The sequence below is a fragment of the Saccoglossus kowalevskii genome, chromosome 13 (assembly GCF_978046115.1).
Source record: "Saccoglossus kowalevskii chromosome 13, keSacKowa6.1, whole genome shotgun sequence".
In the NCBI taxonomy this organism is placed as follows: Eukaryota; Metazoa; Hemichordata; class Enteropneusta; family Harrimaniidae; genus Saccoglossus; species Saccoglossus kowalevskii.
The window spans coordinates 7,950,880-8,065,481 of NC_140653.1; the positions used below are offsets into that span (position 1 = coordinate 7,950,880).

At 36.5% G+C, this 114,602-nt stretch overlaps 3 protein-coding genes and 1 long non-coding RNA gene across 4 annotated transcripts; 3 read left to right on the forward strand and 1 right to left on the reverse strand.

Annotated features, from left to right (window-relative positions):
* Positions 1-14,218: 14,218 nt before the first annotated feature.
* Positions 14,219-17,478, forward strand: LOC102806440 (uncharacterized). Its single transcript, XM_085506837.1, has 2 exons — positions 14,219-15,444; positions 16,182-17,478. The coding sequence occupies exons 1-2, from the start codon at positions 14,219-14,221 to the stop codon at positions 17,476-17,478; spliced, it is 2,523 nt and encodes an 840-aa protein (XP_085362963.1).
* A 15,279-nt stretch (positions 17,479-32,757) lies between these two features.
* On the reverse strand, positions 32,758-51,054 carry LOC102810077 (uncharacterized). Its single transcript, XM_085506698.1, has 10 exons — positions 50,934-51,054; positions 43,923-43,974; positions 43,649-43,707; positions 43,416-43,498; positions 42,585-42,658; positions 42,049-42,119; positions 40,983-41,089; positions 40,504-40,568; positions 33,592-33,683; positions 32,758-33,002 (listed from the first exon to the last, which is right to left on the reverse strand). The coding sequence occupies exons 1-10, from the start codon at positions 51,001-51,003 to the stop codon at positions 32,818-32,820; spliced, it is 858 nt and encodes a 285-aa protein (XP_085362824.1). The 5' UTR covers positions 51,004-51,054; the 3' UTR covers positions 32,758-32,817.
* Positions 51,055-54,105: 3,051 nt separating this feature from the next.
* On the forward strand, positions 54,106-55,884 carry LOC146734946 (uncharacterized). Its single transcript, XR_014931297.1, has 2 exons — positions 54,106-54,248; positions 55,847-55,884. It is a non-coding gene; the product is annotated as an uncharacterized LOC146734946 (long non-coding RNA).
* A 1,139-nt stretch (positions 55,885-57,023) lies between these two features.
* Positions 57,024-70,930, forward strand: LOC102805947 (putative ribosome biogenesis protein RLP24). The gene is made up of 5 exons (XM_085506699.1): positions 57,024-57,174; positions 58,427-58,540; positions 65,957-66,093; positions 69,453-69,535; positions 70,402-70,930. Exons 1-5 carry the CDS (start codon positions 57,094-57,096, stop codon positions 70,467-70,469), a joined length of 483 nt encoding a protein of 160 aa, XP_085362825.1. The 5' UTR covers positions 57,024-57,093; the 3' UTR covers positions 70,470-70,930.
* Positions 70,931-114,602: the final 43,672 nt, after the last annotated feature.

Below are 114,602 nucleotides of genomic sequence, written 5' to 3' on the forward strand. Positions count from 1 at the left end.
CTTGCTCGTCAATATCACCTTTCACACAATCATGTGCTTTAATTAAATGATTTGTATGAACATATCTAGTTGTATGACCTGTTCTAACTATATAACTTTGTGGTCCAAAAATTTTAATTACAGTACCTGGAATCCACTTATCTATTTTAGAATTACCTCTAGTATTTCGAACACGTACTCTGTCATACTCTATCACGTACTCTATCACGTTTACATTTACTCTCTACAAATTGTGCAATATCCGGTTTTATTAAACTTACCCTGGTTCTTAAACGCCGCTTAACCATCAATTCTGATGGTGATACACCTGTCGTACTGTGAAGTGTAGTACGATACCTTAACAGAAAATTTGCTATTCTATGTTTCATAGACACACCCTTTGTACATTGAAGAACTTGTTTTAATAAAGCTTTTTTCACAACTCTAACTGACCTCTCAGCTGCCCCATTGGATTGTGGGTGATAAGGTGGAACCAAAGTATGCTTTATGCCATTTTTACGCATAAATTCAGAAAACTCTACAGAAGTAAACTGTGGTCGATTATCAGACACAGCCTCTTCAGGTAAGCCATGGTCAGCAAAAATTAAACGCAACTCATCAATGGTACGCTCAGCAGTAGTAGAGGTCATATGTTTCACCTCAATTCACTTTGAATGGCTATCAACTACTACAAGAAAATAATCACTACCTTTTTGACAAAAGTCAATATGAATACGCTGAAATTGTCTAGTTGGCCATTTCCAAGGAATCAATGGTGCACTTTTTTCTCACATTTTGACATACTGTGCAAACTCACACCACCTCTTCAATTTGCTCATCCATTTTTGGCCACCATACACAAATACGATCAATTACTTTCATACTACATATACCTGGATGTTCCCAGTGCAATTCGTTTAACATTTCCTCCTTTAAAACTGGAGGAATAATCACCCTGGAACCCCAAAGAACACAATTTTGCTCACAAGACAACTCAAGTCTTCTATTATGATATGGCCACCCTGACATAATAAAGTGAAATACTTTACTAAGTACTGGATCACCATTTGTAGCTTTACCAATGTCCTTTGCTGTAATTGGGAAATCATCATCAATGGCACTCACTTGATAAATTGCACTCTCACTACCTACTCTGGAGTCTCCATGTGGCAACCTGCATCACAATTAGCATGATCTTCAGATCTTCTATATTGAACTTCATAGTCATATGCTGAAAGTATTAACGCCCATCTCTGCATACGTGCTGCTGCAAGGATGGGAATTGCTGATTTTGAATCCAAAACTGCTAACAATGGTTTGTGATCCGTAATTGAAGTGAACTTTTTTCCATACAAGAACTGGTGAAATTGTATGGAAAGCCATGACTGTCTTAAGTTCACTTATATCATGTTATGAGGTCCATTCATTATGTTTTGGTGTACATTCTTCATGACATCGTGTGCATTCATCATGTTATGGTGTTCATTTATCATGTTATTGTGTGCAACCATCATGTTATGGTGTGCATTCGTCATGTTATGGTGTTCATTTATCATGTTATTGTGTGCAACCATCATGTTATGGTGTGCATTCATCATGTTATTGTGTGCAAACATCATGTTGTGGTGTGCATTCATCATGTTATGGTGTGCATTCATCATGTTATTGTGTGCAAACATCATGTTATGGTGTGCATTCATCATGTTATGGTGTTCATTTATCATGTTATTGTGTGCAACCATCATGTTATGGTGTGCATTCGTCATGTTATGGTGTGTATTCATCATGTTATGCTGTGCATTCATCGTATAAGTATTATGTTATCTTATGAATCAAATAAATGTATCCCAGTATGCACTTTGTCTGGGCATGCTCTGTGAGGTTACAGCTCAATTGCATCATGGCGTCTGAAATAAATAGGATCCTTGAAAGACTTAATCTTGGTAAAAGTGTTCACAATCAGAGGATAGAAAGATTATGGAGAGATGTATATGAAGGCGTTCTGAGTATGTATCATCAACTTTTTTACTTCATGGAGGAAAACGCAATCCTAGATCCACTGAATGCAGTACATATTGCTGCCCTTCATTACGTTTTTTATGAGGAAGATAAATGAAAAGTTAGAGTTCTGGAGAAAAGCCTGGTGCAGACACAGGATGCGCACAACGAGAGCATCACCTCTTCAGATGTGGATTTCAGGCGAATTACAGAATCCACTTGGGCTAGACGATGTGGATACTGAATACTATGGTGTTCAAGGTGTTGTCAATGATGACGACAGTGATAACCCAAGACCCATATTAGCCGGAGTTACTTATGAATTCAGTCAACAGTGTTTGGATGAACTTTCTACACATGTGTCATCGGACTGAACTTCAAATAACTATGGAATAGATGTTTATATAGACACACTAGCAATAGTAAACCACCATAACATGTAAAATGTATTGGTACAGCAGTTTAATATGTATACTTCTCTGCTCTCAAGTGAGAGTCCAATATTCACAGAGTTCCAGCTGTTCACAATTCGCTATTTATGATGTTTTGGCATACAGTGGTGTTTTAGCAGTATCAAACCAGCTTACATAATGTTTTAAACCACTAATTGCCAGTATTATATCCCCACTGATACCCACCAACCACATTCCGATATTGTCCACCAATCCCTACAGACATCGACCACCACCCACTTGAGATATCGTTCACAAACCTCTTCTGATATCGTCCACTAACAGGAGCGGATCCAGGTTTTGACACAGAGTGCTGCCACAGACTGATTTGTCATGCCATTCGAATTCTGAAGAATTCTTACGGTTTTTTGGTACTTTCTGGCAATCTTGATTACCACACACGCGTTAGTGGATGTATGCCTGGATCCGCCCCTGATATCGTCCACCAATCACTCATGATTATGTATTCATTGCCAGGTGCACTGTGTTTCTGTAATTACCAATTATGCAGTGTTTTAAATGCCAGGTGCACTGTCTTTTTAAATCAAAATGGGAATACTGTGTACTGTATTAAAGTTTAAAAATGTCAGCTTACTTATGATGGACAATCAGTAATATCTGTGTAATAAATTGTTGCTGATAAATAATCAAACCAAAGTTGTCTTGTCAATACAACATATGCATGTTGGTCTTTAATTCAACATATCTTCATTATAACAGTACATAATATTATAAAGTACAAAATGTTAACAATATGTGAAAAAATATGTGAAAAAATTATACCCCTCGGATACACACAAAAACAGAACCCCTCGGGAAAAAAAGAAGTGTGACTTGCAAGTGGCCTACTTGGGTCTTCTAATTATAAAAAAGAAATTGGTAAATTGGGATGGTATGTTGCGAAGAGCAGTGCAGTTGGAAGGAGTCAATGATTTTTTTTTGGGGGGGGGGGGGGTCTGCACAACTAGAGTGATGTCATAATATGATGACGTCACCTAGAGGGATGTTTGTGTCCCACATTGTTTTGTGCACCTGATTTGCAAATCAGTCCGAAAATTAGTTGAATGACTTTTGTCATTGGTGTTGATTTTTTTTTTATTGTGATATGTCTCTAGTAATTGCAATGTAGAAGTACGTTCAACTGAATGGCCAGGTAATTTGCGGACTGATTCACAAATCATATGTATGAAGCAATATGGCGCCGAGTGTAAATGCAAAAATATACATCTAGAGTGCATATATACATGTAGAGTGTTATATACCGGTAATAACATTTTTTTATTGCTCATAATTTGCTTTATACATAAAAGCAAGCAAGGTCTAATGACTATTGGTAAAACTTGAATACACGGGTTTACTGCTTTGGATTTAATGTCACAAAAACATTAATTTAAAGTTGTATATATTATGTTTTATATTTAGTTGAAAGCCCTTTGTAAATAGGTTAATTTGACCCCCTTAACTAAATCCAAAAACAAAATCCAGGACAACATCAATGGGTTTTGCCTGAAAAATGGCCAAGTTATTTAAGTTAGGAAAACAACTTAAATCCCATGATGCAACAGTGAGTAACTTACCAACATTGGCCTGTGGAGTCTGGCTGCACATTAAAAGCGTAAACTAATGAAAAGAAATGTTATAACACAGCGAAACTTAGCGAAAAAGTATTGTGATAACAGTAGAACCTGCCAGCAGTACAAAAGTTCATGCTAGTAGTTTATTTACAATGTTGAATCGAGACTCCCTAAGTTGTTGAAAACTCAAACCAACTGGTTTCAGGCCTTATAATGTACCGGTATGCTGTATAGTAAAACATATTTCTAAAAAGAGGAAATGATATATTTTCAACAAAAATTAAAACATAATACAACTTTAAAACCTAAATGTTCATATGATATGTCAAAAGTTTGATAATTATAATTGTGAACAGTCCTCAATACTTTTGCCCTGAAATATTGAATCATTTTGGTGTGACAAAAGACACAAGTTAACCAAATAATACATAATGTATGTATTTATGTATTGTCAACTTCAGCTAAGGGTAGGCATGGGTAGACACACTATGGACGCATGCGTAGATGACAACTCTCTTGCTTTAAATGTCAGTGCATGAACTCTGGAGGTCATTGCCCATCGTCGCATGTAATTCAAACATATGGTTATCAGTTGAAATGTACATGAATAATGTAAAGTGCGCTGCCCAGAGTTTATTATATTATAGTAAAATTTAAACATTGCGCATGATATGGTATGTTATTGTATGGTTTAAATTGCATATTCACTTCATTTCGAATAAAATAATTCACAATAGGAACATCGATGAAGTATTTAAAATATTTACCCGACATTCGGAAGACACCTGACTACTATCTTTTTCAATGATTTAAATGCACACATGTGTAAGTTTGCGAAATTATTACGAATGCAACATTATAGAGTCGGTAATATTGAGATACTCACAGACCCAATACCCCGGGTCAGTACCCTAACAATAGTAAAAATAACTTGAGTTTGCATAATTATTATGAAAGCAATTACAATGTTGAAATATTCAGAGCCGATACAATATTGTAAACAAAATTTCGTAATTAGAAAAGCCAGTACAGAGTTGTGTACAAGTTGCGGATATCATAACAATTTGACTAGAACGACACACAAGGCAAGAACAAAAGGGGTTGCTAAGGTAACGTGCCAAACTTCGGTCAACATACACTTGATGTCAGCATCGCAGCACAGCAAGTTTTGCAAAGAAGTACTTGAATTCAATTGCGCCCCAAAATGATGTCGTTGATCACTCAGTTGTCGCGGCGTATGTTGTACCAAATTTTGACCTCGGCTTTTTTTTCTAAGTGCATGCGACCTCTCACCAATGTATTAAAACACTTTGAATTTATACTTTGCGTGATTATATTTGGTCTACGCGGAACATTAAACTTTCTAATCATTATCTGAGACCATGCATGATGTATATTCACAAAATCATATTTTATATTATGTACGTCTTTCATTCCAAGGCTCAGGCAAATAAAACAAATGTTCTTCTGCCAACTATTATAAACTAGTTTCCAAGCTTTTGACTACGGCAAATTTATTTAATTTTCCATTGGAAATTTTTGTGATTCTTGTAATTTCCCAGTCATTCATGGTCTTGACAATAAATGTGAATTGCCGTGCGAGCCTAGAGTTAGAATAAAGGGAATGAACGCGAAGCTTTCTAATTATGCCAGCCAGTAAAATACAGAGATTTCAAATATTATAAATAAAATGTATACAAGTGTTGTAATGTCCGATGTAATAGCCACATGTCAAGTTGAGTTTATTTTAATTTATAATGTGAACTATTCCAGTTCATGGATGCCAATGAAATTTGAGAACTGAAATGTACAAGTAAGTCAGACTCTTTTAAATGAATGTATCAAGTATACACATGAATTATTTGCCCCAACACATTGGTTTATTCTTTATTCTAAGTTGCGACTGATATGTTTGTGTGGGCTTGATTGGCACAGTCGTAGAATAATAGATTTTCTTGGATTAAAACAGTTTGCGAGCAGGGGTACAGCCACGTATGACTGCATGCATTTTAAAAGGGCGTACACCCTCCCCCCAGGTCTCTTGGCTGACAGTTTTTTTTTTACAAACCTACCCCTTGGAAGCTTAAAAATTACGACCGCATGGATTCACATCATCTATGGGGAGTGTGCATGATATGAAAAAAAAAATATCAAAAATGTGACCCCCCTCGGAATTAAATCATCTGTAGGGGTGTGGATATATAAAAAAAAATAGTCAAAAAAATGACACCTCTCGGAATTGGACCATCCATACTTTTTGTAGAAATATGACCCCTCGGATTTAACCCATCCGTAGGGGGGGGGGGTGTGGACAAAAACTGGAATGACCCCATGTACAATCCAATACGCACAAATTTCGACAGTTCCCTGCGCAACTCATAATCTCAAAACCACCACACGTTTTCAATTGTGGATACTCATTTGATATTTTTCTCAAAATGTCATCCTCTTCATCGTCAACATTAAACATTATCTTCTTAGGTCCGAGTCCGGCCTTGAAGAGTATCCCTTTCTCAGCAATTGTTGGAATCTTTTGGGCATGTCGGTCAGCCAAACAAACGACATTTACTGTCCAGGTCCGAACTCGCCCAGCATTTCTACGTGTGCCAGATCGCCCTCCTCTCCCAGTCCTCTGTCGACTAACTCTGGTTGGATTGAAAAGTATGTTCCTTTCATGACGAACACTGGCTGCCAGAGATCCACTACCACGACCTGGTGATTCAACGTTATCAACATGATCGGTGTATTTCGCACATCGCTCCTTGAACCTTATTCGGCCCCCAATGGTAGAAATTCCGAGGCGAATTAATTCATTATCCGTCATTGATGACACAATGTGTGGTTCTATTCGCTCCTCATTGAATCGTTCAATGAGTGTTGCCAAATCCAGGTCTTTTAATATACTTTCCATGATACTAGTATGATGACAGATTGATGACTGCTACTAAAACGTTTTTCGCTCCCGCGCTCGCGAATATTTGATTCTGCGCATGAGCTATTTTACGATGTCGCAAAACAGTGCGCCCTGTGCTTTTGATTTTGCAACTAGTATACAACATGATGAATGCACACCATAACATGATGAAAGTATACCATAACATGATGAATGTATACCATAACATGATGAATGTATACCATAACATGACAAAAGCACATTATAACATGATGAAAACACACCATAACATGATAATTCCACACACTATCACGTTGAAAGCCCGTCGTAATATGACCATAAGGGTGGGACCATTAGAAGCTCGGGGGGTTAAGAAGGTAAATCTGACAAGAAGGCAAATCATAAGGGACAATTATACACAAAATCGTACACACATTTGACGTAAGTAAGCGGGAACAGTTACACCAACATCAACATAGTCTACAAATGTTAAACCTGTCAATCACAGGGATTGCACCAGGGAATCATGGGACACCATTGTTTATGTTGTTTACGTTAATCTGTCTTTTGTTTTCCATTGTATTTTGAATCACTAGTAAGTCAATTTGCTGTCAGGTTAGGCTTAACTGGAGGCGCCCAAAATTGGACACCATATAAAGGATGAGCCATACTAAGATGTGGGGAGGGGCACAGAGCAGAATAATAGCAATCTGTGTAGATTTAGCGCCATATTAATAAAATGTTGTTTTTTTCTTTTACAGCCATCTATGCAATACTTGTTGGCAACTCTCGTTATGAAAATTGCTAGTGCATAACATAGCATCCAGAATTTGCGTTTCTTTTCAAAATAGCGTAGACATTCTCTAACTACAATTTATTTATACACACGCACCAAACTATAAACACAATACGGAAAAACTTGAATAAGTCCCGACTCAAAAAGGCAACATGGTCGATTTCAGTTGTCCCATTTTTCATCAAACTTACCTTAAATGTATACGTACTGAAATAATAAACACCATAACATAATGAAAGCACACCATAACATGATGTTTGCACACATAACATGATGGTTGCACACAATAACATGATGAATGCACACCATAACATGATGGTTGTACACAACATAATGACGAATGCACACAATAACATGACGAATGCACACAATAACATGATGTTTGCACACAATAACATGATGAATGCACACGATATCATGAAGAATACACACCATAACATGACGGTTGCACCCCATAACATGTTTGCACACCATAACATGATGAATGCACACCATAACATGATGAATGCACACCATAACACGATGAATACACACCATAACATGATGAATGCACACCATAACATGAGGGTTGCACACAATAACATGATAAATGAACACAATAACATGATGAATGCACACCATAACATGATGGTTGCACACAATAACATGATAAATGAACACCATAATATGATGAATGCACACCATAACACGATGAATACACACCATAACATGATGTTTGCACACAATAACATGATGAATGCACACCATAACATGATGAATGCACACCATAACATGATGTTTGCACACAATAACATGATGAATGCACACCATAACATGATGGTTGCACACAATAACATGATGAATGCACACCATAACATGATGTTTGCACACGATATCATGATGGTTGCACACAATAACATGATAAATGAACACCATAACATGATGAATGGACACCATAACATGATGGTTGCACACATGTCATGAAGAATGTACACCAACACATGATATAAGTGAACTTAAGACAGTCATGGCTTTCCATACTACTGTCCTTTATTCACCATTATCCATCACATGACTAATTACTGCACCAAGACCATAACTTGAAGCATCACAAGCCAGTCGTAGTTCACGTTTCACGTCATAGTGTATGAGTAAGGCATCACTGGTAAAACTTTGTTTACAGGATTCATATACTTGTTGACATGCAGTAGTTCATTTCCATTGGATATTGGTTTGTAAAAGTTTATGTAACGGCGCTAATTTGGTTGCTAAACCTGGTAGAAATGAGTGATAATATTGGATCATACCCAAAAGTGATTTCAACTCACTAACATTGCTTGAAACAGATGCTTGTTTTATAACATCAATTGTCTCACTCACGGGATGCAAACCATCAGCATTTACTTTCAGTCCTAAGTAGGTATAAAGTAATATAAAGTAATATTGCGAGTAAATGAGTGCGTTGGACCCGATATACCTTACAGACACACAGGAAAGAGACAACTGGAAACCGACCGAACCGTGTGCAAATGTAAGCTCCACCCATCAACACCTCCTACTTATTATGTTAATTATATGTCACTCATTTAAGTTTACTCATTAATATTCATAGTGTTATTGTTATATAAGCATTGTACATTGTACTTGATTTTGAGTGCTTTGTTAGAATAAAGCGTTGTGATAACCAACTCCACTTCACGCCTTTGTTGACCATTCTTTTCTCTCCTCTAACAGACCCTATCTCAAGTGCGTAAGCACATTGTTGGTGCCGAGACCAGGATGTCTATTGAGAGAAACAATCGATGTAGAGGGGGCCACCGGAGTCAAATGACTAAACTTATTCAAAGGGCTGAAGATATCGTCGCATCCGACACTCCAGTACATCAAAGCACGATTGACAAGTTGAAAGCGACAATTGGGAGTATGACTTCAAAACTAGAAAATCTCAAACTATTGGACGAAGAAATACTAAACGAAACCGAAGACGATGATTTCGACAAGGAACTTGAGGAATCAGATGACTATGCTATTAAGATGAACGAATACGTGGTAAAATTCGAAGGATTTCTACAACGGATGACGACTCGTTCAACAAGTTCCAGAGATAATACCTCTACAACTGAGAACGGTCCTTTGCCAGACTCTACACAGCAAACAACAAGGAAAGTCAACCTCCCAAAGCTTACGTTAACCCCGTTCAGTGGTGACATTCTGACCTGGATGAGTTTTAAAGACGGATTTGACGCTGCCGTCCACAACGATTCAAGTCTGGATGATGTCCAGAAATTTCAGTATTTGAGGGCACATCTGTGTGGCGAAGCAGCGCGAACTATCGTCGGACTACCACTCACCAACACCAATTACATACATGCGCTCGACTTACTCACCAAGAGATATGGTCAGCCACAGAAAATAATTAGCGCGTATATGAAGGCTTTATGGAAACTTGAGCTACCCTCCGGAACATTGAATAATCTTGTAACTTTCCACGACAAAATAGAAAGTTACATTCGTGGATGCCCTCGGGAAATCAGATGACACCTTCGGTGACCTACTAGTCCCAATAATACTAGAGAAACTACCAGCTAACACCCGAAGCCAAATTTCTAGGGACAACAGAAACGTGGACTGGACATTGAAAAGCCTAAGGGAAGTGATTCAACACGAAATCAATGCTACCAGAGCGGGAGAAACTACTTGAACTTGACGGCGATCACTACACAGAACCGCCAGCCACTGCCGCATTCGTGACAACAACTCGAGAAAAATCTTCGAGGCCAGCTCACTGTGCATTTTGTAAAAGGAGCGGACACAAGGCAATAGACTGCAGGGTAGTTTCCAACAAGGCAAAACGTTCCGAAATCATCAAAAGAGACAAATTATGCTACAATTGCCTCGGCACACATCGAGTTTCAGATTGTAAATCGAAATTCAGATGCCAAACTTGCAAACGCAAACACCACACTGCGATATGCCAAGGGGAAATTCACAGACAACCAGCCACATCGGAAGATAATGTACATACCTGTGTTTCATCTGCTACTAGCCGAAATTCTCACGTGATGTTAAAGACGGCTATTGCAGACATTACTGCCAAAGGATACTCAACACCGTTACCTGCCACACTGCTATTTGACGACGGATCACAAAGAACTTTCATAACAGAACATACAGCCAGATCAATCGGAATAGACTTAATAATAATAATAATATTCAAGTTTTATTGCATCCTTAGAAATTACAATATTTCTTTTGGTAAAAAAGCAATAAATATATCCATACACAACACAATTACAATACAATATAAATAGATACGTTAAAGTTGTCTGTACTCCATGGCTTTAAGTAGATAGGTCCCCATACATTTAATTGCCTTGGAGTCCTTGTTGCTCATCAAAAATATAAAATTACTCAATTCATCTCCTGCATTAGTAATTTCTGTGAGCAATTCATGTCTAATATATTTGTACCGATCACATTCTAAAAGGAAGTGAACTTCATCTTCTATTTTATTTTGGGAACACAAATTACAAATTCTTTTTTCAATGGGAGTTTTTGGATGTGTGTGCCTTCCTTTTTCAATAGCCAAACAATGGTTACTTGTTCGGAAGCGTGACATGCAGACTTGATGTTTTTTCGGAAGACAATTTAAGTATGACTCAAAATTATAAGTGTTTTTGAATTTTGCATATGTTCTTAGTTTTGTGTTTTCTTGATTGACATTCTGTTTCCAAAATGTAATATAGTTTTCTTTTAAAGTCTTATCAATGTTCTTCATATTCAAATCTGTTTTACTAGTTTGGATTCTTGAGTCAATAACTAAATTCTGAACCGATGAACACCATGGTAAATTGAATTTCATTTGTTCATAATATGCTTGTTTTGTAAGACATTTATCTGGAAGCCCTTGTATGCGTAACCAATACTTGATAAGGTTTTTCTTGGTGTCTATTAGTAATGGGAAACAGCCCAACTCTGCCCTACAAGCTAAATTTGCACCACATTTATTTAGGTCTAGAATATTTCTACAGAATTTCAAATGTAGTTTTTCACTTGTAGTTTTGTCCCATTTGTTTTCATCCAAAACTTCAATTCCCCAAATTTCTGAACCATAAATGAGTACTGGAAGAATACATGTTCTGAACAGATAGATAAATGTTTTACAGTTGCATTCAGGTGGAATGTGTCTTAACATTGCATATAAGGCTCTGTTGGCTTTATCTGCCATGTTTTGTCTGGCTTCAGTAAATTTCCCATTGGACTGCATTGTAACACCTAAGTAATTATAGGAGTTAACACAGTTGATATGATTTCCAAGATATAGGAATTTATCATGTGTTTTTAAACCTCTTTTTCTGAAAATAACAATTTTTGTTTTTTGTTAAATTGACACTAAGTTTCCAATTAGAACAATAGTCTGATAAAATATCTAATGCTTTTTGAAGACCAGTGTTTGTTGTGGAAAGTAAAACTAGGTCATCTGCATAGAAGAGTGAGCTAATTTTAGTGTCATTTAGTGAAACATGGTCTATTGAGCTATCCTGTAATATATCATTCAAGTCATTAATATAGATGTTAAAAAGCATAGGGCTGATTACACAGCCTTGTTTTACTCCCTTAGTTGTCTCAAAAACAGAAGAAGTCTTGTTTCCAAATCGTATGCAGGCCTTTGTATTTAAGTACATATATTTAATAATATTATAAATTTTCCCGTCTATACCACTGTTCAGAAGTTTGTAAAAAAAAAACATTTCTCCAGACAGTATCGAAAGCTTTCTGGAAGTCTATGAAACAAGTGTATAGTCTTCCATTTTGCTTTAGATACTTATGTACAATTGTTTTTAGAGTGAAAATATGATCAGTGGTGCGGAAACCTTTTCGAAAGCCAGCTTGGTTGGAATGTAAAATATTGTTTTTGTCAATAAACTGTTGAATTCTATTATTCATAATAACACAAAATGTCTTACCCACACAACTGGAAACAGATATTCCCCTATAATTACCAGGCTCTGCTCTATCTCCCTTCTTAAAAATATGTGATATGATACTGATGTTCCAGATATCTGGGTAAATACCTGAATCCAGGATGAGGTTGTAAAGTTTTTGTAGTGGTGTCATGAATTTTGTTTTCGCGTATCTGTTAATCGACTTAATTAGCTGATTATTAGCGAATGGCTGTGTTATGTCTGTCATCGTTTAGGCCTATTTGAAGTTTTGGACGGAACTTGGCTCAGTGATTTGGAACTAATTACCAGATAACCAGCGCTATTCAGACTATTCATTCTGACAGTTTATATTCATAGTTATTAATGTAGTGAACGATTAATCAAAAGATATGACGTATTCAGTACTTAGTGTGATTGGCTTTATGATTGAAGGTTACGCCCTAGAGTCTTTTAACTGTATTGTAATTGGTTAGAGTTTTGAAAATGAATAAAGAGAGTTTGAGTTGGTCTTGGCGAATACAGCACGATAGACGCAGTCCAGTCCTGGAGAGCCTTGGGGCGAGTGTTGACGCAGTCTAAAAGAGTCTTGGGTCAGCCTTGCGATAGTCTTGGGGATTTTTCCCCAGGGCGCTGTGTCTGATAGAGTGCTCGATTGACCGACTAAGACGAGAGCTGAAACGTATTTCGTTGTGTGTGTCTTACTTGACTGTAAAGTATAAGTGACTTCCCCGATCCCGTACCTCAAAGGGACGAGATAGAGAGACGAGACGAGATTCCCCCCTGACAAGGGTGGAGAACCCAAGAGGAAAAGAATTTCCCCCTGATAGTGGTTTAATCAGGAAGTCTGAACTTTGTTTCAATAATTCTGGACAGTATCCATCATACCCTGCTGCCTTTTTTGACTTAAGTTTTCTAATAGCTAATTTAATTTCTTCATCTGTAATTGTGCTATTCAATTTAGACTTTGAAAAATGTTATTCGGAAATAATAAATGTTTCCACACTTGGAGCAAAGTCTACAGGGTTACGATCAATGAAAATTGCAGAAATTACGGTAATTACCTCTAGTGGTTCAACTGTTGATATTCGTGCATTGATTGTACCCCAAATTACTACACCTCTTAAAAATTATCTGAAATCTAGCGTCAGTCTTGCCAATTTACCCTATCTACAAGGCTTAAAATTGGCACACGCCATTTCTGGTGACCGGGAATTCGAAGTTTCAGTTCTGGTAGGTGCAGATTTTTATTATTCATTTGTTGGTGATCATGTTGTTCGTGGCCAGGGACCCACAGCAGTGTCTTCCAAATTGGGTTACTTATTATCTGGGTCATTACCACCGCAACATTCGAACCCCCTGCCCACCTCTACTGTAATGCATGTCGCTACGCACGTGTCCGGTGAAGATTCTCTACTTCAAAATTTCTGGAATGTTGAGAGCATAGGTGTTAGGGACGATCCCACCCCACAAGAAATTACTTACGATGGTTATACCAAGTCACATTTACGCTTAGAAAAGAATCGTTAGCTAAACTTCCCTGGAGCCAAGATCACGCTCCCCTACCTACAAATAAAAATATTTGTGAGAAAAGAACGCGTGCTATGGTCCAACGACTAACACCGGAACTAAGACACGTGTACGATAAGCTTATAAAGGACCAATTAAATCGTGGCTTTATTGAAATTATTCCTAATGATGACAAGAATTCAGGTCATTATCTCCTTCATCATCCCGTGAAAAAAAACTCCGAAACAACACCAATTAGAATAGTTTACGATTGTAGTTGTAAGATCTCAAACAATCCTAGTTTAAATGATTGTTTAGAAACGGGACCTCCGCTATTAAACGATCTTGCTTCAATTATTCTCCGTTTCCGTACACACAAATTTGGAACCACTGCAGATATCGAGAAAGCATTTTTACATGTAGGTCTTGATGAGAATGATCGAAAATTCACTAAATTCATGTGGATATCTGACCCGGACGATCCAAACAGTACATTTCAAATTTATCGATTTATAGTAGTTCTTTTTGGCGCAGCGTGCTCGCCATTTATTCTAAATGCAGCGATTAAGTCCCATTTAGAAAATGACGGATCGGAAATTGCCACAGACCTCAGTAAAAACATTTACGTGGATAACATTCTCAGTGGACGCGATACTGAACAAGATCTCATTGCTTACCATACTGAAGCTACGAATCTCATGAAATCAAGTGGTTTCAATCTGCGCGAATGGGCTACAAACTCTCGTGAACTTAGAAAAGTTGCCATAAAATCCAACAGTTCTTGTTTAGATTCCAAATTAAATGTTCTTGGTTTGCGTTGGGATACTAATACTGATTCACTTTGTTACCCAAAAAGAGAATTTGTACAGCCGTCTAAGACTGACCTACTTATCACGAAACGGGAAGTTGTCAGGGCAACCGCCAGTTTGTATGATCCACTCGGTTTTATTGCGCCTGTACATATCAGTGCAAAAATATTTATTCAAAAACTATGGAAAGCTAAACTTGAATGGGACGAACCCTTGACTAGCGAACTCCATGGCGAATGGGTTAAACTATGTCAAGAGTTACAAACCGTTACCCACACTCAGATTCCACGTCGCTATTTTAATTCCACAATGAGTGGCGGGACATTTGAGTTACACGTATTTACCGATGCCAGTGTGAAAGCCTACGGTGCTGTAGTTTATTTACGCAATACAATTTCGCGTGAATCTGCGCTAACAATTTCTAAGAGCAGAGTGGCTCCTGTCAAACCATTGACTACTAGTATCCCACGTACCGAGCTTATGGGTACATTGTTAGAAGCACGTCTCATAAAGTTCGTTTATTCAAGCCTAAATGAACAGATTAATATTGACAAGTGTGTTTTGTGGTGCGATAGTCAGATCGTCCTACATTGGCTACAAAATAACAAAAAATTACCTTGTTTTGTGCAGAATCGCATTACTGAAATCAAAACAAATGCGATAATCAATGAGTATAGATATTGTCTTACAAATGACAATCCAGCAGATATATTATCTCGCGGAATTACCCCATGCCAACTTTCAAATAATACACTTTGGTGGTATGGGCCTCAGTGGCTTAAATTCGGTGATTGGCCTGTTTGTGAAATCTTTGACAGTCGGATATTGCATGTCTCGGATGAAAGTACTCCGACAAACACCCATAAAGTTACGGATAAACATACTACTGAAATTATCGGTATTGCTATGTTATTAACGCGTCCAATTACAGTTCATTAAATAAACTGTCACGTGTAAGCGCATATGTTATGCGATTTATTCATAACATAAAGGCCAAAAAGCAAGACCGACACTTGAGCACTTTAACTGCTCGTGAAATTGACTCTGCCGAAAAAATGTGGATTCACGATGCTCAAATTCACGCATACCCTTCATAAATTAAAGTACTGAGTATCAAACAGAAATCTACAAGCCCGTTAGCCCACCAACTTCGTTTGTTTCTTGATAGAGAGGGCTTTATTCGTGTTGGCGGCAGGCTTCACAATGCGCCAGTGAATTGTGTTACAAAATTTCCAATTCTTCTCCCTAGAGGAAACCATTTCGCAAAACTTGTGGTGACCGCCGCCCATTCAAATATTAAACACTCGGGTTCCCAGGCAACAATCACACATATTCGCCAAAGATTTTGGATTCCACAAATTCGGCCGTCTGTGAGATCGATACTGAGAAATTGTGTTGTCTGTCGGTTAGTGTGTGGAAAACCCTACAGGAAACCGATTCCTGCACCCCTACAATCATGTAGATTACGTAATGCTCCACCCTTCACCGTCACAGGTGTGGACTTTACCGGAGCCGTGTTTGTCTCGGTAGAGAGGACAGAGCGGAAAGCCTATATCTGTTTATTCACATGCGCTGTGACTCGGGCTATTCATTTAGAATTGGTTATGGATCTCTCTACCGATACATTTTTACGTGCCTTCAGACGGTTTGCTGCGAGGCGTTCATTACCTAGTAAAATTGTTTCGGACAATGGATCAACGTATCTTTCCGCAGCTAAAGAAATACAGAAATTATTCGAGTCAGCGTCAATTCAAAACTACTTTGCAAACCACCGCATGGAGTGGTCCTTCATACCAAAACGTGCCCCTTGGTTTGGAGGACTTTGGGAGAGACTTATTGGTATGACAAAAACATCCCTCAAAAAAGTCCTCGGTCGCGCCTTTGTGTCTGTTGACGAACTGCAAACAGTTCTTACAGAAATCGAAGCCACATTAAATGACCGCCCACTAACTTATCTCTCCTCTGATTCCAATGATTTACTACCATTAACACCTTCACATTTTTTACATGGCCGCCTTATTACGACTATGCCGTATTACAGTGTAGATGAGGAGGAACTAAATGACCCAACATATGGCAATTTTGAAAACCTCCAAAAGAGATCTGAACATTTAGCCAAAATTCAAAATCATTTTTGGAAAAGATGGGCTCAAGAGTATCTCAATTCGTTACGCGAACAAGATAGATTATCAGGTAAAGGGGCCCTACAAAATCAAATTCGGGTGGGAGATATAGTTTTGGTGGAAGACACTTCTGTACCACGGATAAAGTGGAAACTGGCCATGATCGAACAACTGAACACCGGAAATGATGGTTTAGTGAGGTCTGCATATATCAGGAGAGCCACTGGCAAGACTAGCAGGCCCATTACAAAACTTTATCCATTGGAGGTCAATTATCAATTAGAAAATGGTAAAAATTACACTCCTACTGAAGGCAGTGTACAATCTAAGGTTAATGATACCAATATTGTGAGACCAACTCGCAAGGCGGCTACGAAAGCTCGCCAACGCTTTAAAGTCTGGTCATCGATTCTCTCTACATAACGATTACTGGACATAAACAGTATAAACAGTCATTTAATTTAATGTTGATATTCCCACATATTTTCACTTGATTCAGCTATGTTGGAATGTTGATATTCATACACATTGTTCACATGATTCAGCTACGTTGGAATGTTGATATTCCCACACATTGTTCACATGACTGTTGTACATGACTGTTGTACATGACTGTTTATTGTAGTCATGTATTACAATAGTGTCATGGTTATTTATTTATAAACTCTCTACATAACGTTGGTTTATGTGATGTATCAAACAGTGGTTAACTTTTCGTTTCATGTGTTATCGTAATTTAGGTTGATAACTTTATACCTTGTTTAAAAAAAAATCATTCAGTCTTATATTTATTCACGCCATCGTTTAGACGATCCTTTTAGACAGATGGTAAGCATTAATAAATACTTAATGAGTTACTGTAGATTGCCACACCTGGAAGAAATTATAACAAAAGGGAAAGGCATTAAAGGCCGGATTGTCAACATTCGATTATGTGTCAAACAGTATGTTAGAACCCAGCGTTTATTTATCAAGTATAATTACATTCCAGACGGTGTTTACTTTTAGTATTAGTAGTAGTATTTTATGGATTATTTCTTGTAAACGTCTGTTAATCCTGCTGTTAATACGATTTACAGGATGTGTTTATAAACAGTCATGTAATCTTTATTCGGTGTTTTTCATCTTTGCTAGGGGGAGGATGTCGGGAACCGTGTGCAAATGTAAGCTCCACCCATCAACACCTCCTACTTATTATGTTAATTATATGTCACTCATTTAAGTTTACTCATTAATATTCATAGTGTTATTGTTATATAAGCATTGTACATTGTACTTGATTTTGAGTGCTTTGTTAGACTTTGCTGTTTTTAGTGTCTTTGGTTAGAATAAAGCGTTGTGATAACCAACTCCACTTCACGCCTTTGTTGGCCATTCTTTTCTCTCCTCTAACGGACCCTATCTCAAGTGCGTAAGCACAGAGTGTGCGTATATTTCATGAGATTGCACTTGCTCAGATTGGTCGCCATCGTCAATAATAACTGATGGTTGTGCCAATAGTAAAATGGCCACAGTATTAATGACAATTGCTACAGCGTTGATGATATGAAACGATTCCTTGATAATCACAAGGGCAATGATAGGAGTGAATATTGGCATGGGTCCACGAAAAATTCCTGTGACGTTACCCATAGATCCTAATACTACTGCGTAGTTCAGTGCACAGATAGCTCCTAAATACAGTGTTCCTATGGCTGTTAAAACCACTCTTTCTTCAATACTGTCTCCAAGTACATTGATCGGTTTATAGATAACAAATGGAATGAAACTTATACTCGCGCCAATGTTTATGAAAAAAACCACATTGCACGCTCGTTATTTGAATACGGTAAAAATTAATCGGATCGTACAAAAATGAAGGCAATGCAGTAACTGCAAAGAGTAGTTTGAGCAGGCATGTGTGGGCGTACTAAATTTAAAAAAATATGATTATAACACAGAATACTGAAAATAGGTTTTTAGGTAGTATCTATTTTATCAAGCCATTATCCAATGTTGTGTTTAAACAAAAGTAATTTCCGACTGGAACCACAAATATGCTAATACGATGCAAATTATAATCAACTATGAACTCTAATATTGATTATCATTTCAATATAGTGATCTGCTGCATATTTGTTTGCATATACAACTAAAGGGGAACCGAGCCAAAGGTATGAAGAGGGCAAGGTCGTAGTCAATAATTAGTCCGTTAGAATGTTGATATTCTCACACATTGTTCACATGATTCAGCTATGTTAGAATGTTGAAATTTTCGAACATTGTTCACATGGATCAGCTATGTTAGAATGTTGATATTCCCACATATTTTCACATGAATCAGCTATGTTAGAATGTTGATATTTCCACACATTGTTCACGTGGATCAGCTATGCTGGAATGTTGATATTCCCACATATTTTCACTTGATTCAGCTATGTTGGAATGTTGATATTCATACACATTGTTCACATGATTCAGCTACGTTGGAATGTTGATATTCCCACACATTGTTCACATGATTTAGCTACGTTAGAATGTTGATATTCCCACACATTGTTCACATGATTCGGCTATGCTCGAATGTTGATATCCATACACATTGTTCACATGATTCAGCTATGTTAGAATGTTGATATTTCCACACATTGTTCACGTGGATCAGCTATGCTGGAATGTTGATATTCCCATACCTTATTCACGTGGATCAGCTATGCTGGAATGTTGATATTCATACACACTGTTCACATGATTCAGCTATGTTAGAATGTTGATATTCACACATATTTTCACATGAATCACCTATGCTGGAATGTTGATATTCATACACATTGTTCACATGATTCAGCTGTGTTAGAATGTTGATATTCCCACACATTGTTCACACGATTCAGCTATGCTGGAATGTTGATATCCCATACATTGTTCACGTGAGCCAGCTATGCTCGAATGTTGATATTCACACACACTGTTCACATGATTCAGCTATGTTAGAATGTTGATATTCCCACACATTGTTCACATGATTCAGCTATGTGAGAATGTTGATATTCCAACACATTGTTCACGTGGATCAGCTATACTGGAATGTTGGTATTCACACTCATTGTTCACATGGATCAGCTATATGAGAATGTTGTTATTCTCGAACATTGTTCACCAGAATCAGCTATACAAGAATGTTGATATTCCAATACATTGATCACATGGATCAGCTATGCTGGAATGTTGATATTCCCACACAGTGTTCACATGGATCAGCTACGTGAGAATGTTGATATCAACACACATTGTTCACGTGTATCAGCTATGCTGGAATGTTGATATTCACACACATTGTTCACATGGATCAGCTATGTGAGAATTGTTCACATGATTCAGCTATGTGAGAGTGTCGGTATTCCCACACATTGTTCACATAATTCAGCTATGTGAGAATGTTGATATTCCCACACATTGTTCACACGAATCAGCTATGTTATAATGTTGATGTTCTCGAACATTGGTCACGTGATTCAGCTATGTTATAATGTTGATATTCTCGAACATTGTTCGCATGAATCAGCTTTGCAAGAATGTTGATGCTCCAAACACTGTTCATGTGGATCAGCTATGCTGTTGATGTTCTCGAACATTGGTCACGTGAATCAGCTGTGCTGGAATGTTGATATTCCCATACATTGTTCACGTGGATCAGCTATGCTGGAATGTTGATATTCCCAAACAATGTTCACATGGATCAGTGACATATAAGAGTAAGCAGCATTGTGTTGAGTACAAAGTAGTCATATTATTCTAATAATCTATTTTCACCTGGAATTTTTGTAAGATCAGCGTAAATTTTATTTGTCAAATATTTTTCTGTATTATCTTACTTCCTATGATTTATGTTCTTGACCCCAACACCATTATCTTATTCACCACTGAGGACTGGATACGTGTGAAACTGATTAACAACTACGGTACGTGCGCACAAAATAGATGTTTGTTTGTAAATTATGGAAGCACAGATAAATTGTATTTGACATATGAACCACTATGGCCCTGACTAAACTCATACGGTTTAGTTCCGATTAATACTGAGATACTCTGCACTTCCACCAGAATCATATACACAGCTACAACCGAGCTGAGTTGTTTCTGCTCTCGTTATTTGTTGATATTTCTTCCACCATGCCGTTACAGCGCAATTCGTAGATCCCAGAAAGACAAGGCAACCCCCAAGTATGGAATATATATTCAGAACTTCACAAAGAATGTATGCTTGTAACAGCAGTGCTACAAATATTTGGAAATTTGCCAGCAAAACGTTAGTGACGACCATTACAATCGTTTTTAACGGAATTTCCATAGTCATTGCCCACTTTGCATTTTCGACAACTAGAGTAAATATGAAAGATAGCACGGAACCAATTCCGCTAATATAAATTAATATTATGAGTACATGAGTGTGTTCCCCAAGAAACCTCACAGACACACAGTAAAGAGACAACTGGAAACCGACACATAGTGACAAAGAGTATGCATATATTTCATGAGATTTCACTTGCCAAAAATAACTGCAATAGTAAAATGGCCACAGTATTAATGACAAGTGCTACAGCGTTGATGATATGAAACGAGTCCTTGATAATCACAAGGCAATGATAGGAGTGAATATTGGCATGGATCCACGAAAAATCCCTGTGACGTTACCCATAGGTCCTAATACTAATGCGTAGTTCAGTGCACAAATAGCTCCTAAATACAGTGTTCCTGTTGCTGTTAAAACCACTCTTTCTTCAATATTGTCTTCAAGTACATTGATCGATTTATAGATAATAAATGGGATGACACTTATACTCGCGCCAATATTCACGAAGAAAGTCGCCTGGAATGGTGTAACCCCGCCTTTCTTTTGGATTAATTCGTCCAAATAGTAAGATATGGCGAGTAATACAGCGGCGAGTAGACCCATAACAACTCCTTGCGTGGACTTGAGAACATCGCCACATCGTGAAAGGAACACAGAAGTCGGATTATGTTCAATGTCACCGGATTTAAAATTACTGTCTGTGAGTGGCATCCTTGACATCTGTGAGGCTGACCACATTACACGCTCGTTATTTGAAAAAGGTAAAAAATAATCGGATCATACAAAAATGAAGGCAGTACAGTAACTGCAAATAGTAGTTTAAGCAGGCATGTATGGGCGTACTAAATTTTAAAATAATAAAACACAGAGTACTAAAAATAGTTTTTTTTAGGTAGTATCTATCTTATTGAGCCATTATCCAATTTAGTGTTTAAACAAAAGTAATTTCAGATTGGAGCCACAAATATGCTAATATGATGCAAATTATATTCAACTGTGAACTATAATATTGATTATCATTCCAATATAGTGTTCTGCTGCATATTCCTTTGTATATACACCTAAAGGGCAACGAGCCAAAGGTATGAAGAGGACAAGATTGTAGTCAAAAATTAGTTCGTTAATCCGATTCTAGTAGCATCAGTTACGGTTTGAGGCCAAATTGTGAACCCAAACACGTTCGCGATACAACCATGACTATAGCTCTACCACTGGCAACCTTCATCTACAATCATCTATGTTGGAATGTTGATATTCACACACATTGTTCACATGGATCAGCTATGTGAGAATGTTGATATTCACACACATTGTTCACATGATTCAGCTATGTGAGAATGTTGATGTTCTCAAACAATGTTCACATGGATTCATTATGTGAGAATGCTGATATTCCACACACTGTTCACATGATTCAGTGACATATAAAAGAAAGCATTATTGTGTTGGATACAAAGTAGTCATATTATTCGAATAAGCTATTTTTACCTGGAATTTCTGTATAATCAGCGGAAATTGTATTTGTCAAATGTTTTTCTGTATTATCTTACTTCCTATGACTTATGTTCTTGACCCCAACACCATTATATTATTCACCACTGAGGGCTGGATACGTGAGAAACTGATTATCAGCTACTCTATGTGCGCAAAAAATTGATGTTTATTTGTATATTATGGTAGCACAGATAAATTGTATTTGACATATGAACCACTATGGCCCTGACTAAACTTATCATAAGGTCTAGTTCCGATTAATACTGAGATACTCTGCACTTCCACAAGAATCAGATACACGACTACTACCGAGCTGAGTTGTTTCTGCTCTCGTTATTTGTTGATATTTCTTCCACCATGCCGTTACAGCGCAGATCGTAGATCCCAGAAAGACAAGGCAACCCCTAAGTATGGAATATATATTCGAAACTTCACCAAGATTGGATGCTTGTAACAGCAGTGCTACAAATATCTGGAAATTTGCCAGCAAAACAACCGTAGTAGCTTCTATCAACTGCAGTGCTAGAAATCGACATTCATCACCCAATACGTTAGTGACGACCATTCCAATCGTTTTTAACGCAATTTACATAACCATTGCCCACTTTGCATTTTCGGCAACTAGAGTAAATATCAGAGATAACGCGGAACCAATTACGCTAATATAAAGTAATATTGCGAGTACATGAGTGCGTTGGACCCGAGATACCTCACAGACACACAGGAAAGAGACAACTGGTAACCGACACATAGTGACAAAGTGTATGAATATATTTTATGGGATTTCACTTGCTGAGATTGGTCGCCATCACCAAAAATAACTAATGGTTGTGCCAATAGTAAAATGGCCACAGTATTAATGACAATTGCTACAGCGTTGATGATACGTCACAAGGGCAATGATAAGAGTGAATATTGGCATGGATCCACGAAAAATCCCTGTGACGTTACCCATAGGTCCTAATACTACTGCGTAGTTTAGTGCACAGATAGCTCCTAAATACAGTGTTCCTATGGCTGTTAAAACCACTCTTTCTTCAATACTGTCTCCCAGTACATTGATCGATTTATAGATAACAAATGGAATTACACTTATACTCGCGCCAATGTTTATGAAAAACGTCGCCTGGAATGGTGTAATCCCACCTTCCTTTTGGATTAATTCATCCAAATAGTAAGATATGGCGAGAAATACAGCGGCGAGTAGACCCATAACAACTCCTTGCATGGACTTGAGAACATCGCCACATCGTGAAAGGAACACAGAAGTCAGAAGTCGGATTCTGTTCTATGTCACCCGATTCAAAATTACTGTCTGTGAGTGGCATGCGTGCTATCTGTGAGGCTGACCACATTGCACGCTCGTTATTTGAAAACGGTAAAAAATAATCGGATCGTACAAAAATGAAGGCAATGCAGTAACTACAAAGAGTAGTTTCAGCAGGCATGTGTGGGCGTACTAAATTTAAAAAAATATAATTATAACACAGAATACTGAAAATAGGTTTTTAAGTAGTATCTATCTTATTAAGCCATTATCCAATTTGGGTTTAAACAAAAGTAATTTCAGATTGGAGCCACAAATATGCTAATACGATGCAAATTATTTTTTAACTATGAACTCTAATATTGATTATCATTCCAATATAGTGATCTGCTGCATATTCCTTTGAATATACAACTAAAGGGGAACCGAGTCAAAGGCATGAAGAGGGCAAGGTCGTAGTCAATAATTAGTTCGGTAATCCGATCCTAGTAGCATCAGTTACGTTTTGAGGCCAAATTGTGAGCACAAACACATCTCGATATAACCATGACTATACCTCTACCACTGGCAGCCTTCAGCTATAATCAGCTATGTTGGAATGTTGATATTCACACACATTATTCACATGGATCAGCTATGTGAGAATGTTGATATTCACACACATTGTTCACATGAATCAGCTATGTTAGAATGTTGATACTCCCACACATTGTTCCCATGATTCAGCTATGTTAGAATGTTGATATTCTCGAACATTGTTCACATGGATCAGCTATGTTAGAATATTGATATTCCCACACATTGTTCACATGATTCAGCTATGTTAGAATGTTGAAATTCCCGAACATTGTTCACATGAATCAGCTATGCTGGAATGTTGATATTCACACACATTGTTCACATGATTCAGCTATGTTGGAGTGTTGATACTCCCACACATTGTTCCCATGATTCAGCTATGTTAGAATGTTGATATTCTCGAACATTGTTCACATGATTCAGCTATGCTGGAATGTTGATGTTCACACACACTTTTCACATGGATCAGCTATGTGAGAATTGTTCACATGATTCAGCTATGTGAGAATGTCGGTATTCCCACACATTGTTCACATGATCCAGCCATGTGAAATTGTCGGTATTCTCACACATTGTTCACATAATTCAGCTGTGTGAGAATGTTGATATTCCCACACATTGTTCACACGATTCAGCTATGTTATAATGTTGATATTCTCGAACATTGTTCGCATGAATCAGCTTTGCAAGAATGTCGATGTCCCAAACATTGTTTATGTGGATCAGCTATGCTGTTGATGTTCTCGAATATTGGTCACGTGAATCAGCTGTGCTGGAATGTTGATATTCACACACATTGTTCACACGATTCAGCCATGTTATAATGTTGATATTCTTGAACATTGCTCGCATGAATCACCTTTGCAAGAATGTCGATGTTCCAAACACTGTTCATGTGGATCAGCTATGCTGGAATGTTGATATTCCCATACATTGTTCACGTGGATCAGCTATGCTGGAATGTTGATATTCTCGAACATTGTTCTCGTGGATCAGCTATGCTGGAATGTTGATACTCCCATACATTGTTCCCGTGGATCAGCTATGCTGGAATGTTGATATCCCCATACATTGTTCCCGTGGACCAGTGACATATAAGAGTAAGCAGCATTGTGTTGGGTCAAAGTAGTCATATTATTCTAATAATCTATTTTCACCTGGAATTTGTGTATGATCAGCGTAAATTTTATTTGTCAAATATTTTTCTGTATTATCTTACTTCCTATGACTTATGTTCTTGACCCCAACATCATTATCTTATTCACCACTGAGGACTGGATACGTGTGAAACTGATTAATGACTACTCTGCCTACGCACAAAATAGATGTTTATTTGTATATTATGGAAGCACAGATAAATTGTATTTGACATATGAACCACTATGGCCCTGACTAAACTCATACGGTCTAGTTCCGATTAATACTGAGATACTCTGCACTTCCACCAGAATCATATACACAGCTACAACCGAGCTGAGTTGTTTCTGCTCTCGTTATTTGTTGATATTTCTTCCACCATGCCGTTACAGCGCAGATTGTAGATCCCAGAAAGACAAGGCAACCCCCAAGTATGGAATATATATTCGGAACTTCACAAAGAATGGATGCTTGTAACAGCAGTGCTACAAATATTTGGAAATTTGCCAGCAAAACAACCGTAGTAGCTTCTATCAACTGCAGTGCTCGAAATCGACATGCATCACCTAATGCCACTCACAGACAGTAATTTTGAATCGGGTGACATAGAACATAATCCGACTTCTGTGTTCCTTTCACGATGTGGCGATGTTCTCAAGCCCACGCAAGGAGTTGTTATGGGTCTACTCGCCGCTGTATTAGTCGCCATATCTTACTATTTGGACGAATTAATCCAAAAGGAAGGCGGGGTTACACCATTCCAGGCGACGTTTTTCATAAACATTGGCGCGAGTATCAGTGTCATTCCAATATTATCTATAAATCGACCAATGTACTTGGAGAAAGTATTGAAGAAAGAGTGGTTTTAACAGCCATAGGAACACTGTATTTAGGAGCTGTCTGTGCACTGAACTACGCAGTAGTATTAGGACCTATGGGTAACGTCACATGGATTTTTCGTGGATCCATGCCAATATTCACTCCTATCATTGCCCTTGTGATTATCAAGGAATCGTTTCATATCATCAACGCTGTAGCACAACCATCAGTTATTTTTGGCGTTGGCGACCAATCTGAGCAAGTGAAATCTCATGAAATATATGCATACTCTTTGTCACTATGTGTCGGTTTCTAGTTGTCTCTTTCCTGTGTGTCTGTGAGGTATCTCGTGGAACGCACTCATATACTCACAATATTACTCTATATTAGCGTAATTGGTTCCGCGCTGTCTCTGACATTTATTCTAGTTGCCGAAAATTCAAAGTGGGCAATGACTATGGAAATTGCGTTAAAAACGATTGGAATGGTCGTCACTAACGTATTGGGTGATGCATGTCGATTTTGAGCACTGCAGTTGATAGAAGCTACTACGCTTGTTTTGCTGGCAAATTTCCAAATATTTGTAGCACTGCTGTTACAAGCATCCAATCTTGGTGAAGTTCCGAATATATATTCCATACTTGGGGGTTGCCTTGTCTTTCTGGGATCTACGATCTGCGCTGTAACGGCATGGTGGAAGAAATATCAACAAATAACGAGAGCAGAAACAACTCAGCTCGGTTGTAGCTGTGTATATGATTCTGGTGGAAGTGCAGAGTATCTCAGTATTAATCGGAACTAAACCATATGACGAGTTTAGTCAGGGCTGGAGTGGTTCATATGTCAAAAACAATTTATCCGTGCTACCATAATATACAAATAAACATCTATTTTGTGCGCATGTACTGTAGTTGTTAATCAGTTTCACACGTATCCAGTCCTCAGTGGTGAATAAGATAATGGTATTGGGGTCAAGAACATAAGTCATAGGAAGTAAGATAATACAGAAAAACATTTGACAAATACAATTTCCGCTGATTACACGGAAATTCCAGGTAAAAATAGCTTATTAGAATAATATGACTACTTTGTATCTAACACAATAATGCTTTCTTTTATATGTTACTGAATTATGTGAACAATGTGTGGGAATGTCAGCATTCTCACATAATGAATCCATGTAAACAATGTGTGGAATATCCACTTTCTCACATAATGGATCCATGTAAACACTGTGGAATATCCCCTTTCTCACATAGCTCTTCCATATGAACAATGTGTGGGAATATCTACTTTCTCACATAGCTCTTCCATGTGAACAATGAGTGGGAATATCCACTTACTCACATAGCTCTTCCATGTGAAAAATGTGTGGGAATATCCACTTTCTCACATAATGGATCCATGTAAACAATGTGTGGGAATATACACTTTCTCACATAGCTCTTCCATGTGAACAATGTGTGGGAATATTAACTTTCTCACATAATGAATCCATGTGAACAATGAGTGGGAATATCCACTTTCTCATATAGCTCTTTCATGTGAACCAATGTGTGGGAATATCCACTTTCTCACATAGCTCTTCCATGTGAACAATGTGTGGTAATATCCACTTTCTCACATAATGAGTCCATGTGAATAATGAGTGGGAATATCCACTTTCTCACATAGCTCTTCAATGTGAACAATGTGTGGGAATATCCACTTTTTCACATAAAGGACCCATGTGAACAATGTGTGGGAATATCCACTTTCTCACATAGTGGATCCATGTAAACAATGTGTGGGAATATACACTTTCTCACATAGCTCTTCCATGTGAACAATGTGTGGGAATATCCACTTTTTTACATAATGGATCCATGTAAAAATGTGTGGGAATATACACTTTCTTACATAATGGATCCATGTAAACAATGTGTGGCAATATACACTTTCTCAAATGATGGATACATGTGAACAAGGTGTGGGAATATCCACTTTCTCACATAGCTCTTCCATGTGAACAATGTGTGGGAATATCCACTTTCTCACACAGCTCTTTCATGTAAACAATGTGTAGGAATATACACTTTCTTACATAATGGATCCATGTGAACAATGTGTGGGAATATCCACTTTCTCACATAGCTCTTCCATGCGAATAGTGTGTGGGAATATCCACTTTTTCACATAATGGATACATGTGAACAATGAGTGGGAATATCCACTTTCTCATATAGCTCTTTCATGTGAACCAATGTGTGGGAATATACACTTTCTCACATAGCTCTTCCATGTGAACAATGTGTGGGAATATCCACTTTTTCACATAATGGATCCATGTGAACAATGTGTGGGAATATACACTTTCTCATCTAGCTCTTCCATGTGGACAATGTGTGGGAATATCCACTTTCTCACATAGCTCTTCCATGCGAATAGTGTGTGGGAATATCCACTTTTTCACATAATGGATCCATGTAAACAATGTGTGGGAATATACACTCTTTCAAATGATGGATCCATGTGACCAATGTGTGGGAATATCCACTTTCTCACATAGCTCTTCCATGTGAACAATGTGTGGGAACATCCACTTTCTCACATAGCTCTTTCATGTAAACAATGTGTGGGAATATACACTTTCTTACATAATGGATCCATGTGAACAATGTGTGGGAATATCCACTTTCTCACATAGCTCTTTCATGTGAACCAATGTGTGGGAATATCCACTTTCTCACATAGCTCTTCCATGTGAACAATGTTTGGTAATATCCACTTTCTCACGTAATGAATCCATGTGAACAATGAGTGGGAATATCCACTTTCTTACATAGCTTTTCGATGTGAACAATGTGTGGGAATATCCACTTTCTCAAATGATGGATCCATGTGAACAAATGTGTGGGAATATCCACTTTCTCACATAGCTCTTCCATGTGAACAATGTGTGTGAATATCCACTTTTTCACATAATGGATCCATGTAAACAATGTGTGGGAATATCCACTTTCTCACATAATGAATCCATGTAAACAATGTGTGGGAATATCCACTTTCTTACATAATGGATCCATGTGAACAATGTGTGGGAATATCTACTTTCTCACATAGCTCTTTCATGTGAACCAATGTGTGGGAATATCCACTTTCTCACATAGCTCTTCCATGTGAACAATGTGTGGTAATATCCACTTTCTCACATAATGAGTCCATGTGAATAATGAGTGGGAATATCCACTTTCTCACATAGCTCTTCCATGTGAACAATGTGTGGGAATATCCACTTTTTCACATAAAGGACCCATGTGAACAATGTGTGGGAATATACACTTTCTCATATAGCTCTTCCATGTGAACAATATGTGGGAATATCCACTTTCTCAAATGATGGATCCATGTGAACAATGTGTGGGAATATCCACTTTCTCACATAGCTCTTCCATGTGAACAATGTATTGGAATATCCACTTTTTCACATAATGGATCCATGTAAAAAATGTGTGGGAATATACACTTTCTCACATAGCTGTTCCATGTGAACAATGTGTGGGAATATCCACTTTTTTACATAATGGATCCATGTAAAAATGTGTGGGAATATACACTTTCTTACATAATGGATCCATGTAAACAATGTGTGGCAATATACACTTTCTCAAATGATGGATACATGTGAACAAGGTGTGGGAATATCCACTTTCTCACACAGCTCTTCAATGTGAACAATGTGTGGGAATATCCACTTTTTCACATAATGGATCCATGTAAAAAATGTGTGGGAATATACACTTTCTTACATAATGGATCCATGTAAACAATGTGTGGCAATATACACTTTCTCAAATGATGGATACATGTGAACAAGGTGTGGGAATATCCACTTTCTCACATAGCTCTTCCATGTGAACAATGTGTGGGAATATCCACTTTCTCACACAGCTCTTTCATGTAAACAATGTGTAGGAATATACACTTTCTTACATAATGGATCCATGTGAACAATGTGTGGGAATATCCACTTTCTCATATAGCTCTTTCATGTGAATAATGTGTGGGAATATTCACTTTCTCACATAATGAATCCATGTGAACAATGAGTGGGAATATCCACTTTCTCATATAGCTCTTTCATGTGAACCAATGTGTGGGAATATACACTTTCTCACATAGCTCTTCCATGTGAACAATGTGTGGGAATATACACTTTCTCATCTAGCTCTTCCATGTGGACAATGTGTGGGAATATCCACTTTCTCACATAGCTCTTCCATGCGAATAATGTGTGGCAATATCCACTTTTTCACATAATGGATCCATGTAAACAATGTGTGGGAATATACACTCTCTCAAATGATGGATCCATGTGACCAATGTGTGGGAATATCCACTTTCTCACATAGCTCTTCCATGTGAACAATGTGTGGGAACATCCACTTTCTCACATAGCTCTTTCATGTAAACAATGTGTGGGAATATACACTTTCTTACATAATGGATTCATGTGTACAATGTGTGGGAATATCCACTTTCTCACATAGCTCTTTCATGTGAACCAATGTGTGGGAATATCCACTTTCTCACATAGCTCTTCCATGTGAACAATGTGTGGTAATATCCACTTTCTCACGTAATGAATCCATGTGAACAATGAGTGGGAATATCCACTTTCTTACATAGCTTTTCCATGTGAACAATGTGTGGGAATATCCACTTTCTCAAATGATGGATCCATGTGAACAAATGTGTGGGAATATCCACTTTCTCACATAGCTCTTCCATGTGAACAATGTGTGGGAATATCCACTTTTTCACATAATGGATCCATGTAAACAATGTGTGGGAATATCCACTTTCTCACATAATCGATCCATGTGAGCAATGTGCTGTTGTATTTTGTATTAAATAAAGGGATATGATAGACCATATTTGAAATGCTCATAAACAATATTTATTCGGGTAAATATTTGCATGTAGGATCACATGAGATGATACAATTCATAGTTACTGCTTTAGATATTGATGGTTATTCTCCCATTGAATGAATGTAACTAAAAAAAAGTTCTACTCAAGAATGACAAGGTATTTCAACCATTCATCCTTATATTTATTAGGCAGGGGAGTTTATAATTTTTAACCTATAGTTAGTCCAATTATAATTTTGTCTTGAGTTCAAATTCTGAAATTTTTGTACCTGAATCAAATAACTACTAAATAATAAACATTTACATTTGTGAAATTTAGCATAAAATATTATGTATATTGTTTCAGCTTACTGCCTCCACATAATACCTTGAGGTACAGTGACTCCTCGCTAAGTTGTGGTGTCATGATGCAATCAAAAACAGTGATTTATCAGAGGTCACGACTTATGTCATGAAAGGGGATTCATGCATTAACATGGATAAAAAGCACATATACACACATGGGTTTATTTATAGTATGTTTTTCTTTATTGAAAAAGATCACAGCGTCCATGTTTACAGATCAAGCTTTGCCTTTGATCAAGACTTGATGTATAGCGTGACTTATTTGCGTAAACCAGAACTACCCCGGATTCAAAGTCATTACCTCAGAGTTGCTTGGCAAGGACTGAATTGCTTTTACTTAAGACATGCTGCTCAGTTGAGAACTAGAGATCAGAGTAAAGGATTCAACTCATTGTCAAAGAGGCTGCTGTCACCCTTTGTATCTCAGTAATTGACAGTCAGTGTTAAGTTGTTTCCTCCAGTCCTTTAACGGCCAATTAAATACATGCAATGAAACATTAGTTCTTTTACTTCAGAACTCCTGGCAAAACACAACAGAATTTTTGGGAGACACCCAACCACCTACGACTTAGCCGAAATTATGACTTACAAAGGTGTGACTTAGCGAGAGGTCACTGTATCTAATAAGAAAGTTGCATGTTAGTTGCGCCACCACAGTTGAAATAGAGAAATGTTCTGCCTTTCATATTGCACATTCTATCCAATATAGAAAATATAAATTTATTTCCCTGTATTCCAGTTGTTGCATAAGTAGATGACGTTGTATTACTAGATAGTAAATTACTACATACCCTAATAATTTGTAGCCCAGCACATTTGTCTGACACATTCACTGTATCGTGATAATTTTATTAAACATTTACGTGACTAACACCTTAAATATGACTGTCCAATATTTTATCAAGTACACACAATATCTGGGAAGCTTCATATTCAGCACCAGGTGATAACACAATTGGTGTTTTAACATTTCCAGCCTCTACACATATCATATTGTGGTATTCATCATCAGCAAAGTCAGACATTGTCTTGGCTTTCTCAAGCCAGGGATTCCAAACCACTGAAAGAAACAAGCATTAAATTGTGTAGCATAGTTGACATTGCCTCTGACCAAAACTCCTCGTTATTCTTGAATGCCATGATGGTCATTTATTAATCTAAATTTACTACAAATACCAAAACATATTATATAATCTATTTATAATCTATTTGGTACCAAATTGCAGAAACAGGATTCGTTGCATCAAAGTTAAAAACAAATCTGCTTTAAAGTTGCATTCGTACTTTGCCGTATATCCCAATAAAAATCGTATCTCTATTAAAATTATTAACAAGTTGATTTAGCAAGAAATCCTCAAACACTGAATGAATGAAGCTAGCCTGCATAAACAATGTTATAGTGCCTAATAAAACCAATCTAAACATAATTTGTATTGTTGTAATAAATCACTTTACTTTAAACAACTTATAATATTCAATTACAGTATTCTGTTGAATAAAATAATTCATGCACGATGCAAACCCCAAAGCTCTTATGTGTTTACAGAGGTCAAGGAGAGATTTTCTGCAGATTATATGGAATGCGGATGTAACTTTATTTTTAAACATAAGGCATTTCATTATAGCGCCCTCTAGTGGTATATACTTACCAGTGTCTGGCAGGTTAGTCTTCTTGATGACCATATTTTTACCATTCATCACATTACTGATAGTGTGCTGAGGTGGTGTACAATAATATACCCTGTAACCAATGTTAAACACTAGTAAATAACACCAAATAATATACCCTGTAACCAATGTTGAACACTAGTAAATAACACCAAATAATATACCCTGTAACCAATGTTGAACACGAGTAAATAACACCAAATAATATACCCTGTAACCAATGTTAAACACTAGTAAATAACACCAAATAATATACCCTGTAACCAATGCTAAACACTAGTAAATAACACCAAATATACTCTGTAACCAATGCTAAACACTAGTAAATAACACCAAATATACCATGTAACCAATGTTGAACACTAGTAAATAACACCAAATAATATACCCTGTAACCAATGTTAAACACTAGTAAATAACACCAAATAATATACCCTGTAACCAATGCTAAACGATAGTAAATAACCCAAATAATATACCCTGTAACCAATGTTAAACACTAGTAAATATACCCTGTAACCAATGTTGAACACTAGTAAATAACACCAAACAAGTAACCTGTAGAATACTGTGTGGGTAATATTTTATATCGATTTTTGTTGCATTTGCAGCAAATAGTTACCAAACAATGAGAAATCTATAGGATTGAATATACCCCACAGCTGGCTTCACATGCATTGTTCATAGTTCATATGGTGCTTACACCAGGATTTAATTACAGCACCTAGGCGGCATGTGGTTACAGCTTAATGTTCCGAGTAATCGCAAGAAATTGACATGACAATAGAAATTCATTAAAGACTGGCACTCCCGCATGCAATTAACAGCGAGTGAAATTCCTGGGATTGAAACATATTTTGAAGTCACTGATGTAGGCAACGAATAACTGCAAGTTGACATAAAGACGAGGTAGTTTATTTAATCAGTGGTCAACTAGAGGCTGAAATTATAATTGATTTGTTTATTTCAATTTCTCCTGACGTCAAATAGAATACACTGGTGAAACACGGTAGTAACTGTGGGTGAAAGGATGTTTTGGGGTGTAGTTTACATTGTATATGGAGTGGTAGGGTCGGGTGTAATGTGTTCATTTCCAACTATTATGAAGTCACGTAGAATTTCACTTAATATTTTTGCTGACATGTTTTCAAGCATTACATGTGAATCCAATTTTCACTGCGCTGTGTCTCAATAGAGTATGAGGGAAATGGCATATTCACTGGAATTTATTTCAGGGGAAAAATGTTTTCAGTGATAATGAAGTATTATGACAGATACCCTCCCCATGGCTTTCATTGCGTATGGAAGTTATTTTCACGAGTGATGCGGTGTATCCTGCTGCCGTACATTCACGAGCGAAGCCACGGGGAGGGTGTGGGGTTCTGTTATTATACATATGTCCCATATTTGATTATTTCATATTAAAAAAAGAACGTGCAACAAACCGGGATAGAAATTTAGATCGGGGAACCCAATTGCCCATTAATATGCTCCAAGACAGTGCTGCGACCACAGTCACTTGGGGGCTGAAAATCAATAAATACTAATTTTCAAAAAAAAATCATCCGCTATACGTATAGTTTATTTATATACGTATAGCGGATGATTTTTTTGTTGAAAATTAGTATTCATTGATTTTCAGCCCCCAAGTGACTGTGGCTGCGACCTAGCAACGCTTGTCAGTGTAGAACGCGTGTCGCTGTACGTGAGTCATTGTCCGAATAAATAACTCGTGGATGTTTAAGCGCGGTGGTCGTAGCGCAGCGCGTGTTCGAATTTCATGTAAATAAACAATGTATTTTACACGCGTTGTATACGTCGCTATGAGTCCCATATCGAACGGGACGCGACACGACGACTGTCGCCCTTTAGTTGGGACCACGACAGAACCAGAACTTAAACTGGGCGACTACGATACACGGTAGATGTTGAAGTTAAAAGTTCCTCCACAGATCTGTGCATTGGCAAACATGCCGTGCAACTGCGGTACACCACTGACGGAATGACTTTCGTTGAAATCGGTCGTCGCTGACTCGTGAGCTGCACACTACAACCTCGTTTGTGATGTTGCTTGCTGGTCGTGGATAGACTGAGTCTTGGTTACCGGTTAATTTTTGCTAATTTGGCGTTGGTAGTCTTTATTTGGAACTGAATAACACCGCAACGTTGCCAGCAGAAACCTCATGGTATATGGATGTTGATGGTTGCGGCTCCATATTAATCGGAGATTTTACTGCGGGTCCAGGCAGCGGATTTATAAAACTCAGTTTCCAGGTGGTCAACAAACATTAAGTTCTCCCAATCCTAGTATTCTATGTGATGTACATCTAACATGCCAAAAATGCTGGTGAACGATTTGAACCTGACAAAAATACTTGAAATAGATACCAGGAAGGGGGGGGGGGGGTAAAAGAAAAGTTATATAACATTTTATTATTCAATAATTTATTAAAATACATAAGTTTGTCCAACTCCCTGTGATACAACACCTCAGACATAGCTCATTGTACTCGGCTTGAGTGTGGGCAAAAAGTTACTATTTGAATTTTTGATATCTTGTTTCATTAATGAGAAAGTTGACCCCGAAGTTAGAGTAACTATTCAGCAGGAATGGCTTTTTAACTCTTCTGTGATTTTTTTTTGGCTTGGCTGATTTTGTTCATACTTGACAGGCAGGTCGTACCATCACTAATTGGAAAAACAATCCTGACCCACCGCTACCATGGCAACAGCCAAAATCTGTTTTTTGGATACTTTCGCCAAATTTATTGCCTCCTACCAGTCTTGTAATAGCAGTGCCCAAATGATCATGCCTTTTATTTTGGCTGCGTTGCGCACTGGTAAGAGATCACCGGCGCCGACATTGTTACACTGTATCAACGTAATCTCAACGCAACTTTGAACTTTGAATGAAATGTAAATGCTGCCTCCAATCTAGAAAATACTATCGCAAAACGGTTGGAAATAATACATTTAACGGCTGAATACGTCCTAGCAATACAATTAAGTGACTTCTAAAGACTGAATGTTTTTTGCGAACTTCATATACGGTGCCCGGTTTTAGTTAGGATGTTTCTGCTGGCGACGTTGCGACGTTACCCAGTTACAAATAAAGATTACCAACGCCAAATGAACAACATTTTAACCGGTAATGAAGATTCATTCAATTCACGGCTAACAAGTTACATCACAAGCGAAGTTGTAGAGTGCGGCTCAGCGACGACCGCTGTCGACGAAAGTCATCCCGTCAGTGGAGTACCGCAGTAGCATGGCATGTTTGCCAATGCAAAATTCTGTGGAGAAACTTTTAACTTCAACATAAATTTGTGTCAACCCAGGGTCAACCCTTCACCATTGTATTCAAACGAATCACGTGGTGTGCCGTTCTTCTTCAAACCCGACATTCAATCAATAGGGGAGTTTCAGTTAAAAAAAACATCGCAAATCATGCAAATTCAACATTTTCAAACCAGTATACTAAAACAGAAATGCTAAGTGATGCAAAAGAAGGATAGATGTTACTTTTCAGTATACACATCTCTGTTGATACTATCCCTCACATATTCTACCCCCAATTATTCCTGCGTAAAATGGACTAGCCTCTATCTTGTTGACATTCAGAGTAAAATCACGTGACAGGCTGTTAAAATTGGCTGTTGCATACTCTTTCGCCGGTCTGGAAAATGTGTTTAATTAGCTCTCATTCAAGCAACAATGCAGATTTCCCAGTTGGGGTGAAACTATTGGACTCTGCCATTAAAAAATAGGGGTGTTTTGAGAAAAAAACGAATAACCCTGGAGTGCACACAACACACTGAATTTCGGAACAAATCTTGCATTATTTACAGCAGCAGAATACCACAGAAATATCAGACGAAACATGGAAACACTATATATTGTATTTCGGCTTGAACCCTCTCTATTGCAATTCCAGGAATTACACCCATATGTGCACCCATTTTCAACCTTGGTATCACCCAACCCTGAAAACAAATTCTTAATACCACGCTGAAGCGTTTGGTAATAATATACCCTGTAACCAATGTTAAACACTAGTAAATAACACCAAATAATATACCCTGTAACCAATGCTAAATGCTAGTAAATAACACCAAATAATATACCCTGTAACCAATATTGAACACTAGTAAATAACACCAAATAATATACCCTGTAACCAATGTTAAACACTAGTAAATAACACCAAATAATATACCCTGTAACCAATGCTAAACACTAGTAAATAACCCAAATAATATACCCTGTAACCAATGTTGAACACTAGTAAATAACACCAAATAATATACCCTGTAACCAATGTTGAACACGAGTAAATAACACCAAATAATATACCCTGTAACCAATGTTGAACACTAGTAAATAACACCAAATAATATACCCTGTAACCAATGTTAAACACTAGTAAATAACACCAAATAATATACCCTGTAACCAATGCTAAACACTAGTAAATAACCCAAATAATATACCCTGTAACCAATGTTAAACACTAGTAAATATACCCTGTAACCAATGTTGAACACTAGTAAATAACACCAAATAATATACCCTGTAACCAATGCTAAACACTAGTAAATAACACCAAATAATATACCCTGTAACCAATGTTAAACACTAGTAAATAACACCAAATAAATGGCATGATATATACATGTTGCATAATACATGTTTACTTTGACTTGAGTATTTAGCATGCTGTTTATTAGTCCCCGTTCGGACGCAGTCCGAAAACGGGGACTTATGTTTTGCCCTGTGTGCGTCCGTGCGTCCGTGCGTCCGTGCGTCCGTGATCACCTGTATCTCGAACATGCATGGACCGATTAAGTTCAAACTTCACTCATACATCACACATTATATGGGACATATGCACATGCATTTTTTTCATGATCCGATTAACGATAGCCGAATAGCGGCCATTTTAAGGCCGAAAATGCATCAAAATCGCACATTTTCACCATTCCGGACCCGGATCTCAGTTATGCATGGACGGATTTTGTTCAGATTTGGTACATACATTAAACATAATAGGACCTTGATGCACGTCATTTTTTTTTTTGGATCGGGTTCGAAATGGCCGACTGGCGGCCATTTTGTTTTAAAGAATTCAGTTCTGGATCCGTATCTGAGACATGCTTGGATTGATCGAGTTCAAACTTCACACACACAAGATACATCATGTCACAAATATGTATGTGCATTTGTTTCATGATCTCATTAACGATAGCCAAATGGCGGCCGCTTTAAGGCCGAAAATGCATTGAAATCGCACATTTTCACCATTCCGGACCCGGATCTCAGTTATGCATGGACGGATTTCATTCAAATTTGGTACATACATTAAACATAATAGGACCTTGATGCACGTCATTTTTTTTTCGGATCAAGTTCGAAATAGCCGACTGGCGGCCATTTTGTTTTAAAGAATTCAGTTCTGGATCCGTATCCGAGACATGTCTGGATTGATCAAGTTCAAACTTCACACACACAAGGTACATCATGTCACAAATATGTATGTGCATTTGTTTCATGATCTCATTAACGATAGCCAAATGGGGGCCGCTTTAAGGCCGAAAATGCATTGAAATCGCACATTTTCACCATTCCGGACCCATATCTCAGTTATGCATGGATGGATTTTGTTCAAATTTGGTACATACATTAAACATAATAGGACCTTGATGCACGTCATTTTTTTTTTCGGATCAAGTTCGAAATAGCCGACTGGCGGCCATTTTGTTTTAAAGAATTCAGTTCTGGATCCGTATCCGAGACATGTCTGGATTGATCAAGTTCAAACTTCACACACACAAGGTACATCATGTCACAAATATGTATGTGCATTTGTTTCATGATCTCATTAACGATAGCCAAATGGGGGCCGCTTTAAGGCCGAAAATGCATTGAAATCGCACATTTTCACCATTCCGGACCCATATCTCAGTTATGCATGGATGGATTTTGTTCAAATTTGGTACATACATTAAACATAATAGGACCTTGATGCACGTCATTTTTTTTTTTCGGATCAAGTTCGAAATAGCCAACTGGCGGCCATTTTGTTTTAAAGAATTCAGTTCTGGATCCGTATCCGAGACATGTCTGGATTGATCAAGTTCAAACTTCACACACACAAGGTACATCATGTCACAAATATGTATGTGCATTTGTTTCATGATCTCATTAACGATAGCCAAATGGGGGCCGCTTTAAGGCCGAAAATGCATTGAAATCGCACATTTTCACCATTCCGAACCCATATCTCAGTTATGCATGGATGGATTTTGTTCAAATTTGGTACATACATTAAACATAATAGGCCCTTGATGCACGTCTTTTTTTTTTTTTTTGGATCAAGTTCGAAATGGCCGACTGGCGGCCATTTTGTTAAAGAATTCAGTTCTGGATCCGTGTCCAAGACATGTCTGGATTGATCAAGTTCAAACTTCACACACACATGGTACATCATGTCACAAATAGATATGTGCATTTGTTTCATGATCTGCTTAACAATAGCGGAATGATGGCCATTTTAAGGCCGAAAATGCATCAAAATCACAAGTATGATCTGTGTGTAATCCATGTTAAACATTAAACTGTAATGTTTGCAAGTTCATCATATTAGGAATGAGTAATGTAATATGAATAAAAAAAACATGCAATATTAATGAAGAAATGGTCATTAAATTTGACATAATGACAGTCACAGAAATAATTAAAAATCAAATGGTGCCAAAGTTGATTTGGTGACAAAACTACCAATGAACAAATTGTACTATTTTTTGTGAAAAATAACTACAACTAAACAGCAGTTTTTCTTTCTCAGAAATTTGATACTACAGTCCCTGTTAACATTCTCAGAAATCTGATTTTACCTGTCAACATTCTCAGAAACAGAAACACACTCTCTTTGTTCTTGAAATTTATTATCATTCTTCACCTGAATTTAAAATGTAGAAAAAATAAAAAAAATAGAAGTCTTCTAATTCAGAATATGAAGAGCAATAGATGAAAACCAAATAATATTGCAACACAGGTAAACATAAATTTATATGATATATGCAGGGTACACATCAGATAGATACAAGGTATACATGTTTTTATGAGCACAAATACACTGGATCTGTCTAACAGTCTCATGTCTTATTTTATTCAAAATCAAAACAAGTCCTAAACCTTGTTCCTCTGATTTTGTCTATAGACACATTTCAATAATATTAATTTAATAACAAGTATACATTGCACAATTCACTTTATATAAATGTATGCACAGGACATAGTATGTGAAGTGTGTCTTTTTTAGTGTGTTTTATTGCTTAAATAACTCACATTAATTTAAGTGTATCAACTTTACCTTGTCAGAATATTCAAGTCCTTTCAGGTCAGAAATGGTAACCTTGGTAACATCAGGAACTCCAAAATATGTATGAAGAAGACAGGTGAAATTAAATTCATCTGAACCTGTGTATTGTGAAATCAAACATACAGTTATTAAAAAAAAAAACTTTTATTATTTCATTTATTTTTTAACAAAATTTGTTTTGTTAAATTTTTGTTTACATTTTCAGTCTTCTGTAATCTTTATTATATACTTATTCTAGGCATAAGATATATATTGTCTAATAAGTTTGTATTAATAACATGATATATACACATGAAATTCAAATGAAAAACAAAATATGTATAAAAAAATATATATAAATAATAACCTAATATGTGATATAAATGCTTGCTATGATTGGTTCAGGTATGTATGAGATAAGGTTTCACGGCACTGCATTTATTTCAACAAGATACTAGCCAGTCAGCCATTTTGGATTTGATGGTGACATTAATGCATGTGCATTTATTCAATACGATGTATGATGTATGTGTGAAGTTTGATATGAATCAAGAACTGAATTCTTTGAAAGAAAATGGCCACCAGTCGGGCATTTTGAACCCTATCCGAAAAAAATAAAATTTAGTGCCAAATCAAGTTCCTATCATGTTCAACATATGTACCGAGTTTGAAAATAATTCATGCATGACAGAGATTGGGGTTTAGAAGAATGAAAATGTATGATTTCAATGCATTTTTGGTTTTAAAATTGCAGCCAATCGGAACTGAATTGAATTATAAAACAAAAGCTTGTGCATACCGGGTATGTCCGATATAATGTCTGATGTATGTGTGAAGTTTGAAATTGATCGGCCCAAGCACGTGTGAGATATGGCCGGATAACTATGTACACATGCAAAATCACATGCATACAGGAAGATTATTCTATTATAAGTCCCTGTTTCTGAAATTCATAAAAACAGGGACTAAGCAGGGACTAAACAGGGACTAAGCTATTTGGAGAGTCAAGAAGTGGTGATGATGCTGCAGTCACATACAATGGTGCTGATATGACATGTCATATGGGGGTTTTACATACCTGTATTTTTAACAGCAAAGTTCATGTGGAACTTGCATTTTTTAAGAGTCAGGGTGTACATTAGTTTAAATCTGAAAGAATATTACAACCATTTGAATATTTTATTAGTTAGTGAATTCACATGAATCTTTTTCTATTAAAACATTTCTGGTAAAAATTGTGTTTTGTGCTTATTCAAAGTCACTATCATTGACATCCGATATCCAGAAATAAATATAAAAGAGCAGTGGTCATCGCACCACGCATGCACAAGATATTGGACCCAAAATATAAACAAAGATGGTGACTTTGACTATTGCGCAGAGTACAAATTGAGACGTTACCAAGCTTTAATTAGATAATTTATTAGATGATTGGAAGGTATCGAAGGAGTGAACGGCGGTAACTAGTGCATGTCAAGCCCAAGTCATACTTGTAATTTCCATTAGAAGAACACATTGAAATGTGAGAAAATCAATGTTTATCTACACAAATGTCACACATGCCCAGGAAGACGACCACTGCCCTTCAATTAAACATTTTAAAGCCAATCTTACTTATGGTTCCACATATTCCTTGTATCCATAGAATCTTCTAGTGTTAATATTGCAGTTACATCTCCATCAGAGTTCTGCATAAGTTAACATTCCTAGTATTTATATTTCACAGTTGAACATTTTTTGTGTTGACAATACATGATTACACAGTCTTTCATCGTTGAATATAATCAATCATGTTTAGACCATCAATGACTATCAACTGACTGGCTGTGATTCAAAATACATGACTATTCATGGATAACTCAAATCCCTATTTTGTCAGTGACCATGAATCATTCATTCAAATATATATGTGAACAAATTGTGATATCATAACTATGTGTATAGCAATAATTTGTCAAAAATTGTTTCAATCTATAGTTATTCCAGAACATTCCAATTATAGTCAAAAGTAATTTGTTATATAGTGTCTTCAAATTTCCATAAATTCCTACCTATAATGCTGTGATGTTGTTTTGTCTTAAGAAAATATAGTTTTTGCATTATAGTAAATAAGTTTGATACTATTCTAATTTAGTTGTCATAATTATACAATTTTGAAATGTTTAGTCATGACCAGTTTGTTGGAATAACAGAATTCAAGTTTAGATCATGTATTATAAAACAGAATTCCCTCAAAAACATAAAGCACACAAGACTCTTAAGAAATCTGACCAGTTAGAACAGTTTGTAACATTATGAAAAATTTAATATTTTCTGACTATAAATGATCATATATTAATTAATTATTTTACTATGTCTACTATGGTTATTATAGTTGGCTATAATTATAACTGACCATAACTCTGATTGACCACTGTGTACATGTACTGTATATACTGTTTATACCTTACTTGGTGCTTGACTTAAGGTCCATCTGCTGATCCGAGCAAATCCATGTTGGGGTCCTAGGTCCCATGGGCCAAAATTAGCTGGAACAAAATGGATATTATCATACAAATTATTTGTGCTTTTGAATGGCAATGAACAACTTTAACATTTTTTTTAACTGACATCACAGGAAATAAAAAACTTAAAATATTGATATTGCAAATCAAATGCTAATAAAATTAATATCTTACGGAATACAACTGGAATGCCTCCCCGTATTGCTTTCTTGTTATCATAAACAGCTTGTTTACTGTCACCAATAAATAGAAAATTATTAACTTACTGAGCAAATTACAATAATTAGTTAACTACACTGCAGTAAACAAAGCCATGCAATGTTATAAAATATTTATAAAGTCAGATGGCAGTTAAATACATTGTATGAGTTAATGCAGTACATATTGGCTGTTTGTGTCTTATTGATATTATAGTGACAGATACCATGTACATAGAATGTGTACTTACCTTACAAATAGCCACTCTTGACCACAGCATTGCCATGACAACACAGTCGCTCCTGTCAAAACACAAAAAACAAAAACATGTTGAAACTAAAGTTAGCTTCCCAGTCAAATTATTATTATTACATTACAATCACTAAAAAATGTAATAATTTTTTTAAATATCTACTCAATTTTTTAATCCTAAATTTACTCTCAAATATTAACTTCATATAAATATGTAATACTCTGTCCCACTCATATATTAAATGTTTTCATAATGACCTCAAAAATATTGTAGGTTATTGGCACAAATCTCACCCAATATTTATTGGGTCACCAAATCTATTTAATCTATTGATGACTCAATGTCGTAACAATATTTATCTTTTAAATTGTTTGTGGGGGGGGGGGGGCAAAAGTTTGAGATGTCATTGTCTCTCCTGGTAAATATTTGTTTATGTGCAATTGAAGTGGGAGTACCCCGGTACTCACATATAGACATTGTTGTTTGACCATGTTTACATTACTGTCTCATTATATGAAACTTTATTGCATGTCAATCTAATCATTATTACATCTGTCTTAATTAGTCCCCGTTCGGACGCAGTCCGAAAACGGGGACTTATGTTTTGCCCTGTGTGCGTCCGTCCGTCCGTCCGTGCGTCCGTGATCACCTGTATCTCGAACATGCATGGACCGATTAAGTTCAAACTTCACTCATACATCACACATTATATGGGACATATGCACATGCATTTTTTTCATGATCCGATTAACGATAGCCGAATAGCGGCCATTTTAAGGCCGAAAATGCATCAAAATCGCCCATTTTCACCATTCCGGACCCGGATCTCAGTTATGCATGGACGGATTTTGTTCAAATTTGGTACATACATTAAACATAATAGGACCTTGATGCACGTCATTTTTTTTTTTGGATTGGGTTTGAAATGGCCGACTTGCGGCCATTTTGTTTTAAAGAATTCAGTTCTGGATCCGTATCTGAGACATGCTTGGATTGATCGAGTTCAAACTTCACACACACAAGGTACATCATGTCACAAATATGTATGTGCATTTGTTTCATGATCTCATTAACGATAGCCAAATGGCGGCCGCTTTAAGGCTGAAAATGCATTGAAATCGCACATTTTCACCATTCCGGACCCGGATCTCAGTTATGCATGGACGGATTTCATTCAAATTTTGTACATACATTAAACATAATAGGACCTTGATGCACGTCATTTTTTTTTCGGATCAAGTTCGAAATAGCCGACTGGCGGCCATTTTGTTTTAAAGAATTCAGTTCTGGATCCGTATCCAAGACATGTCTGGATTGATCAAGTTCAAACTTCACACACACAAGGTACATCATGTCACAAATATGTATGTGCATTTGTTTCATGATCTCATTAACGATAGCCAAATGGGGGCCGCTTTAAGGCCGAAAATGCATTGAAATCGCACATTTTCACCATTCCGGACCCGTATCTCAGTTATGCATGGATGGATTTTGTTCAAATTTGGTACATACATTAAACATAATAGGACCTTGATGCACGTCTTTTTTTTTTCGGATCAAGTTCGAAATGGCCGACTGGCGGCCATTTTGTTAAAGAATTCAGTTCTGGAACCGTATCCAAGACATGTCTGGATTGATCAAGTTCAAACTTCACACACACATGGTACATCATGTCACAAATAGATATGTGCATTTGTTTCATGATCTGCTTAACAATAGCGGAATGATGGCCATTTTAAGGCCGAAAATGCATCAAAATCACGTATTTTCACAATTCCAGAACCGGATCTCAGTCATGCATGGATGGATTTTGTTCAGATTTAGCACAATGTGTTGTACATATGCAGGTGCATTTCGGTCATGATCTGCTTTGAATGTATATGTCACTCAAATATGAACGGAACGGGGACGTGTCATTGACAATGACTTGTTTTTTCATATTATTATTTCATCATTTGAATATTATTATAACATTTTTTTTATTATTTTGGGATTGTATCAACAATGAATATTTATAAAAATCAAGAAAATGGGTTTGTTGTGTCAACAGTATTTTTAATTTATGTTGAATCAGGCCATACATTTAAGTGAACATAGAATATGTTTGAAGAATACTGAACTTCAAAAGTCAATATTCTATAATTATTAGGTCACTATTTCAAATGTCATTATTTTAACGGGATCTGATGACTCCCTAGCACTATGTGAATTATTACATGCTCGGATTGCTATATTGTGGATAGAGTGAACATATTTATAAATTGAAATTTAGTGTTAAATTAGTAAAATTAAACCTGTTTAGACACTGAATGATCACCTGACAAGTGATATTCCACGAAGGCCCAACGTGGCTATGTTAGTAGCTCTTCTAGTCTGTTTGAAAATGGCAGCAAGCAGAATTTTGTTTTTTTATAATAGTCGCTGCCACTGCTGCAGCATACCAATTGATATTATGAGGTTATTCTCTGGATACCTCAAAGTATGCACGAAGACAGTACAGTGGGGGTATCGATTGTCTGAGTGCATACTTTGAGCTATCCTCGTAATAACCTTATTATACATCTTTTTCTTCCAAGGCTACATCATGGGAATGCTGAAATACAAACAGTTTAGAACAGAATCAGCAAACTTCTTTGTTTAATTTTATTATTAGAGGACGCTTACGTGTGTAATCATTCCATATTTGGAATTTGCATTTCCTAATATGGTAGGATGAAAATACCCTGTAAAGTACCGAAAAATTATGGCACGCTGTAACTTATACCATTGTAACTTATGACAGTGATAGATATATAAAAATATAATGTCATAATAATGAAATAAAAGTATAAAAATGACCAAAGAGTGACACAATAAAGAAAAAAACAATGATAAGGTAATAGAAACATGAGCAAATATTGATAAAATTTTAGCTTTTGGTGCTAATCTCACCCAATAAGTACATATTTTTGTTTTATTTCGTGATTTCTCCAGTTTACAAATCCACCAATTTTAATTTGCTCAGACAGAGTATTGATTTTCAATTATTATTTGTTCTATTAGTAGCACATGTGCTTTTTCAATTACAGAGGTGTTGTCAAAATAAGTAATATTTTAATAATTCAGTATTCAACAATTGTGATTTATCAAAATAAGTAATATTTTAATAATTCAGTATTCAACAATTGTGATTTGTCAAAATAAGTAATATTTTAATAATTCAGTATTCAACAATTGTGATTTATCAAAATAAGTAATATTTTAATAATTCAGTATTCAACAATTGTAATTTATCAAAATAAGATCTAATCTAACAAGTAACCTGTAGAATGCTGTGTGGGTAATATTTTTATATTGATTTTTGTTGCATTTGCAGCAAATAGTTACCAAACAATGAGAAATCTATAGGATTGGATATACCTCTCAGCTGGCTTCACATGCATAGTTCAAGCCTGCCTAACCGGTGCTTATACCAGGATTTAGTTACAGTACCTAGCACCTAGACGGTCTGTGGTTACAGCTTCATGTTCCGAGTAATCGCAAGAAATTGACATGACAATAGAAATTCATGAAAGACTGGCACTCCCATGCAATTAATAGCGAGTGAAATTCCTGGGATTGAAACATATATTTTGAAGTCACTGATGTAGGCAATGAATAACTGCAAGTTGACATAAAGACGAGGTAGTTTATTTAATCAGTGCTCAACTAGAGGCTGAAATTATAATTAATTTGTTCATTTCAATTTCTCCTGAAGTCAAATAGAATACACTGGTGAAACACAGTAGTAACCGTGGGTGAAAGGATGTTTTGGGGTGTAGTTTACATTGTGTAATATGGAGTGGTAGAGTCGGGTGTAATTTGTTCATTTCCAACTCTTATGAAGTCACGTAGAATTTTACTTAATTTATTTTTGCTAACATGTTTTTAAGCATTACAAATGTACATGTGAATCCAATTTTCACTGTGCTGTGTCTCAATAGAGTATGAGGGAAATGGCATTTTCACTGGATTTTATTTCAGGGGAAAAATGTTTTCAGTGATGATGAAGTATTATGACAGAACCCCATACCCTCCCTGTGGCTTTCATTGCATATGGAAGTTATTTTCATGAGTGATGCGGTGTATCCTGCTGCCGTACTTTCACGAGCGAAGCCACAAGGAGGGTGTGGGGTTATGTTATTATACATATGTCCCATATTTGATTATTTTATATTAAAGAAAAAACACGCAACAAACCGGGATAGAAATTTAGGTCGGGGAGCCCATTAATATGCTCCAAGACAGTGCTGCGATCTAGCAACGCGTGTCAGTGTAGAATGCGTGTCACTGTACGAGTAAAAATAAAATAATCAGACGTCTAATTTGAGTCATTGTCCGTATAAATAACTCGTGGATGTTTAAGCGCGGTGGTCGTTGCACAGCGCGTGTTCGAATTTCATGTAAGTAAACAATGTATTTTACACGCGTTGTATAAGTCGCTATGAGTCCCATATTGAACAGGACGCGGCACGACGACTGTCGCTCTTTAGTTGGGACCACGACAGAACCAGAACTTAAACTGGGCGACTACGATACATGGTTTATGTTGAAGTTAAAAGTTCCTCCACAGATCTGTGCATTGGCAAACATGCCGTGCAACTGCGGTACTCCACTGACGGAATGACTTTCTTTGACATCGGTCGTCGCTGGTGAACGATTTGAACCTGACAAAAATAGAAGACGGAAATGTGTTTACAAAATAAAAATAGTGATTACTTGAAATAGATACCAGGAAGGGGAGGGGGTAAAAGAAAAGTTATATAACATTTTATTATTCAATAATTTATTAAAATACATAAGTTTGTCCAACTCCCTGTGATACAACATCTCAGACATAGCTCATTGTACTCGGCTTCAGTGTGGGCACAAAGTTACTATTTGAATTTTTCATATCTTTTTTCATTAATGAGAAAGTTGACCCCAAAGTTAGAGTAACTGTTCACCAGGAATGGCTTTTTAACTCTTCTGCGATTTTTCTTTGGATTGGCTGATTTTGTTCATACTTGACAGGCAGGTCGTAGCATCACTAATTGGAAAAACAATCCTGACCCACCGCTACCATGGCAACAGCCAAAATCCGTTTTTTGAATACTTTCGCCACAAATTTATTACATCCTACCAGTCTTGTAATAGCAGTGTTCAAATGATCATGCCTTTTATTCTGGCTACATTGCGCACTGGTAAGAGATCACTGGCGCCGACATTGTTACACTGTCAACGTAATCCCAACGCAACTTTGAACTTTGAATAAAATCTAAATGCTGCCTCCAATCTAGAAAATACTATCGCAAAACGGTTGGAAATAATACATTTAACGACTGAATACGTTCTAGCAATAAAATAAAGTGACTTCTAAATACTGAATGTTATTTTGCGAACCTCGTATAAGGTGCCCGGTCTTAGTTATAAACCGACGTTAGCTTCACGTTCATGTCCTACCATGATAACAGCCGAAAACATATTGCTTGTTTTCATTGGCAACCGAAGTACTTTTATTTTGTAAACAAATTTTCGTCTGCTATTTTTATTCAGTTCAAATCGTTCAGCAACATTTTTGGCATATTAGGTGTACATCACATGGAATACTACGATTGAGAGAACTTGATGTATGTTGACTGAGTTTTATCATAGTACGAAGTTTTACCAGTTCCAAATAAAGATTACCAACGCCAAATGAGCAACATTTTAACTGGTAATCAAGATTCATTTAATCCATGGCTAACAAGTAACATCACAAGCGAAGTTGTAGCATGCAGTACTAGTAAGTCATCCCGTCAGTGGAGTACCACAGTAGCACGGCATGCTTGCCTTCAGCACTGTAGTCAAACGAATCACGTGGTGTGCCGTTCTTGTTCAAACCCGGGATTCGATCAATAGGGGAGTTTCAGTAAAAAACAAACATTGCAAATCATGCAAGTTCAACATTTTCAAACCAATATACTAAAACAGAAATGCCCAGAGATGCAAAAGAAGGATAGATGTTACTTTTCACTATACACATCTCTGTTGATACTATCCCTCACATATTCTACTCCCAATTACTCGTGCGTGAAAGACTAGCATCTTTTCATAATGACATTCAGAGTAAAATCACGTGACAGGATGTTAAAATTGGCTGTTGCATACTCTTTCGCCGGTCTGGAAAATGTGTTTAATTAGCTCTCATTCAAGCAACAATGCAGATTTCCCAGTGGGAGTGAAACTATTCAACTCTGCCACTAAAAAATAGGGTTTTTTTTCAGCAAAAAACGAATAACCCTGAAATGCACACAACATACTGACTTTCAGAACAAATCGTGCATTACTTACAGCAGCAGAATACCACAGAAATATCAGACGAAACATGAAAACACCATATATTGTATTTCAGCCTGAACCCTCTATATTGCAATCCCGGGAATTACCCCCATATGTGCATCCATTTCCCATCTTGGTATCACCCAACCCTGAAAACAAATTCTTAATACCACCTGAAGCGTTTGGTAATATTAAGTCCATGGATAAACTGTAGAATTTGTTATTACTATACTGTTTAGTTTGTATTCTTCAAGCCTTTTCCATGTTCACTTAAATATCTGGCCTGATTCAACATAAATCAAAAATATTTTGGACACAACAAACCAATTTCCTTCCACTTTTTTCCAAATACTAGTACAGTAACCACAAATAAGGTGGGCGTGGCATGAATCGATTGACTTGAGTTTTGATTTTCACACCTCAAACTTTTCTGTTTGTTTAGTACTCCGATATACGTTTATTGTCATGAAACCCATTTCTTTACTATTCGCGGCAGTGTGTGTGCGTCGCCGGCGTCATTCTTTGTCAATTTCAGCAACACCGCAATGACCATGACAGAAGCGTGACGTGGTGAGTGCTAAACTAACGACCATAGAGTGCAAAACATAATGACCATCGAGGATGTCTCCAGTCACGACTGTGGAAACTACACCGAGCAATGAGTTGTATATTAGAGGTGAATATACCTACCGTGTAAATGGACTGTCACACATACATTGTCACCGCGGTCCAGAACAACCAAATCTGATGAGTTGGCCATGTTTGTACCGATCAGGTGATGCTTAATCTAATGAAGCTCTGATTTGAAAGCGCCATCAAGCGATCACATGAAATTAAAGTGCGCCATCCAGCGTTGTCGTTGTTGGCGCCCTTGCGTTTTAATCATGTCATGTGTAACCGTTAATGAAGAAGGTACATACACGTCTCACCTCGTTTTAGGGTTACATTTTATTCACATGCAGTCATAAAATAATCATCAAATCAAATTAAAATAATAAAGATCAAATAATTATATCTGTACTAGGTACTATCAATGTTTTCCATTTGTTCACCGCGACACCACATTAAAAAAATATAATTAATATAAATACTTATTTATTTATTTATTTATTTATTTATTTATTTATTTATTTATTTATTTATTTATTTATTTATTTATTATATACAATATATACAGTTTCTTAAGGTAGAGATGCATGTTCGTGGGCACTTGGGAGTGAATTTTTGTTTTGTTTTTTATTATCTAACAGTCTTGGCTATAGACTTAAAATTTTCATTAGAATTGTGAATAGTGGAACATACTCAAAAAACAATTTTAAAATATAAATAACAGGTGCAAACATTCTCTCTTTTGAATGCTTAGCAAGATTTAGCAAGGCTGTACATAAACAATAAAAAAGAAACATGGTGAAAAAAAGAAATGACGGGATCTCCAAATTATGCACTATATTTAACTTTTAACAAAACGATAATACATTTAAATTTGGAACTGTTACAGCCATTTTAATTATGAGCATTAGCAAACTTCTTACTGAGTGAATTGTTATGCAAATTAGCAATTATCTCAGGTTCTTTTTAGTGCACATCCCAACTTTAAAAATAAAATAGCTCCTAGACGCTTTGTCCTTTTCTTTTGAAATTTTCACAAATGATAGACAATGTGTTTATCTTCGAAACGCCGTCGGGGCATTGTTTTTGGTTGAACAGTGTTGCAAACCTCGTACAGACAACTAGCCTGGGTGTTAATTTATGCATAAACTCGAAGTAGGGAAATTTGAGCTACTGCCCTGCAAAATTGGCAACTGGTAGACAGTTATCATGACGGCACTTTCTTCATAGTAAACAGATGTACCCATAAACCAATTTTGTCAGGAAACAGAAGCATGGTTTAGAAGCTATTTTTTTAAATCACTTTTGACCAAAAAAGCACATTTTTGTGCATATTTAAAACTACAGTGTTCATAAATAAAAAATACTAACAAAATTATAAAATTCATACAATAAGCTTTCCGAAAATATATAGTTTTGTGGACAAGGGATGTCATCTTGGTTTCCTAATTAACTAATTAAAATACTTGTCAGGTAAACTGCATCTCTAACTTAAACACGTGATTGTGTCAATTGTCTTTTTTATTGCAAACATAGCCAATTTATATTCCGTGCACATTTTCTCTTTTTGTAAAAATCAACATTTTATATTTTGAAAATTACAGCAAAAAACCAATACAGTTCGACAATTAATTAAATTAAATTAACCAAAATGAAGCAGTGTATGAGAACATTTTTAATGAATAACACAGATGATCCAACAAATAATTTCACGTAACTTTTGATTAAAGTAGCGGGATAGTCAATATGATATGTTGAGGCTGATCGGGCGAGGAATAACTAGATCACCTAGGAAAATTACTTAGTGAAACAATTTTTTTTATTTGTCACATATATTGAAATTAAATATTTCATTTTAAGATCTAATCTTTGTGACTGCGATGGGGAATATTTCTGTTGAAAATCGTAAAATCTGCTTTAAATCTTGAAAGCAATTTGAAAATTTGCACTGAATTTCAATAACTGATTGTTAATTGTAGTCGGCAATTATGGCTGTAATCTATTGAGAGGACTGTGCAAAGTTGGGAAAAGCGATTAGAAAGTTGATAAATATGTTCAAAAATTGACCTAAGTGATTGTCCTATGTTTGCAAAATTAATGAGGTCGAGGGAAAGCCGCATATATATTACTAAACTATCATACGAGCTCAGCGTGTCTTCGTGTAAAATATCGTACAAAGTTGTGAAAAGTGATTGAAAAGTTGATAGACTTGATTGGAAACTTTAGCCCAGTGATTGTATTAATCGAACTCTACAGTGTTGATATTATGTTGTGGCTGTTTTGGGGCTTTTTAACATTTTATCTCAATGTCATGATTGTGTTCAGTGATGTATGGCGCCACTTTTTATGTCTAAAAATTGACAATATTTGTAGTAGGTTTTAAAGGGTTTTTATATAGAATATTTCATAATTTTCCCAAAAAAACAGGTTGACAGTGAACCAACAAATTGCCACTGCTATATGCGTTTAAATACGCTCACATGTGAAAATAAAATCACAAGTAGCATTCGACTTTAGCACAAAATGTCTCAGGAAATAATTTCAAAGATCAGCAGAGCAAATAATTTGTTAAAAAAAAAATATTTCTAGCGTCACGCAGTGTAGCGAAAATTGCTCTCTTGGCGGTCCATGGAGGGCGCTGTGCTGTACTCCTAAGGGTGGTTATTGTGCGGGTGATGGCCATTCTACGCGTTGCCGCAGAGTAACTACCATCTACATTTCGATCACCACATTCTTTGGCTGATTCAGAATGGAAGAATCGACGGTTGGCCCGGATGTTCAACAGTTTTTTTTTACAAACTAACACCACCGAATTACTTCAGTCAATTAATATCTTCATTTCCACTAAGATGGCATGATAAAGAGCAGCAAATGAAAATAAGAAAAGTTAATTGTGGTGTCATAGAATATATTTCTCATGACCTAGCCAGCGACAGTGTGGACGAGTAACGCAAATGAAAAGCAGAAGCTCGGGCGAGTAGGAGAATAAAAGAAGAGACTCAGAGGGGGGGTGTTACATAACTCGAAGATTCAGCAATACATACGCCACAACAGAAGTCGTTTCCACATATTCTAGAAAATCGGCAGCTGGGTCAAGAATGGGGCTTTGTTTTTGATGCGGGTGGGCAGGCCATTGTCGATACGAGTGCAATACCACGTTGTCACGTGAAATCTTCACAAATAAGTGACTTTTTTGGTCCTTTAGATTGATTTGAAATTGTTTGATTCTATGGGGAATGCCTTTGGAGCACAATATGCTTTCTTCCGCTTGCAATTTCCGGCATGTTCCACCTGTGAATAGCATTGGGCGTGAGTTGAGACCTGAGGCGTGCTGACCTCAATGTATTTAAAACAAAATCCCGCTGTGAAGAGTGGCACAATAAATGCTGAAGCCAGGTCAGTTTCTGTTCAAGTTCGATCTTAAATCCGGTTGTGACCACAATTTTTTTTCGGATTTCCCAAGGACTTTGGGGCAAGATTTCTTTAAGGCATACCCATAACTCTAATCCTAGAATATATCTTGGAGTATTAGGGTATTGTATCTTTGAGTGTTAGTGTATATCTTGGAGTATTTGGTTATATCTGGGAGATTATTTGTACTGCCAGTGAGGGGTGACTTAAAACGTTTAGGTTTCGTTGTTAACGAACAAATGTCGCAGTGATCGTCATAGAAACAAGGTCGGCTACATTTGGTTATCAGTAAGTTTAGCAACTATTGGGAGTAACATCCTCTTTAATGAATACGAACTAGTCAAATAGATAGCTCTTATCTAGTATTATGGACTCAATCGTCTCTTAATCGAGTTGGTATAGGCAATAGCTCTCTATTGTACTATCAATGGTACGGACACGAATCGCGACGTCTTAACGGCACGTGCGATTGCTGAACATAAGTTTTGCCGGGTACAGTAATGCATGCCATTTAAATGGTGCCCGATGTTGAATATATCTAAAGCTTTCAGTATATTCGGACGTGTCTGGCACTGGCATTGCTTGGCATGTTGTAGAATGCAGTGATTCTATTGTTCGGGGCATCATTATGTGAGATTCCGACATGTATCGGAAATAAACTTTGCGAGAGTTGCGAGCTGTCTATTGCGTTCTGGGCAGTCTCATCCACTTACTCAAAGGCCTTACAATAAAGTGGTTCACTGATAATCAAAATATAGTATCTATCCACAAAAACTGACTCGCAGGTGGTTGTCTTAGATGTGTTTGAAGTTTATGTATGTTATGGAATTTCCCTGGAATTAGACTGGGTTCCCAGGAAAGCAAACGAGAAAGCAGATTATTTGAGTAAAATAGTTTATATAGATGATTGGTAAATCAATCTAGGCCTTTTTAGAAGATAAGTGTGGTCCGTTTGAAGTTGGTAGATTTGTACACAGTATGATTTGTATAATCATAAAACGCAAAGTGCGTAAAATTTAATTCTCGTTATTGGTACACTAATACTGAGGCAGTTGATGCATTTACCCAGGATTGGTCTAATGTAAATAATTAGTTGCACCCGATTTGTTTAATCGGCAGAGTGTTGAAACATTTAGAAGTATGCAAAGGTAAGAGCGTTTTGGTGATCCCTTTGTGACGATCTGTCTATTTTGGCCAATTATTTGCCAAGACGGTTTACTTTGCCAATTATGTAGCTGATTGGATGGATATTCAATAGAGTACATTTGTTTCTAAACTTTGAAACAAGTCTTTAGCGGTAAACCCTTAATTTTCAGAATGATCACAACTCACGACGTTGTTTACATTAACAATGATTTCAATAGATATCACTCGACGGCTCTAGTTAATATGGTGTCCATAGTAACCCGTCATGGTACATAATATTGTAAATAGCTCTAGTGACCACGAGCGTCCATTGTAGCCTATTAAATCACAGTATTGTATATATAGTAGTGTTAGGGTTTGGTAATCTAAGGCGGACCATAGTAACCGGCTGGACATTTCTTACAATATGTATTTACTATTCATATTTTTTTTTCTAGACAGTTGTGTTTGAATAGTGTGGATAGATATGAGGAAATTGAAGACCCCAAGATCGTGCGTTAGATTAACGTGCTAGAAAGCACCACCCTGGTAAAAAGAGCTGATTCCACTGTCAAATATTATTTCAACGTCTTCAACAGGTGGGCTACGTTTGCCAAAGAACTCGTATTCCCAATATTCCTTACGAGTGTGAAGACAGCGTTCGGTTCGATTCGTGTACGATTCGCGTTCGATTGACGCACGTTTCGCGTTCGATTGACGTACAAAATTGAATGTCTATAATTTCAACAAAAACTTATAAATCCTCAGGGCGTACATCCGGGCATTTTTAATGCATGGCAACCATCACGGTGCCGAAAACGTTTGGGGAATGGTAAGTTTGGGATGGTTGTTGAGACCCTCTGAACAAGATTACCCCTGTGTGTAACTCATATAAATTTGATTGTTCAGGATTTCTTCAAAGTTGAGTTTCTGTTGTTTTCTCGAATTTTCAGCGGCTCTTCGCTCGGCGTTCCGCGTTTCTCAGCAGCGCGAGCAGAGCCCATATAAATACGTGGTACAGTGGTGCGCGACTTAGCAACGTGGAACGTCCGTGACGTAGCTCCGCCCCCGAGGATAGCATATTTTGTGTAGGAAAAATGGGGTTCAACCTATTTCTTTTGTGAAAAATCATGGTTATAAATAGTCCTACAGTCTCGCTCATATCGGAAGTCACGTGAGCTCTCAAACAAGTATAAAATAGCCCTAGAAACAGACGAGAAATGCATAAATATGTTTAAAAGAAAATGAATCTTATGTAAAAAATTATATAGTCTCAAATAATCACTACTCAATTAAAAAAAAACAAATAAAATCTTTGAAACAAGGACGTTGATGATGTTTTTATTTATAATCATTGTCCTTTGACATTCCGCGAATTCGCAGACAAGTCAAGGAACTGTCATGCGTACTATGAAAGTATTTATAACCTTGATTTTCACAGAAAATACTAAATTGATCTCTATTTTTCCCCGCACAATTTTTTTTTAAATTAGCTGGAATTGCTATATATTAACATTTGAGTGAATTATAGTTATTTCAATGGACGTTTCAATCGTACGTGAATAAAACGCGAATCGTACGTGAATCGAACGCGAATCGAACTGAACGCTGTCTTTACACTCGTGTCACTTTTTTGACCCGGAAGAAAAGCGCCCCCAGTGTCAACTACGTCGGTAACAACACGAGGTAATTTAATCAGAACAAAATGCGTGTGGAAAAGTGTTATTTTTGTTCGTCGCCACTCTATCCCGGACATGGAATTAATTTTGTGCGTAACGATTGCAAGGTATGTTTAGAATTCGTTTTCAATTATTGCCAATTCCAATTAATCGCTTATTTTTGTTATTTTCCCTTACTCTGATGGTGAGACTTCACTAGAAAATGGCGTCGTTCATACATCTTTGTAGAGTACAGTCCTGTAGGTTAGCCTCCTACCGCTGATTATTCGGCCCCCACAGTCCTGAGAAGTCGTATAGACTTCATACATTACTCATGTGACATACTGATCCACATTCCAGAGATAGGATAAATTTGGGGTGACACTATTATTAAGTATTTTATAGCTGTAGATGTACATAAGATGACAAACTAAAAATACTTTAAATGGACACAACTTTGGGACTGATATTGAAATAAAAAACTCAAACTGAAAATACGAATCACTAATTTGAAGATGGAGAAGTGTGAACTGCATCGGAATCCGTTGTTCCTTGATCCATGCTGGAGCCTGTGGCCTGATAACAAAATTCTGAAATTTATAAACAAAGAGGTGGGATAATAGGTTGCAAATCAAATCAATGCAATGAAAATAAATACAAGACTGTATGGTATGTGCAACATGAACAATAGTAAGCACACAATTCAGTTTTGTCAGATCGTTTATCAGCAGCCTGTCAATCATAGGATCCCAGTTTCATCTTGTTGTGTAACTGCTTTTAAAATGAGCATTATCGGTGCCATGGATCACTATTGTCTGGCATGTTGTTGTAGGAGGATTGGCTTCTATAAGTTTAAAATCAACAAATATCTTCTGTTAAATTTTCGTCTGCGTAAAGTGTTAACATCTGTTTTTCACCAAGATAAATAAAAGACCAAGATAAATAAAAGCTAATTCTCAAGTAAAACGGATTCCTGATAAAGCAAAATTAAAAGAATTCTATATAAGCAGGATCTTAGTTGAAAAGTGAAAGTAGAAATAATTTTTGATAATGTAGAATAGTTCGCTAAAACGTTTTATGACTAATAGCATGTCTTCTAGGATTAACAAAATTGTAGTCAAGCTAACCTGCCATGTACGATACTGTAAAGCATTTAGCCAAGTCTGTTTGTTTTAGTCACATATCAATATATTTTTTCAATTGTGAATGGATAGCAAGAGTCCTGTTCTACAATCTTGCACATGTGTGATGTACTGAACACTACCCTTCAAAGTCTGAGCCTGTCAGTGTGCTGCTGTTAGGTGACATTGTTATTGACTCACTGGTTCAATGTACATGTATTCTTATTATAAGTAACATCAACATTATTTTTGTTCAAAGATGTTCAGATTCTGCAGATCAAAATGTCACAAAGCTTTCAAGAAAAAGAGGAATCCTCGCAAAGTGAGATGGACCAAAGCATTCAGGAAAGCACATGGGAAAGATTTAGCTGTGGTGAGTAACTTGGTTATATACACACTTAACTGCATGTAATAAATGTGACTAATTTACTGTTTTTCACTAAATGTATGTATGTGTGTATGTGTAACATTCAGTCAGGCTTGCCTCTATAGAGCGTAGACCAGAGCTACATAGGCAACCCGTAATGACAAAACTAATAACGAAGTGGTGTGCCATTGATTCATGCTTATATCAACATTAGCCTTCGTCTGAACAGCGGATTCATCGTATCATGTCATTTGCCATCCTCGTATCGTTGAACTACGATGTCACGGCGATGACCACGATGTACGTACGCTTAGAGTGATGTCGTGCTGTAGTCAGTGATAAAAAATATATATTCGCTGCACGGCACTCACACTTTTACTCTCATAAATGCTGTTACTGATAAATTAATTTGAGACGATACATCATTCTGTGAAATTCCCTTTCTATTGTAAAATAATCGTTAGCGTTCGAGAAGCACAATAAGTTGCCATCCACGCCCTGTTTATCCACTCTGATTGGGAGTTAATTGTAGATGGGAATCAGTACGAATCACCACATGACGAATTCAACATGAATAGGGGTTAGATGACAGCGGATTTGTTCTCGACTCGGGCACTGACTTGGCAATAGAAAGAGACTTCTGAGAAAACAAATGTAATTTCTGTTTTTGCCAGCCTTGCATTACTACGAATAAGCAAGATTGGTCTCATTTACGATTCATTTACCGCCATAGGCTGCGTTATTTTCGGAACATGCTCTACCACCACCTACACACCCTCGGACAATACTAAATTCATTTCATTAAAACAACTTGGGCTATTTCTGGCTCGTATTCTCTGTGGCGACTTTTTAAATTTGGGAACACGATGGTCATTGTCTTCGTTGAATCCACTATATGATATTGAGAAACACATTAGGAACTGTGTAAATGTTTGTGGAGATTAGATGCCGCATCATGTTTCAGCGGTCCAATGTCATGTGACTTTTAATTGACAGCAGTTAATTATTCAAGCTTAGTAGCGTGTCCTTTTCCCCGGTTCGTGTTTTTGACTTTTATCCGCCAAAGTCTCAACTCATACACTATTTATTGTCATAAATACAGTGTTCTCCCCAGGCTCAGAGGCAAGCATGGCGGTCTAATTTGCATGCTAATTTGCATACTAATTTGCATATTTTTCAGGATTCACTCTCACAAAAACAAACATACAAGACAGTATTAAAATGTATGAGAGACTTTATTTAAATTACATAATACTTAACATAATATACCATAATTTGACAAGATCGTCATTTAATGTGAACTGTTCCATAAAACTTAGTCTAAACTAATCCTTCTGACTTTGTTGTGCTCCAAACATTGGCTGCCTTACTGTAGTTAAACTCGATCGTCATAGACTTGCACGGGACTTTGTTCCATAAAGAAGATCCACTCTTTGCAATCATGTTGTGCTTTGAGCATTAACTGCACAACATTCCTAGTGGGAAAAAATGATAAATAATAAAAAAAACAATGAGGATTGAGGTTCAAATAAATGTAAACATAACGATTGAATTGTGCCACGATCGGGAACCCAGTGCCGTATGAATATCATTTCGTCTGCAAAACATGTTGTTTGCATGTTGGTTTTGTCAGGTCAACGACAAGGAGACTCGGGAATTTTGAGGAAAAAAAACATGAGGTCACCAGTGTTCTCCCCAGGCCTCTGAAGCGACACGGTACCGTGACGCTTGAACACTCGGTCGTGATGCTTGCCTTTTGTCCGTGACGCTTGGTCACTCAGCCGTGATGCTTATATTTTTGTTTACAAGTGTCAGTCTCGTCTTGCACGTATTTAAAACAATAACATGTATTGATCGATTTAGGTAATCCCGCTTTTGTTAGCCATACAAAGACAGTGATAAAAACGGAAGTCTGCAATATGTTGCGAAGTCTTTCAAAGGTGCAGAGCCTCCAAATAAAAAAAAAATAACTAGAATAGCAATAATTTGCCCATTGCACGCAACGGCAACAATGTGACAAAACAAGTCACGGCGTACGTCGGGAAGATCAACCCCGATTTGCTGCACTCTGATTTGTTATCACTCAATCGCTGGTGACATTATTTACTCCAAAATTAAAAAAAGAACAAGTGAAATTAAGTCGCACTGGAAAGAAAAGTATGAATAATTCAACAGCAGACGAGACGGGATGAGACAAAACAAACTGACCTCTGGAAATACCCCATTCATAGGGTACCTTAGTACAGAAAAACGCCGCCCTAAGGCGACATAATGCACGTTGCAACATTGTGACCAATGCATGCTGGGCTATCAGGGGTTCTGATCGAGGTAACAAAGATGGCGGCGCAGAATGCATGATTTTCCACGATGTTTAAAAACAACATCTCGTTGGCAATTTAGATGTAATGCTTATGATAATCATCAATGAATCGTTTTAATAAACAATTTGTGTATTTCACACCAAAAAGTCAGATACCGATGATCGCAATAGCAGCGGTGAATACCCGTCCAACGCAATGCCGTCAGCTGACAATGTTACGGTGATCGTAGCGTTGTACCATGGAACTATAAACCCCCAGGAAGAACAATGAAACTAAGAGGATTAAAAAAAACTTTCGTCTTAGTTTATCTTACAGTGCTTTCGCTTTTGTTTCCACAACATTAGTCATACTCCATGTTAGTTGCCGCCAATACACCCGTATCAACCGCTTTGCTGGAAACGGAAAACTTGAAAAAAAAATATATATCTGCGCAGTAAAATATTTCGTTCACTACGCATGCGCAAACAAGTCGGTCTGCAGGGTGACCTTCAGTGTACCGGAAATCATGCAACGGGTCGGAGTTTTAGCGAGTTTTCATAATTTTCAATGTCGTTTTTAGATTACTTCTTGTTTTTTTCAACCCTCGAAAAAATAAGGTTGCGAAAGTTTGCGAAACATGGGGTTTGGTATGCTGTTTGTTGTCGAGATATCCCGACTTATTCCGTGTTTCCCTTCGATCGCCAGAAGTGGCAATGTGTTTTTTTCCCCCCGTTGAATGTCGCTCATTTATCAGTGTTTTTGTCTTGCGCCATTGTTTTTTTATGCTGTAACCGAAACAACTCGATCACGTGATCTCCCGAAGTCGCTCAATTGACTCCGAAAATGACCGATAATCGGAGATAAATGTTCATTTGCGTAAATCGGCTTATTTTTTAATGCGACGAAATAAACAGTCAAAATAAACATTCGACATCGCGGCAACTATCATAGTTCAAAGGAAACAAAGTGGTTGTTCTTCCTGGGGTTTATAGTTCCATGGTTGTACTCACAAGGTATATTGCAATGAAAAATCGCCGAACTGCCATTGTAGAATTTTTTTTTAATTATTGATTTATTAATTTCAACATATTTCGATATCTTGCCGACTTTATATATTTAACCAAAAAATGTTTTCCCCGATGTTTATATGAACCGACAGTGACATGGGCACTAAAACTTATACGCAATGATGAACCAGTTACATCCATCGATAACAGTATATTCACTGACTGGCTATAACACAAGTTTTTCAATTTTTGTTTTCCTTTTTATGATGTTCCATTTCAAACTTTATTTGACTTGATACAAAAACAAAAAATACAATGCAGTAAAATGATATAAAATTTATCAGATATAAAAATATCTTGTCTTTAATTAATTGTAGATTGACAATATTTGTTGGGAAAAACTGATTATTATGCAAATAAAAATTATGCAAATAAGATGCATTGTTATGCAAATTGAAGTCTGGGGAGAACACTGGGTCACTATTCAATTAAAATTAAAACGTAACAATAGAATTATGTATACAAATCGGGATTCCATCGATCATAGCGCGTGATGATAGCAGCTGTCGTTCGCAAGACGTTGACAGGCCGCCATCTTGGAAATACCTACACAGGTCAACATGTGACCGGAAGATTACAAAATTCGATTTTTTTTTTTGCTTGGACAAATTATAACATATGCGTACCCATTAATCTATGAAGATATCCATAAATAATCTAAAAAAAGTTGACAGTAACGAGTGATGTTTTTTTTTTCATGTCGTGTCTATACCAGCCTCGTGTCTAAGATGTTGATTGAAATCGGTGTAGGCCTACATGTTCGGTGTTCTTACGATCGGCAAAACATACACACACTGGCATTTTATTTCTAAAATTACGAAATCTTACCTGAACAATTGACCTTAACCAGGGAAATGTCTTTTTCCACGACTCATCAAAACCAGCCTCACGCCGTTTCTGTGTTTCTACATGCTTCCGTTTCTGTGCTGTGCTAGCGGTGATTGTACGTTTTAGCCGGGCGGCATCACCTTTTTTTCCTTTACATGTTTTGTCATATAGCATCTCGATGTTTGCAACTTGAGTGACAATTTGTTCCCCATTGACAGCGTCTGTACTTCACACGTGTTTAACAATGGGCCTGTTTAAGGATGTAGTAGACATAACAGTCACTATTTTATACATTTTTTGTTTATTGTCTATTTTGGTGGCATTTGTATATCTGCATGCAATGGATGTGTTTTCCACTCAAAATAGTAACCAGTACACCCAAAAAAAGCATTTTTAACAAAAAAGTTAGGATATGTGTTTATAACAGCAGACCGCTCACTTTGATTTCAGGATTATCGGCTTTGAGCGTAAACAATAAATATTGACCTAATTTGCATAAGTTGGCCTACTTAGCAACAGAAACAACGCACACACGCCCTGTGATCGTTCTATATTAGCCCACCGTGTGTGACACATCAAAAAATTAGCGCTCCTTAAAATTGTTATCAGAAATATTATTAGAGAAAGAAGGGACAAAAAAAGAAGAATATGACGCCAATGTCTGAAGAAGCAAAACTTCGTCTCAGAAAAAATAACATCGATTGCGGTTCGGAAAGTTCGCACTCCAACGACGGTGCAACATTTATCTACATGTAGCTCAGAATTGAAGAACTAGAAAAAGTGTCAAGAAGTGCATAAGAAAGGAAATTATCGTCACATGGTGACGATGATGGGGTGGCTGACGCAGATGAATCGCTGAGACTGATCGATGTCTACCTTTTAAATAGCGAACTTTTTCGGCACCGTTGCGGTGCTCAGGTTGCAACATAGGGATTTGACATTGGAGGAAGACACACGGCACGGCGGGGACCCCACTTCCAAATTAAATGTTCAAATTCCGAATGTTATTTTACCTCAGCCGAGAGAATTTTCACGTCTTTTGAAAAACAAGAAAAAGAGTTCCAAGCAAATAGGAAACTGGTGATCGCCGGAAGAGTGATCGGTAAAGGTCGACGTGTGGTGGCAAAATTTGTCAAGTACATGGGTTTACCGGCACCGATCCACCGGGGACTATATAAAAAACACGTCGTTGAAGTGGAAAACGGGGCCGAGAACGAACTTGAGAAGGAATTCGTAGAAGCGGCGTCAGTAGAGCTCCGACAAATAAAATTCAAATCAAGAAAAGTGTCAATCACCTCACTCCTTATACGGAGTGTCCCCGCCCAGTACTGCAGGTTAACTTCCTGCATGGAGCTCCATGATTCCTGTATACCAGGCAGGGTTATCTTTTTAAAAGCCGGCTTTGGGTATGGCAAGGTACTTTTTTTCACACGTTGTCCGTCCCAAACGACAAATTATTTATCACAACTAAATTTTAATATCCAGTAAGAAACTGAGATATAAATACAATTGAATAATCGTTACGCCAGTCCCGGTTGCCGCTCGACCGAACAGTGAAACACATGCTCTGTCCGACCGAGCTGCTTCTATCGCTCGTCTCCAGCTAGCACGCCTGCATCTACAAGGCACATTTCATTTTATTTTATTATATATATATTTTTTTTTTCTAAGGGGGGTGACCGATATGATCGTTGTCGGCAACTTGGACATTGTGTAGAAAACACGCGGCGATTCACACTGATCACAGCTGGCCTACATTAAAAATTGCAGTAGCTGCCACAATAACCCCAGTCGTGCGGTCCCCGGTTACTAAGGAAGTAACCATAATCTCTCACTTATGTCCGGTCAGTAAACAACCTTTGTATGCGCATAGGATTACGTAATTTATCTTTTGTAACTGTACAACACTATCTCGATGAACGAGTCTCGCCAGTGCTTTGGAGCCTGTTTTACGTTGAATATCGACGATACGCTTGATCACTTTGTAACTTGAACCACACAATCTATAAAATAGAAGTACACCCTTTGCCCGAGTGTAACATTTTTTCTCAAACGACGTCCCAAACTGAAAATATTGGCCAGTTTGTTCAGTGGAAAGGTTATTTGCCGTTTCTGCCAAATGAAAATTAGTGAACTACATTATCGAGTACGCTGCGTTCCCTGGGTATCGCTTTGGCTTGAATTTTGGATGGGCTGTTCTACCGAAAGTGTCAAACATGCGGGTGAGAGCGTTTTATCCTAACAATAATCGTTGGCGAGAAATCTTGTTATAAACTAAAAGTAAATTGAGTGTAATTCAGTGACCGCGGTCCAACATTTCAAGCTGGTCTCGTGAAATAAACGCACCTCGCTGGGCAAAAATCTTGTCACCCGATTGGATGGGACACCTTATGGTTAACATTACGATGTTTGTTACTCATCTAACTAGTTCCAGTTTCACGCAGTACTCGTTTTTTAAAAATAACATTTTTGTTTGTTTACTTAGCAGTCACGTGATAACCATTAAATTCTATCCAAAATTACCCAGAATTTCAGAAAGTGTGAGATAAGAGGTTTCATAAAATATATGGTTTACTATAGTTCAGGACAATTCTTATATGAAAATATCAAGCCTAACTATAACATACTTGTTATGTCTACTACATCCTTAATTTGCCCGGCAAGTTCAAACCGCCGTGGCGTAGACGGTGATAATTTATGCAGTGCTACGTGTGAGCGGGTCAAATGGATGTAAACAATGCATCCCATTAGCATGGCGGTGAAGTTGTAAGCATGGCGGTCCGAGCCCAAGCGTGGCGGCCGGGTCGCCAAGCATGGCGGTGCCGCCATGCTTTGTTCTATGTGGGGAGAACACTGAAATACTACACACAGTCACTGCCGTGATATTCATAGTCACATGCGTCCACTTTGGCACAACATAATCGACCTGCAAGTCTGAGAAAACGCATTTTTACCATATAAAACATTGGTACAATGAATCCAACTCCATCCATATATGGCTGAGTACATGTATATATAAATACAGCTAGCAACCTCTAAGGTGAAGACCTGGCTTCGTCTGAGTTTATCTTCTATATGAATTTACCCAGTTATTTTTAAATAAAATAATTTCGCAATAAAATCTTTTTGCCTGTTGCTATACTTTGTCTACAATTCAGTTAGCTGGTGCAGTCCCTGTGCAGAATTCGACTGATAAATATATTATCAAATCTTTCATCTTCCAACAGGACAACTCGTTTGAATTTGAAAAACGTAGATGTATACCTGTCAAATACGACAGAAAATTATGGGAAAAGTCATTCAAAGCTATGCAGAGAGTTGAAGAAATTAAGACAAGAAGACAGAATCAGTTTATTATAAACAGGTTTGTATCATACACTAGTTGAACTACCTCCTTGGTACCCACCATTCTTATATAAACAGGTTTGTATCATACACTAGTTGAACTACCTCCTTGGTACCCACCATTCTTATATAAACAGGTTTGTATCATACACTAGTTAAACTATCTCCTTGATATCCACCATTCTTATATAAACAGGTTTGTATCATACACTAGTTAAACTACCTCCTTGGTACCCACCATTCTTATATAAACAGGTTTGTATCATACACTAGTTAAACTACCTCCTTGGTACCCACCATTCTTATATAAACAGGTTTGTATCATACACTAGTTGAACTACCTCCTTGGTACCCACCATTCTTATATAAACAGGTTTGTATCATACACTAGTTGAACTACCTCCTTGGTACCCACCATTCTTATATAAACAGGTTTGTATCATACACTAGTTGAACTATCTCCTTGGTACCCACCATTCTTATATAAACAGGTTTGTATCATACACTAGTTAAACTATCTCTATGGTACCCACCATTCTTATATAAACAGGTTTGTATCATACACTAGTTGAACTATCTCCTTGGTACCCACCATTCTTATATAAACAGGTTTGTATCATACACTAGTTGAACTATCTCCTTGGTACCCACCATTCTTATATAAACAGGTTTGTATCATGCACTAGTTAAACTACCTCCTTGGTACCCACCATTCTTATATAAACAGGTTTGTATCATACACTAGTTAAACTACCTCCTTGGTACCCACCATTCTTATATAAACAGGTTTGTATCATACACTAGTTAAACTACCTCCTTGGTACCCACCATTCTTATATAAACAGGTTTGTATCATACACTAGTTGAACTACCTCCTTGGTACCCACCATTCTTATATAAACAGGTTTGTATCATACACTAGTTGAACTACCTCCTTGGTACCCACCATTCTTATATAAACAGGTTTGTATCATACACTAGTTGAACTACCTCCTTGGTACCCACCATTCTTATATAAACAGGCAGTGTTCTCCACAATCCAAATTAGCTGGTGGGCGGCCTAATTAGCATAAATTTGCATATTAATTTGCATATCATTTACATACAGCATTCTCGCATTTATGACATGAACTGCAATACACACTAAGTTATTTACTATTCTCTTTTTAATTTAATTTAATTGGAACATGTTACAATTTTTTGAAATACAAACAGATTGGTCACTATCAATATTTACGAAATGCAAAAAGTTTGAAATCGATGATTTATGCGTTCGCAAATTATTCTGCGTTCATGAAATGCAATTCGAGTAACCAGGAGCAAGTACAAAACATAATTGAGTTATAATGTAGAAAATATACGAGATGATTTGCCCACGAAGCCAAATTAACAATTTGTCAAAACAAAATCCATAACATTTTTATTTGTGGCATCAGTACTCACCCGTGCCAACGGACGGTAAGATGCATTTACACATGTACGGCCACGATACGTTGTGTTTTCACACATTGCTTTGGAATTCAAGAAAAAAATGCTAGCAATCGGCAAAATAAAAGAATCTGATATGTTCTCGAAAGATTAGACATAAAAAATAGATAAATTGAAAAAAGTACGTGGAAAAGATAACTAAAATATTATTCAATTACAAATACTCGCGGTAAACTAATACAGCAGCCATGTTTGATGTTTATTACCGCTTTCCGAATTCAGTACACAAACACCCTGAATGCGCTGTTCCCCTGTGCAACTTAGATACTAAATCGTTACAGCGCCAACAGCAGTGGGTAGCAGACGGTCCTTGAATGGGGTAGGCCAAAATGTCATCAGTTTGCCTTCTCCATGCTGTTTTCACAATGAAAATCGAGCGAACGTTGTAAATACGGCTAGAATTTAAATTTTTGTTGAGTTTACATGCAATCTGGTAATATATTTGTTTATTTTCTGTGCATATACATTTCGTTCGTATTTACTTCTTTCTTTCGTGATCGGAAGATGATTATTAAAAATACAGCTGTAAATTGAAACCACTGTAGTTGCGTATCGTGAGCAATAAGTGGCAACAATGTCGGGCGACGATGAATTCAGGCGATTGACACATTGCCATGAATACACTTGATAACTGCTTGCAGACTTCCAGTGGTCATTGTTTATGTTTGGACTCTTGAAACAATAGCAAAATAAAGGGTTGGGCAACTACTCTTTTGTTTAGGCTTGGGAAGAACAATGCAAGCTTTTTACAAATAATTTCAGCTGGATGTACGTTGGTGGGCGGGTGTTGAGAGTTACTGGGCGGCCGTAAAACTTGATGGGCGGGCCGCCCGCCTAAAACCCCTTGTGGAGAACACTGACAGGTTTGTATCATACACTAGTTAAACTACCTCCTTGGTACCCACCATTCTTATATAAAATTTGTTGTTGTTATCCATTGTTTCAACGTGATAAATGGTGAAATAAATAAATGTAAATTATTAAGCATATATAAGATGATGGTATATGCAATTATTTGATATACAATCAATATCTTGCAAATCTAAAAGCCACACAAATTGCAGGATGATCACAAAATTTCAAGAAATCGAAATTGTAATGCAAGTTTAGTGAGTCTGTGAAAGAAATTATTCATGTTCATCTCAGATGATGATTTGATAATAACCTTGCCTATTTGCAGCGAAAGTTTTTTCTAATTTCTGTTACACAATTGAACCTTCATAAGTGTCAATGTTACAGTACTTGGACAGAATAGGACTGTTGTCTTAAGCGAGAGTTTTTTTGTTAGTATCATTTATCACTCTATCTTATAAATTCTTGATAATATATATAATGATTATTCTATCTCAATCACAAGCTTATTTGCACATACACTTGTTTCTTGCGTCACCCATTGGCTAAGGAAATTTTGCCCTCTGCTGGTGAGACGTTTCCAAGTGATTGCTTGTGCAAAATTTTGCCATGGGGAGTTAAAATAAACTCTCTTCAAAAACACATGAAAACATTCCTGTATTTCGCCTCAGTACTTTTAACAATTTGTTTCTCTTCAGTCGTTTTCACGACAAGTCCTGCCTTTGTTATAAAACATAATGCAACTTGTTTCATGGAAAGAGAGTGAAAATGCAGGAAAGGTTTTTATTTAGTCAGAATACATGACTGCCATCTGTAGATTTGTCTAGTCATATTTGCCACAAATTTCAATTTAATGTTTTGTTCAAAGTCTTAGTTTTCCCATGATGCAACAAATAAACCAATTTAAAAGTTGCACGATTGTCAAGTAGAGATAAAACATTATTGAAAATGGTGACAAAATCTAACATATACAGTACATGTTATATAAATAACATTCTTATCCAAAAATATTTACCATTTACATTTACCTTAACACAGGTTAAAGAAAGGAAAAGTACTCCGGAAGGAGGCTGATGTCAAGGAGGTTAAACAGAATATACATCTTATTAAATCACCAGCAGGTATGTACAACTTTAATATAAATATAGAAAGTGGATTGCGTTCGTCAAGCGAAGCTTATCATATGAGTGATTGTCCTTCGTTGTCGCCATCTGCATTAACTTTTTTACTTTGACTTCTTCTTGAAAACTACAAGCCTGATTGCTTTGATACTTGATGTATATGTACTTTGCGTAGACCCAACTTAGATTAGTTTATATTATGTAGATATCTTTACTCTAATTTTGATGAATATTTTTGTAATTTTTGGTAAAAAGTCTGATTGATTTGATATTATACATATAGGCACTCAGGTGAACTTCTCTAAGATTTGTTCATTTTGTGATGATATCTTCAGTTCTTTAATTGAAATGTACATATCAGAACTATCTCAGCCGAGAGGCTGCTTGTCATATCGAGTGATCTAAAGTTGTCAATTATTACACTATTTAAAATCTTTATCAGGATTGTGAGTTATGTTTGTTAATATGTTCCTTTGAAATGTTGCTTCATAACACATGGCCTGCTGAAAGCCTTCATAGAAATCAATGGAGAAAACAGGCATCAGCAGGCAACACATATAGTGTATGTCTGCACCCATGGCGCAATATTTTCTTATCATGCAATGTATTTGTTTCCTGAGTCATTATATAAACAAATTGAACCCATTTCCAAGATGTATGAAAAGTTCAAAATATCAAGTATACTATTTGTTTTATACTGTAGATTCAGTTTGGGCTTTTAATAATGTCCAGACTATTATTGGCAATAGATCAGTGTTAAATGTGTTCAACTAGGGGTAGTATTACATAATATAGTACTGATTCAATGCTGACATACTTTATACATAATCTTGTTTATAATATTAGTGGTATCTTTTCGCCAACAGCTAAAGAAAGAACTGTTGCTAAATTGGTACAAATAATAGAAGATTCCGATGAAGAAATGAAAGAGTGATGTCCGTGCAACAAAGATATGCCTGTTATATAATTTTATGTGTAATACAACATGCACATATTTTGGATATACCATAATTGATATCAACATGTGTGATGCAAGTCATACCTTCGTTATATTGAATAAATACTAAGACCTATGATATCACCATTTTCTGTATATTATATTTATCAGTTCTAGCAGATTTCACCAACTTTGCAATTACATTGTATACAAGATATACTATACTCAATATCTATGTGCATTTTTATCTGGTATTTACCATAATTGATATCAATATGCATAAAACAAAGTGAATAATTCAAACAATAGTTACATTAAATATAAGTTAATAGACTATGCTAGTTTCAGCTGTTCTGTGATAATTAAATACCACTATCATTAGACTCTTCATCTCCAGTAAGCAGTGTGGCAGGTAGAAATGTATCCATTCATACAATTAAAATCATTCTAACTGGAAATATTGTTTTTTTTTCATGAGTTGAATGAGTGATGTGAGTAGATGTATGGGGTTGGAGTAACAATATTTTTGGTTACACATCTGCATGCAATTTTGGAAATTGATATATTAATGTAAATGTTCCTGCGAAGACAAGTTGAGCCATGCTGTTTGAAGTGTAACAGTCACACTTATAGTCAATGTCACAAGTCACCTAAAATATGAAAAGATGCTGACTAAGTTTTGATGTTTTATTTTAAACAATACGACTTTGAGGCGAGATTAACGACTTCCATGAAAACAAGATAAAACACACTACTTCACCCCATTGCTGAACAGTATCATTTGCTTAAACACGTATGGCTCTACAATGTTGTGCATATCCTGACTCATAAACCCAGTTTAGCCAACTTTTTTCAATAGTTCAGGAAGAACTCTCATTCCATTTAAATTCCATACCATGGCACTTAGTCAAGCTTTGTGTTAATTTCAGCCTTGTGTGTTTCTGATTTCTCACTATTAGTCTACAAATGTAACCACGCAATGAGTTATGAATTCTGTCTTGTATACAGCCACACTCAGTATAAGGCAAACCAACATAAACTAGATATAATTTCACACACTCCTTCACCCCATTGCTGTTGGCAGGATGGTATTAGCATAAACACAAAAAACTATTTGGTGCATTGTTGTGCACATCACATGACTATGAAGGTGTTCTTCAGATGTTTACATCTGTACAGCCATCCCAACCAAATCCCTTGTAGAGGTCATGGGTACTTGCTATCAATACAAAAGTCATGGTTCAAACCCACTTACCAACTTTTTCAATTGTTGAAAAACAAGTTTTTCATCTCCAAAGTTTCAAACCTTGATACCTACATACATAGTTCAAAAATGCCTGACACAATTATGTGAATAAATCTACATGTAAAAAAACCCGAACTAATTACTAATCTGCTTATGACAAAAACTGTAGCTGATTTGTAGTGTACAGGGCCTTTTTCTGAATATCCTCCAGCTAAGATGTTGGTGGTTTTACGTGCTGTGTGGTTGAATTTGTGGGTGTGACAATGGACAATTTTTTTAGCTCCGGTGTCGAATTTGTCGAGCGGAGCTTATCATATGAGTGATTGGCCGTCGCCCGTGTCAATGTTTTACTTTTTCGACTTCTTCTTGAAAACTACAAGCCTGAATACTTTGATACTTGGTGTATATGTACCTTGGGTAGACCTCTCTTAGGTTTGTTCATTTCATGTTGATATCTTCAATTCTCTAATTTTGGTGAATATTTTTGTCATCTTTGGTAAAAAGTGATATTTTCGACTTCTTGTTCAAAACCGCAAGTCCAATTGCTTTGATATTACATATATAGGTACTACATGTGGACCTCTCTCAGATTTGTTCATTTTGTAATGATATCTTTAATTCTCTAATTTTGGTGAATCATTTTGTAATTTGTAAGTCCCATTGCTTGATACTATACATATTTCTAATGATATCTTCTGTTCTTTAATTGAAATGTGCATTGCTAACAGCGGAGCTATCTCAGCCGACAGGCTGCTTGTTTAATAGTCCACCAACTCTTAAGCAGGCGGTACTGTCATAGTTGAAGTATACATTGCTGATCTTTTTTAGCTTCGCTGTCGACAAAGTCGACACAGCGAAGCTGTTCATATAACTGATTGTCCATCGTCGTCCGTCGTCGTCAACTTTACAATTTCAACTTCTTCAAAACCACAAGTCAGAATGTTTTCAAATTTGATATGCAAGTACCTTGGATAGTTCTTTCTCAGATTTGTTTATTTCATGTCAAAATCTCAAATTCTCTATTTGTGAATATTTTTGTTATTTTTGGTAAAAAGTGATATTTTCGACTTCTTCTTAAAAAACGCCAGTTTGATTGCTTTGATAATACGTATCTAGGTACTACATGTGGACCTCTCTCAGATTTGTTCGTTTCGTGATGATATCTTTAATTCTCTAATTTTAGTGAATATTTTTGTAATTTTTGGTAAAAAGTGATATTTTCGACTTCTTGTTAAAAACCACAAGTCTGATTGCTTTGATATTACATATATAGGTACTACATGTGGACCTCTCTTAGATTTGTTCATTTCGTGATGATATCTTTAATTCTTTAATTTTAGTGAATATTTTTGTCATTTTTGGTGAAAAGTGATATTTTCAAATTCTTGTTGAAAACAGCACGTCTGATTGCTTTGATACTATACATATTGTTCATTGTCTAATGATATCTTCAGTTCTTTAATTGTAATGTGCATTGCTAACAGCAGAGCTATCTCAGTCGACAGGCTGCTTGTTTATCACTAATTTTAATATTTCGATAATTTCATCAAAACACCAATTTTCAAGTCAATAGCGCCACCAACGTCGATTTTTTGGGATACAGCTCTCAAACTGCTGCATAGCACTCACATCCAAAATGCAGATGAGTACCCCCCACTCCAGGCTTGTAGCCAAAATTAGAGCAATGCAAACAGTCCTAAAACAGGCAAAACAAAATTGTCACTCCATTTTGTACATCCATTTTCTCAGAACCGAGTACGATGTCCCCTATATATTTATTCCATTTTATTGTTCATTCTCGTGCTTGGAATATCAAATATGAAAAAACATTACAGTATTTGTATTTCTATGTAGCGTTCTACCTCGAGTCTAACAATTGAAAAACAAGCATGAAATACCTTGCAAAATACAGTTGTTTTCAATATTGAGAAGATTACATACGTGTGCACAAATTTCAATGGTAGTGTGAAACCTACACGTCGTCATTAAGATCACTGGTGCGTTCTGCGTTCCACGTGTGTTAATTCATTTACCTATATTGCTTATTACTTATTTTCTAACCTTAATCAGTTCTGTGTCATTGCCGGTGACGTCACGCTTAAGTTATGTTTCACATGCGATATTTCACCAAAGACAGCGTGACGCGACCCTCGTTCTATAACGCAATACCGCCATTCTACCAGTAAAATTACTAATTTTCACTGGGTTTAAATTTCGCTGAATTACCATTTCAGACATATTCAGTGGGTTTTATATAATTTAGATAATGTGTTGTATGCTAAATTTTACATATTCACTAGGTTTTAATTTAGCGCATTTTCCAGTCAATGAAATAAGCAAAATGAATAGTGAATAATTAACCCTTTTAATTTCAAGTTGGTCAGCGCTCTCAGAAATAAATAAGTAATTTTCACCTGCAATTTTGTTATTTTTATGTATTTATTTTCACTGCTAATATAATAAATCATAATTATGTAAATACGATACCGTCACATACCCTTTGACGCCGTGACGTAATATAAAGGTTGTTGGGTAACTCGTTATTAAAGAAGTCGCTCTCATGGAATTGATCAATTTAAAGTTGACTAATACTTGTCATTGAATATTGAATTAAGAAATATTACTTTCTTTCGTTTTAAATTAATTTTTGACTCGTAAATCATGTGCCACCTCATTTTTTCTTCCGTGTTTTACTGTCACCTATGATCGATATTCATCGTTCCACGGAAATTGTAATATACTATATATAATATGTCGGTTGTTGGAGGAAATAATTCTCGAAAATAATATCAGATTGCAAATAAACTCGATAAAAAATAAAAACCCTTGCTGTATTTACAAGTTTAGATCAATTACCACCGTGAAACAAGTTTTACTGGTGATCCCTTTGCCTACCTCATCTTAAACTGAGGTTCCTGGCACGTGCCTGCCTGAATAGTTTTTCTTTTTTTTTTCGAAGGACTATTTTTGAATACATATTTCTGTTTTTCCCTGTAATGTTAAAGAGAAAGACAGAAAGTTATACCTTATTTTACAAACATATTCATAACAATTTGTGGATACCTATCATATCTTGACTCGAGAGCCTCACATCAGCTACGTCCACATTACGTGCAAGCCTTCAAATGCGACTGCAAACTTATTCAATATGAAATGCTTGCTGATTGGACGGTGTTAACCTAACTCTTTGATATTAATTAGAACATATCGTCTCAAATCTAAATTGTACTATTCATTTTGATTTGTAAATAAAGTATATTTATAAATCGTTTATAACATCCCCAGCGTTATGCCTTTCACTGCAATCCACGTAACATTATATGGCGAGTTTTCTGTGAGCATGCTATATTTTGCGTGTTGCTAGTATTTTTCTCGAATTCTCCAATACAATTTATACCGCACAATTGGCACCGATATACACTAGCTGACGCCAAAAAAACAAAACAACAACAATTGTGTTATGATTTGAATATAGAAATTATATATGTCTATAACGTTTCTTCAAATTCCCTCTTCTTTTTTTCTACAATATATTGCAATAATGTTAAATAAAATTTAATGCATTGTGGTTTCCATGCATGTACACCTCAGTGTCGCGGATTCTCCCTGGAGATTCTTTTGAGAACGTAAATGAACCGAATCACCGATTTTTAGCTCAACATTACGTTTACATTGGTTTCTGAATTATTTGTATTTTTAAAGATTGTAATATTTAAAACGACTGCAATACATATTTCAATTATAAATGAAAACAACAAGAGTTTGTAACATGAAACATTGGGATAATTATGAAAAGATCGACAGTGTGGTCTTAGCCTATCGTAGTTATAATAACTAGTGTGTGCCCTGGTGAATCTGTCCGCGTAGGTGCAATGCTAGTAACTAATGTCGACCATGTCACATTCGATCTCGCCTCTGTCTAAACGCAACGAGAACAAATTTTACTTAAATAGAGGTTTCTTTCCCGCCTTTATAACCGTTATAAATTAAGAGTTCGTTCCCCTGGGAACCGAGACGACGGTTGTTATTAGTTTCATTTTGTAATAGCTTTCCTGTTTCCATATATCATCTCTCGGAACAGCACTGTGTAAATTTCATAGGTCGAATTACTAGAAATATCACGCCACCTTCACGCATGATCGTCTTTTACAGTTGTATCACCTTCCGACCTCGTCTCCCCTACCAAGTTGTTTCAATAGGTATGATTTTAATACGGTGCTTTGTTGAATTCAATTGCATGGACTTAACATGGTCTCTGAAACATATACAAGAATATGTATATACAAATGTAGCCATAAACCTGTAACAGCACGCCTACATGTGTGGTGTTACATGCGCCTAGCTACACAAACACCCCGGGTGGCAGGTGTTCCCGGGAACCAGGAGATATAGAGACCTACGGATTTGAAAGGAAAACCGTATAATTAATGTAATGTAATGTAATGTAATGTAATGTAATGTAATGTAATGTAATGTAATGTAATGTAATGTAATGTCATTTAATTTAATTATAAATATTCAAGTATAAATAATTAAAAAAAAAGGTATTTCGGTGTTATAACTGCGTCTGTAGTAACGGTAAATTGCGTTTTCATTCATACTTGGATACTTGTTACATAATGTGTGAAAAGGGGCGCCAATTTCACTACATGTCTTTGTCTATGTTTTCACTGATAAAGGAATCATTACAATAGAATCGCGCGGGAGAACGGTTCATTGATACTAGTATCCAAAAACACTTTATTGGCAATGGGAAAGTCTTTTTATATGCAAATTATCAATATCCAATCAAATTGCCTCATTTGCATTCACATACACGAAGGGGCCTTTCGCTTGGGATGCTGATGGTAGTAACGATCGATTTACGCACCATTTCAAACCAGTTTTGTTACCGTTCTCTATCATCAAGCCATCTTGTTTATTGGTGAGTAGGTTCACGTAGTTACATATTAACTAAAGGTGTGGCTTTTATAGTTCTCTGTGCGGAATTTAGTCGAACTGAAATAATAGTTTTGATATACGTATGTGTTTGTAAGCTTCCGGCGTCGCAGTGAAAAAAATGGTGGCTAAAGCTGTAATGTAACGAAACACTCTGGTTTCAAAGCATATATATGTACCGGTCGGTTGGCGTATATTTGTCTCAACTTGCTCACGTCGTATTTTGACAGCTCGCAGTATACATGGGTTGCTGTTTCGTGGTATGTACTGTCTTGAAGTTCACACTTCAAATGGTTATTGTCAAGGTCAACTGATATCGTGTAATTTATAAGCAGATGACTGACCCATGTGACATGTGTTAATGTTTTGCTCTGATGCTCAATGTATATGATTAATAACGCCACACAATTCCAGCAGTGAGGAAACAGGATCTATGATGGCGAAAATGCCATGGCAGATTAATAACACAGTTACTTATAAAACAGTGTGAATAACTTAAAAATGTAAAAAAATTGTATTTCTGTGTATAAAAGTTGTATACACATAAAGTGAATATTAATATTGCGTTTGTAACAGAGACTATTGCTCATACAATTTTTAGCTCCGCTGTCGACTTTGTCGAGCGGAGCTTATCATATGAGTGATTGTCCGTCGTCGTCCGTCGTCACGACGACGTCGTTCGTCGTCGTCCGTGTCAATGTTTTACTTTTTCGACTTCTTCTTGAAAACTACAAGCCTGAATGCTTTGATACTTGGTGTATATGTACCTTGGGTAGACCTCTCTCAGATTTGTTCATTTTGTGATGATATCTTCAGTTCTCTAATTTTGGTGAATATTTTTGTCATTTTTGGTAAAAAGTGATATTTTCGACTTCTTGTTAAAAACCGCAAGTGCAAATGCTTTGATATTACATATATAGGTACTACATGTGGACCTCTCTCAGATTTGTTCATTTTGTAATGATATCTTTAATTCTCTAATTTTGGTGAATATTTTTGTCATTTTTGGTAAAAAGTGATATTTTCGACTTCTTGTTAAAAACCGCAAGTCCAATTGCTTTGATACTACATATATAGGTACTACATGTGGACCTCTCTCAGATTTGTTCATTTCGTGATGATATCTTCAATTCTCTATTTTTGGTGAATATTTTTGTCATTTTTGGTAAAAAGTGATATTTTCGACTTCTTGTTAAAAACCGCAAGTCCGATTGCTTTGATATTACATATATAGGTACTACATGTGGACCTCTCTCAGATTTGTTCATTTTGTGATGATATCTTCAGTTCTCTAATTTTGGTGAATATTTTTGTCATTTTTGGTAAAAAGTGATATTTTCGACTTCTTGTTGAAAACTGTAAGTCCGATTGCTTTGTACCTCTCTCAGATTTGTTCCTTTTGTGATGATATCTTCAATTCCCTAATTAATTTATTTTGGTGAATATTTTTGTAATTTTTGGTAAAAAGTGATATTTTCGACTTCTTGTTAAAAACTGATTGCTTTGATACTATTCATATTGTTCATTTTCTAATGATGTCTTCAGTTCTTTAATTGAAATGTGCATTGCTAACAGCGGAGCTATCTCAGCCGATAGGCTGCTTGTTAATTTTATTTGTAAATATGTTGATTCTTGTATAAACATAAACAAAGGACAGTTCATTTTGTCAGGTGTCTGCGCAGGTGTTGTACTGCACATGTTAAATAAAATAGTAATTAAATTAATAGTAGAAATGATAAATGACTTTCGGTAATTAAAATATAATTTTTTATCTGAAAAGCTTGTTTGCAGAATGATTCAAAATAGAAGTCTACTCTAATCGTATTTCATGAAAATATTTAAAATTAGCGTTATTGCATAATTAAGTTATTAGTCAAATCAATCAATAACTGTGTATATGTAACCAATGTATATTTAAAATTTTTTTTTTTTAAAAAACGTTATTAATGATAAGAATATTTTCTATTGAACACACAAAATGCATTTCATTTTTAAATCTATTTTCAAAAAAATGAATTCTAAAAATACTTCAAAACAACAAAGTACCCTGCCAGTGTCAGTTATAATATAATTTTCACTCCCTGTCACCACAAACACATTGTAGATATAAAATTCCTTAAGTTTTATTGACCTATAATACAAAGATTTCAAAACTGACAAAATGGCCACAGTTACTGTCTAACCAGGATTTTCTAAAAAAAAAAAAAAAGAGTAGTGTGATGACACAGAATCGCACTTACTGATATATTGGCTATATTTAAGCTGTTTAAGTTAGTGGAATTATTGTATGATTATATTAGTTTTGTATTTTTAGTTTCCATTTGTAACATTTGAATACTTATTTTATATTGGTAAAATTTTGAGAAATGAACAACTGGCATGACACCACTGGGAGCTCCATTGTAGGATAGGGTGATATATGATGTCAATAATATTAGTCATAAATTTACAGCAGAATAACCGATAATTATAATACACATCTGCAGTAAAATAACATGATGGCTATTTACATAACAATGTATGTTAATTAATTCCATTGTTTGCTTTGTTGGAGTAATTGGTGTCTAGGGTTTATCCAAAGTTTTTAGAAATAATATTCTACAATTTTCTGTAGAGATCGCTTTTTATATAAACTGACCTATTTATTAAACTAAATAGAGGAAGAGGATGTATGCAACTTCAGATGTGGTCAGACAACATCCTAAAAAATATAATAATAGAAAATATCGTCATGCTTTTAAAAAATTAACTAAATCATTCAACCATAACATCAGCACACTGGACATTTGGTTTGCCAACTGATGAGAATCCCTCTAAGGGACAAACCATGTACTTATAAAGGCTTTGTAATTATTACTGACTAGAGAACATTACTATAGCTGTGTTACAGACTGAAGGGGGGGGGGCTCCAGTAAAACTTGAGTACTGGTACTCAACCTTGGGTTTTCTTTTTCACCTTGAAACAGTCTCAGACTCTTATGTAAATTTACACTGCCTTGCTTACAGGAAGTATTAAAAAAAGATGCCCTACCCTATAAAAATTTAAATGAGTTACTGTTTCTTTTAATGGCCTGCAGTTTTCCAGTTCTCTTTTTCATGGATGATTCCTGGGACTTCTGTACACTTGCTAATATGTTGCACACACTGGTTTTTATCTAAGAGGATTGTAATGCTTTCTGAAACGGCTTAAATTAAAAAAAAAAGGTCTTTTCTCTGAGAATCTACAGGAGCACTTTACAGTATGTAATATGACTGTAATGTACATATGATGGATTAGACTCATGGCCAAAGACTGTTGACATCATACAGAGAGAGATATTGTACAATCTATCACCATTGGTTTGTCACATGACTGTTGTTGGTCTAATAGTATCTGATTTCATTTTTGTGTTCTTCTTGTCTTACTACATTTGTGAACTTCATAAATTATATAAAATATTGACTATGAATTCATGTAACCTTAAATGGTTTTCACTAATTAATTGTATGCATGAGTTTTACCAGCAGTTGGCATTTTGCCAAATATTTGTCATTTTTTTGTGCATTTAGTTTCAATTAGGCCAAAAAAAATTATTTTTATAAGATATTCAAAAACTGGCGTGAAGACAGTTTCAAACTAACAGTTACCATGGTTGCACTAAAAAGAAACCATTACCGATATTTGTTTTCATCTTAAGTAGTTGGTGACAACATTTCCGGGTAATTCAACACAAATTTACAATTTCTCAGAAATAAACCTGTTTCATTTTTGCTCAGAAATAAACCAGTTTACTGTATTCATGAAGTAACCTGTCCATAATTATTTGTGGTATATTTGTAGATTCACTGTACAGTGCTTGTTGTCATAACATGGTTTTATTTAATTGGCTAACAGTGTGTGTTTGACCTTTTGTATTATGTCTGTTTTTCAACAAGCTCAATTATAGTAAAAGCATGCATTGTTTTTTAAATCTTGCTAATAATTCTATTGTTTTTAGACCCATTCTGATTAAAATAATACAGTGCATATTGGATTTGTTTTTTAAATCTTGCTAATAATTCTATTGTTTTTAGACCCATTCTGATTAAAATAATACAGTGCATATTGGATTTGTTTTTTAAATCTTGCTAATAATTCTATTGTTTTTAGACCCATTCTGATTAAAATAATACAGTGCATATTGGATTTGTTTTTTAAATCTTGCTAATAATTCTATTGTTTTTAGACCCATTCTGATTAAAATAATACAGTGCATATTGGATTTGTTTTTTAAATCTTGCTAATAATTCTATTGTTTTTAGACCCATTCTGATTAAAATAATACAGTGCATATTGGATTTGTTTTTTAAATCTTGCTAATAATTCTATTGTTTTTAGACCCATTCTGATTAAAATAATACAGTGCATATTGGATTTGTTTTTTAAATCTTGCTAATAATTCTATTGTTTTTAGACCCATTCTGATTAAAATAATACAGTGCATATTGGATTTGTTTTTTAAATCTTGCTAATAATTCTATTGTTTTTAGACCCATTCTGATTAAAATAATACAGTGCATATTGGATTTGTTTTTTAAATCTTGCTAATAATTCTATTGTTTTTAGACCCATTCTGATTAAAATAATACAGTGCATATTGGATTTGTTTTTTAAATCTTGCTAATAATTCTATTGTTTTTAGACCCATTCTGATTAAAATAATACAGTGCATGTGGGATTTGTTTTTTAAATCTTGCTAATAATTCTATTGTTTTTAGACCCATTCTGATTAAAATAATACAGTGCATATTGGATTTGTTTTTTAAATCTTGCTAATAATTCTATTGTTTTTAGACCCATTCTGATTAAAATAATACAGTGCATGTGGGATTTGTTTTTTAAATCTTGCTAATAATTCTATTGTTTTTAGACCCATTCTGATTAAAATAATACAGTGCATATTGGATTTGTTTTTTAAATCTTGCTAATAATTCTATTGTTTTTAGACCCATTCTGATTAAAATAATACAGTGCATATTGGATTTGTTTTTTAAATCTTGCTAATAATTCTATTGTTTTTAGACCCATTCTGATTAAAATAATACAGTGCATATTGGATTTGTTTTTTAAATCTTGCTAATAATTCTATTGTTTTTAGACCCATTCTGATTAAAATAATACAGTGCATGTGGGATTTGTTTTTTAAATCATATTAATATTTTTGTTGTTTTTACTGCCATCACCGCATTGTTTTGGACAAAAAAAAACACAGCAATATTGCCAGCTAAGTTGCTGACTGGGTTGTGCAGCTTGAGATCATTATGTAATTAGAACAAGTTGAATCAATCCAATCTGAACAGGAGACATGTCATCCAATTTATAAACTGCTATATGACAAAAGACAGAAATGTAAAAAAAATGTTATGTGTGACATAACCCTAATAATAGTAATAACAGTGATTTGATAGACATTTGCTTCAATCTTGCAGAAATGCTGTCTTTAAATTAGTTTGTGTTACTAGTATACCACACCCATTTAAATAGACAGTATACCCCCACAAAAATGGTTTGATCTATTTTCATTCAGTTCTCAACACATTAATGGATTCTAAGATACTCATAGCAACCAACTTAGCTGACAATGTTGCTGTTTGAGTGTCAGAAACAATATGGCGGTGACAGTAAAACCCATTCCGTCATACATCGCCTGCTGTTTTTTCCCAATCATTTCGACATTCTATGAAGGCTTTCAGTGATATATTAAAACTATAAACTTTGTTAATAATTATACTATCTTGTTAATAATTGTTATAACCATTCTGTTACCTTTCTTAACATAAAAGAAGGACTCCAATAATTTTATTACAAAAACGGATTGTCTTTGTGAAAAAACTATGCAACAGTATTCTTTCTATTTACTCATTGGGACGCACTGTTCCTCTGAAATTCAATTTAAATATATTACATGGTATCTAAAATTTAATTTTGAAAAGATAATTTTTTAGCTGTGTCTGATTGAATAATTTAGTCTGTCGATTAAATGTTCATTTCCTGTGGAACTTTATCATCCGTATAACTATATATTTTAAATTCTTGAATCTATATAGTCTAGTTTATCATTAATGGGTCTATGACATCATGTCTGTTAATATTCACGTCATCAATCACCTTTATATTGTGTCCACCCACTCTGTATTCTCCTTGCTATCGACCAACATTGTCAGATGTCTATGCTGTGGATCATTTACAGTCTTCCTCAGTTGCTATAGCTACTTTGGATGTGGTAACCATGGATACGAGTTCAGACTAATTTCATTATAGTATCAGGTGAGGTGTATGTCCTTCTATCTGCCGGTTTGATAATTTATCATTTTCTTTCACTTACAGCTTCAACAATTAATCAGAAGAACTTTAAGAGTTCAATATTTTATATGTACAAGTAGAAATGTGAAGTGTCTGAGATGAAATGAATGTTTTGCAGGTGAGCATAAATTATCTCTTGTCTAGATGTGTGAGAATATGAAAGACGACGAAAATTATGGGGCCAAATGTCTGTTGACTGGGACAACAGCATCATCATTCATTGTTAATTTTTCTATAATTTGAGTTTTTTATCCAATTTCACAAGTCGTGTATGTTTTGAATGGGCATAAAATCTCAGTTTGATTTGGGTGTGGCATGCTAGCATAATGTGACTCGCGTGTCAGTAGACTCTCCGTGTGCTAACATATTCACATACATATTAGCTTACGAGTACTTATCTTTGCTTTTATGAAATAGTGAAACTATGGTTGCCATGGCTTGCCACTGAGTGACTGTAATCTACCGTAATATCCCCCTCCCCCCAAATAAAATATTTTCTTGGGTGCTAACTTGGTTATATTGTCTGTAAAACATCACAAGTGAGTGTATTTTGATGGAAATGTTGCTTTCTGAGAAGACATGATGCACTATGCCAGATGATTATACAATGTAAATTTCCTGGGAGAGGGCACTGTATTACCAGATGAGGGTACAATATAAGATTTCTTGAGGGAGGGACACTGTATCACCAGATGAGGGTAGAATGTGTGGTTTATTGGGAATGGCACTGTATTGCCAGATGAGGGTAGAATGTGTGGTTCATTGGGGATGGCATTGTATTGCCGGATGAGGGTGGAATGTGTGGTTCATTGGGGATGGCACTGTATTGCCAGATGAGGGTAGAATGTGTGGTTCATTGGGGATGGCACTGTATTGCCAGATGAGGGTAGAATGTGTGGTTCATTGGGGATGGCACAGTATTGCCGGATGAGGGTGGAATGTGTGGTTCATTGGGGATGGCACTGTATTGCCGGATGAGGGTAGAATGTGTGGTTCATTGGGGATGGCACTGTATTGCCAGATAAGGGTAGAATGTATGGTTCATTGGGGATGGCACTGTATTGCCAGATGAGGGTAGAATGTATGGTTCATTGGGGATGGCACTGTATTGCCGAATGAGGGTAGAATGTATGGTTCATTGGGAATGGCACTGTATTGCCAGATGAGGGTAGAATGTGTGGTTCATTGGGGATGGCACAGTATTGCCGAATGAGGGTAGAATGTGTGGTTCATTGGGGATGGCACTGTATTGCCGGATGAGGGTAGAATGTGTGGTTCATTGGGGATGGCACTGTATTGCTGGATAAGGGTAGAATGTGTGGTTCATTTGGGGATGGCACTGTTTTGCCAGATGAGGGTAGAATGTGTGGTTCATTGGGGATGGCACTGTATTGCCGGATGAGGGTGGAATGTATGTTTCATTGGGGATGGCACTGTATTGCCAGATGAGGGTAGAATGTATGGTTCATTGGGGATGGCACTGTATTGCCGAATGAGGGTAGAATGTATGGTTCATTGGGAATGGCACTGTATTGCCAGATGAGGGTAGAATGTGTGGTTCATTGGGGATGGCACAGTATTGCCGAATGAGGGTAGAATGTGTGGTTCATTGGGGATGGCACTGTATTGCCGGATGAGGGTAGAATGTGTGGTTCATTGGGGATGGCACTGTATTGCTGGATAAGGGTAGAATGTGTGGTTCATTTGGGGATGGCACTGTTTTGCCAGATAAGGGTAGAATGTATGGTTCATTGGGGATGGCGCAGTATTGCCGGATGAGGGTAGAATGTGTGGTTCATTGGGGATGGCACTGTATTGCTGGATAAGGGTAGAATGTGTGGTTCATTTGGGGATGGCACTGTTTTGCCAGATGAGGGTAGAATGTGTGGTTCATTGGGGATGGCACTGTATTGCCAGATGAGGATAGAATGTGTGGTTCATTGGGGATGGCACTGTATTTCGGAATGAGGGTAGAATGTATGGTTCATTGGGGATGGCACTGTATTGCCGGATGAGGGTAGAATGTATGGTTCATTGGGAATGGCACTGTATTGCCAGATGAGGGTAGAATGTGTGGTTCATTGGGGAAGGCGCAGTATTGCCGGATGGGGGTAGAATGTGTGGTTCATTGGGGATGGCACTGTATTGCCGGATGAGGGTAGAATGTGTGGTTCATTGGGGATGGCACTGTATTGCTGGATATGGGTAGAATGTGTGGTTCATTTGGGGATGGCACTGTATTGCCGGATGAGGGTAGAATGTATGGTTCATTGGGAATGGCATTGTATTGCCGGATGATGGTAGAATGTATGGTTCATTGGGGATGGCACTGTATTGCTGGATGAGGGTAGAATGTGTGGTTCATTGGGGATGGCACTGTATTGCCGGATGAAGATAGAATGTGTGGTTCATTGGGGATGGCACTGTATTGCCAGATAAGGGTAGAATGTATGGTTCATTGGGGATGGCACTGTATTGCCGAATGAGGGTAGAATGTATGGTTCATTGGGGATGGCACTGTATTGCCGAATGAGGGTAGAATGTATGGTTCATTGGGGATGGCATTGTATTGCCGAATGAGGGTAGAATGTATGGTTCATTGGGAATGGCACTGTATTGCCAGATGAGGGTAGAATGTGTGGTTCATTGGGGATGGCACAGTATTGCCGAATGAGGGTAGAATGTGTGGTTCATTGGGGATGGCACTGTATTGCCGGATGAGGGTAGAATGTGTGGTTCATTTGGGGATGGCACTGTTTTGCCAGATGAGGGTAGAATGTGTGGTTCATTGGGGATGGCACTGTATTGCCGGATGAGGGTGGAATGTATATTTCATTGGGGATGGCACTGTATTGCCAGATAAGGGTAGAATGTATGGTTCATTGGGGATGGCACTGTATTGCCGAATAAGGGTAGAATGTATGGTTCATTGGGAATGGCACTGTATTGCCAGATGAGGGTAGAATGTGTGGTTCATTGGGGATGGCACAGTATTGCCGAATGAGGGTAGAATGTGTGGTTCATTGGGGATGGCACTGTATTGCCGGATGAGGGTAGAATGTGTGGTTCATTGGGGATGGCACTGTATTGCTGGATAAGGGTAGAATGTGTGGTTCATTTGGGGATGGCACTGTTTTGCCAGATAAAGGTAGAATGTATGGTTCATTGGGGATGGCGCAGTATTGCCGGATGAGGGTAGAATGTGTGGTTCATTGGGGATGGCACTGTATTGCTGGATAAGGGTAGAATGTGTGGTTCATTTGGGGATGGCACTGTTTTGCCAGATGAGGGTAGAATGTGTGGTTCATTGGGGATGGCACTGTATTGCCAGATGAGGATAGAATGTGTGGTTCATTGGGGATGGCACTGTATTTCGGAATGAGGGTAGAATGTATGGTTCATTGGGGATGGCACTGTATTGCCGGATGAGGGTAGAATGTATGGTTCATTGGGAATGGCACTGTATTGCCAGATGAGGGTAGAATGTGTGGTTCATTGGGGATGGCGCAGTATTGCCGGATGGGGGTAGAATGTGTGGTTCATTGGGGATGGCACTGTATTGCCGGATGAGGGTAGAATGTGTGGTTCATTGGGGATGGCACTGTATTGCTGGATATGGGTAGAATGTGTGGTTCATTTGGGGATGGCACTGTATTGCCGGATGAGGGTAGAATGTATGGTTCATTGGGAATGGCATTGTATTGCCGGATGATGGTAGAATGTATGGTTCATTGGGGATGGCACTGTATTGCTGGATGAGGGTAGAATGTGTGGTTCATTGGGGATGGCACTGTATTGCCGGATGAAGATAGAATGTGTGGTTCATTGGGGATGGCACTGTATTGCCAGATAAGGGTAGAATGTATGGTTCATTGGGGATGGCACTGTATTGCCGAATGAGGGTAGAATGTATGGTTCATTGGGGATGGCACTGTATTGCCGAATGAGGGTAGAATGTATGGTTCATTGGGGATGGCATTGTATTGCCGAATGAGGGTAGAATGTATGGTTCATTGGGAATGGCACTGTATTGCCAGATGAGGGTAGAATGTGTGGTTCATTGGGGATGGCACAGTATTGCCGAATGAGGGTAGAATGTGTGGTTCATTGGGGATGGCACTGTATTGCCGGATGAGGGTAGAATGTGTGGTTAATTGGGGATGGCACTGTATTGCTGGATAAGGGTAGAATGTGTGGTTCATTGGGGATGGATGGCACTGTATTGCCAGATGAGGATAGAATGTGTGGTTCATTGGGGATGGCACTGTATTTCGGAATGAGGGTAGAATGTATGGTTCATTGGGGATGGCACTGTATTGCCGGATGAGGGTAGAATGTATGGTTCATTGGGATGGCACTGTATTGCCGGATGAGGGTAGAATGTATGGTTCATTGGGGATGGCACTGTATTGCTGGATGAGGATAGAATGTGTGGTTCATTGGGGATGGCACTGTATTGCCAGATAAGGGTAGAATGTATGGTTCATTGGGAATGGCACTGTATTGCCAGATGAGGGTAGAATGTGTGGTTCATTGGGGATGGCGCAGTATTGCCGGATGGGGGTAGAATGTGTGGTTCATTGGGGATGGCACTGTATTGCCGGATGAGGGTAGAATGTGTGGTTCATTGGGGATGGCACTGTATTGCTGGATATGGGTAGAATGTGTGGTTCATTTGGGGATGGCACTGTATTGCCGGATGAGGGTAGAATGTATGGTTCATTGGGAAGGGCATTGTATTGCCGGATGATGGTAGAATGTATGGTTCATTGGGGATGGCACTGTATTGCTGGATGAGGGTAGAATGTGTGGTTCATTGGGGATGGCACTGTATTGCCATATGAGGGTAGAATGTATGGTTCATTGGGGATGGCACTGTATTGCCGGATGAGGGTAGAATGTGTGGTTCATTGGAGATGGCACTGTATTACCAGATGAGTGTAAAATACATGTATGGTTGAATTTGGAGGAATACAGTATTGCCAGATGTGGATGCAATAAGGGTTCATTTGGGGAGGGTAGGGTATTGTATCGTCTTAAGTGAGAGTAAAATGTCAGGTTCCTTGGGAGGATGCATTGTATCAGTGTTTTCCCTAGGAAAATTGCCAAACACTAGAATATGTTAATGACTTGCCTTGTATTCATTGTTATGCTAAATTGGTTCTATTGTTTATCAGTTTAAATAGTTGGGAACCCCTACACTATAATGCGGGCGGGAGGGGGGGGGGTGATTGCATCACCAGATTATCTCCCAATATATAAAGTGTTGAGCACACTGGTGGGGTGGGGATGGGCAAATGGGTGGTTTTATCTCACTGTGGGGTCCTATTTTATTGGGTTCATTGGGGGGGGGGGGTATGAAATACTAGTAATATGAAGTTCATGGGAGGATCACTGCATACTATTGGCCAATTGGAGATCTACTTTATAAAGGAAATGATTTAAATACCAGACTTAATCCAAGTATTGTTTTTAAGAGGCAACCATTCCTTTGGTATAGCAGGACTGTATTTCATCGGACAAACAATAGTGTCTGAAACTTTTATTGGACTTGACCCAAAATTCATTTGGACTTAAGACTCAACTATATAGTGCAATATACAACTTTGCAGCCACTGAGAAAGATTGTTTATGAGAAAACATTTATACATAAATTGACTTAATGATGTGCTTTTGTTTCAATTTGTTCTCAACACTTGTACTTAATGTTTACAGTCTGACGTGTTGCATCACAACTTGGCAAAGTGCCAGGTAGCAATATTTCAATATTGTTGGTGCATTAATAATTACTTGTTAATTAAAAATATTCTATAAACTAAGATATTTACTGATATGTCATAAAATACTAATGAATTTAACAGTTAAAGTATTATTGTTTCGTAACTTGCTCAGAATAGCTCTTGGCACAAAATGTTGTTTATTTGGTGTACTTTTTTGGCAGACTAGAAATAATGGCTGAGTGGTTCTTTTATAGTTATAGTAATCTTGGCAGAATGCCAAAAATAACACAAAAGGTTTTAAGGATATGCCTTATTTGGTGCGTACTAAGCTGGAGCTTTTTCAATTATTACAGAAATGATAAAGTTTTGAAAGGTCTTTGTAATTGTGTTATTGTTTAGCATGGAGCTGCATATATTGTGTTTTGTTCATAATCATTTCTAAATAATATGGCATATGCATATATTTTGTTTATGGGGTTGATTAAAGTCAGTCTAGTCCAGCTTGAAGGAATAATAGATTCACTGAACTGTATATTTTAATTTTGAGAAGACAATGTTTGTGAATTATAATGTGGGTCAAGGAAAACAGATTGTGTAGCAGTGAACATTTTACTGTTGCACTTCAATGCCAGTGTGCTCAGTGTGGAGCAAATTAACATAAGGATATTAAGTATAACCATAAATTGTAATAGTTTTACAGGCAACTATTATAAATAAGTCAGAAATATTTAAGAAGTGATGTTAAGAAATCATACACGTTTTTTCCCCATTCACTTCTGTCAATGATTTTGGAAATTGTGTCCTCTCAAATGCTCACACATTATGAATGTTGAACATTTCTTGCAGCGAAAATATAATGGTTTACAGGAGGTGTAGGTCAGGGTGCAAGACGAGGGTGCAGGTCAGGGTGCAAGGCGAGGTCGCGGGTCAGGGTGCAAGGCGAGGTCACAGGTCAGGGTGCAAGACGAGGGTGCAGGTCAGGGTGCAAGACGAGGGTGCAGGTCAGGGTGCAAGACGAGGGGCTTTAAGACACCATGCATCAGATAAATCGCAATACTGCATTTTTGCATATTATGGGGGTAACATTATTTTACTCCAGACAGCACCTTTTCCATATGCAATATTTACTACAGTCAGGTATATGATGGAAACAGTCTCCAATAGAAAATCACATAAACTAAAAATTGTACATATTGTATGTTAGGTCTAAATTGTCAACTTTGACTATGCATAAACACACCTCTGTAATTTATAGATTATATGGTATAACTGTTGCTGAGATGAAATTTCTCCATTTTGTAATTCCTTTAAACTTTTCCCCGTGACAATTATTAGTTCATCCCTTATTTTCTGAATCATTGATTTATAAATATATATATAATAAACAAATATAATAAACAGGTATAAATAGAGTGTGATATACTCATTACATGTATAGACCGGGTAGAATTGCAAAGCACATCTCAACTAAACCGGTTGCCACATCTAATTGATGGCGAGTTTTGTCTGGACCAATGCACCATATCATAAGTTATTCTGTTGTATATATTGAATAATTCTGATAATTACTTTGTGTTATTAATTCACAGTGGATGGTATTTATGTAAAAGTACCAGTATATTCTTTAAAGGTGAGTGTCTTTTTTAATAATAACTCTTGTTCTGTTATATATCGATTTTATTTTGGGCGAGGTCATAAACTCTAGATCAATGCTCCATAGTGATTAGGGCTAGATGCAATGTTTTGTATATTATTCAAGTGATTCAGCTGTTCTAATGTGGTTGATGATTCTTCTGAGTCATTAGATGGGTGTGGATCGCTCTCTCGCATCACTATACATTACATGATTGCTCAGTATATTGTATATAAGATAAGGGTGTAAGTCACGCGAATTGCAAGATAATCACAATATTGCAACATGATCATACAGTTCTTGTGCCAATGCGTGAGTATGTGAATGGAATGATTAGTGTTTGTTTGAGTCTGTTTTTCCTGATGTTCTGCTTATTTATATTTTACTTTGAGTGTGTATTACATGTTTTGGCCTTTTTTTTGAATAGGGTGATAACCTCTTCTATTTCTGAGCAATTGAACTTTTCCAAATGTGAATTGCACTCTGGGATTCGCCATTGGTTTGAACAGCACGCACCTGGAACCCACATGGGAGCTTCATCACATATATCAACATACATGTATATCTATGTTGCATACCCTTATGCTGGGTCTGATATATTAGGTCTGTCTGTAAGATGTATAATGGAAAGTCTGCTAGGTTTTTCTGCAAGGTTACTACAATTGCCACAACAGGGTGCCGTGCCAAGTCTGCATTGTTTTAATCACTGTTTGTTATACTAATGTATTGAGTGAAAACATAACTGTGCCTCAGTGAACAAAATTCTCTTGGTCATATTACATCTCAACTCAGCTGAAAAACAATGCTATTACTTGCATGCTTCCCATTGATTTAAGACATTCTATGTGTGTACATGTATATACCGGTACGTAGTAGTGTATTGGATTAACTGCAGTACAGCTGGTGTTGTGTACAACCTGCATTTTATCTAGAAAAAACATTTCATTTTTGTCACTATAAATTATTAACATTTTGAGAATTTAGTGGCATTCAAGAGTACATGTAAATAAATGTAAAGTAAGTCATTATGGTCATGATTTAATCATAATGATTCAAGTATAGACTCCAAATTTATCCAAATCTTTTAAAATAATATTTTTATCCATATAGAATATTTTTCTAATTTTTATTTGTGTAGGTCAATTTTGAGTATGAGTATACGATATTAATAAAAATTTATAACGGCAAATAAAAAAATCAACTTATTCAAACAAAACTGGGAATAAAATTTATATATTGGGGTAGGAGTGGGGGTGGGGGTGGAGTCCATCTTTATATTGGATTTTAATCAGATTGCGATATAATGTTTGGTGCTAAGAAATATTTACTTTAATTGTTTTTTTCTGACTCACTAAATTTGTCATTTGCCAGCCAAACAACCATTAGCTTTCTTTAATTTTGATAAATTTCATCTTTGATGTTTTATCTTGCATCCAACATATTGGATTCTGTAATTATAGTTGAATGAACACATAATGCTGTTTAGATATAGCTAGTTGCAATGGTGTGTGTCTCCTTCCTGTCTGACAAGCAGTCAGCAATTTATTTATTCTTTGTTCAAGGTTACCCCGACTTTTTACTATGTTGATGTGTCTGTAATATCTCCAGACATTGGATTTCAATAAAATTGTTTACATTGGAGTTACACCATAGTCCATAGAACTGCTGTTTCAAAAAATATGCATATTAATTTCCTAAACATTTTTTAGTTGTATTTTTAAAAAATGCATCATTAGATTTCAGTGAGATTTACCAGCAGTGCTATGAGTGCTTTGAAATAATCCATAGTCATGATTAGTTTTTGCTTCATATCCTCAAAATAACAAAACCTTAATGTGTACGATCATAAAAGACGATGGGTAGGTTAGTTGGGACAAACGATTTGGTTGAGCTGTTAGTACCTTTGTAAGTAGGTGGTAATTACGCACAGGGTAAAACATACAATAAATACTTTATTACGGATGTAAAACCAAATGAAAGAAGATCATTTTGTCTCTGTTGTTGTTTACTGATCCATAAAGTGACCTGAATCGTCAAATAGATTACAAGAGCATTGTCTCACTCACAAAACATTTAAGGAGATTTATGGAGCTTAAAGATGGCTTGTATGCTTTCTAGGGCTATGTCTGGTCTGTTGCTTTGTTATTATGCCAGGCATTTAAGTACTGCTTAAATTGAGAAAATCAGAGTGTGGGAATATTTTATGCTGACCATACTTATACATATATGCCTTGAAGGGGCAGTGGTGAGTGTGGTAAATCATGTTCAGTATAAACTAGTATGTCCATGCAACATGTTGAATGTATGTACATGTAAACTACATTCTTTGTTTACAGGAAATTTGAACGCAGTGCGCGATGACCACCATTACCAATCTTTAAAACATTGGTAGATCAATGATTGAGTACTATTATACCAATTGGGTTCACTGGATCAGACATGGATAAAGTACATGTATCTATTTAATTTATGTATTAGTTAACTGATGCCAGTGATTTCAACTTTAAATTGCTTTAATTTTGCGAGCGACAAATTTCCAAGAATTTTTCAAATCGGTGAAAATCGTAAAATTTTGCAGCGGTGGAAATTTCTTAGGCATCCCATGATGCAAAGTGTTAGTGACTTTCACGATATTTTGTTTACATGAATGCAAACAAAATTCTAGCAGTATTTGAACATGTGGGACGACGAATAGACGCTTACATATACATTAATTGTCATGTGGTACTATGCTGGTATGCTCTGTGTTCCTTTATACTGCTATTAAAGCAATACATGTGATGGCCATGCCCCTTTACTTTTTTATTGGGAAACCCTTCACATTATAAATATGTAGCACCATCGATTTCAGTATAGGGCAAAGAGTGAGAATGTAGTCGATAACGTCTTTTATATCTGTGCAAAAAAAACAATCTCTTAGCTGAGTTATAATTGACATACACCCAATTTCTTGATAGTTCATTAAAATGACTTTGAAGTTGAACTCTGGATCACTTCTGCTACACTGCATAGTCATGAAACTTTGTTGCCTAGCAACCAATAGTTTCCATGGTAACATGAATGTATTACTTCATTCATCCAATTATTTAGACAGGCAGTAAGTGGCCATGATGGGATTGATGTATAGTAAAAGTAGCAGCGTGGGTGGGTGTCTGTGTCTATATACTAAAGTCTTACTACTATAAAAAGTACATCTGTCTTAATGAGTGCATTTAAATTATATATAGAGTTGTTACTACCTGCTGGTGAGAACATTGGTTTGTGGCACTTTGCTCATACAAGTTCATTTGTGCAATTTACCAAGTAACAGTATTTGTTGAACCATGAATTAATCTATGTACTGAATTGTCAACAATTTATAATTAAATTGGACGTCTTTATCATTCGATTGAAGTCACAGAACATCACTTCATTAATTGTTTAGTACATATTTTGTTATTTTGTTACAAAATTTAAAAGCAAAATCCATATTATCAATATGCAAATTAGCCACAGTTCTAGCATATTATTTAACTTAAGAGAACATTGGGTAAAGATATAAAATGCTGGTTCATTATTGGATTTAATCAATCATTAACCTTATTAATCCGTCATTTCCTTAATTATATTGGAACAACTCACTCAAGGATGGTGTTTCATTACAAACATTAATTATAAATGAATGAAACAAACCACAGGGGTTATCCAAAGTACCCAGCATTGGCTAATAATAACATGTAATGTATTTAGGATGTATTCCTCTGAGATGGATAAATCTAGTTTCAGTGTATGTACCTATAAAGTAAGATGACATTATCTCAGTGTAGTACATTGGTAACCTTAGATACTGTTCATTTATATCAGTCATTTATAAATCATTAATATGATATAATCTGCACCTGTTGTATACCCAATAGTCTACCAAATGTTATTCTATATTTAAACACTGATAAACAATGTGGCCTCATCTTTCCAAGAACAGATGTTGATCATAATTTTGTTTGTTTGTTTATGTTCTAGATTTCTAGTTCCGCCATTGCAAGGTAATGATTATTTATGTTTATATATTCATATCCATGTTTAATTTCTGATATCAACATTTTAGATAAAATTTCTTGGCTGCTGAACGGGTGTTTAGGTGCATGTCTGCTTAGTTTATCACTATCATCTACCTCGTTTACATGATAGCATTTTATAACTGTATAAGAAACTGTATAAAGGCCTGGTTGAACAAATTTTGAAAAAACTGAGCCCCCACATGGCCCAATCATTTAAACGAGCAAACCCCACCCCCACCCCCGACGTCGTTCATGCTCAACACTGGGCAAACCAGGTCAGACTGTTAGTGGGAGGAGCAATAATTGGCTCTGATAAAATGTATGAATATAAGTCATATGGGCTTTTACAGTAGCTCTAATCATTATTGCTGTAAAACCATTTATTTTTTACTGCCATTTAATTTCACTATTTTAATGTTTGAATGACTCTACCAGGTTTTAAGTTCATTGCAGGAAAACAATGAATTTAATTATTATTTTAAAATTCATGATGTGTGAATGACAGTTTCTGATCTGATCATATCAGAATTGCTTGGTTTTACCTTGATTATTATTCTGTGTATTATGTCACTTCCTGTCTGTTGTGATATTACAGTACTAGTATATTGCTATGTTCACCTTATGAGATCTCCGCATGTGCAGAAATGTTCAATCCTTTGTATTTACAGAGGACTTATAGCAGTTGTGTGCATGTTAGTCGGGACCCACTTGGATCCTATAGAAATTATTTGATGATCTGTTATTTGCCCAAAACATGGAAAACGATACAAATATTATTATTATTATTTAGAGGACTTATCATGTGCATATTCCCCTAAAATGGGCTCTATGCACATTACATAATGTAAATGTCTATGAATAAAAATCACAATAACTATAGAAAAACAAGCAAATTAAACTAGTAAAATTGACTACAGTGATATGTTTTTAGTGCCCTCTTAAATGATGAATGTGAGACTGAATGGCGGATTTAGAAAGGTATGCAATTCCAAATGTTTGGACCTGAATATTGGAATGCACGTTCACCGTATGACTTAGTCTTCGGTGTGTGGATTTATAAAAATATACAATCGTCTGATGACAAACACAATTGTCTAGCGGGATGATATTTATGTAGAAGAACTGACAGGTATAGTGGTCCAGCGTTACTTATTGATAATGAGTACAAACTTGAAATTTTATATTTAAACCTCTGTTAACTGGAAGCCAGTGATATGATTTTAAAAGTGGTAAAATATAAGTGGTGTTCTCACTGGATGAAATAAGCCGTTGTAACAACGTCTTTTATTTGAGAACATTGTCAAAATGTGGCATCTGTGTTTTTGACACCGTAGTAAAAGGGGTGGACCAGATCCTAATCGTTGTTGTCACACTGGCTCTTGCACAACACAATGTGCCGTGTGAACACAATACGATGGCCAAATGCCCTCTATCGCCTACTTGTTTATGCTTGTCATTACACAAGATGGTGTCAGAGGTTAAGGGTCAAACGTCGAACTGGTCAAACGAAGAAACAAGATTAACTGATATCTGTATGCAGAGAATCGAATATTCAAAGAATGATGGACAGAACGTCTAGGGATGGTAGACTAAGAGTATATGCTGTGCTTACAGAAAAAGCGACTGAAAAGGTATTGGACAGGATGTCATTACAATGTCAACAGAAGATCAGAACTTTACGTATAAAGTACAGAGAAGCGACTGAGCACAACAACAGAAGCAGTAGCGAGCCTAAATACTACACGAAATATTAGGTGGAAGGCCAGCAGACAATTCAGCAGATTATCTAATATTTGCACAACAAAAAAAAACACTGTTAACACCAGCGTTTTTTAGACATGTAAAAGCGTAGCTTATATGATAATAATAATTGCTATATTGAAATTATATCCATTCACTGTTATGATATGTATTACGAGTCATCGTGCACATGAACGGCAAAGAAGATTCGAATAAACGGTTGCAGCAACACACAGAAACATGTGTCTGACGGCCGTTATTTACATTCATTTAATTCATTACTACTGTATATGATTTTGATGTTATCTCTGTTCCGACCGTTCACACAAACGTTTCAGTATGTGCTGGCTTGTACCTGAGTATCACGTGCCAAGATCTCTAACATGAATGCCACTTATGTTTCACTCCTGTAACAACCTGTGCTACTGTAGAATACTTTATTTTCGCTTGGAATTTATTTTCGCTATTTTCGCTGAAGGGATGATTCCGTGAAAATAAAATCCAGCGAATATACTTTTTTTCCTATATTTCACATTAAATTCACCAAAAATCAGTGAAAATAAATTCCATACAAAACGCCCAAAAAGCCTTTTCATCAAAAATTAATTCCAGCGAAAATAAAGTATTCTACAGTATTCAAATATGATGTACTTTGTGAAAATACAGACATTTAGACACACCAAATTAGATAGCAGTTTGTCTGTCCTATAGCTTCACTAGAACTGTACTAAAAATTGCACCTTCAAACATCAAACCAGGTGATAAGCAAGTATTTGGGCAGAATATCTATGTCATATTCACTCTGTTAGAAGCACATTTCCAATAGATCCGCATAAAAACCAAAAATTGCATGCAGAATCATAAAAATATATGTAAATTTGACCATTGACTCAAATTCCTGGTTATTATGAAGGCCTTAATTCTCACATATACTCAAGGCTTAGTTTCTATAATTTATTATTCAAACTTATAATAATTGTCAAATAATAATTTCCAGTAAATTTGCATATTATTCAATACCTATTTAAACATGTTGTAAAGCTTGTTGGCATGTGTAGATTAACTGTGGGCTAGATTGCTCCGTAAACATTCCATATCAGTGGACTGAACCAAGTTTTGTTTATAAGTTGTGTTGGGACAAAGCTCTTAGGCATTGGCTAAGAGGTCAAAAATGTTTCAAAAACATTTCACACATGACAATGAATGCAAGCATTGACATTGGTTCTGGAGAAAAAATTGACTGATGAGGTTCTAGATCTGTAACACTTCCTGTTCTGCAATCTGCATGTTCTAAATTTGCTTTGGTATTGTTTTATAACCATAGAACTAATGTGTATACCTTCCTACCGGTAGTTACTGTACTGAGTAATCATAGTTAAAACTGAAACACATCAAAATTTCAAAGTGTGATTTGAGTTAGCAGGATTGTCATAATTACAATATCATATTCAAAAATTGATTAACAAATCCTTGATTTATTATGATCATTTTTCGGTGTCCAGCCTTATTGATTGAACTCTGAATAACCAAACGTATAAACACATAGTTACAAATACTGCCATAATTCCTTAATATGTAGCAACGCATATTTGCATTTATACTGTGTGAACTAAGTTGCTCTTCTTGTGCTGTTTATTTTGACCTATGCCCAGAGTCTTTTGTCTGGGTCATTGGCTGAGCTACAGTAACCTCCGGTGACAGGGTGCCTTAACTTTCTTTAAACCACAGACTATCCGGCATTAATTGCACATACAATGCTTGTCTGAATGCATGAATATACTATTCATTTGTAAGATGAATGATGTTTTTTAATTGTCTCCATTTTGATTTGTTTGTTTCTCCCATTTTCATTCTTCAATCAAACTTCATGATCTAGGTGATCATCGAATTGATAGACTTACTAAATGCAGAAAAGTTTATCTGAAGAAAAGGTTGCAATGTTCGCCTGAGGTTGTTTTGGTTAGTATCATTGCATATAAATAGACTATTGTATTGTATAAGCCCTTTTGCCCCACAATTGTATGTTTCTAGTGTCTATTGGTTAGAGTATGTTTGAATAATGCACTCTAGAACTTGTATCATATGCGCTATCCATTGCGCCATGGAGTCACTGCATGCTGTCTACTTCGTATGCAAGACATAGAAATTACAGCATTGTCAGTTACTCCATGTTTGGACAATTCCTGTAACTGCCAGTTGTACAGTTGTGTTGTATTTAGAGATTACCGGTAAACTAATGTTTATAAAGGATTCGTTCATCATCTAATTAGCATGCAATGATATGTATGTACTTTAGGGATTTTGTTGAAAAAGAAATTGAAATATAATAGAAACTTTGTTAGTAGTGAAGAACGAGCAAAAAATAAAAATGACAGTTAATATGAAAGTAACACGAAAAAAATTTGAAATGAAAATAAGCAAATGCAAAAATAAATGAAAGTAGTAATTATTTTATTAAACAACAATAACAATAAAAATGTCTTCTAGAACTGATTTAAAATAGACAAAAACTTTTTAGTAGACAAGATAGATTCATGTCAACTGTGATATAGAAAATATTAAAACAAATAAAAATGAATGAATGAGTAGAAATCCTACAGTTAGACAGCCTGTAGCCAAAACAGTAAACAATTTTAAAAAATCTGCATAAGAATCTTCCCAGTAAAATTAGTGGAAAGTTTATTTTAGCACAGGGATGTATGGAAAGGATATTAGCGCCCCCAACGCCCTCTATAGTTCAATTTTCTATCCCACAATCCTTTGCAAAATCCAATATGGAGTTACTAGCAGCACATTTCTTCCCTATACCCGGTAATCATAGAACTAACATGACTGAAAAATTTATATTCTTATCCAATTTGGGTGCTTCTTAGCCTGCGCTAACTGTTGTCCTGCTCATACCAAAATGAATAGTTATGAATAATAATAGAAAATTTTCCAAAATGGCATTGTCGGTAATTTTCCGAAATGGCATTGTCGGTAATTTTCCGAAATGGCATTGCCGGTTTGGGGGCTTAACCTGAGCTAAGCATTCGCCCAAACTTTGTTAGCCTGTGCTTAGGATCTAGACAGGGTATAAAAAACGGATCAGATTAACAAGTACTGTGCTCGCTCACATTTTTTTTACAAGGGCTAGTATTTTTTTACTGCTAAGCCCATGATGAGGAGCTATGCACGAAAACAACTAACATAGCATACTTAGTAACTTATTTTGTCCCTCTTGCTAACTTTAATAATTGACAAAAATATTCATCGTTCCTCAGTAAAAAGACTTTTTTGTAATGTATTTAGTCAAGAAGAGTTACAGCATATTCTAGATGACATTTTCGGTAGAAGCTGTATTTAAAAGTTTTTAATTAATTGCAATCTATACATCAAACATGATATACTTGTACTTATGCAACCATATGCACTTTAGTAAACATCATATAAATCATCATTCATTCATATTAGCGGGAATCATTGACCTCTATCTTACATTCTTTTTGGAATGTTACTTGTAATTTTAAATGCTAATGTTAAGATCAAAATTTTCAATTTTAGCTTTTTCTATGATTAAATTATGCAAGTATATTTGTATCTAGTGTTGGGTATGCGCCAAGTACGTCTGTTATTAATTTTGGTAGTAAAAGGGTTACAGTTGGAATGCTGAAAGCCTCGACTTCTTTTGACATCTGTGAGTTTAATTAGGTTTGCCTCTCATGTGTGTATAAAAATATCTGTTGCAGGTCACCATATGATGGAACTTTTCATCTAAACATCCGATTTTATTTATGAATCTTGAATGCAAAATGCAGCTGGCTATATCTTTTCGAGGGGTTGGTTCATTAACACGCTGGTCAAGGGGGTGCTTTGGTAACACTGAACTAATAAACTAGGGATAGCTGCGAAAGATTTCAGTGCGATCTGTTTAAAAATAAACCTTGATGCCATGTACGTTTTTCCTGCACACAATTTTGCAGATTGTGTTTTTTTATATAGAAATTTGTATGTGCAAATATTAAAAAATAAATTTGCTTTGTAATACCACGCCATGTTTTATGTTCCAACCCTAATTGAAATTACGCGCATAAATCTCAACTATGACTCACACTGCATAGATGATGTAATTAATATTCATAATAGAGATTCTAATGAGCATCTGTTACTGTATGGAGGTAGTGTTGAATGAGTCACTGGCAGCTGATCAAGTGACTAGCATCATGCATCTCTCTGTAAGTAGTATTTTCAATATCCATCAAGTTGAAGTACCACTACTAGCACAACCTATAAATTATGATTAACCCTTTGAATGCCACAGTCAAATTTCATAAATTTTCCCAAAATAAAAAGAAAATCCTATTTTTTTCAATTTTTTTATCACAGCCATTATGTTAATCATTATGTTCATTTGGTCAGAAATGCACATAAATGGGAAAAATTATGCTACTCGAAGGGTTAAAACTGATCACATTATTAAAGTGGAATTTTTTTCAGTCAGATATTTTATAGCCAATCTTGCTGCGGAAAATTGTAGTTGTTCACTATAGTTTTACATTACAGAAAATAATCCTGTTTCATTGGGTCTAGAATTCCCATATGTCTGGGGGCATTTGTTAAAAATATATGAACATGCTGATACACAATTTTAGGAAATAATTGCTGACTGCGTATGATTTAATTGGGTACTTATAGTATCACGTCCTTGGATGTTGATTATCATATCTAATATTTAACTTATAACAGATCAAACTCTCATTTTGTTTGCACAACAAAAGCTCCTTTATATAAACTGCAAGTACAGAGTGTGTCTGAATATTTGTGGTTTTCAGGAACTACAAGCAAAATTTTTGCTATGGCATGTTTTTTTTTTAATGAGCGCAGTTTGGAGCTTTGAAGTATGTAAGTGATTAAATGTGTAATATGAAGTAATCTGTCACCCTGGCTAATTAACACTGTCATTCACTGGACGTAAGCAGCATGAAAACACAAATTTTATTCCATGATTTGAACTTGTTGTTTATATAGGGAAGTCCAGTCAGCAATCTGATGACCATCTCCCATTAAGCCGTTTTCTTTGAGTGAGTTTTTACAACCCACAGAAATCCGGTACATTTCACAGCAAGGAATTCATTCTTTTACCTGCACTGGGGACAAGGACATCACATGTGGCCACAGTATGATGTCTTTGCCACCTGGACAGCACTAGAAATGCTGCAAACCTGGCACTTTGACAGAAATTACTCTCTTGTTAACAGTACAGTGTGTAACAACCCCATAGATCGAACCAGAGGGCTGTCCTTGTTGCTAAGTGGACAAATAAACTGTCCCTGTTGCTAGGTGGACACCATTATGCCAATTTTCCATGATCTAGTCATTAATGACTCAAAAACATTAATGCTGAAAGTTTTCAAAGGTAGTATTGCATTAAAATTACTACTATTAAAGTCAAAAATAATTTTTGTTTTATATTATACTGTAATATTGATGAAAAAGAGCACAAATAATCATGTGTGTATCGGTAATTCTACAGTGTGCAATGGGTGAATTAAAATTACTTAACCTGTTATAAAGTTTCTTCGTAGTTTTTTGCTATCTACTCATGCATTTGACTTTCGCATTTGTGTGAATTTTATGTTTAGTATCGTTGCTGGGTACCCATAGTATCGTTGCTGGGTACCCATAGTATTGTTGCTGGGTACCCATAGTATCGTTGCTGGGTACCCATAGTATCGTTGCTGGGTACCCATAGAATCGTTGCTTGGACCCATAGTATCGTTGCTGGGTACCCATAGTATCGATGCTGGGTACCCATAGTATTGTTGCTGGGTACCCATAGTATCGTTGCTGGGTACCCATAGTATTGTTGCTGGGTACCCATAGTATCGTTGCTGGGTACCCATAGTATCCTTGCTGGGTACCCATAGTATCGTTGCTGGGTACCCATAGTATCGTTGCTGGGTACCCATAGTATCGTTGCTGGGTACCCATAGTATCGTTGCTGGGTACCCATAGCATCGTTGCTGGGTACCCATAGTATCGTTGCTGGGTACCCATAGTATCGTTGCTGGGTACCCATAGTATTGTTGCTGGGTACCCATAGTATCGATGCTGGGTACCCATAGTATCGATGCTGGGTACCCATAGTATTGTTGCTGGGTACCCATAGTATCGATGCTGGGTACCCATAGTATTGTTGCTGGGTACCCATAGTATTGTTGCTGGGTACCCATAGTATCGATGCTGGGTACCCATAGTATTGTTGCTGGGTACCCATAGTATTGTTGCTGGGTACCCATAGTATCATTGCTGGGTACCCATAGTATTGTTGCTGGGTACCCATAGTATTGTTGCTGGGTACCCATAGTATCCTTGCTGGGTATACCCATAGAATCGTTGCTTGGACCCATAGTATCGTTGCTGGGTACCCATAGTATCGTTGCTGGGTACCCATAGTATTGTTGCTGGGACCCATAGTATCGTTGCTGGGTACCCATAGTATCCTTGCTGGGTACCCATAGTATTGTTGCTGGGTACCCATAGTATTGTTGCTGGGTACCCATAGTATCGATGCTGGGTACCCATAGTATTGTTGCTGGGTACCCATAGTATTGTTGCTGGGTACCCATAGTATCATTGCTGGGTACCCATAGTATTGTTGCTGGATACCCATAGTATTGTTGCTGGGTACCCATAGTATCCTTGCTGGGTATACCCATAGAATCGTTGCTTGGACCCATAGTATCGTTGCTGGGTACCCATAGTATCGTTGCTGGGTACCCATAGTATTGTTGCTGGGTACCCATAGTATCGATGCTGGGTACCCATAGTATTGTTGCTGGGTACCCATAGTATTGTTGCTGGGTACCCATAGTATCATTGCTGGGTACCCATAGTATTGTTGCTGGGTACCCATAGTATTGTTGCTGGGTACCCATAGTATCCTTGCTGGGTATACCCATAGAATCGTTGCTTGGACCCATAGTATCGTTGCTGGGTACCCATAGTATCGTTGCTGGGTACCCATAGTATTGTTGCTGGGACCCATAGTATCGTTGCTGGGTACCCATAGTATCCTTGCTGGGTACCCATAGTATCGTTGCTGGGTACCCATAGTATTGTTGCTGGGTACCCATAGTATTGTTGCTGGGTACCCATAGTATCGTTGCTGGGTACCCATAGTATTGTTGCTGGGTACCCATAGTATCGATGCTGGGTACCCATAGTATTGTTGCTGGGTACCCATAGTATCATTGCTGGGTACCCATAGTATTGTTGCTGGGTACCCATAGCATTGTTGCTGGGTACCCATAGTATCCTTGCTGGGTATACCCATAGTATCCTTGCTGGGTATACCCATAGAATCGTTGCTTGGACCCATAGTATCGTTGCTGGGTACCCATAGTATCGTTGCTGGGTACCCATAGTATTGTTGCTGGGACCCATAGTATCGTTGCTGGGTACCCATAGTATCCTTGCTGGGTACCCATAGTATCGTTGCTGGGTACCCATAGTATTGTTGCTGGGTACCCATAGTATCCTTGCTGGGTATACCCATAGAATCGTTGCTTGGACCCATAGTATCGTTGCTGGGTACCCATAGTATCGTTGCTGGGCACCCATAGTATCGTTGCTGGGTACCCATAGTATTGTTGCTGGGCACCCATAGTATTGTTGCTGGGTACCCATAGTATCGTTGCTGGGTACCCATAGTATTGTTGCTGGGTACCCATAGTATTGTTGCTGGGTACCCATAGTATCCTTGCTGGGTATACCCATAGAATCGTTGCTTGGACCCATAGTATCGTTGCTGGGTACCCATAGTATCGTTGCTGAGTACCCATAGTATCCTTGCTGGGTATACCCATAGAATCGTTGCTTGGACCCATAACATCGTTGCTGAGACCCATATATTATCTTTGCTGGGGACTCGTAGTATTGTTCCTTGGAACCCATAAAATGAGAATAGGAGCACAAAATAGTCAGCAATGACTGCGGCAAGATAAAAGTGAATTGACTGATAAGTCAGTGAAAAACACCAAGCTAGTTTACTCTCTATTTTATAAAGCTTGTGAATCTTCTCTCTTATCAATTTTGCATCATTTGTATTTGTCTCATTTGTCCCATGTAATATTATAGTGTTTTGAACATAATTGATTCAATGGTTTTAAAAAAGATTGCAAAATAAAGAAAAAAAAAATAAGGAAAATTGACAATGAGAATAGAAAATGCTTGGCTGACAAAGTTCAATTTGAGTTCTTATTTTGAACAGCTCCCTGACACTGCTGTCACATAACAATAGGAACTGTATATCAAAGAACAACATTGTATGGTCCTGACGATAACAGAGTTGACAGACACATTTTAATGTTGGGCCTTGTCAAGAAAAAAAAATGTAAAGATGTCTTTGTGTTAAACAGGTTTTACGGCGGGCGCAAAAATAAACTGATATGATTGGTTATGCGATTAGGGGCTTTACAATTCCCCATTAAAAAGTTTGGCTGGTTTTCTATACTTTATTGTACTTAAAGCCCCATGTCAGATATTTAAACTGATTTTCAAAACTACTTTGTCTTTCAAATTTGAAATATGTATACCATAGAACTGCCTTAGCAGTGTTTGTTATGACTTTGCATTCAAATGTTGTAAATTTGCATATTGACAAGATATTTGATTGAGGTACATGTATTCAAATTTGAAATTAAATTGCTCATTTTTAATCGAATAATAATTCATTGTGTTCTAAGTGTGAACATACATACGTGTAGGATTACAAAATTCACTATTTTAATATTTCATACAATTCCTTGGTTCAGTATAATAATTAATAACACCCCAGTAAAATGATCTGCAATTAAAAGGATCCTGTCATCTTGTGTTCACTGTCGCATTGTGTTGTTTTGTTTAACAAATGACGTAAATATGGTGGACACCAGCCAATTAGCTTGTTGTATATTTTTATTTTTACTGTTTTTATATTGGTTTTTGTATGCACATTGCAACTTGAAAACATTTGAAATAATTTATCTATTTAACCTGACAAGAATATATCCCCAAATATCAATATTGACAGAAGAAATGCATTTTTAAAAAGTTTAAAGTTTACTTATTATTAATAATTTATTATATCTTCTTCAATCATACATGTAATAGATATGCAAATAATCTGCCTAATGATTATTTGTTAAAGCATCATAGTCCCTGTTCCATATGGCATGTATACAATGGATTCTGTGCAATGTATAAAACACATGTAAAATACATTGTATGTTTACTCTGAATTTGACTACTCTGCTGGTCATGCTTTAATATTAGGAGCAGGGTTTGCGCTAGTGTCTCGACAAGACGAGTCCCATTTAAAAAAAGTTAAGAAATTGAAATTGACCCTGGATCAATTTATTAGACATTGGACCCCAGCTTGCCTGAAAAACTGGGTCCCTCTTCAATAATTGGAGTCCGGGAAGCAAAATATGGGGTTAACGCAATCCCTGATTAGGAGTAATGATACTAAATTAGTAGAGATGTACTGTAGTCAGGGCTTTTTTTGAAAATGAACTCAGCTGATATTAATACCAGGACATGCATGTATCTGAAATCACCAACCTTAATTATATCTAGTCTGTAGTAAACCTTATGACCCTTGGCACAGTGCCAACTCAGTGATGTCCTCTGGTCTGAGGTTGTCCAATATGCTTTTTACATTACACTGCATGCTGATAAGATTAGTTGTTCACAGCAGGCAAACTCTGTTGCATCCACATTTTAAAATTACTTCAGGATGATCATATTTCATATTTTGATCACTTCTACATTTTTTTTATATATTCATTTTTTTATTGGTCACTTGTTAAACAAAAAGTCTCCAACAGTGTGTGTGAGTTTAAGATTATGCTATGAAAATATGGTTGAAGGTGAACTTCATTTCAAATTAAAACAACTTTATTAATAGGCCTATGCATGCATGCATGGTGTTTCTCCCATGATGCATCTCAGTTTTTACCTATCTATCTAACTTGATATTGTGAAAGACGCAAGTATAATGGCATTAAAGATCCGCCTTCAAAAATGTATTTTCATATAAGGGAGATGCACCATGGGAATACTTCATTGCATCATGGGAATACTGCATTGTATCACAGGAGTACCACATTGCACCATGGGAGTACTGCATTGTATCATGGGAGTACCATATTGCACCATGGGTTACTGCATTGTGTCATGGCAGTGCTGCATTGCACCATGGGAATACTGCATTGCACCATGGGAGTAATGCCAATATGTACTACATGTCCAGATCTGTTGCCCATTCATGGGTTCTGAAATATCTGGATTTTATGAGCCTATTGTTTCTGTCTGTACATTTATACATATGCCAATACATGAGAACCATAGTTTTCTTGTTCTTATTTTGAGGCGACTGATTTATTGTGCCTTCCATTTTAAGGGTTGGTAGGCATTTTTTTTTTACAGTTTTGACTTGTTTGAGAATTGAGTGTACCAATTTTTGACATGGACTCATTTACAAGGAAGTCTTCTTGTGGAAAAAACAAAGTGCTCCAATAAAAAAAATGATTGAAATAACATTGATGATGATTAGTTCATATATAAGATGGCAGATTACTATTAGTATAAAATAGCAAAAAAACAATACGTAGACTATATCAAGTTCCTTCATTTCATGTTTAAAATTTCTTAATTTGTATAAAAAATTCATACACAGTATTAATAGGATACTTCGCTTGAAAAGTAAAAGGTAGTGACTAATTATATTTCCCATGAGGCATTAGTGTAAGCCCACATATTTTCTATTGGTTCATTCACCTACACGTCACAAACAAGCTTTGTAGCTTTTAAATGTCTTTATGTGCAAATCTATTTGTTGGAAACAGAATTCAAAAGTTAATGTATTCTCATTCTGTACTAGAGAATAGTAGTATATATCCCATATAAATGGCACTTACATTTCAGTAACATAAGTCAGTGTCCTTGAAACCACTGATGCTATAATAGACAGCACACTTCACACACACCCAAACATGAAACTCTTTGATTACTAACAAATCTCCTACCATTCAAATCTCTATTTTGCGATGACAGAATGATGTTGATTCTCTATCAGTTTTTTTTATAATATCGGTTTAGAATGTTCTTAAACAAATAATTAGAAAACGTTTGTGATTCACTCTCACTGCCCATCCTGTTTTATATATAAATACTCTTTGCTCAACTAACATGGTTTTGATATTGTTCTGCCGTGACATCTGACCCAATTTCCTGGGGGGGATGTCATTGTTGCCATCGTTACTATTGGAAGTAATTCTTTGTGGATGACTTTCTTGTGGAGTTACTAGCAGTTGTATTACATCTGTGTTTAAGTTCACACTGATAAAACTTGCGTTTATCAGTTGTATCTTAAAAGTAAGACTGATTAATTCATCTTGTGTCTTTTTCGTTTTAGCTGTCCTAGTTTGGTTTGTTCTTGTCCTGTAAAATCAACATGTACATTTTGTTATCACAGTCTAAACTATTAGATTGGGAACTCCATGCTGAGAATAGTCACTTTGAATGAAACAGAATGGAAACAGGACAACCTTATGTCTGATTCTCTTTTTTTCATTTTTTTAGATATTCTGGAAGCATGTGTGTATTGTAACGAGTAGAAGATTGTCAGACTTTCAGAGATCAGTTCATATTAACTTGCAACTGTAAGTATTTTATGCTATTCTGTGGTGTTTTTACAATATTTTATTGTCTCCAGTGGTGTATTTACATTATTTGTTTGTCCTCGGCTTATTTTACATTATTCTTTTGTCTTCATTGACCTATTTACTTTATTGTATTGTCTGTGTTAATATTTGGTCTTTGGTGGCTTATTAGTTCCCGTTCGGACGCAGTCCAAAAACAGGGACTTATGTTTTGACCTCTGTGCGTGTGTTCGGTGTGTGTGTGTGCGTGCGTGCACTCGGACCTGTATCTTAGAAATGCCTGGACCAATCACAATCAAACTTCACACATACATCATACATAATATTATACAGATGCACGTCAATTTGTTTCACGATTTGATCCAAGATGGCCGAATGGCGGCCATTTTTGTGCTAAAAATCATCAAAATCAAACATTTTTCGGCTGTTTACAGATGGATTTTGTTCAAAATTTGTTCAAATGTTATATATTCGTTATACATCATGTTATATATATATATATACATGTATTCAAAATGGCTGATTTTGAATGCTGTTCCAGAGCAATATCTCTTAATATGGAGTACTTGTTTGACGATGAGATACAAATGTCAATCATTTTAATGTTAAAAAATCATATTCCTGACATGGTTATATTCCAGCTATATTACTATAAACAAAAATATATATCTTAAATTTGATAACTAACTGGGACAATGCCATACCATGCATGGCTTGTTTACATTACTCTATTACATTATTATAATATCTATTCCTGTGCATGTATGTATTCAATGTCATTTCTCTGGGTGTTTTAAAGTTAATACAAGTACATTTTTGTTTTGCGTTCATTTCAATTCCTCAATATAATAAACATATCTTGCCCTTGACAGTGGATATAAACACATGTTTAGATACATTTGCTCATTCACAAACCTTGTACATTTTGTTTTGTTTATGTTTACTTGTGCAGTGTGCATTATATTTTACCATATTTTTAGTTTTTTAAATGAATTGATTATTTGGTTAAAGAAGCATGTCGGGTTTTAATGGATCACAAACAAGGGATACCATTTCATTTAAAAGTCAAGATGTTGTAAATGGCTTCTGTAAAGTTCCAGACAAGTCATTTTTCATCAACTTTCAGTTCATGTGACTGATATTACAGCAGTGTTTTCTCACCACAAAGATTTCCTCTATGGAAAGTAAAATAGACAAACCGGAAATACATGTACACCACTAATAAACAGGAATTAAAAGCAGTCTTCTATTAAAGATTATGCTTTATGTAAGGAGTGATATAATAAAGTACAGGAAACTTGCCAAACATTACAGTGAGGGATTATAAGGCCCCTTATCACATAACCAAGGTGCATATTTACCTTGCCCGTATCATCAAAGATGGAAGGGAAAGGTATATTAAGGGAAAAATTTTGTCCGGCGTTGTCGTCGTCGTTGTTGCTGTCGTCGTCGTCGTTAATAATTGTTATTGTGTGCATAATAACTTTACTAATTCTATTCCAAACTTTATCAAACTTGGTCACCTTATTCATCAGTATAAAGTCTTCCCTGAGTTTGAACAACAGATGTCCTGTATGAAAATATCATGCAAAAATTGAGAAAATATGATAAAATATTTTGACTGTTTCTACTTGACTGATCACTGGTGATACACATCAAAGGTCACTGATCTCAGTGGAAATATGCATTGTTGTATGTGTTCAATGAAGCAAATGATTTATCTTGTAATAATATCCTTGGTAATGTATCTCAGAATCCCAAACTGGGTTTCAAAACCAACTCATGGAGAGATTGCACAGTCTGATACACATTTGCAAAGCTACCAATAAAATCTTTACAGAAAACAAGATGTCAGAAAATCAATATAAGCACTCCTATGAACTGGGTGCCTAACTTTGATCAAGATCTGAAGCTAATAGAAAATCTGTTTAGTTCAAAGTTATCAAATCAAAAACAATACATAAAAAATACATTAAAAGAGCAAAACATTTCATCCACATTTTAAAAAGAAAATTATTCTAAAATATATGTATTCTGTATTTGACAAACAGTTCATTCGACAAATGAAAACTCACAGGAATATGTTTCAGCTATTAGAACAGAATGATAGAGTTTTTATAATACTGGTTTAAAAACGCACTTCAAAGATTGCAGTGTTTGAAGATGTAGATTCTCAAGAGGCAACAGTACTGTTGACTTCTTCCTCCACTGGACACCAACTATTTACTGTGGAATACTTTATTTTCGCTGGAATAAATTTTCGCTGTAAAGGCTTTTTAGGCGTTTTGTGTGGAATTTATTTTCACTGATTTTTGATGAGTTTAATGTGAAATATAGGAAAAAAAGGTATATTCGCTGGATTTTATTTTCACGGAAACATCCCTTCAGCGAAAATAAATTCCAAGCGAAAATAAAGTATTCTACAGTAAGTTGATTTACATACAAAGCAGAGCTTGCAACATGATAGCTATTCATAAAGGGAGTTTTTTTTTTTACTTTTCATATAATACTGTAGTCACACAATGAGGCAGTTCATATTTGTCTCAGTGAATCATTAATTTTTGACAGACACCTGTACAAAATACTTGGACTAAAGCCAGCTAAATTTTTCTGTTATCTTGCATGTTTTATGAATCTATTCACATCTAAATGCAGCACTTTTTTTTTGCAATGAGACATTTGTTTTTATTCTAAAATATCTGAATTACTTTGAATAAAGCTGGAAATTATGTTCCTTAAAATAATTAAACAAATAAGGCATGTTTTTATAAGATATTTACATCTTTTAAGGACATTCGGTAGACTGATTCCCCACTGTTGGTTCAACCCCAAAACATGTTTGTATTCAAAATTAATTATGACAATGCATATTTATATTGAAACAAACTACGATAAAGGGAATTATATTATATAACAAAAGGCAAGGTCACCAGAGTTCAACTATGTTTTTCAAAGTAGCAAAGTTAGAAGTGAACAACATCACTCTGGGGTAAATTGGTTTAGGGAAATGTCCACCTACCTGTCAAAGGATGAAAATTTCCATGGTGTAACCATTAATGGGTAAATAAAATTGTGTCAAGGTGAAATTTATAAATAATCATAAAGTCATCACACACATTAGTTTAACATATGTTTATTCCATTACTATTAGTTTTTAAATTATTACTTCCCCGTGTCATAGCATTATTATTTTTTGAAAATACACACCAACTACAGTACATAAAATTTTCATCATCCCTGTATTTCAGCCATGGATGAATTTTTTTTTTGCTGAAATCGTCGATGTTCCTTGACTTTATTATAAAAGTGACACTCTCCACAGTCACAGCTATGCTACCAGACTCAATACCATCGGCATTTTGCGTGTCTGCTGGAACACTAGCATTTTCTAAAGGTACTGATTCTATCGCTGATACTTTGAGCATCATGTACCGAATCAGGGTTCCGACAAATTCCAAAATTCAATAAAGTTCTCTGGCGTTTCGGCTTGGCTCATGGCCGCCAGTCCATGAGACTTGAAATGGGTTGCGTATATTGCAAGACATTGCTCAATTGTGGGACCCCTCTAGGGAAAAAATTACTACGTTGATAGCGTCACCATGCGGTCAAAATGGGAAAGCCGTTTGTCGTTTTTATTTTTAAATATTGCGCAAATGACGCAAGGGCGCAACCTGGCGAGAACACTGTGAAATGTATTAAAATTAGAATTAGAAACTTAGTATATTGTCATGGGGCGGAACCAGTCTCTTTATACTGGAAGTTTAGATAGCAAAATGATAGATGATTACACCACTGCCACATCACATGTATAGCACTGACTTAAATTTGTTCAAATCAATAAGGTATGTCAGTGAAATATTAACCATGTTTATGATAGTATCCTGTGATACTTGTTATATTGATGGGCATGCAGATATGGCTACTTTACGTTCAGAGGGAAGCCCCTTACTCTAATTTTCCTAAAAACTTATTTTCAGAAAACACTAAATCTTTTCACTATTTTATGATTTTGATGACAAAGATGAAATTTTACAAAAGTTAATGACACTTCATGTCGTAGAACTGCAGAGAAATGTTCACTGCTACGAAATTAGTTTTTAATAAAATTTAAAAAGTTTATACTACACTGGTAAATATCCAGTGATGTGAAAGAATTCATTTATTCATAAAACGCCACAATGGTACAAACTGTCTGAGTGTTTAGACAGCTAAATGGGGGTAAATACCTGTCCTGTGTTTACCCAATATACTGTGTAGGTATTATCCATTGACTGTATATGTACATGTGACATAGTTTGGTTGTTGTCAAAATACTGTCTTTATAAATGCAATCATCAGTTCCACTGACATAAAGGACAGAACTCACCTAGGTATATTGTGGAGTCAAAACTAAAACCTGGCGAATAAGACAGAGACCAGGATGTATTGTTAACCATTTTTTTCACTGTTCTCAATTTGTCATTTAATAATTTGAGAGCATCAGTGAGGAGGATAAAAGTCATCATTATTCAATATCCAAAATGAAATGGTCATTGGGAAAAGTTTTAATATTTCTCTGAATTAATGAATAATTATCACTTAAAATAAAGCATATGATAGCATATCACTCGTGTTGTCTCCAGCTTTGCAGTGTACTATGCCCTCAACTGATAGGGCTTCACAATTGTTTTCTTTTGTTTTGTCTCTCCTGGCATCCATATTGATGAGTATGATGATGGTTAATCTACAAAAATTTTTGCATGTTAAAATATTATTGCAATGTGAAATTATAAGAACTGTTCATGCTTACTTCTGTGTTTTATAGTCATACTAATACTACTGAAAATTTTTGAAATCTGAGCTTTGTTATAAAATCACCCTCAGACACCATGGGAGTTTATTGTTTGGAAAGCTGCTTCCATTGGGTACAAGTTCCATTAGATTGTTGAAGATTGACATGTATCACATTGCAAACTTTCTTGATTAATGTTATTCACGTGTCCAGTACTAGAATTAGTGGATATCACTTGTGTCAATGACTGCAGTGTGTCTGTGGTTAACATAAGTCTTGTTTTGATGATTCTACATTCAAAAAATGCAGTATATGTTTACATATATTTCCATAAGGGTAAATAATTTGTATTTTTGAGTGTGGTTGTAGGACTACTACCAGCATGTGTTGAGGTTGAGGTGCAATTTTAGCACCCAATTTTAGCACTAACTGGCAAAAAGGTAGTGGGTGCATCCTGGATATATACTGGCATGAAGATGATGGGTGTACCTTGGATATACACTGGCGAGAGGGTAGTGGGTGTACCCTGGATATACACTGGCATGAAGGTGGTGATGGGTGTACCCGCGATATACACTGGCAAGAAGGTGGTGGGTAAACCCTGGATATACACTGGCAAGAAGGTAGTGGGTACACCCTGGATATACACTGGCATGAGGATGATGGGTGCACCTTGGAGCAGCAGCACTGCCATGAAGGTGGTGATGGGTGTATCCTGGATATACACTGGCGAGAGGGTAGTGGGTGTACCTTGGATATACACTGGTAAGAGGATAGTGAGTGCACCCTGGATATACACTGGCAAGAAGGTAGTGGGTGCACCCTGCATAAACACTGGCATGAGGATGATGGGTGCACCCTGCATAAACACTGGCATGAGGGTAGTGGGTGCACCCTGGATATACACTGGCATGAAGGTAGTGGGTGCACCCTGGATATACACTGGCAAGAAGGTAATGGGTGCACCCTGGATATACACTGGCAAGAAGGTAGTGGGTGCACCCTGGATATACACTGGCAAGAAGGTAGTGGGTGCACCCTGGATATACACTGGCAAGAAGGTAGTGGGTGCACCCTGGATATACACTGGCAAGAAGGTAGTGGGTGCACCCTGGATATACACTGGCAAGAAGGTAGTGGGTGCACCCTGGATATACACTGGCAAGAAGGTAGTGGGTGCACCCTGGATATACACTGGCAAGAAGGTAGTGGGTGCACCCTGGATATACACTGGCAAGAAGGTAGTGGGTGCACCCTGGATATACACTGGCAAGAAGGTAGTGGGTGCACCCTGGATATACACTTGCAAGAAGGTAGTGGGTGCACCCTGGATATACACTGGCAAGAAGGTAGTGGGTGCACCCTGGATATACACTGGCAAGAAGGTAGTGGGTGCACCCTGGATATACACTGGCAAAAAGGTAGTGGGTGCACCCTGCATAAACACTGGCATGAGGATGATGGGTGCACCCTGCATAAACACTGGCAAGAAGGTAGTGGGTGCACCCTGGATATACACTGGCAAAAAGGTAGTGGGTGCACCCTGCATAAACACTGGCATGAGGATGATGGGTGCACCCTGCATAAACACTGGCAAGAAGGTAGTGGGTGCACCCTGGATATACACTGGCAAAAAGGTAGTGGGTGCACCCTGCATAAACACTGGCATGTAGATGATGGGTGTACCCTGGATATACACTTGCAAGAAGGTAGTGGGTGCACCCTGGATATACACTGGCAAGAAGGTAGTGGGTGCACCCTGGATATACACTGGCAAGAAGGTAGTGGGTGCACCCTGGATATACACTGGCAAGAAGGTAGTGGGTGCACCCTGGATATACACTTGCAAGAAGGTAGTGGGTGCACCCTGGATATACACTGGCAAGAAGGTAGTGGGTGCACCCTGGATATACACTGGCAAGAAGGTAGTGCATATATAGTGGGTGCACCCTGGATATACACTTGCAAGAAGGTAGTGGGTGCACCCTGGATATACACTGGCAAGAAGGTAGTGGGAGCACCCTGCATATACACTGGCA

Coding starts and splice junctions, on each gene's coding strand:
- LOC102806440 (XM_085506837.1), top strand. CDS start 14,219: ATGGTCCAACGACTAACACCGGAACTAAGACACGTGTACGATAAGCTT. Junction 15,445..16,181: donor TTAGAAGCACGTCTCATAAA/GTTCGTTTATTC, acceptor TCTTCTCCCTAG/AGGAAACCATTTCGCAAAAC.
- LOC102810077 (XM_085506698.1), bottom strand. CDS start 51,003: ATGGCCAACTCATCAGATTTGGTTGTTCTGGACCGCGGTGACAATGTA. Junction 41,090..42,048: donor CTTTGCTGTTAAAAATACAG/GTATGTAAAACC, acceptor CACAATACACAG/GTTCAGATGAATTTAATTTC. Junction 40,569..40,982: donor GACTTGAATATTCTGACAAG/GTAAAGTTGATA, acceptor TTTTAAATTCAG/GTGAAGAATGATAATAAATT.
- LOC102805947 (XM_085506699.1), top strand. CDS start 57,094: ATGCGTGTGGAAAAGTGTTATTTTTGTTCGTCGCCACTCTATCCCGGA. Junction 57,175..58,426: donor TTGTGCGTAACGATTGCAAG/GTATGTTTAGAA, acceptor TTTTGTTCAAAG/ATGTTCAGATTCTGCAGATC. Junction 69,536..70,401: donor TCTTATTAAATCACCAGCAG/GTATGTACAACT, acceptor TTTCGCCAACAG/CTAAAGAAAGAACTGTTGCT.